The 141,706-nt window shown below is 44.0% G+C and overlaps 2 protein-coding genes across 6 annotated transcripts; both read left to right on the plus strand.

Annotated features, from left to right (window-relative positions):
- The first annotated feature begins 33,342 nt into the window (after nucleotides 1-33,342).
- KTI12 (KTI12 chromatin associated homolog) lies at nucleotides 33,343-66,477 on the plus strand. 4 transcript variants are annotated; one of them, XM_083183145.1, is made up of 11 exons: nucleotides 33,346-33,649; nucleotides 33,978-34,044; nucleotides 34,125-34,288; nucleotides 46,077-46,128; nucleotides 47,375-47,427; nucleotides 54,529-54,584; nucleotides 55,810-55,889; nucleotides 59,656-59,815; nucleotides 60,957-61,019; nucleotides 62,796-62,864; nucleotides 66,151-66,477. In XM_083183145.1, the coding sequence occupies exons 3-11, from the start codon at nucleotides 34,141-34,143 to the stop codon at nucleotides 66,292-66,294; spliced, it is 825 nt and encodes a 274-aa protein (XP_083039271.1). In that variant the 5' UTR covers nucleotides 33,346-33,649; nucleotides 33,978-34,044; nucleotides 34,125-34,140; the 3' UTR covers nucleotides 66,295-66,477. The 4 variants fall into 4 exon arrangements, with proteins under 4 accessions (XP_083039273.1, XP_083039272.1, XP_083039271.1 ...); XM_083183144.1 differs by having other exon boundaries at nucleotides 33,346-33,535; XM_083183147.1 differs by lacking the exon at nucleotides 33,978-34,044 and having other exon boundaries at nucleotides 33,343-33,649.
- A 9,433-nt stretch (nucleotides 66,478-75,910) lies between these two features.
- Nucleotides 75,911-100,897, plus strand: LOC146074721 (uncharacterized). Of its 2 annotated transcripts, none has more exons than XM_083183148.1 (13): nucleotides 75,911-76,060; nucleotides 78,589-79,251; nucleotides 84,482-84,541; nucleotides 87,529-87,581; nucleotides 89,140-89,284; nucleotides 89,402-89,766; nucleotides 89,930-90,158; nucleotides 90,388-90,505; nucleotides 90,689-90,806; nucleotides 95,135-95,246; nucleotides 95,709-95,821; nucleotides 96,736-96,818; nucleotides 98,776-100,897. In XM_083183148.1, the coding sequence occupies exons 1-12, from the start codon at nucleotides 75,965-75,967 to the stop codon at nucleotides 96,800-96,802; spliced, it is 2,139 nt and encodes a 712-aa protein (XP_083039274.1). In that variant the 5' UTR covers nucleotides 75,911-75,964; the 3' UTR covers nucleotides 96,803-96,818; nucleotides 98,776-100,897. The 2 variants fall into 2 exon arrangements, with proteins under 2 accessions (XP_083039274.1, XP_083039275.1); XM_083183149.1 differs by lacking the exon at nucleotides 75,911-76,060 and adding an exon at nucleotides 76,090-76,244.
- Nucleotides 100,898-141,706: the final 40,809 nt, after the last annotated feature.

The following is a 141,706-nucleotide window of genomic DNA, read 5'->3' on the forward strand; positions in this document are numbered from 1 at the left end:
AAGCAGGCTGTAGGCGACGAGAGATTTCTTGTGGAGGACCCCCCCACTTCAGGATTGTAGGATACGGTTCTGTCTTTTTTTCCTTTTATTTTATTTCTGAAATTTGCATTTAAAACTTGTGTGTACTTTTAAAATCATTGTAAAATCTTGTAACTATTTTCTAAAGCTCTGTAGTATTTCTAGGAATAAATAATACATATTCCCAGTTCTGGTTCTGTGTTCCTAAGACTCATTAGCCTCGGAAGAGAACGGCTGAAAAACGTTACCATTGTTATCTTGTATTGTACGGTCAGGGGCGAGCCAAGCCGCCCCTTGCGCAGTGGCAGGCGCTAAAATCAGGTTTTGGCTGGTGGCAGTGTACCTCAAGGAAAGGACCCGAGTGTCCTGAGTGAACCCCAGTCACGGCCGGCGCTGCTCAGATTGACGTATCGGAGCAGGCGACCGGTGGGTCCGTGACATTTGGTGGCAAGCGGTGGGGTGGAGAATTCATTTTTCTCTTTAAGAACTTAAGTGAGTGTGGGTAGAATTTTGTGAGAAATACCCACATCACCAGAATCAGAACTCAGAGCTTTACTATAGTTTTAAAAGTCACACAGTGGATGCAATTTCTGTTCCCTCCCTTCTCTTGTTTTTCTTTCCTATCATTTTATTTGACAAGTGTGAGACTCCGGATGGCTGATTACCAGCAGATGAGGAGAGATGACCTGGCGGTCGTGTGTGTGCGGAGGAATATCCCTTGGTCTGGCCAGAGTAGAAAACGTATGATTCAGGCACTAGTGGATGCCGATCGGACTCTAGCTGCTGGAGGAAACCAGTCCATGGACAATCCTACCCCAGGGGCTCAGTCAGCACTGGACAGTACAAACGATGCCGCGCCAGGGTTAAACCCTTCTGCTGGACCCAGCAAGTCTACACTGCCGAGCGACCTTCTAGCTGTTATCGGGCAAATTAAGAATGTGAACCCCGTATTCGCTTTGCAGCTGGTGCAGCACTGCCAAGCCATTGTCGACAGAGAGGCTGCGGAGCGCAAAGCCACTGTGGACAGAGAGGCTGCGGAGCGTCAGGCCGAGCGTGAGTACCAGTTGGAACTGGTGAGGCTCAGGGGGCTGATCGCTGTTGGTGAACCAGTGGAGGATGATACAGGGCATCATGATGGCGAACCTTTACGTGAGACTTTATCTGCCGTGGCTACTGAGTTAGCAGGAGATGGGCTTCGTACTGAACTTTTACTGTCTGCGGAAGTAAATAATGTGTTGGATCATGGTGTGGACTCTGTTATCAATCATGGGGAGCCTAACAAGGGACAGAGGTCCCAAATGACCGCTGACGCGAATTTCACCGGACCGCGTCAGGCACAGTTCCCTGTCTTGAAAGCAGACAGAGGAAGCCAAGTGAGTGTCAGCTTGGTTGTGAGTAATGAGCTGGCCCTGGACACTACAGCCGATGCTCAGAGAGGTGACATCTCTGCTAGCACCAGGGAGACTGTAGGATGTGTGGCAGTCAGGGAGACTGCAGAGTACCAATCCCCTACAGCACCAGAAGAGCCCAGTGAGTATTCTGACCCATATGGTGATGATTATCCGTTTAGGCTTATGAGCCCAGAAGAACTCACTACAGAATGTCAGCTGCAAGGTATCTCCTGCCCCAACAAGTCCCGCTGGGAGATGATCAAGCGGCTCACCCGTGCACGAAATGATGAGCGCAATGTTTTTGGCATGTATCGCGGTGAGTTCCTAACCTGGGGTCCCGATGCGACTCCTTGGTTACTGCTGAGAGACCTGACGGACTGTTTTGAAATAGCGCAGCAATATGCTTATGATTGTAAAAAGCTCGATACTCCATGGTGGAAAGAGCAGTGCCGCTGGGCAGAGGCTGAAAGGAATCGCCTGGAACAGCTTCTATCACCAGCTATGGAACCAACGACACAGCCTACCGGGGTTTCCCTCATGGACATGGTACCCGGGCCTGCTACAATCGGTGTGGAACCTGTTCCAGAGACCTCACATCACAAGGTCCAGTTTAAACTGCTGGAAGATGTGAGCAGCATGTTCCCTCCCGTTGCTCCAGATTTGTTGCCGGAAGCGGCTGGCTGCATAGTGAAAGTATGCAGGGGAGAGACTATGTCGGGAATAGGGATGGGACTTTCTGACTGTATGCACACCAGTATGTGTGGGACTACTGATGTGGGACTTTTATTAACTCCACACATATCTGTCGCTAACCCTTCTGAACCATATGATGCATCTCAGGTAGTATGTAACCATGCTGAACATTGCAATGTTGTTATTTTGTGTGAAGCCCCTGGGATGATCTGTTATAGTGCCGTACCTTCGGTACAGGTGAAGGGTGAGTTAGAGACAGGTATAGTGGGTAATCCTTGCCAGTTTGTGGGGTTAAATGAATGCCCTAATCTAGTTGGGAATGAGACACCCTCACTCATCAGTGGTAGGAGTGCTGATGGTGATGTCATTAAGGTTGCTGTGCTAGACGTTAACCCTGTTCCTCCAGTGATGTCTGGTTGTGACATGGTGCCCGGGGACGCTAACTGCAGAAATGGGACAGATCTGAGTTGGTTGCAGGCAGAGCATGTACCTGCCAATAAGTTACTGGTGACAACATGCTCAGATAACCCCATTCCTGCTCAGAGACAATGGGATCCAGATATAGTGGTTTTGCCATGGTTCAATTGTAAGCCAGCAGGATGGGCCCCATGTGTTGTGGAAGATGCACAGGCTAATTTGCAGGTATTGCAGGATGTCTCCCCAGGTTATGATAGTGATGTTGCTGTTGATAATGTGATGTCTTGCGCTACTGTGGGAACTGTGGTACCAGGTATAATAAGTGACCTGGTGGGCCCTGTGTGCACTGTAGACCTGTCAGATAGGGAGAGAGTGTCCCTTACTGCAGCTTTCCCCCCAAACCCCCCTCCTTACTGTAGCCACACAAGAACAGATACAGGAACACAGCAGGGGTTACCTCCAGACACTGAGAACTCTCCAGAGAGTGCATTTTTCCAGCATCACTGGATAACGGATGCCTCTCCTGAGAACCTCAGTGGCACCACCCCAGCCACAGAACCTGCGGGTCTGGGAGGGAAGGTCAGGCTCAGGAAGGTGTCCTGGACTGACATGGAAAGCTTGGCTTTCCACGCAGAACTGAGAATCAACCCTGCACAGGCTGCCCCATACCTGGGAAGTGGGAAAGATACACCTGGGTGCAGTGAGAGGGTTGTTTCAGGAATAGAGCCAGTGGCTAGTAGGGAAGCTGCTGTGTGTAACCAGAAGGGTGGGAGGGCCCGTGAAGAACAGGTAAACTCAGCTCCATTAACCTCAGAAAAGCTGAGCTGGGATGTTCCCAAGACAGGGGACAATGACCTGCTGGTATTCCCCCTTGCAGAAACGTGCCCCCCTTCGCAATTCACACACACAGACAAAGAGGGAGAATCTCCTCACAAAAGGATGAGGTGTGAGGTGTTGAGTGAGTGGACCTTCCCCCCAGTGAAGGGGAGGGGGGGTCAGTCAGCTCAGGAGAGGTGCTGGGAAGACATTTTTCAGTCTGTATATAGTGCTGGGAGAATGCCCCACACCTGTGGTATAGTTAAATGTGCCGAGTTACGAGTCCCAGGGGGATGGCCATTTGGGGTGTGGCGGAATGGTCTGGTACTGATCTCAGTGAGTAAGGCCAAACTGCCAGCTGCAGGGGAGAATCCATGCCCAGGAGTTCGACGCACAGCTGTGGTGGGCTGTGTCAATGCCAGCCAGGATGGAAAAGGGGGACACAGCTTCCACTATATCAGTGTGCTCACAGACTATGGGTCAGGTGGTTTCAAGTATAGGGAAATGTTAGTACAGATCCCGCAGAATCAGTGGCAGTCTGTCTCAGCACAGAGACCACTGCTACCTGTCCAGGTGATGTAGTTAATAGCGCACCGATGAGACGGTGACGTGGGTCACCGCCTCTGTGCGCCATTTTAAAAGGGGGAGGTGTAACGATCAGATCAGGTGATCGATCAAATTAACGTATGCCTCCTGTTATGATTATCTGTGCAATCAATGTATGTCTGGTATGTTTGGTAAAATCATGCCGCCTGTGATTATTGTGTGGGAGATCAGAACATGTCATGTATTATGTGTGTGGACTATTGGTGACCCAGGGAGTGTAGCCATCTGTGGACTCCTCCGGAGTTAGGATGTAAGATAAGATCTGAGACCCCTCATAAACCAGATTGGGGGGGAGAGCAATAGTGTCCAGCCAACCGGCCAAAGTGGCTCTGGCCCTGCACTAAATGACCTCTTATCACTTGAGGAATGTATAAGATCTACTTCAAAGCAGGGACAAATTCTTTATGGGAAAGATCTAGGGACCTTCACTAGGCTCAGCAAGGGAATGGTTAAAAATCCCAAGGGTGGGAGGGATGAGGGAGGCTGCAGATAAAACCTCTGTACCTTGGGATAGTCAGAGTCACTACCTGGGGGTCGAGCAAGCAGGCTGTAGGCGACGAGAGATTTCTTGTGGAGGACCCCCCCACTTCAGGATTGTAGGATACGGTTCTGTCTTTTTTTCCTTTTATTTTATTTCTGAAATTTGCATTTAAAACTTGTGTGTACTTTTAAAATCATTGTAAAATCTTGTAACTATTTTCTAAAGCTCTGTAGTATTTCTAGGAATAAATAATACATATTCCCAGTTCTGGTTCTGTGTTCCTAAGACTCATTAGCCTCGGAAGAGAACGGCTGAAAAACGTTACCATTGTTATCTTGTATTGTATGGTCAGGGGCGAGCCAAGCCGCCCCTTGCGCAGTGGCAGGCGCTAAAATCAGGTTTTGGCTGGTGGCAGTGTACCTCAAGGAAAGGACCCGAGTGTCCTGAGTGAACCCCAGTCACGGCCGGCGCTGCTCAGATTGACGTATCGGAGCAGGCGACCGGTGGGTCCGTGACACCTTAAATTAAACAAACGTTTAAATGTGGAGAAGTATAGAAAGAGAAGCTTCCAATGTGTTTGCGTGCTGTGTGTGTGGCTTGCAGGTAGTGAAATCATGCTTTGGACTTAATAGACTGCAGCATTGCTTATTACATTCAGGTGTATGTGTTTGAGTAGTAATCAGCGTTAATTAGCAATCCCAGGCGCACGCTGGCATGCGGTATCTGTAGGGGTGGTCTGAGCTGGCGGTTGCCGGGCGCCTGTCTGGTGTCCGAAATGAACGGTGCTTTAGGCGATCGTGCGGTAGTAGCACCGCTCATTTTTGGTGCACACCCCCGTGTACGCCCATATTTACGCCCATTTTCCCTCATTATTTCGGCCGCTCCCATCAACACGCCCCTATGCCGCCCCCATTACCCGTACACTCGCGTACAGGTTTTTTCGCACGTTGAGACCCGGCCGTAAGCGTTGTGGAGTGTTCGCGCCGGCGCATTAGCGTATCTGCACATGCGCAGATCATGAAAAACACTGGGACGTACGCGTACGGCCCGGCCGCTCCAACCAGAATAAGGCCCTATGTGTGCAGCATCATGTGTAATGGGTACTATGGTACACGGCATCATGTGTAATGGGTACTATGGTGTGCGGCATCATGTGTAATGGGTACTATGGTGTGCAGCATCATGTGTAATGGGTACTATGGTGTGCGGCATCATGTGTAATGGGTACTATGGTGCCATCAAGCAAGAACCCCCTAGCAATGAGCACGTAGGTAAGCAGCACTTATGTGACAAATATGTAATGGGCATTACGGTTTGTTATATAGTATGTAATGGGCAACATGATATGTGGCACAATGTGTAATGGGCATTATGGTGTGTGGCCTTATGTGTAATTGGCATTACGGCGTGTGGCTTTATGTTTAATGGGTATTACGGAGTTTGCTAAAATGTGTAATAGGCATTACTGTGTATGGTCTAAAGTGTAATACCACACCCCTTTTTGTGATGCCACGCCCCCTTCCCATGAGACCACGCCCCCTTTTTGACGCGCGGCTACGCCGCGCAAAGGTCCCCCTACTATTATGTCTGGATCTGGGACCACCCATTACCATAATTCTAGATTCGCCTATGTCCCCGGATAAGTAACTTCCGGCTTCCTCAGGAGTGAGGAAGCCGGAAGTTACTTATCCGGGGAAACGCGTTGAGTCAATTAAATTGAGACCCCCATACCGACTGATGGTCCGCCTCCATTTCTGAGAAATATAGAGCACCACCTGAACCTGGATCAAGTTTCTAAACATCATGTGGGATACTACGCCAGTTCCCCAAAGAGACACACCAGAGAAGCCAGTGGTTGCCACCAGGATCAAATTTGCTCCCAACACATTGAGCATAAAATCTTCAGCTCCACATCTCTTCCAACTTTGGAAAGGACACAATATTGATTCATACAGCGGACATCAGTGGAAGGATTTCCCAATTGGTAATATACAATACCTATATATCTGGGCTACTCTGTGACAACCGACTTTTAATCAACCCATAAAAATACCACTCAAAGTCACTTTGTGACCCATTCCCCCATCCTTTATTTTCATTTTTATTTTTAATTTATTCATTACTTCAGTTGTTCTATTGATTTTCACATTTTGTATGATTAGAGTTAATAAATGTTTATAATTTTATACCGTCTGGGATAATTATTCAGCCGGTGCTGGCTTACCATATTTATTTCTCTTTTTGACAATCAGGGGATTGACAACCCCCCCAAGCCAGCTGCTGATAATAGCGCACTCCACATTGGTTTTTTTTCTTCCTATTACATCTCGTGTCTGTGTCTCTTGGCCACACCATCATCTCCAACCTGTGTCTCTCGGCCCCACCCTCTCCCACCTGCATCTCTGTCACATCATCATTTCTTCCCTTTGTCATTTTTCAGCTACACCATAATCTCCTGTCTGCATCTATCAGCCTGACCATTTTCCTCCTGCATTTCTCAGGCATACCATAATCTTTTCCCTGTGTCATCTCTCGCCCACAGCACAATCTCCCAACTGCATCTCCCAGCCACAGCATCATATCCTCCCTGTGTCATCTCTCACCCACCACATAATATCCCCCTGCGTCTCTCAGTGACACCATTTTCCTCCTGCATCTCCGAGTCACACCATCTTCTGCCTCTGCGTCTCCCAGCCACACCATCATATCATTACTGTGTCATCTCTCGTCCACACCATAATCTTCCCCCTGCATCTGTTCAGCAGCAGACCATAAAAACCAGGTTCCGTGCATGCACAGTACAAGGACGAGACTGCACATGCGCCGAACCGGGACCCTGGATATGCCTTTGGGGGCTGCTACAAAAGCAGCCCATAGAGGCTGGGGACCAGCGCATGTACAGTACCGAAGAAGCTACTGTGCATGCGTCAGCCCCACGGTGAGGACTGGGATCGATGGCTGGGATTGGCGGCACCAGTGGTGGGGACCATGAGCACAGCAGCAGCAGTGGAGGGGGGGGGCCTGCATCGCGGCAGCCCCCCCTCCTCCGCATAGATAAAAGCCGCTGCTGTCCCTGTGTCATCTTTCACCACACTGTCATCTCCCTGTATTATTTCTTACCCACACTTTAATCTCCCCCCTGGGTCTTAAGGCCCATACACACTGGGCGACTTTGAGCTGAAAGTCGCTCAAAACTGCAGGTTTGAGCGGCTTTCAGCTTAAAGCTGCCCAGTGTGTATGCCCCAGCGATGAGCGCTGCTGCGCGCTCCCGCAACATCGTCGGGAAAGCCGTTCATCTGCTGGTTATACCAGCAGATGAGCGGCTTTCAGGACGGCTTTGCATAGCGCTCCGCTATGAAATGTCGTCCTCCTCCCTCCGTCAGCGCCGGGCAGGGGGAAAGCCGCTCAGTGTGTATGAACTGAGTGGCTTTCCCCACAGCGATGATGTCATCATCGCTGTCCATACACGCTGGGCATAGTTGCCCAGTGTGTAGGGCCCTTAAGACATATCATTTTTCTTGTGTGTCTCAGTCACACCATCATCTCCTGCCTTTGTCTTTCAGCCACACCATCTCTTCCCTGCATCCCCCAGTCACATCATCATCTCCTTCCTGTGTTATCTCTCACCCACACCATAGTCTCTCTGCTACATCACTCAGCCAAAACATTTTCCTCCTGCATCTCTCAGTCACACCACCTTCTCCTCCTTGTGTCTTCACTCAGCCACACCATCATCTCTCTGCGTCTCTCAGCCACACCTTTATCTTCCCTCTGCATCTCTCAGCCACACTGTCATCTTACCCCTGCGTTTCTTACCATCCCCCTCACTTTGTGGGGTAAATTTACTAAGATGGGATGTTGCCCATAGCAAAAAAATCAGATTCTATTGAATATATTCTAAAAGGTGCTAAATAAAGAAGAAGAATCTGGTTTGTCATCTTAAATAGAACTCCCATCATGTAATTTAATGTGTCTCTTAGCCCTCCCCCTTCATTCTGTGGGTGAGATATACTAATCTTAAAAAGTCATAAAGTGAAAAGTGATAAACCACCAACCAATGAGCTCCTGTCATTTGGCAAGCCCATCCTATAACATGACAGCTAAGGGCTGGTTGGCTTGTGCTTTATCACTTTCCTCTTTATTCTGTACCTTTTAGTAAATGGCACCGAGGACAGGGAGTGCGATGTTGGGATTGCATTCCTGGAAGCCCTGAACAAATGACAGGAGCTGTGACCAGTGCCAGATTAGGGGGGGAAGGGGGCTCATACCCCTGCGCCCCCTCTATCTAGTGGACCTTGTGGTTGGCATGTATTTAAAAATATATATATACTTTTTTTTTTTTTTTAGCTAAAGGATTTGTGCATGGGAGTGGGTTAGTGCTGCAGCTTCACCTATCTGACAATGTGACAATGATTAATGGTGCTGAGCATCAGGAGTCAAGGCACACTGACTGCACAAGTGTGCAATGCATTACTGGGAGTTGACTAAGTCCCATGACACTTTGCACCAGAGGCTGAGAGGCTTGTGCTGAGCTCTACTTGGTGGAGCTCATCACATACTTCTCAGGCTCATGGACAGCAGCAGCAGCAGCGGCCTCGTCAGAGGCAGGGATGAGCCTGTGAGGTCTCCTGCAGAGTAAGGCACAGACGAACAAGCACATGCTTTTCATGTGGTATTTTATATATATTTTATATGTTTATATTAATCCTGCCCCACTGCAGTTACCCATTGACCAAGTTTTTACTGCATTTACTCTGTGTTTTGAGAGTGTATTATTATCCTGTGCAGTTTGCAGCCAGTGATGACAAGTGTGAGGGGGCCAAAGTGACCCGAGCCCCCGAAGGTTTAATCTGGCCCTGTTTGTGACTGTCATCGCCAAGCAGGGGATTTGCACTGGCCAATCAGTATAAACTACCTTATTAGTGTCTGCAGGGTAGTCGGGTGGGTGGTACAGCATACTCTGACTGACAGTTTCTTAACGATATGCCATACCACCTCATAATACCAAATTTGCATCATTGTCCCCAATACACATTATACACCCAGTACAGACTCTTCCACTTTTATTGGCCTACTAGCCACAAAATGCAGCGGACTCGCTGCATTTGCAGCAAACTTCGCAGTTTAGGAGGATCCTCGCCATCCTCTAACGGCGAGGATTCCGGCAAAACATTCAATACGGCGAGGGGGGTTGGATGGTGAGGATAGCTTTTCTTTGCCGAAAATAAGCCATCCTCGCCGTACAAACCCCCTTCGCCACCGCTTTCTGCCATATTGAATGCACCCCTATGAATACACCCCTCTCTTCCCTCCTGTTGTCAAAACCCTCTTCTCTTCACATTTCATTCACAGCTCTCCCATACTCAGTGACCATCTTTGTCCACATATACTCATCTCCATCATTGGCCACAAGCCTCTAGTAGTACGTTGATCGAGTCCTCACTAGTTATATTTAAGCTGTAATGTGTATTGAACTGTGGCGCTCTTTACCTGTTATTTATTCAATGTAATACTATGGGCCTTATTCTGATCTGAGCTCAGCACAATTTTGTTCGGAAAATGGGCAAAACCATGTGCACTGCAGGTGGAGCAGATGTAACCTGTGCAAAGAGAATTAAATTTGGGTGGGGTGTGCTGAAACTGTAATCTAAATTGCAGTGTAAAAATAATGCAGCGAGTATATACCCTGCACAGAAACAAAATAACTCACACAAACCTAACTCTCTCTATAATTGTTACATCTGCCCCACCTGTAGTGCACATGGTTTTGCCCATTTTAAGAACAAATTTGTACTGAGCTCAGATCAGAATAAGGCCCTATATTTTGTCTCCTTGTACTGTTCTTTTGTACAGCGCTGCAAAACACTTGTGGCGCCTTATAAATAAAATTATAATAATAATTCACATATAAAATAGGATTCTGCTTCACATGATATTGGCCCTTATTCTGATCTGTGCGGCCGGAGCCGCATACGTTGCTCCGGCCGCACAAACCAATCCCCGCCTACAAGACGGATCGCCACGGCCGTCCGTACGCGGACGGCTGGCGATCCGCATGAAAATGGTGGGGCGTACGCCTCCACCATGGTGGGAGCTGCCCCCTGCATTCGATGGTCGACGACCATCGAAGGCAGGGCCGCACGCTCCACCAGCTCACGCAAGCTTAGACCACACGGACAATCGTCCGTGTGAAAGCTTGTATGGGGGCGGAGAGCTGACATCCGGCGATGTCAGCTTTCCGCCCCCATCACTGGCGTCATACCCTCATTACCATGCATACGCCCCGCGTTTGCATGGGAACGCCCATGAAACGCGGGGCGTATGCATAGGGAAATGAGGGTATTAAGCCCCTCACGCCCCTATACGCCCCCTTTGCGGCGTATAAAATTTTTGTGCGGCGATTTCGCCTGCACATGCGCAGAGTGACCTCTGCGCATGTGCAGAGTGAAAACATCGGCGGTACGGCCGCACGCGGGCCGTACCGCCGAGATCAGAATAAGGGCCATTGTCTTAAACTTTCAATTTTATTAAGATTGCGTTAATATTGTACAAATTTGTATTCATTAGGACACATAAATATTAAAGGAATCTTAATAAAAGTTTCATTTTAAGACAATAACTTATAACACTCTGCAAAGCCAGGCAGAACAATAGGTTCCAGAGTGCAACTATAGATTTCATCTTTTTCCCTACCACTCCTTTTTTCTCTATACAATTTAGAGACATAACTTTCATGTATTATCTTTAAACAATATTTTAATTATTTAGGATAATGATTAACATCCCCACAGCATTCAATAAATATTAATAAAAGCATTGATATATATATATATATAGTATAGTTACACATTGTGTTTTTGTAATACTAAGACAGAGTAGACAATATAATTATATCAGTATTCTTAAGCTGTACATCATGAGGAACATAGAACAGAACAAAGAATACTTCACATATACATACATAATGTCCTAACATTAAGATGAATTTGCTGCAAGCTGCATATTAAGACGCTTTATTATATTACGGTGTCCTGTGGCTTGAAATGAATGATTTTAGGAAGCAGAATAATTTAAAGAGCGTTATAAATGTTAGTAAGAACATCTCAAACTTGTAGTGTTTAAAGATATTTTGCTGTGGAGTAGACGTAATTGTGACACATTACAATAATCGAGATGAAGTGTCCATTACGATCAAAAGGTGACATGAAGTTCACATTAGAAATGATTATATACAGTATCTTAGAAAAACAACCTTATTTTAGTTCATATTTGATTCTTACTCATATTTGGCTATATATTCATCAATGATTAAATATTCATTTAGTCAATCATTGTTTTATCTTGAAAAAATGTTTGCAATAATAAAAGTATTCCACATTTTTGCCCATTTGTACACATACAGTAGTAACAGAAGCAAGAAAATTGCAAAGACATAGTGGGTTATTCTCGGATGCAAATTCGCCCCCTTGCGAGTCAAAAGAAGAAGAGTGGTGGAGCGCTTAAATCTGGATTGTAACACACATAGATCAACTGGGTATCACATAAATTTAAAAAGGTATTTAATATACAAAATATACTCACAATAAAAAAGCACTTAAATAAAACAATGAATGTAAAACTGCTGGCACTGGAATAGATAGCTTCCACTCATTCCCAGTTGTGCTCCCTTTAAGCGATTAAGGACATATTACCCCTTTGATTTGTAATCCATTTGACTGGTGTCAGGGTGTCCAATTTACTGCTGAAGTCCCAAGATGTTTTGCCTGGAAGATGGTAACAGGTAGTCCTGAAAGTAACCAGGTGGGTCTCCAATAATAAGCAGGTGATGGTATCCCTTGTAGTATTGTTCAGTGGATTGGTAAGGGGGGAGTCCAATTCGGTTGTGAGAATGTATACAAACAACTTTTTCAAAGGTCAAAGAACCGTGTATCCCCATGTCCGAGTCCTTCAACCCTCCCCAGGGTACATATCTGTATATGTATATCTGTACAGCCACTGTTTAATTGTTACCTACCTGACTGTTGCACAGAAATCTAATTCTAATTCCTAGCATACGCAAGTATACCTGGCCAAATATAGCTGATTCTGATTCTATTGTCCCCATTACAATGTACCTTTCAAAGTGACTGTTGCTAAGCAACAGCTTCAGAGGTCAGATTAGACACTGACAATTGATGCAACAGTCTGATGCGGGGAGCTGCTGGAATCGCCGGCATTTGGCAGAAGACCTGGTCTACTTCAGAATGAAGAGGACAGATCTTCGCAGGAGGAGCTTGGTGAGTTGGATTTCGTTCCACAGGTCCCCCGTAGATCCAGGACCCCGGACTCTTCAGCCCTGGAGCCCCGGACTCTGCAGCCCCGGACCCAGGAACCAGACCCTGGACCATGAAGCCCCAGACCCTGGAGCACCGGACCCCGGACCTGAACCCTGGAGGCCCGGACCTAGGTGCACCGGACCCCGGGACCTACCGACGGGCTCAAGATAGGTAAGTATCACTATGTGTGTGCTTTGGATGTATTAAAGTTTTATTTTTATTGTGTCTGTGTGTGTTTATTTGACTATTTTTATTACTGTGGAACTACAAGTGCCAGCGGGCCCTTTAATGCCCCGCATGCTGGAACTTGTGGTTCTCCAAGTCCCAGCAAGCGGGGGGAGGCTTGCTGGGACTCATAGTTCCACAGTATTAAACAATAGTTTATTCTATTTTTTACACTTCAATCAGCCTGGTGACAACCACTCCAGGGCCTTTAAGAAATTTAAGCAGACGCAGAAGAATGAGGACAAAGAGGTGTATCTTGTTAGACAGAAGGAGGCTAAGAAGGGAATCAGATGTGCAAAAGCACAGGCTGAAGAGAAAATGGCCCAGTCAGTGGGTAAAGGGGGGGGGGGGGGGGTTTAGGTATATAAGTGAAAGGAGAAAAACAAAAAGTGGAATAATTAGACTGAAGACAGAGAGTGGAAGTTTTCTTGAGGGGGACAATGTAATAGCAGATAATATTAATAATTATTTCTGCTCAGTATTCACTGCTGAAAGAGAGGGGAAAGGGCCACAGTTAAGTTGCAAATATAGTCAGAAAACTGAGGGAGAGACAAGTACATTTACAGAGGAGAAAGTCCTCACAGAACTCTCAAAACTGAAAGTGGATAAATCAATGGGGCCAGATGGGATACATCCAAGGATACTAAAAGAGCTTAAAGGAGAGCTGGTAAAACCAATAACAGAATTATTCAACCAGTCACTAGCTACTGGAGTAATCCCAGAGGACTAAAAAACAGCGAATGTAGTCCCACTGCACAAAAGTGAAGGCAAGGAAGAGGTAAGCAACTATCGACCAGTGAGCCTTACATCAGTAGTAGGGAAATTGATGGAAACACTCTTAAAACAAAGAGTTGTAGAATATCTCAAAACCAGCAATTTACAGGATCCAAAACAGCATGGGTTTACTGGGGGAAGATCATGTCAAACAAATCTTATTGACTTTTTTGACTGGGTGACTAAAGTAATAGATCAAGGTGGGGCTGTAGATGTAGCTTATCTAGACTTTAGTAAAGCTTTTGACACTGTCCCACATCGCAGACTGTTAAATAAACTTGAAAGCTTGGGATTGGATTCTAAGATAGTTGAATGGATAAGAGCGTGGTTGCAGGACAGAAAACAGAGAGTTGTAGTAAACAGAGTACAGTCAAAGGAGGGAAAGGTTACAAGTGGAGTACCCCAGAGATCTGTACTTGGACCGGTGCTTTTTAATATCTTTATTGGTGATATTGCAAATGGAATTGAGGGTAAAATGTGCCTTTTTGCAGATGACACAAAGGTATGCAACAGGGTAGACACACCAAAAGGGGTAAAACAAATGATTGAGGATCTAGGTAGATTAGAGAAATGGTCAAGAGAATGGCAACTACAGTTTAATGCCAAAAAATGCAAAATCATGCACTTGGGTCTCAGAAATCCAAAGACTCAATATAGTATAAATGGCACTATAATGGAAACTACTGAGGAAGAGAGGGATCTAGGTGTCACTATTTCAGGGAACTTAAAAGCAGGTAGGCAATGTAACAAAGCAATGAAGAAGGCAAGTCAGATGCTTGGTTGCATAGGGAGAGGTATTAGCAGTAGAAAGAAATAAGTAATAATGCATATATAGGTCATTGGTACGACCTCACCTAGAGTATTGTGTTCAGTTCTGGAGGCCATATCTCCAGAAGGATATAAATACATTAGAGACTGTACAAAGAAGAGCAACTAAAATGGTGCATGGCCTACATCACAAAACGTACCAGGAAAGACTAAAAGATCTTAATATGTATACTTTAGAGCAGAGAAGGGAAAGGGGGGACATGATAGAAACTTTCAAATATATCAAGGGTTTTAACAAGGTACAGGTGGGAGACATTCTTCACAGGAAGAGGAGCAACAGAACACGAGGACATGCACTGAAACTAGAGGGAGGAAGATTCAGGGGAAATGTGAGGAAGATTTTTTTCACAGAAAGAGTAGTAGATAAGTGGAATAGCCTACCATCAGAGGTGGTAGACGCAAATACAGTAGAACTATTTAAACATGCTTGGGATAAGCATATTGATATCCTTACAAAAAAATAAGGATCAAATATGGTTTGAGGTAACATGTTAAAAAAAAAGGGGCAGACTAGATGGGCCAAGTGGTTCTTATCTGCCGTCAAATTCTATGTTTCTAGGGTCACCGGGGACAGCACCAGACTTCAGCCTGGTCAGGTAAGTCCTGGAGGGGAGGGACCCCTTTATTGGGGGGGTCTCCACTCCCCCAGGACCTCTGGCCAGGCTGACTGGTCGGTAGGGTGAAGGCTTTGGCCGGGGGGACTTGTATAAAAAGTCTTCCCCCGGCTGTGGCATTACCCTGCTGGCTGGTTTGGCCTGGGGCTGGTTCTTAAAATACGGCGGACCCCTACTCATTTTGTCCCCCGTATTTTGGGAACCAGCCCCAGACCTGGAGCCTGTTGCTGGTTATAAAATTTGGGGAACCCTCATTTGCGGGGTTTCCTGATTTTTTATTACCAGCCCCGGCTCTTTCCGCCTGGTGCTGGTTACAGCTGTGGGGGGGACCCCACGCCGATTTATTTATTTTTCTATTTTTTGTTACACACTGCAGCCTGCACGGATCTGACTGATCCGTGCAGACTGGCTATACGAATTTGTATTAGCGGCCGTATACACCATCGGAGGGTTACAAAGCAGTCGCATTTGACTGCTTTGTAAATTCCCCTCCGGAACATGACTTTGCATACGGCTGAAACAGCCGTATGCAGTCGTAGTCATTCGTATTAAGAATACGATTTTTTGTATTCGTATTCTTAGTAAATTTCCCCAATGTGTTCTACAGATATTCAAATATTTGCTGGTAATGAAAGGATCTATAGTAGCACTGTTTTTTTTTTTTTAGAGAATTAGTTAATAATCTCCTGTAATATGTTGCTGTATGTTGTTTTATTGAAATTTAAGAATGCAACAATTGTGTACTACAATCACAAATACATATAGGAGATTAATTTGTTCATAATTAAAATGCAAGTTTGAACACTGCCTCTCCAATCACCCAATGTATTTAGTTGATTGCAGTATTTTTCACCTCTGATTCTCATCTTACATAACAGAACAGGTGGTAAGGAGAAATGGAAAGTGTTAATAGATTTACTGAGCAAATGCAGTCATTCAGTATCAATAATACAGACAGATTTAGTTTAAGGAGCCCATACACGGTCCGTTGTGTAGGGCTCCGTTCTGTACTATGCGATGCGCACTCCCGCGTATCATGCGCACTCCCGCGTATCATATGTGCTGCACATACTTTTTGTACTAGGTACACATCGGAACGGATCGCAGTGCATGCATGCTGCATGCACTAGGGATGCGATCCGATCCGATGTGTACTTTAAAAGTACAGAATGGACCGAAAAACCGGACCGTGTATGGGGGGGGGGGGGGCATTAGAGTGATAGAGTTGTCTTCATCACTTCATTTAGCATCAAGTGAATTAAGGCATTTTAAAAGTATGGTTTATCTGAGTTGATTCGACAGGGTTTTTTTTTTACAATTTATGCCAACAATTCTGTGTAGAAGAGATCTAAGTACTGCAGATGGATGCATTTGTGTAGTATAGTGGAGTGACTTCACTTTGATGTGCCTGCATTTTTTTAGTAAGAACCTTTTCTAAAATACACATCAATGTTCTGGACCACATAACAAAGCTCTGATTAGTAGGTCGACAATGTCTAGGTCAACAATCAATAGGTTGACATGCATACAGACATGTCCTCTCACATCCATCGTCCATATGTCACAGAACACACATTGCAGCTTGGACTCTACCTTGTCACTTCTTGGTGTTGTAAGTCACGTAATGCTTTATTAAGTTCTAACATAACGTAGTACCGGTAGAGTATCCCTTATCCAAAATGCCCAGGGTCAGAAGAATTTTGGATAACAGATTATTCTGTATTTCAGAACATTTTTATAGTTCACTAATGTATCTTGAGGTATCTTATATCTATGTTGTACAAACACATCAAACACATGAAATACACACACATATATTTAATTTGTGTACAAATCAAGGTTTCAAAACATTGAAGCAAAGTTTGTGTCATATCAGGTACTGAATTTCAATACTAAGCAATCATTTTCTTACACATATTTAGTGCCAGTTACATATCATGTCCCCAGAGGTGCCAGTTACATATCATGTCCCCAAGTAGTGAGAGTTACATATCATGTCCCCAGTAGTGCCAGTTACATATCATGTCCCTAGTAGTGCCAGTTACAGATGTACCCAGTAGTGAATTACAAATCATGTCCCCAAGTAGTGAGAGTTACATATCATGTCCTCAATAGTGCCAGTTACATATCATGTCCCCAGTAGTGCCTGTTACAGATGTACCCAGTAGTGCCAGTTACATATCATGTTCCGAGTAGTGCCAGTAACATATCATGTCCCCAGTAGTGCCAGTTACAGATGTCCCCAGTAGTGCCAGTTACAGATGTCCCCAGTAGGCATTTAGCAAGATTTGTTTTTCACTTTCTGGAATGTATGGTTTTCAGAATAATTTGGATAACGGATATTTGTATAAGGGATACTCTACCTGTACAAGATGTAAAAGCCAGATAGTGTAATAAAATGTTCTGTACATCAGATGTCGCTTTTGCTAAACTGCACTGCGCATGCTGCAGTGCAAATTAAGGGCTTAACCTAATTAGACTAACAATAGGCATTGTGGATGCACAAACAAATCTTACAGGATGAAGGAGATAGAAAAATGTGCATGCATCTCAAACCCACCTTCTAAGGACAGCATTAGTTGCAGCCCCTAGAAGTCAGGTACAGCCGGCATTGTAGAAGCACAAGTAGCTTCCTCATTGGAAGTACCCTTGGCAGTCTGGGACTGAAAACCTGGCATGAGTCTAACATAGGTAGTTATGAATAACCTTGATAGTGTAAAACCATTCATATGGGAAACAATGATGGTTTCACCCACCAATAGTCACCAATACTTAAATGTTCTGTGAATTGTGGGCCAATCAGGGTTCGGGGCGGAGCTATGCTCTGTGTTCCAAAACCCAGGAGAAAAAATAAAGATTCAATAGCCCTATATCATCGATGGTGGGAAACAATCTGGTTCTCCCCCATCAATATTACAAGTAGTGGTACTTATGTATTATCTGGACTCCCATGTTAAATGCACCCCATTTTTTCATACCCCTACTATCCAACTACGCATGGAGTTGATTTTATATAGTGTGGCGAGCGCAGCGAGCCACCGTGGCCGAAGCGTGGTGAGCGCAGCGAGCCCCGTGAGGGGACGCGGTCTCATAAGAAAAACGGGAGTCCAGATATTACATAAGTACCCAAGTAGTTAACATTAGTCATAGACCATTTGTGTTTTGAGGCTACTACTGTATCTGTGCGGATTCAGTATGAAATCCTGGCGGTCGGGATCCCGGCGTTCAAAATCCCGACGCCGGAATCCCAACCGCCGAAATCCCGACAAGGGGGGACGTGGATCGCCCCCCCTTGCGGACTCGCCACGCAGCGGGCCCGGTGCCTCGCTACGCTCGGCACGCTAATTTATTCTCGCTCTAGGGGTGTCGTCGACACCCACGGAGGGAGAAAGTGTCGGCATTTCGGCGGTCGGGATTCCGGCGTCGGAATTCTGAACGCCGGGATCCCGACCGCCGGGATTTAAACTGCATCCCATCTGTGCAAGGGTTGAAGACTTACTAGGGATGGTGGTGGATTTTGCTGGGGTAGAGAGGGGCTGCAGAGCCTAGATAAAATTCCCCACTTGTTTAATGTTGTTAAGTACTACAAGCAGTGGTATTCAGTTAACACAAAGGCGTAGAACTGTATAAAATGTCTATCTGGTGAGAGGCATTTTCTGAAAATTAATATATGTAACCCTCCCTGTGTGCATGGTGACCCAGCTGCAGAATATAATCTTTAGGTCCACACAAGCTGTATATATAGGAAACAGGAAGATGACTATTGCCTATAACAGTTCTTCCCAAACTGTATGTCTAGGCACCCTGGGGTGCCTCAGGACACTTACAAATTAATTATGGCCAATGTAACAGGCAAAATCAGAGCTGGTGGCTGTCAATCATGTTGTATGTGGACCAACAGAAACAAATCCTGTCTCTCACCACATAATTGACCATAATGATGACATAAAAACAAGCTATTTTAATTACATTTTTTGTTTTCTGAATTGCTCAATAGGAAATGTTTGGCACTTGGCACATACTATGTGATTTAAGCCAATGCCATGCATGATAACGATATTTTATTGATGTTACCATGCATATAATTTAGTGTGTACACACTATATCATTAACGATGTGTGCTCCAGCAGGTCGTTTACGAGTTCCCCAGTCGTCTGAACATGCAGCCAAATCTGGCTATATTGCCAATGATTGCATGGTCGGCACTAGATCATTTGTTCGGTGGTGCCGCATATCGTACAATGTGCACCCAGTTTTAGGTGTTTTATGGTTAAGCCAGTGGTTCCCAGACTGTGTGCCGTGGCACCCTGGGGTGCCTTGGGGGACTTGCAGGGGTGCCCTGGGTTGATGGTCCAGGATCAATTCAAGTTATTTATATCCAATATAATAGTCAAATTATGGACAAACAGAAGTACATTTTGTCCATTACAACATAACTGATCCTAAGGATGAGATGCAAACATAATTTATTCAATTTAATATTTGTTTCTGACTTTCTCAATGAGAAACCTTTAGCCTAGGGGTGCCGCGAAAAAAATTCTGATGCTTCAGGGTGTCGTGAGTCAAAAAAGTTTGGGAACCCCTGGGTTAAGCAGTGAGTGACAGCAGGAGCAATTATATCTGGAGACACTGCATGAAACATTGTATCAGTGAGGAGAATTCTGCTTTGCATAGTGGCTTATATAAATCCTGCTATACAAACAGCTTTGCATTGCTTCAAGAAGACTTTCACTAATTGCCAGTGTCTGGCATCTAACAAATGGATAATTGGTTGATTGACACTACACTAACCAACTAAAAATGGATGTCTATATAAATGCTATTTATAAGGATTACGAAAAGACTAACCCACTGTCAGCTATATGATATTGTGAGTTTTCTCATTTTGTTTTAGAGATATATATTATAGGCAATTGTAAGAATTAATTAGCAATTGTAATATTGTCTGCACCAGCTGTGTATTTGTCACATCCCTGTTTGCTAGCAGCCCCCCCCCCCCCTCCCCCCACACACTTCTCTTTTCTCTCACAGCCACTGTGTCAATCTCCATCCCTGTTCTCTCTCAAACTCAATTTTTGTCCCACACTTCCGTCCCGCTCTTTTCCTATTTACAGTCAGGTGGGGGGTCACGAATTCCCTTTCTGGCACAGCGCGCCAAAATGTCTAGTTACGGAACTAAATGAGGAAAGTGACAAATGCCGGCTGAACGTCCTTAGAAGGTGGGTTTGGGATGCATGCACATGTTTCTCACCTTGTTAATCCCAAGTTTTTTTCTGTGCATGCACAATGCCAACCGTGCCCATTAGTAGTCTATACTGTATAACTACAATGACGCCACACAACAGACCAAGAGGGAATTTGCGGTAAACTCTCTTGAAAAAATCCCTACTTTCCTGAGCACTGACAGTCTTGTTGTGTTGTTTATACATTTATGATGGTTATTGGCGGTTCCGTATCGAAAGCCACCACCCAGAAAGAAAGAGAAAACCCTCCTTGCTGAATTGCAAGAGAATTGTGAATGGATTGCAAATCGGTATTGTCTCGCAAATCCATACGTAATGCCTGAAACATCAAAGTTTTTGCCATCTGTGCAAATGTAAGTAATTCTGGCCTTCCACTAATCCGAGAAAATGGGTGTTATTCTGGTTGATCTGCAAGGCTGCAAATTCGCAAGCCTTGCAAATCCACCAAACCCCACCCGGCGAATGAATGTTTAGCATAAACATGGGGATGCCCAGCGGTTTTCTGGGCACACCCACCGTTTTTTTCCATGGGCACGCCCAGGAAACTCTGGGCATCCCCATGCACCAGCCCCCTGTCCTCCCCCCTCTATGCTGCACCATCGGTTACCGGAGCAAATTTGACGGTTACCGATCACTAGTGAATCAGGCCCTATATGTCTATATCAAGCATGTTTAAATTGCTCTACCATCTTAACCTCTACCACATCTGACGAGAGGTTATTCCACTTATCCACTACCCTTTCTGTGAAGTAATTAACTAAATAAAAATACACATCACCTGAACGCCCTCCCAGTTTCAGTTCTAATATTTATTTTCCTTTGAAGAATGTTTCCTTCCTGTACCTTGGATATAGTTGAAAGTTTTTTTCATGCCCCCTTCCCCTGCTCCACTCTAAACTACATTTTAAAATATTTTCGTCTTTGAGGGTAAATTGATGTAGACCAGTGGTAGCCAACCATAGCCCTCGAGAGCTACCAACAGTGCACATTTTCCAGACAACCTGGCTGCTGCACAGCTGCAATCATTAATCACTGACACATTTTAAAAGATCCACAGATGGAGCTAATTAGCTCACTTGTGATTCTGGGCCTTATTCTGGTTGATGCGTACTTTCCCGAATACTTTCGGATAGCGTTTTTACGGCGTCTGCGCATGCGTGGGGAACGCAAGGCGCATGTGCCAAGCATGGACTCCGTACCTGTTCGTGCTAATCCCGTACAAAACTGTGCACCGCAATCCCTCGGGAAATATGGGCGTATTATGGGCGTCATGCGGAATGACACAGGGGCGTAGTTTCAAAGTGGGCTAAACTGGGTGGAAACATGGGCGGACACGGGGGAGTACACTTATGTTGGGGGGCGTGCATTCGGATAGCACTCCGAATGCACGCGAACAAAACCGATAGAAATGTGCGGTGTCCATAAGCAAGTATTGCTTTGCGGAAACCACTCGGTCCTGCGGTAGGCGAACGGAACGCCTAATGACTACAAGCAGTAACAGCTGAACACAATACAATCGACTCCTTTACTCATTACTCACTAATGACACGCTTGTCAGTGCTTTAATTGAAACCATTGCTGCTTCAAGGAACCTTTACTAAACACACACATATATATATGCTGTACTTGTCACACACTTTGAAACTGCTAAGAATGGACATCACTGAATATTAATACTATCAATACACATGTGTATTCTACATGTACTAATTAAACCACACAATTTTGGAGAAATAAATACATTTATTTAAATAAATGTCACAGAAACTGACACTGTGAATAAATCAAAAAGCATGGCAGGAATGTACATAAATAAATTATAACATAAAATAAATATAATTTTACACATTCATAACCACAGCAGAATCATTTGGAACACAAAGGGACTTAGCAACATCACTTCAAGTACAGCAGACAGTAATGGCAGGCAAAAGAGGGCAACAGGGGAACCAAAAATGACATTTGAACCAAGGGCTAATCTGGTTACCTTCAGCACGTGATTGGACACAAGAAGCTGACACACACAGCACAATGAAAGATTTGGGACCACATAACGGTGGAGATTAATGCACCCACAAGTTCATTTGCGGGCACGTTTGCCCTTGGTAGGCTCCTTGGCATGTGCAGCAGCTCTTCTGCCACGGCCACGGCCACGGACAGATGCTGGCCCAGGTGGAGCAGATGCTGGTGAGGGGGTGGATGGTCTTCCCCCTCTGCCAGCAGGGAGTGTTGCTGGTGGTAATGCACCAGAAACGGATGACATTAGGACCCTATTGCTGCCAACTAGCTCCACCATAAGCTCATTATGGTGGAGGAGGAGATCATTTTGACGCGTGGCTTGCTCGGCCAGCACCTGAACACTTGCAGCCATGGCCTGATGCGCCTCAGCCATGGCCTGCATGCTCACAGCGATGGACTGCTGGGTGCTGGCCAAGCTCGCCATGATCTCCTCTGTCCTACGCATCCGTTCTGATGCCAACTCTCCCTGCTGGTTAATGTCTCCAAGCATCTGGGCCAAGCTGGCATAATCGGCTTGGACCGATGGCTGCTGCTGCACAGGCCTACCACTGGGGCCAGGTGGCACGGACTCCTCCACCTCCTGAGAAGAGTCATCACCAAACAGTGGGGTTTCTGTTGAAAATTATAAACACAATTAGGACACATTCTAAGATAATTACTTCCACAATCTTATGGCATGACAAATATTTACCTTCCACAAAAGCCGCAAACACTTCAGCTGGGGCCTCGCTGTCCATGGTGCTCACCCCCCTGACCTCCTCAACTGCAACACAGCACTCGGCCATCAACTCCAGGGGGGTGAACTGTAGGCGTGCTGGCATGGGCCCGGCCCCAGATCTGTGGCTGTGTTCCCACCGGTTGGTCATCTTCTTCTTCAGGTTGGTTTTGAAGTCGTGCCACCTGCAATGTAAGTTGACATATTAATACATGTCACTCCAGATGTTTGCTGTTGCAGCCATTGCTCTGTGCTACATATTACGATATGTGCTTAATGTCAAAAACATAACATTAGATTCAACTATGAAATCAACCCTTACAATACACATTCACACTCACCCTACTATAACTATCAACTAAATGACATGTCAATCATGTCTGTGTATCGTACCAACCTCACCGACCATTTGGCAAATCCATCTAAGCATGAATTCAAACATTACTGGTCTATTACTGGTCACATTTAACACAAATGAACTTGCCTCTTCTTGACGTGCTCCGCCTCACGAACTTGTGGCGCCACTGCATTAATCTCCGCTGTTATGTCTTCCCAAATCTTCCATCTGCGTGTGTGTGTCAGCCTCTCCTGTGGACACTCGATCCAATCACGTGCTCGCGGAACCAGGATGGCAAGCTCCTGTGCTTCAAATGCCATATTTCTGGAACTTGGTTCCTCTGTTGCCCTCGTTCGCCCACGGCCACGCCCACGGCCACGCCCACGGCCACGTGTCGCTGTACTTGAAGTGCTGCCCATGCTACTATCTTGGGAAGTCACCGGTTGTGTTCCAAATGATTCTGCTGAGGCTGCATATGAGCCAGCTGCAGATTGCCCTGATGTTGATGGGCCAGCTGCAGGTTGGCCTGATGTTGATGGGCCAGCTGCAGGTTGGCCTGATGTTGATGGGCCAGCTGCAGGTTGGCCTGATGTTGATGGGCCAGCTGCAGGTTGGCCTGATGTTGATGGGCCAGCTGCCTCATTATTTCCCACTGCCTGCCTGTTCAGTGGCACATAGGAGGTGCTGGAGTCCATGCGGGCAAAGAGTTGCTGCAACTCCTGGTCTCCCTCAGATTGAGATCCAGCCATGTTTGCAGCAACTTTGTCACATTCTAATACACCTTTATATACTGTTTGCGTCATTGGCGTACATCAGCGACACCTGCGTTCCGTGCGCGAGCGTAACGGCCGCCAGCGTACGGCGTGCTGTTTTCGCGCCGCATACGCCACGCCCATAGTTGCGGAAATTCCATTGTGCAAAACCTGGCGTAACTTCTACATTAAATATCGGTCACCTATTCTAAGATTGCATATAATGTACACCTGTGAGTATCGCACAATATACATGCTATTTGGGAATGTTTATGACTACTGTGGTATTGTTGAGATTGATTGAAATATAAAAGTAACCCAATCCCTTAGAAAATCTAGGCCACAAGTCATGCAATACTCATCACTAATGTTATACACAACACATGTGATAGGCCTATAAATAGTGGTTTGATGCTAGAATCATTTGTCTCCAGATCTGTAGTTGGCCAGGGTCTAAGGTAAGCTCTTCCATGGTCCTTGTAGATATGATATACATTAACAATGTAAGTGTATTAATGTATGCACCATTGGCTCACTGAGTACAGATTGTTGGCCCAGCAAAGGCTTTGTAGCATTATTGAAACATGTCACATGTTCACTATTTCACTCACAGGTGTTAAACCTGTGTGTGTCCATCTATTGCAGGACAACATGTCCCAGCAATAGTTGAAATGTGTCATAGTACATGATGTCGGCATCAAATGCAGACACCTATAATACTCAAGTAGTGTTTAGTAGTTACATGTTGTAAGCATCTGTGTGTTTCGGACGGTGTGTATTGAGTTCATATTATTGTAACATCATTATAGATTAATATGGATCTTCGGGACTTCACTGGGCGGCCGTCTATTGTACGTATTGAAGCATATAAATATATTCTTTGTCGGATATGGCCATTATGTGCATAGGTGCATCATTATTTATGTGCATTTATTTATAGGTTGCTGAAGCAATGATGGGTTTCATGGCTAGGAGGCTAAGGGCACTTGCGGCTCTCCCCACTCGTCGGGCAAGGAGGCCAGGACGTGCTAGAATCTATCGCACACGGGTGACACTCTTTGGGATGCCCGATGATGAGGTACTTACTAAGTACCGGTTACCGCCACATGTCATTCTTGATCTTCTCTCGCTAATTGAGAGTGATCTGGAACCTCTTCATGGGATCACAACAGCAATTCCGCCTCACACTCAGCTGCTGGCGGTCTTGCATTTCTGCGCCTCAGGATCATTCCAACAAGTAGTGGCAGTACTTGCTGGAATATCTCAGCCGGCCTTCTGCCGAATCCTGAGGCGTGTGACGTCAGCCATGTTTAGGCGCAAGGGGCACTTCATGGCCATGTCTTTTGCCCAAGAGACCCTTCGCAGAAGCCAGCAGGCCTTCCATCAAATTGCTGGCTTCCCTAATGTGATAGGGGCTGTGGATGGCACCCATGTACCATTTGTGCCTCCATCACGAAGTGAGAAGATATATAGGAACCGGAAATTGTTCCACTCACTCAACGTGATGGTGGTATGTGGCCCATCCATGGAAATTCTCGCCTTCAACTCGAAGTTTCCCGGAAGTGCCCATGACTCTCATGTTATCCGACAAACCGGGATTTGGCAGAGACTCCAAGAGCTAGAAGGCCGTGATGCGTGGGTTCTGGGTGACTCCGGTTACCCATGTACGCCCTGGCTACTTACGCCGTACAGCTCCCCAGCACCTGGCCCACAGGAGGCATTCAATCGGGCGCATGTTGCCACCAGGCAAGTGGTGGAGCGCTCAATTGGCCTTTTAAAGGGACGATTTAGAGTGCTCCACCGCACTGGTGGTGACTTACAGTATGCGCCTGAAATGGTGTCGAGGATCGTGGGCCTGTGTGTATGTTTTCATAACATTGCTGTGCGGCGTGAGATACCCTTTGATGAGTGGGAGGTTCCATCTGAGCCGCAAGATCCGCCCCTGCGCCCATCCCGCTCCCCAGAATGCCGTAGGGGATACCAGCTGCGGGACTCTGTGGTCCAAAGATTCTTCAGGTACATTTTATATAGTTGGACACAACACACCAATTATTATAAAAATCACCCCTTCAAATATGTACAGTGTGTTATTTGTCAGTCTTACAAAACAACAATTCGGCAGCCTGCCCTCTTAATGGCAAAGAAATAGGAGATATTTATCATATGTGCTTAGTTTTGTTGGAAGTACAATATAGCTGCTCATAATTATACCTTGTGCAAGGGATCTTATGTGTTTGTTATATCTTCATTATTGTAGTTGATACTATCACTTATGTCTGGTGAGTACATTGATTTATTCTCTTTTTAACACATGTATGTTTGTTATGTGTTGGTGAATTTTTTATGTGTAGATGTATGATTTTTTCGCAGAGATATATATTATATATATATATATATATATGATATTTGAATTTATTAACATGTTTAGACATTTCAAGTAGGAGCCAGGCAGGCAGGCAGGCAGGCAGGCAGCCAGGCAGGCAGGCAGGCAGCGCTGGTGTATAATGGTGGACTCAGGATACCTGCACGTATGTGTATGTGTCTTTTAAACATAAATGTACGCATACACATAGATGGATACAGTAAGTAATGCGAAGTACAGCTATGCGTTGCAAAGCTATAGCACGCGTTGCTTGGCGGTGCGATGCGTTATTCGATTTGCAAAGTGCATACACACTGTGTTTTAAATCTAGCCATCTGATATATATATCAGATTTGTTCATTGGCGTACATCAGCACTACCGTTGTTAAGGCATGCGAAGTTTTCGCCATTTGTGTTGGCGCAGAGACGCTGTTAATGTAAAAATGAACAATAAAGTTATTAACACAAATAACTGTGATAAACCAATTACAGCACATGATTGGTTGATTTATGCCAGTGCTAACATGGCGGAGTCACGCAGAGCAGACCCTTTTTCGCCTGCGGAGCTTCGGGCACTGGTCTCCGTCATGGAGACAAGGCTGGGCCGTGCGGGACCCTTTATAACTAATGGGCAGAAACGGCGAGCATATGCTGCGGCAGGGCGCCGTATTTACGCCCGCACCCAGGTGCGGAGGACCATCGCCCAACTGGAGAGGCGGTGGTCAGACCTCCGCAGGCGACAGCCAGATTTACTCCAGCAGATAAGGAGGGAAATTGCTGATTGTGAGTATTTACACAAGGAAAATTCGCACTTACATTATAGCATATATAAACTTCAAAAATTTTAGAATGTTAAGTGGGTGTCCATGGGTTTAAAAGGCCATAGACTGTTATGTGTGCTTCTTCCTCGTTAACATGCAGTCATGTGGCTTTTATATGTAATTACATAGGATTATTGATTCTGATGCATACAATGTGCCTGATGTATTATGTGTTAACCATTGATAAATGCAAGGGTTGTAATGATTTAACAAATTACTAACAATCACATATTAACTTAAATTTCAGATTTTTAAGTCCATTAACAGTAAGGAGCAACTTTCAAGCATATTTTCGATCATTATCACCCTTCCATGTATCTCTTGTTATGGCTTAATACATGTGCCTCAATGACCCTACATTGACATTGATGTTTGTTTTCTCCCACACAGCACGAGCCCAAGAACGACAGGCACGGGAAGAGGCAGAGGCAGGCCAGGGCGAGGAGGAGGTGCCTGAGGAGATGGAAGAGGATGATGTGGAGGAGGAGGTGCCGGAGGTGGTGGAGGAGGAGGATGTTGTGGAGGAGGAGGAGGATGTGGAGGAGGAGGTGCAGGAGGTGGTGGAGGAGGAGGATGTTGTGGAGGAGGAGGAGGATGTGGAGGAGGAGGTGCCGGAGGTGGTGGAGGAGGAGGATGATGTGGAGGAGGAGGAGGTGCCTGAGGAGGTGGTGGTGGAGGATGTGGAGGAGGTGTTGGTGGCGGAGGAGGATGTGGAGGAGGTGGCTGAGGAGGTGTTGGTGGCGGAGGAGGATGTGGAGGAGGTGGCTGAGGCGGTCGTGCCTATTGAGGAGGCCAGGAATGTAGAGGAGGCGGCCGAGGCAGAGGAGGAGGAGGCGTGTGAGGTGGTGGAGGGTGAAGAGATCGGTATGTATACATAATGCATCATTCATCAATTATTTGTACTCGTATTTGTTATGTAGCACTGGTGAGGATAATTTTTGTTACAATACTATTAATACATAACACAAAGTGGGTAGCTACAGACACAGTTACGGGTTAGATGGGGTGACCAAGGCATCCCTTTCATCCAGGACACATCTTAATTACACAGGTTTGTGGGATGGCTTGGAGCTCCATTTTTACTGCCACATAACCGGTGTAGTTAAACAGGATCCTGGAGTAAAGGGATGAGTTTATCATTTTTGGATTAAATTCACCTGCTGCAAGCGTAGATTCTGTCCCATCATATAGCTGAATATATGTTTTAGGTGAATGATATTTATAAACTATATGATGTATGCTATAAATGGAGTATGGCCAGGCCTGCCTTAGAATGGAGTCACAAGTTGTCAGTGTCCCTGGAGCCTCCTCTACCTAAACACCCCCTGTGGTTCAGATTGTTTTTTTCCCTCACAGAATTGTAGGTTGGTTTAGACTTAATAATAATTTTGAGGATGTGTACTGTGCATTCCTGACATTTGCATAACTCCCATGCCACGAACCATCACTGAACTTAGACTGAGGAGATTGTGACAAGTTGTTATTGACGGAGGACATTACATGCTTGTCATTGCTTAGTCATGGGTGGGTTGTGAATCAGAAGAAACACTATGACTGTTAGGTCTTCTGCAGAGTAAAGGGTAGAGGGTCAAAAACACAGTATTAATTAAATATGTATGCATGTATGTATATATGTATGTGTCATATATATTTATCTATGTGTGTCTCTCTCTGTGTCTCTCTCTCTCTATCTCTCTACATATATATATATATATATATACATACATACATGTCACCTTGCATTTCTTCGATTTATGTAGGAGTATGTGAAATGTATGCATGAATATCATGACTAATTTTTGCCCCTTTTACATGCCCACAGATTCCCCACCACAAGCAGATGAGGGTGTCCGTGGTGCCCTCATGCGGCTTCGCCACCACCTACAGCTGGTCATTGAAGACCTGCAGGACCTTACAGACCTGCTTTTGTAATTTTTTTTTTTTTTTTTTTTATTTTACGGTTGAAAAGTTTTAGTTATTGTTGTAAATAAATTTTTTATGCAAGTTAGAAGTTGTTGGTTTTCTTTTCACATGAAACAGTATATGTGTAGATTGTTTATAATATTTTACTGAGGCTAAATGTACATACTGTATATAGATGTATGTTTTTGGTGTGTGCACATCCTGGCAATACAGAAATGTCATGTAATTTTAGCTAATTATACATAATTAAACCTACAAAATACACACACACACTGTGTTTATACATGTAGTAAGGTTTCCTTTAGTATGTGTTAGTCCTAATTAGTACATTGTGCAAGATAGATTTTCACCAGCAAGTATAATATAATATCATACGTAAAACACAGGGAAAAATACAAACCATTGCACTTCAATTGATGTAAGGGTTAATGTGTGCAATGGATGTGTTAGGCATGGGTTTAAGTATATATTGGCATTTAATTGATTCCAATTACAAATAAACATTTTTTAATGAGGATAGGTAATTGAATAAGTGGGTCATGTGATGTATTGCAGAGTTGACATAATAGTGGCTAGTTTTGCGTAAATACACCGCATCGGTGCGTACGGCCAGCTTCCCATCCGTTCTGATGCGGTATCACCGTGCATACTCTGTAATACCGTGCAGAATCTGAGTGTGTCCACCGCACACGCATGGTTTGTATGTCGTCTGTAAACACGCCCTGTTCTGAAAGTGCGAGTCCGTCCGAATGCGGAGGCTCGGTGGGCGTTTTAACGGCCGACGTCCGCACAGCGTGGCGTGCGGACCGCACCGTAGGAATTCGGGAAAGTACGCACCGATCAGAATAAGGGCCTCTGTGAGGAGACATGCAAAACATGCACTGTTGGTAGCTCTCGAGGACTAGGGTTGGCTACCCCAGATGTAGACCATGCACCATTTTAGTTGAACTTCCTTGTAAACTATTTATATCCTGGCTATATGGGGCCAGATGTAATAGCCTCCAAGTTCAGTGGCCGTGCGGAAAGCTGTCGGAACACTTTTTTAAAAGGTGACGTCATTTACAAAGCAAAACAATGCCTTGTAAATGACTGCCCCTTTTAAAAAAGTCAGAGTTCAGCCGACTTTCCGCATGACCGCTGAACACAGAGGCTATTTCATCTGGCACATGGTCTTTGAACTAGACACATTATTCTAGATGAGGCCAGTGGCGGATTCAGGGGGGGGGCACCCGGGCACGTGCCCCCCCTGTCATTAATTTTGTAGCTGAGGACCAGGGCTTTCCAACGAGCCCAGCCCCGTGTCTCTAGCCTCCCGGGAACCGGAGATATCGCCTGGCAAAGCTGTAAAGTTTTTTCCCCCATAGGATAATATGGGACCCGTCAATTCCGACCCCCCCACCCGGTTCCGGCGGCTGCCAGTTCCCCCCCTGGCATCGCAGAAGCTTGTGGTTGATCTCATTCCATTCCAAATCGCTGGGCCTTCAATATGATACCAGGCTGGTCTATATCGGCCAATCGGTTTCAGAGATATTGCATGTAAACCAATTTTTTTATTTTTGAAATGTAATTTCATCGCTGTTCATGTTCTTTGAGGGCAGATTACTCTGGAACCAAACGTTCCAGTTTCACTGGACCAAAATCATTCAAAGTCCACTTAAAAGTTCTTCAATATGATATTTGTCTCATGTAAATGGGTCAGTTGGTTCCGAAGATATAGCCGGTTAAATTAGATAACTGGTTAAAGGGGGGAAGGGGTGGTTTTCTCTCCCCCTCACACCAGAAAATGCAGGGACTAGGCTGGTGTAAAAGGGGCCAACCTCGGAATGCATTTTCTGGTGTGAAAGGGGTATTTTTTCAAATAGCCGGGACCTGCAGTGCTCTGAATACAGCCAGGCTCTGCCACTGTCAGTGGCTATCACTTCTGCCTGGCGGCAGCTGTCCCCGTTTACCACGAGCATGTATTCCCCCTTGGCAATGAGCATGTAATCCCACATGGCAACAAGCATGGAACCTCTGGCAATGAGCATGGAACCCTTGGCAATGAGCATGTAGATAAGCAGCACTTATGTAGCATAATTTTTAATAGGCATTATGGTGTTTGGCATAATACATAATGGACATAATAGCGTGTAACTTAACGTGTAATGGACATTATGGTGTAAATGTTTAATGCGCGCCTTTGGCGCACAATGTCCCTGTCTATGAAGTGTATTGTGAATTTTGGCTTAATCTGTGTGGCATTATGTGAATTCTGGCTCAATCCATGTGGCATTATGTGAATTCTGGCTCAATCCATGTGGCATTATGTGAATTTTGTCTCAATCCATTTGACATTATGTGAATTTTGTCTCAATCCGTGTGGCATTATGTAAATTCTGGCTCAATCCGTGTGGCATTATGTGAGTTTTTGCTCATTCCATTTGGCATCATGTGTAAGGGGCAAGTATAATGGGGTGTAGTATTTTGTTGCATAATGTGTAGAAGTTGTATATGGTGTTGTACACTACACTCAAGGACACGCCCCCTGTTGAGTGGCCACACCCCCTTTTCTGGAGCGCGCCTTCGGCGCGCGCACAATTACATCCTTCACGTTTGTCGCCATGGTGGGCCTGCGTACTTTAACTGCCAGGGCCTCTTTCTTCCGCCCTCTTTCTGCCGCTCTCTTAGCATGTATACTGGCACCACTAACACTGCCCCTCCCCCACCTAAACCCTCTTTTATCATGGTGCCCCCCCTGTCATTTAATCCTGGATCCGCCCCTGGATGAGGCCATATCAATGACATATAAAGTGACATTATTGCATATTTTTTCGTACTCCGGATTTCTCTCTCTATGTATACCTCCCAAGTTCAGGAGCATGGAAGAGCTCACCGGCGCACACCCAACACTTGTAGCTGTGGCCTCATGCCTGGGGGGTGTGGTCACAATACTAGCACATGCACACAGCATCTAGTGAGTGAGAGGACCCCTAATTGTGTCCCCCCCACCGCGGGACACTGTTGCCCATAGGATGGACAGCGGAAGTCCCCCCAAAAAACTGAACTGTCCCACCAAAATCAGGACAGTTGGGAGGTATGCCTATGCGATTATGGGATCAGGCCCCACTCTGGCACCCTCTCAGTTCCCAGTGGTGCTTTGCGGCGGGTCCCGGCAGGATGTGTTGGCGTCATGGCGTACATTTCTCGTAAATAGATAAGTTCAAGTTAGGGTTTGGGGCATTCAAAATTGTTTAGTTGTTGGACAGCTATTGGGAAGAAGTTTTTCCTGGTTCTTGTCGTCCTTGCTGGGATGGACCTATAGCGCCTTCCTGACAGAAGGGGTTCAAACAGGCTGTGGCCTACCTGACCCTCTCCATGCGGGAGAAAATGTTCTGTTCCTGGACTTCCCTGGTAATGTATGATTGCCAGCACCTGCGGGGAGCTAGGTAAAGGTGTTTCACCACAGGTGCTGGCAATCATACATTACCAGGGAAGTCCAGGAACAGAGCATTTTCTCCAGCATGGAGAGGGTCAGGTAGGCAAGTATGATATATATATATATATATATATATATATATATATATATATATATATATATATATATAGAAAATGCCCAGTACGCATTCGGAAAGGGTTGTGGGCACATGCCCCCTTTATCAATGGATTGCCCCCTTTCCGAATGTGTACCTAGGGAACTATGTAAAAACCGGACCCGAACCACACTCCGGACCGCCGGACAGGACATCAAAATCTGCAGTCCGGAGCTTGTAAGGTCAGGTCCGGTGGGTGTCCTGTCCGGGGGTGTCTTGTCCGGGGGGGTGTCTTGTCCGGGGGGGGGGGGGTCCCTGTGATTGGAGAGTATGCATAAATACACGCATCACTCACCTATTCCTTCAACCCAACAAACAGAAACACAGTGACAGAAAACACACACACGAAATATCAGTCAGTCACTACCGTTGTCTGATCAGAAAGAATCAGATGGGACAGACACTACTGTAGTATAGTAGTAACTAGTAAGGGAGGCAGAACGGGGAGCCGCCTGTCCTGTTCCCACGTGACCGGAAGCACATCAGGGCAGGTTGGTGCCTGCCGGGAATATGGCGCCGTCCATCCCGCTGTCGATGGGATGTTGCCGGGTGGTGTGACGCGCTGGTGGTTCAGCCTCTAGCCTTGGTGTTCGGATTCTTACTAAGGCTCCCAGAGGTGAGACCGCTCGGGGTCGTAATTCTGATTACATTGCATGGACTCTCCTGTGAGATGAGTAGGAAGGGGATCGTGTTATGTCCGTGTGAGGAACAGTCACCAGGTGCTGCGGAGGTACACATGTCAGCGGCGTATGCCAGGATGCAGGGATGTAGAGCATAGCAGCAGGAACGCATTCCATAGAGCATCAGTGCGTCATGCTGCTGCTATAGTTTTGTATGTGTCACTGTGGGATCATGGGCTGTGTGAGGCAAATGCCTCAAAGGTTTCTGGTTTAATAGTCCCTTTATAAAGTATGAGAGTTGTTACATTACTATTGCTACTACTGCACTGGGGTTGTGTGGCCACATAAGCTGCAGTCCAGGTGACTGGGAGTAAGAAGCCATAGGTGTACAATCCTTTTTGTCTTAATTGCCTACAATGTATTTGTGTTGACTTGCAGAGAGAAACCTATTCAAAGCTGTTCAGTGTGCCAAAAAGCTGTAGAAGTCAACATATGTCTTGACCATGTAAGTAATGTTCATTTGTAGGATACAGTATAGCTATAAGGTATACTTTATGCTAATGTTACTTGATCATTTTATTACAGCAGACTGATTCCAACAATGCCTCTAGTATTGATGTGCGGGTTCCCTTGTAGCGGAAAGAGCCAAAGAGCGTTGGAGCTACAGCAACATTTAACGCAGAGTGGACGTAAAGTATATATTATCGGAGACCATGTCCTTGGAGTAGACCGTAATTCTGTTTATGCAGGTAGGGAAGGATCATTCACATTATAATTAACACTTGAAATGTTATTGGGCTTATTGCATTGTCCCTGCAGCACAGCGGGTGCTGATATATTTGGTAGATCTATCGGCATGTCTGGGGATTGACCTTCCCCCTGTGTGTGAGCAGCTGGCCCAACACCCCACCCCATTAGAGCCTATATCTTCATCTCTGTGAATATTTTTCTCCATATCGGCATGTCTGTCTGTGTTTATGGGCAGCCTGTCTGCCACCGCACAATGGCCGCAGGGACGGTGTCACAAGTGGTTTTAAATTCCCACCCAGCTTTGACATCTGGCCCAACATAATTTGCAGCCGATTGGTAAGTGTGTATGCCTACCGTCGCTATGTCAGAGTATCCAACGGTGTAGTGTGTACCCCATTCTATAGTGTCAGAACCTGTAGTTGTTTTGCCATATTAGCAGAAGAATTACTTTCCTTGCTGATTCCTTATAGGGGTTTCCCCTAGAACTAGTACGTATTGTTTGATTGGACATTAACCTTGGCTATAAACTGCATCATTTATTGTAAAAGTTCCATGAACAAGATGTAGGCCTATTCACAAATGATGGATATATTCAGATCTACTTAAAGCAATATAAAAGCACACCAGTGATACTGCAATGTACCTTATTTATTTCTCGCTCATTACAACTACAAACTTCTTGCTGCCTATATATTTAAAAAAAAAAAAAAAACAAAGCAAAGTATATAAAAAAAGTTAGAGACAAATTATGTAACATGGTTCATTAGTCTAGTACATAAACTATTGTACAAAATATGCGTTAAATCCTATTGGTTTGTGCTGCACACATAAACTAAGCAATGTTGCCATTTAAGAATATAAATAATGTGGGGAGAAGATCAATATACTTCTATTCCTCATAGTGAAACCTTGTGAACTATTCATGCTTTTCCAATTGTGCTACACAACAAATACCTTTTGATAAGGACTTAAATGTGGCTTCAGTGGGTAGAGTAAGTTGGGGGACCAATAGTAAAGTTTCACAAGCTTGTAGAAGTGACAGCCCCAAGTAAACCATCTGCAGTGAGCAGCTCCAATTGAGGGTGTGTGTTGGGTAGCATGATTTTGTTTATTTATTTTTTTTATTTCTACAGTTACCCAGTAGTCTTGCATTTTGTTTTTTTTAATCGTGTCCTTTACCGCACTAATGAGATCAACTGCGTATGTAATTGATGTTCTAATTAAGTGTTCTCAGATTTAAATTGGACATGCTCTAATGTGGGCTTCTTGCACAGCGTGGTCTGTATTTCAGTACTGATATGCAGACTAGACCCACAGCAGATATATATTCTTGTATAACATTCGTTTTGAGCAGTTACATGCATAAATAGATATGCAATAGACTGGGAACACATAAAAGTCCCAAATCAAAAATTATTTATATGGTGCTGAATGAAAGTATTCAAACAAATTGGAATGTCCCATGTACAAAGATGTGTATTGGGTTTGAGATGTCCAAACTATTCCAATTTACTGAGAAAAGTGGTTGTCTTTTAATACATTTATAAATACCTCTTTACAATGTATTGCAAAAAAGCATTAGCATAGGGCCTGAATCAGTATCTGCTTCACTTTGTGGGAGGGCTGTCTGGCCACGCAGATTTTACTGACCTCAGCTGTGGACAGGCGATGGAAATCTCTGTATCCTGATGGTTACTCAGATGACCGATTGTCACACATCTTGAGCCATAAGAGTGGGTCACACCACTTCAGACACATCCTGCTCCATTAACATATAGCAGCACAGTGTTGCACCGCTGCTTCCCTGCAGTTGTGCAATATCTTACTACTCTGAAGCAAGCCTATATTGTGCTACAGGCTGTAAAAATCATAACTGTTTTGGTGCTGAGGTTTTTCCTACTGTAGCTTTATGCCTATTTTGGATCTCTTTCAGCTGGTCACATTCCAACATTAATATCTACATCAAAATGTACTCACACAACTTGTACCTGGAGTTTTTCTCCTTCATCCACTAGGTGTCACTGGAGTAACAGTGGGGAATAGAAGGGCAACCAAAGGGAGCATGGGCACTTTAAATTTAAATGAGTGTGGCCAACTCTTCTCCCTCTTCCTCTCAGGCAAAGGCCTCACCTGCTTGGGCTTTACAGCTCAATGATGGGACGTTACACCTGTCCTCTGAGCTTACAGCTTCACAGAGGGACAGAGAAACCCCCAGAACACAGCAGCGTGATTTAGATTTAGCTGTGGAGGGTATAACAAAAGCCTTGGCAGCAGAAACAGTTCAGCCCACTCTTAGGCCCAGTGCACATGGCTCACAGCCCCCAGTGCTAAAGACTGCTTACGCAGGTCTTAAGGTGGCCATACACGTCCCGATGCGGGCTGTGTGATGCGGGCTGTGCGATGTGTGCTTTGAGGTGCGTGCTCCCGTGGCACCTCTTCGCAGGAGTACAAAAAGTATGTGCTGCACATACTTTTTGTACTTAGTTTTCATCGCATGCACAAGGCATGCAATGCGATGCGTGCTACTTAAGCACAGAACGCATGCCCGCATCGGGACGTGTATGGGCGGCATTAGACACTGACGTGGATGATGACATGCCAGACTTAGAGGAGGGTGAGTTTGTTGCTCCAGATGTGGCAGAGCAACAGGCTTTGCCACCACAGAAGCCTGAACAGGCTGCTCAGGGGTTAGATGAACTTATTGATATGGTCAAACTGGCTCTGGATATTGATCACAGGGCTTATGCGCCCAGTTGCTCCTCCCTTTTTGGTAAAAAACAAAACAGACGGCCTCTTTTCCTCCTGCAGAGGAACTATATGAGCACGTTTTGTTTGCATGGAAAAACCCTGATAACAAATTTCAGATTTCTCGCAAATTGTTGGCATCATACCCCTTGTCTGCTGATGGCAGAAAATTGGTAGAGACACGCCCGGTGGTTGACCCTTCGGTCACACGCCTTTCAAAGAAGACTGTTCTCCCGGTACCGGGGGCCACCACTCTTAGAGATGCCTTGGACCATAAGCTTGAGCTTACCCTTAAAGCCATTTATACCGCGACTGGTGTAGTACAGCGTCCGGCTCAGGTTGGATGCTGGGTCAACAGGGCTATCGGGGTTTGTGCCTCTCAGATGGTTACGTATCTGAATCAAGGAGCTGATGTTGACTTCCTGCTGTAGTTAGCAGAACATATACGTGAGGCCTCAGCATATATGGTGGAGGCCTCTAATGATGTCTGTATCATAGGTGCCCGCATCTCTGCACTCTCTATTTCAACACGCCGATCACTCTGGATTTGCCAGTGGAAAGATGATGCAGACTCCAAGCGGGCGGTGGAGGCTCTTCCTTTTGCAGGAGATGTTTTGTTCAGACCCGAACTGGACAAGTGGATATCTCTGGATACTGGAGGTAAATACACGTACCTTCCTTCCACTGCTCCCCCTCCTCCTGCCTGCAGGACTTTTCAAGGTACGTCGTTTCGGTCCTTTCGCCCACAGGCAAAGTTCAGAGGACATTCCAGAGGGGGTGCTGCTTCTCACAGAGGCTCCAGAGGTCAAGGCAGAGGTGCTTCCTTCTCCACCCAAGAGGCTAAAGGCTCCACAAAGCCCTCAGCATGATGGGCTTCAGGCCCACCTGGGGGACCCCAAGGTGGAAGCTTGTCTTCAAGATTACAGGCACGTGTGGCTTCAATCTTGTCAAGACGCATGGGTTCGAGATCTGATAGCCTTTGGCTACAAGATCCATTTTCAAAAACCACCTCACCACCGGTTTTTCAAGACCGGTTTGCCAGTTTCAGAACAAAAGGGCCTGCGCTTATCTGCGGCCATTTCGAAACTGGTAAATGCCGGGGGTGGTGGTCCTGGAAGAACAAAAGACCTTGGGATTTTACTCCAGCCTTTTTCTGGTTCCAAAGCCAGACAGCTCAGCTCGCCCTATCCTCAACTTGAAGGATCTGAATCCGTACCTGCAACCGGTCAAGTTCAGGATGGAGTCCCTGCAATCGCCGGATTGGAGGAGAGCGAGTTCTAGGTATCACTTGATATCAAAGATGCCTACCTCCATATACCCATTTGGCCACCCCATCAGGCGTTCCTACGGTTCACGTTTCGCAACCAACATTGGCAGTTTTGCGGACAATAATACCATATCTCGACGACCTTCTGTTGAAGGCTCCGTCCAGAGAGGCTTTGTTGGCGAAAATCACTCTGACACAGTACTCTCATCCATCACGGATGGATCCTGAATTTTCAGAAATCCCGGCTACAGTTTCTGGGAATGATCTTGGATACGGCCCTGCTGCGAGTCTTTTTGCCGGAAGACCAGATACAATCTCTCCAGGCCTTAATCCGCCTAGTGCTTCTGACCCGGCAGTTGTCGGTCCTCACGTGCACCAGGTTACTGGGGAAGATGGTTGCCTCTTTCGAGGCGATTCAATATGGTTGGTTCCGGTCGAGACCGTTCCAACGTTGCCTACTGAGTCAGTGGTCAGGCTCTCACGTGCACCTACATCACAGGGTGAGGTTGTTGGTGCGGGCACCAGGGCCGGCGCCACCACTGGGCAGCTCTAGGCATTTGCCTAGGGCGCCGGCACCTGGAGGGCGGCAGTTCACCCCCTCACCCCCAGCATGGAGGGTTAGCGAACTGTGTAATAAACTTGCGGCGCCTGCGTCCCTGCAGTGCTGGAGCGGGCAGGGGTGTCCGTGCCGTGGGGGAACCTGCGGCGCTGTCATTGTGTATAAAGCTGGCGGCGGTCGGCGGGGTCCCTGCAGTGAATAGAAAATAACTAGCACTATGCACGCGGTGGCGTGGGAAGCGCTAGTTATTTTCTATTCACTGCAGGCCGCCGCCAGCTTTATACACAATGACAGCGCTGCAGGTTCCCCCGCGGCACGGACACCCCTGCCCGCTCCAGCACTGCAGGGATGCCGGCGCCGCAAGTTTTTTACACAGGTACCGCCCCCCCGGCACCGGGGCGCCCCCACCCCGACTCGCCTGGGGCGCTCCGGTGCCTTGCACCGGCCCTGGCGGGCACGACACACTCCTGTGGTGGCTGAATTCCAGCAACCTCAGGGAGGGAAAGAAATTCGGCATTTGGAATTGGATACTGCTCACCACAGATGCCAGCCTTCGCAGTTCATCCTGGATCCTGGGGAGCAGTCATCCTGGATTACCAGTTCCAGGGATGTTGGACTCCGCAGGAGGCTCTCCTTTCAATCAATGTATTGGAGCTCAGAGCACTATACAATGCTCTCCTGCAGGCTCGTCATCTCCTTGAGGGTCAACCCATAAGGGTGCAGTGCCGCAATTACATGGCCTTCGCCTACATCAACAAGGAGGGCGGCATGCGCAGTCGCACAGCCATGAAGAAAGTGAGTTGAATCCTCCTCTGGGCCCAGGATCACGCGTTGACCATCCCGGCCATCTTCATACCTGGTGTGGAAAATTGGGAGGCCGACTTAAGTCGGCAAGACGTACACCAAGGAGAGTGGTGTCTCCACCACTAGGTGTTTCAACCCCTGATTCACAGGTGGAGGTGTCTTCATGGCGTCTCGACACAATTATCAGCTGCCCCAGTACTTCGCTCGGATGAAGGATCCACAGGCAGTGGGAGTAGATGCTCTAGTGGCACCTTGGTCGTTCCACTTTGTGAACATCACGGTCCTCCTGATAGCTCCGGATTGGCCTCGCAGGTCGTGGTACACCAGCCTCACGACTCTGCTAATCGACGAACCATGGCCCCTTCCTCTTCAAAAAGATCTACTCCATCAGGGGCCTTTTGTCTTTCTAGACTGGTCTGCTTCATTTGACGGCGTGGCTGCTGAAAGGTCCATCCAAAGGCAGGCAGGAATTCCACGGGCTGTTATACCTACCATGATGAAGGCCAGGAAAGACGTGATCTCCAAGCATTGCCACTGCCTCTGACGAGCTTACGTGTCTTGGTGTGAGGGACGTGGAGTTTCCACTACCCTTTTCAAGAAGGTTAGACGTCTTCTTTTTCTGCAGGCTGGCTTAGCTGCAGGGTTACGTCTGGGTACCCTGAAGGTGCAAGTGTCGGCCTTATCCATCTTTTTTCAGAAAAAGTTGTCTCTTTTGCCTGAGGTACATAAAAAAATTTTTTTCCCAAGGAGTATTGTGACTACAACCTCCTTTTCGTCCTCCTACGGCTCCATGGGACTTGGACCTAGTCCTAGGTTTCTTGCAGTCTGCGGTTTTTGAGCTAGAAGCGTACCTTATCTTAAGTACCTTAAATGGAAAACTGTTGTCCTCCTGGCATTGGCATCGGCCAGAAGGGTCTTGGATCTGGTGGCTCTTTCATGCCCGCCTCAATTTTTGGTGTTCCATGCAGACAGGGCAGAACTTCGTACTAGCCGCTCCTTTTTGCCTAAGGTGGTATCGGCTTTCCACATCAATCAGCCAATTGTGGTGCCGGCCTTTCAGGAGGCTTCTTCTGAGGACAGTTCTCTGGACGTGGTCAGAGCTCTGAGGATTTATGTGTCTAGAACGTCATCTCTAAGGAAGTCTGTTGCCTTATTACTCACATATGATCTGGTCAGGTCGGCCTCAAAACAGACGTTATATCGGTGGATTCGTCTTACCATCCATCATGCCTATGTTGCCAATGCTCAACGTCCGCCTGCTACCATTACGGCGCATTCTATGCGCTCGGTGGGACCCTCTTGTGCGGCTGTTTGCGGGGTCTCTATTCAGCAGCTCTGTAGAGCTGCCACTTGGTCTGGTCATCAGACTTTTGTCCGGTTCTACCTGTTTGACACCTTTGCTGTTCCAGCTTTGTAGTTTGGACTCTTGGTGTTATGGGGGTCTCCGCGCCATCCCACCCGTGTTGGGAGCTCTGGGACGTCCCCACTGTTGCTCCAGTGACACCTAGTGGATGAAGGAGAAAACAGGGATTTTGTACTTACCGTAAATCCTTTTCTCCGAGTCCACAGGTGTCACTGGACAACCTCCTCGGCGCTGTTCCTTACTGTAGGGAATACCCGACCTGAAACTTTTGCAGTTTCTTCCTGCCAGGTTAGGTTCCGGTCATGTTTGTTGGAACTGCCTGGTCTGTATTGTGTTATTCTCACTGTTATTTTTCATTTTCAATCTATACTGGTTGATTGATACTGTGTGTTATACTAACCACCTCCTGGGAAGAGTGTTCTTTCTTCAAGCTCCCTTCGGGCACATCCAGTGACTGCCTAGGAGGGGAAGTAGAAGGGGAGCAGTTGGCCACACTCATTTAAATTTAAAGTGCTTATGCTCCCTGTGGTCGCCCTTTTATTCCCCACTGTTACTCCAGTGACACCTGTGGACTTAGAAAAGGGTTTATGGTAAGTACAAAATCCCTGTTTTTACAGAAAATTTCGAATTTTTAAGGAAAGAATCATTACTTCCAGTACTCAATAAATCCTACACAGAAGGGACACCATTGTATGTGTTTATTTTAAAATTAAATTGAAGGGAAATTATTTTGAAATATTCAAAACTTATCATCACAAAGTAGTTCTTGATTTGTCTTTTTAATCACTTTTTTTCAGTAAAGGGATTTATTGGTTGTTTTTATTCCATTTTTTTCCCCCCCTTTCCACTAGGTGATTAGTACAATAATACTAACTGGTATTACTTGTCTTTCTAGACTAAATTTTTTATTTAAAATTTTATCAAAACACCATTCAATATATAATCTTGTATATTTTGCAATTGAAATCAAGTATATTGTACAATATTCATATCATAAACAAGCCATTTTAAACATCAAACATTCAATTGATACAGAAGAAAATGAGAAATAAGGAACACATTAATTTTGTGATACTTTACAACCAATAAAGAACTCAAGCATGCATGAGGATCGCCTGAAATTTTATGAAGTGCATACTGTTTCATAGAATTTTTGGATATTTTGTCTTAATGATAAGAGCAATGTACAAATATAGCTTCCCAAACATTGAAAGATTTTGCTGAGCGTCTCTCCCTCTCCAGCAGACACCCATTCCATGATAAAGACATGGAGCGTTTTGTCCTGGAAAAGTTGTAAAGTTGGGGGTGCTGCATTATTAAAAGCAATCTTTTACAGCCTCTTTCCACTCGTTGCCCCTCTGGAAGCATGCCAAATATTGCCCAAGAATCATTAAATGGATTATAATTTACCAGATGCTCTAATGCATACTTCCTGACTTTAAGCCAGAAGGTTCTTATCGAAGGACCGCCCCAAAAGTAATGGTATAGGTCAGCTACCTCTGACTTGCAAAGGGGGTGAGATGACTCTCTTGTCATTCCCGCTAGAAATTGCTGTGTATATTTATTGGTCTGCACTCACCCCTTTGTACCTTTTTTGGTTTTATTGGGGTTTAGGACACAAGCTTTGAGTGAGCAGCATCTGGATTGTATTTCTGAAAAGGTCTTGAGGCTCCTAGGTTGCGTCTTTTTTTTTTCTGTAGTGATGGTGCCTTGATTGTGTCAGCATGGGAGAGATGCCATCTTTTAAAGTGCTTAAAGAATTTTGTATGAGTCTTAAAACTTCTCTAAGTGGCAGAATCATCTTTGTCATTTTGGAGTGGAAGGAAAACAGCCCCAATTCTCACAAGACACAAACACATATGTATTTTTAGAAGTGGAGCTGTCAAGTTAATTCAGGTTCACTGCCCTGTGAATAGGTTTACAGTATTCTTTGATATCCGTCATATTTACACCCCAATGGAGAAGTTACATCTGTTTCAATTGGGAAGGTCTGCGAACAATATCTGAACCTGAGGGACGGATCACAAATATCTTGTAGTGTGGAGTCTTCAATTGACCCAACATTCTCTCGAACTTGACTGAAAAGTATTATGTTGTAAATTGTTTATCCAATACTAGACCTAGAAAGAAGTTTATCTTTTAAAGCGTCAATGTCTAGAAATTGGCCGCATACCCCTCATTAGTAATTTGTATCCAATACTCGTCACAATTGCGAAAAAGATTATTAAGATTATTTTGAAGCATTGGGTGTCCTGTAAAGCCCCCTTCTGGAGTTGGTTAAATCTATGTTGCTGAAGACTTTATACTTTGACCGTCAAATTACATTGTTAGACTCCGATAAATTGGTGGTTACTTTCTTTAGAATCTCTTGACCCTGAACAATGAGACCGTATTTTACATATAATCGGATATCCCTTCATATTATTATTGTATCCTCCCTTGTTTGCCCTTGTATCGCTGTGTCTTGTCTAGTCTGTATTCCCCCTTTTAAGCTGTGTTTCTGCCTGTTATGTTGTTGTATTTACTTGCTCACTTTTATTGTGTATTGTCGAAGATTCAAGTAATGAGACGACATGTGTTAGTTTACTTTATTTTTATGTATGCTTATCCAATCTTCGCTGTACATGTTCTTCTTACTTTTTTAAAAATGTAATCAATTTTCTCTTGTAAAAATGGTATTAACAATAAAGCCTCAAAGACTGAAGTTAGCTCTGTACTACTGTATCTGGCCTCCTGTTAAGGTCCAATTGGGTAAATACTAGCAGGCCCATTTTATCTATTTGCCAATGAATGGACAAAATTGTGGGTTTAACCCCTTCAGTGGCAATCCCGAGAATTTTCCGGGCTGTGCCTCAGTGCCCAGTCTGGCAAGCCCGGAAAATTCTCGGGATTGCCACTGTTTACAGCCGGGCAGCGCTGCTGAGTTCAATCACTGAACTCAGGCAGCTTCAGCGCGGCCCGGCTCCCTTCCCTCTGTGGAGCCGCCTCCTCCCTCCCCTCCAGGTTTTGTATTGAAGTCCCCGGCACCGGCTTATGACAAGCCGGCTGCCGGGGACAGGTACGCAGTGCGGGGGCGCAGGTCCGGGCAGCTGCTGATTGACAGTGCAGCAGCGCTGCCTGGACCAAGGAAGGTTGTGGTGTTTTGTTTTTAAGGGAGCGCTCTCAATAAAAAACTCGCCCAGTGGGGAGCGCTCCCCCCCCCCCCCCCCCCCCCCCCAAAAAAAAAAAAACACCACTGAAGGGGTTAAGCCATTGCAAAAGGGATTTTCTGTCCTAACCAACCCTTTCTATTTTAACTTTCAGGTCAACCTTGGACATATAATTAGCTTGACATCAGGCATTTCTCTTAAGCTGGGTACACACTATTAAATTAGGCTTGGTCTTTTTGTAATGGGCTATCCAGTTGCCCCTGAAATATGGGCACCAGCTGCTGGTATTGGGCATTTATTTTTAAGAAACTCAGCATGCTCAGAAAAGAGCCCCATATTTGAGCTTTTTATTGCAAAAAAACAAAAACTCTTAGGTCCGTGAGATTATTACGGGATTATTATTACAATTTATTTATAAAGTGGTAATCCAGTGCCATGCACAGAGAACACATTAGAACAATACAGGGTACACCTAACAGTAACTGAAGAACTAAAGTCAAGCACGAGCAACGATTAGCAGTACAACTCTTAGTACACAACACAGCTAACATGTAGGGGTTTTCCGCATGCTATCAGGTGCAGGTTGTCATTGGTAGAGATTAATGTACACAGGTGAGAAGAGATGTGGGTATAGATAATATAATTCCAAGAAGAGGGCTGTGAGAACAGGAGGGAAGAAGGGTCCTTCTCCAAGGAGCTTACAGTCTTGAGCATGGGTCTTCAAACTGTGGCCCTCCCAGATGTTGTGAAACTACATGTCCCAGCATGAATTGCCACATTTTTTCCTATAAGAGCATGCTAAAACTGTCAGGGCATGCTGGGACATGTAGTTCCACAACATCTGGAAGGCCACAGTTTGAATACCCATGGTCTTGAAGAATTATGTTTCTCTCCCAAAAATAGACGATGCTTCTGCCGCATAAAGGGCACTTCTAGAATTGGCCGGGGAAAAAATTGTTACAAAAATTTTTTTTTTTTTTTTTTTTTTTTAAATATCCATATTGTCACGGCCTAAAGATTATTGTTCCTAATTGAATTCTCAACTGCCCTCCCTGGTCATATGAGATATATTGAACCAACATGGTTCACAACAATATATAGTACGCGTCATATATTGTGTACACCCTAAACCCGATTGCAAGTTCACGGCAGTCATTCATTGCATCTTCCCATTTGATATGCTGAATGGGAGGATCAATGAATGACTACATGTGTGCTGCATTGACACTGGAGGGTATGGTGTGTGTACAGCCCTTGCGATATATTATGGTATCGCGCCATCAGATGGATCACACATCATGCAGTGTTTATCCAGCTTCTTCTGGTGCATAAAGCAGATGGAAAAATACCAAAAGCAGCAATAAAAATATATTAATTGGATAATCAATGTTTCCGAGTTGCACTGTACCACTGCACCCTATCTAGCTTTTGTGTATAGGTGTAAGAGTGAACACTGAGCTGCTGTGGTTGCTAGGAGATCATGTTGGTGTGAAATGTTATTAACGCGTATGAAAAGCTGAGCATGAAAACCTGTGTCCTCTACTTCTAGAAATGGTAATTAGAGTTCCCGGAACATATTCTAGTGTATGTGTTCTATATAAAAATAGATACCAAATTTGTTCTTATTTTTATGAAGGCTGAGTTAAAGCTATTAAATATATTACGACCTCTGTCAGACAAGACCGTTAATAGACCATGAGATAATTGTAACATGTTTTTGTAAATTAAGTGGAAGCCTTTATATGTTAAATGGGTCATATAGGCTGGTATACACTTTTGAGACATAATGGTACATATTGAGAAGCACACTGCCTTCACAACAAGATTTGGTTGTAATATAAGTTGCCCAAATACTTGTGTAAAAGATAGTATTGTGAGAAATATCTCTTATTTATTGCAGATTCCAGGAAGGAGAAAGATCTACGTGGTGCTTTAAGGGCAGAAGTTGAAAGGTTACCAATACATTTAACTGTTTCACACTGTACTGAGCAAAGCAATTTGTGCGTTTCATATTTGTTAGGCTATTGTAATCCTATTTTATTAAGGAATTGTTTTCCCCAGAAATTAACCTTGGCATTGTTTGACCTTCTGGTTCTTCATAGTCAATAGGTAGACATCTTATGACTGACCAAATATAAAAAGTCAACATGACACCTTTTTTGGGATAGGGGTTCACATGTTTTCTCAACAGTTGCTTGATTTACAATCCACATGACAAGCGAAGTGAGCCTGCGAGGGTACATGTTTGGTAACAATTTTTTTGTGTTGACCATTGTCATGTCAACTGATTTTTGTACCTTTTCAACCATATTTTGGGCCTGATTAAGAGTACATTGTAGTTTAGAGAGGATTCAATAGACTGCAGAGTGAGGGCTTTGCTGCACAGCGAAGCGCTTGAGTATTTCTGGCTGCGAAGCCAGGCACGTTCTGACCATGTTTAAAGTTGCAGCGGCTGCTTGTGATATCGTGAAGCCGCCGCGGCCCTCCCCATGAGCTGTCCTGACATGCTTGCATGGTCCCAATCACTCAACAAAACAGTTAGCCATTTCCGCCCCTGGCCAGCACTGAAACTGTGATCTGTGTCGTGCGCATGGGTATAAGTGTTGAAATAAGCGATTTCCGCACTTCTGCTGATCGGTCTGAATCGGGTTCGTTTCACATCTACTATAGCATTTTAGATCTGTTCTACCACATCTGTGTTACTAGAGTTACCCAGATGCCGAAGATCATAACTAAAAGAACTCTGATACTGTGGCCTGGAATGCAATGATTTCTTGACTATATAAATGGAAACCTGTGCTTTGATTAGTAACATAAGCTGCATATGAAGTACATGCAGACATATATATGTGGGAGGTTAGAATGGTCATACGGTTCATTTTTTACTGTTACATTCACAGAAAATAAAACTACAATTTTTTCCTTTTTTTTTTTTTGTGGCCAGTTTTATTCTGTTAAGAGTGAATGAATTTACCTGGTAGGACATGTTCTTAGTTCTTGAAAACGCTATAATCTTGTAAATTAACTAATTGTTATAAATTTAGTAAAAGCGTCCATATTTCCTTTTTAAGACGTCGCAAACAACAGAAGAAATCTAATTTGTTGGAGATATTGTGTCTTGGGATGTCGGTGGATTAGATTTTTTTTTTTTAAATGTGAAAGTCTCTTGTACTGAAATATTGTTTTCTGTGATTTTAGGAAATTAAATAAAGAAGATGTTGTGATTCTGGATTCCCTCAACTATATTAAAGGTGACTGCTATTTTTCCCTTTAGTGGTTTCTGGTTAAGACCTCATAACAATGGAATTACATTAACCATGTTTGTGATATCACTGTCCCTTTAACCTATTGACCCTGTCATGGAAGTCTTTATTTTCAAGTAAGAGTAACATTTTGTTTCAAAAGAAATGATTACCAAGAAAAATCTGGTCTGTATAAGTGTTCACTAAACGGCAAGTTCTGAAACATAAAGTAAATTCTGCTTCTCTACAATCACATCATATGTATTTGCATACAAATCCCAGCTAATGAGTGCTCATTGTTTCCTTCTATAGTTACTGAGGGACACTACTAAATATTGTTACAAGAAGAGAAAAAACGGTACTCTTTACCTAGAACGGCGCCCGCGATTGGCATCGCGGGCGTCGGGGGTAAAAAATCGCTGGTATCGCGGCCATCGCATGCACATAAAAACCGGGTGCGACGCGATGCCCGCGATTTTCCCATAGGGATCAATGTTAAAAGTCAGATTGGACGCGATTTTAGGGTTAAATGCCTCAATGCCCGCGATTTATACATAGGAAACAATGTTAAATGGGCCACAGAGCCCTAATCGTCCCCCTGAAGTCTTAAATGGCCCCCACAATTTTTAACGCCACCCCACGATCAACGTGAACCCGAAGCGTGGCGAGCGGCGGCGGTACGCGTCCTCCGACCTTTTCATACCCCCACTATCCACGTCGGCGTGGAGTTGAGAATAGAATAGTGTGGCGAGCGCACGCGGATACCTGGGACGCGTTTACCTGTGACGGTATCCGCGTCCCCTCGCGGGGCTCGCTGCGCTCGCCACGCTTCAGGCTCGGTAGCTCGCTGCGCTCGCCACACTATTCTATTCTCAACTCCATGCCGACGTGGATAGTGGGGGTATGAAAAGGTCGGAGGACGTGTACCGCCGCCCCTCGCGGGCTCGCTGCGCTCGCCACGCTTCGGGTTCACGTTGATCGTTGGGTGGCGTTAAAAATTGTGGGGGCCATTTAAGACTACAGGGGGACTATTAGGGCTCTGTGGCCCATTTAACATTGTTTCCTATGTATAAATCGCGGGCATTGAGGCATTTAGCACTAAAATCGCGTCCAATCTGACTTTTAACATTGATCCCTATGGGAAATCGCGGGCATCGCATCGTACCCGTTTTTTAGTGCATACGATGGGCGCCGTTCTAGGTAAAGAGTACCAAAAAAACATGAATATAATGTCGTAGGTGAATATAATTTATAAAATGTTAGTTATTTTTCACCAAAAATAGAGGGATAGGTGTACAATGTAATAATATCTTTTTATCTGATATGGTCACAGAATAGTTATCCGCGAGGCTTTAGACACAATAAAACTGCAACACAAAGCAAATATTGGTATATTTGCTGGAGAACCATATTTGTTGCCCATTGGATTACATCAAGTCTCAGTGGTTATTTACAACAGTCCAGTGATGGTTGTGCATTGGATATTGGAAGACTAGAAATAATTAAAATAGTACTTGGTCATCCACGGCCATCCTCAAAAACTGTGGGACCATATCCCAGTGAGATCTTCATGTCACAGATTTCATTCATGGTGTGTTTTGAAATACACACACATCGGGCAGATTCTTAAGATTCCTGCAAGTGGTTGTAGATACAGTATGTGCCTTGTCGATTTTTTTATTTTTATTTTTCCCAACATTTATCAGCGATTCCTGAGGTGCAAACCTTTCTTAAGTGTGTGCTCCATGTACAGCCACCTTTTTATTCTCCCTGTTGCACCTTGGGACCTTAATCTTGTGCTGGACTTTCTACAGTCTTCCTTGTTTGAACCATTAAGTTTCTCACATGGAAGACTGTTCTGTTTCTGGTACTAGCCTCGGCCAGGCGGGTATACGAATTGGGGGCTCTTTCATGTAAGAGTCTTTATCTTGTTTTTCGCCCTGACAGGGTGGAACTTGGAATGCGTCAACAGTTCTTACTGAAAGTGGTTTCTACCTTTCATTTTAACCATCTGAGGAAACAGTCAGGATTGTATTGGACGAAGAAACGCGTCAAGATTTTATCTTCATCGGACATCCACTGTGGCCAAATTACCCAGATGTTGCTACCAACCACTGCAACTATTCAAAACCAATTGCTGGACTGACCCAATCTATTCAAGTATGCGACGACTGTGTTAGCAGCTCAGTGAGGTGCGGTAAGAGACGTCCCTCCATCTGGATGCCCGGACTTGTGAAACAACTTGCGGCTGCGTCAGCTCCCAGCGACAGCTCTCACCATCGGAGCTACGCTGGTCGCTAACAGACCAGCCGCCACCCGGACTTCACTGGTTCTGCTCCCGGTACCGGCTACCCCTCCACCGGAGCAACACTGGTGGTAGTGGTCACTTGAAAAGGAGCATCACCGCATCTATCTACCTGCACCAGCCAGTAATATACTTACTTATTCCACCTGGAGCAGTGTTGGAACATTTAAGTCCTTTGGGAACTCCCTATATCAATTGAAAATTTGAGGTTATTCCGAAGGCTTAATGTTATAACATCAGGCTCTAAGTGGTTATAGTTGGATGCCAAATATTGATTATTTTTATTACTGTCTAAATGTATGTATTTTTATATTGATAAGTTTTTATTGTGTATTTCTTGAATCTAACATTTACTGGGTAAATTAATAATAAATTAAAGATCAACACAGCGCCCTTTTTTTTTTTTTTTCATATTAACCAGCCAATTGTGGTTCTGGTGGTCATCAGAGTCCTCTTCTACTCCACGCTCTCTGGATGTGGTCCGGGTGCTGCTACGCGGTCTGGGACCAACACTTTTGTGAAGTTCTACAAGTTCGATACCTTGGCATCTGAGGATCTTCAGTTTGGAAGTTCTGTGTTTACAAGGGTCTCTGCACACTCCCGCCCGTTCTGGGAGCTTTGGGACATAACCATTGTACTAACTGATTCCCAGTGTACCCTATGGATGTTCGAGAAAAGAGGATTTTAGATGACCTACCTTTTCTCGTAGTGCATAGTGTATACTGGGTGCCCACCCTTGTGCTTCAACATTGTTTCCTGTGTGGTTTTCACTTAAGTTTTACTGTTTGGGTCACTGCTCGTATTGACTTGCAGGTACTCCAGTTACGCTGTTTTTGTGTTTTCACTGTTCTTCTTTATCATAACTAGGTTCCTCTTCTCTGATTTGACAGTCTCCTTCAGGCACAGTTTTCCTAGTCTGGGCTGTGGGAGGGTGCATAGAGGGGAGACGCTACCACGCAGGGAACAAAAGCTTATGTGCACGGGCTCCTGTGGACTCCAGCTATACCCCATTGTTCTAATTGATTCTAATTGAGAAAAGGATTTAGATTTACCGGCAGGTAATATAAAATACTCTTATTGATACATGAAAAGTCGACATGTTCTAGGGAAAAACAGGAATACATCAACATGTGGTTTTCACTGTTTTTGGATATCTGTCTACATGGCCCCCCCCCCATATTTAGTGTAGTGCGTACCCTCACATGGCTCGCTTTGCTTGCCATGCATTTTACCAAGCCCAATTGTACTCAACGTGGAGGGAAAAGTATGAACAAGTCATTTGGATGAAAACTATTATTTATTTATTTTTTAAACTCATGTTGACCTATTGTTTGTTGACCTTTTATAATTGTTGACCAAGTGCATGTCGAAACATTTTTCATTTATTGACGGTCGGAACCAACTGGCCCCCATACACAATGTGATTTTTGGTCCATTTTTCACCCGATTCGGATGGTTGGGGCCGTGAAATCGGCCCAAATCGCATATGCAGACATCCTAATTTGGTAAATCTTATGTGCGGCCTAGAGGCAGGCAGGGGGCACAGAGGCAGTGGGCAGTGAACACGGCTAACTGGACCAGAGAGTCTGGTATGGGAAGCCAGGTGGTGGGCTCACATAAAAAATAAAAATAAACCATACAAATGAATGGGCAGCCAGTGATTGGCTGAGAGCTCTCTCCAACAAACACTGGCTGCCCATTCATTTTTATGGTGTTTTTTTTTTTTTTTTTATATGTGCGTCTGCCACTCACCCTATACCCTGCTCTCTGGTCCCCTTGCCGTGTTCACCGCCCACTGCCTCTCTGCGTCCCCTTCCCAGCTCTCTGCTCCCTCCGTCTGCAGCTCCCCAGGAACTGCATGTGATACATTGCATGCAAAACTTGGTACATCAAGTGCCAAATCGTGTGTGACCAACCCGGGGAGCTGTCAGAATAAGTAGTTCCTTTTAGAGGGGAGCTACATTAGCAATTGTCACATTTAATCACTGTAGAGTTTTCTCATGACCATTACCTACAGCCAGCCAGTCATGGCATTGGCTATTTGGCTACTTCAAATCAAATCTGTCCCCTCCCTATATGACCACAATAAGTTTTCTTTAGAATCACTACCTATATGAGCATTTTCAAACCTAAATGGAAATCCTCTTCAATTTATCATCATATATTTAAATTGGTTTGGGAAGTGCATTACAAAATGTTTACCAAAAAAGGGGGTGCTACTTATACCCCTCTTCTAACAAATTCCCCTGGTTTTTGAAAATTGTTCCAACCCAAGTCCGACCCCATTCACCCCTTATCTTCAAAGTGGATTATACCCGGGTGCAGACTTTCTTCTGCCGGGCATGGAGAGGAACTAATTTCCAAGTGCTGGTGATCTGACTCGCCATTGGCTTGTAACTCCTTTACACTGTGCCACTATCTGGGTCAGGTTCCCGAGTTATTTTCTAGGACCCTTTTCCACCTAACTGCAACTTTGCTAGACCCAGCCAAAAGCTAGTGCCTCCTGTAGCTAAGCAGTTGGCCTGACATGAACGACATTGTGTCTTTTCTTACATATATTGCTATTCGATTAGTAAACTGGCTAGTGTGTCCCATCAGTAAATTGAGCCAAACAAAAGAGAACGTCACAGACAGCAGATGGTAGCTGAATATTCACATTTGGTGACTGTAGATAAGAAGACCAGATTGTTACATAACAAATTACAATAAACATTTTGGTCTGAAATATGTACTAATGACCTCTGTTGGAGGAACGCAAGCTTTTGATCTCTTTCCAGTTCATAGGCGCTCTATGTGATATTTAGGTGAAACATCTGCCATTTATAGTAATGACCAGTGTGGGTCACACGACGGAGGTCTCTTGTGCTGCATTTTATGAGCACACTAAGCAAAGGCACATTTGAGAGCAACTTCAATATCTCCACAAAATGACCTAAATATAACAGTTTAAGACTTACACGCAAATGATTTGTCTACCATAGTTGTGAATTAATTCTGAAAATGTTTTGCAGAGAGTTTTTATTAAAACCATTCGTTTCAAGTACGTTTCTGTTCTTGTTATTACATAGTCCTGTTTTGAAACATTGGCCCTTATTCAGATCTAATCACAGTACAAATTTGTTCTCAAAATGGGCAAAACCATGTGCACTGCAGGTGGGGCAGATGTAATATGTATAGAGAGTTAGAGTTGTGTGCATTATTTTGTTTCTGTGCGGGGTAAATACTGACTGCATTATTTTTACACTGCAATTTAGATTTCAGTTTCAACACAACCCATCCAAATTTAACTCTCTTTGCACATGTTACATCTGCCCCACCTGCAGTGCACATGGTTTTGCCCATTTTGAGAACAAATTTGTACTGCGATCAGATCTGAATAAGGGCCATTAATTCAAAATAAGGAGCATTAGTAGAAGGGTGCAAGCTTTATGGACAAAAACGGTAACAAGCCTCCTATACAAACAAGTGTTTTGCTTTTATTCCATCAAAGGAATAAAAGCAGTGTCAGCAATGACATTACTAAAGTCAGTGAGCAAATAGCGTGGACTTATGTGTTTGATTGATTATGTTTGAGACTGTTGCTTCATGAACAGGAATGGATGTCCAACCTGATAATACTGCACTTAATATCTATTAGTAACCAACTGTAATTACACTGGGGAACAGTCAATCTGTTTGCCAGGAATTGATGTTGATAGTTTATGGTTTATTGGGTCGACTTTGAAAAGTTCGACCACTATTGGTAATCAGGCAAAAGGGCGACCTGAGTTTTTCACTTTTTTTGGGTGTCTGTTGACATAGGTCGTCATGGATAACCTATTGGTGTAACGCATCACCTCGCATTGGGGCACGGTGCCCTGCTACCCTCGGCACACTATTCTGTTCCCCGTTATGCCCACTGGGTTGGTAAAGTATGAGCAAGTCGGTAAAAAAAAAAAAAAGAAAACTTTTTGCCCTTTTGCTACGCGTCAACCGTTTGACTGTCAACCTAGACATTGCTGACTTGGAGTCAATTTAGTATAACTGTGTGCTCCCATTTATGTATAAGTTATGTTTTCCAATTGGCTAGTTTTATGCTGTGTACACACGGGGGCGATTTTGTCTTCTATCGCGGGAAATATGGTCACTAAGCGACCATATTGCCCGCGATGGGAGTGTGCACTGGTGATATATCGCCGGGTGCGCGCTCCCGGTTTCTCCCCCATAGTGATCGCTGTTTACAAGAACATGCTCCTGAGACCAGCTGATTTCCACTGCCGGGCTCCCCCTGCAGTTTCTTTTTTATCAGCGACCATCACTGGTCACTGATGCAAACGGGACACTGAGCGATTATATTGCTCAGCGATTTATCTACCCGTGTGTACAGGGCTTTAGAGATATGCATAGGTCTCTTCCCAGTGTTAGTGAGGCGATGTGAATGTGTAATGCTTCTCAAACGTGATTACCAGCTATGTTATGACAAATATAACTAATTTATTATTGTTGAAAGAAGGTAGTTGTTAATAGAATCAACTTAGTTTTGCTTTTTTAAGTATAACTGCCTAGATTAGTAAGGTGCTTCAAATGGAGAAAATAATACAATTGTAAAACTTTTCATGCTGGGAGGATATCTCAAAAACTTGAGCCAGTTGAAAAACAAGCAAGGTATATTCATGATTGTAGCAAGGTACAGATCAGTGCTGTTACAATACCAACAGGAAGCTATATGACAAATAATATTTTAAAGTAGGATAACATAAATTGTTTCCTTGAGTTTGATTCATGCAAGACAGAAAAGTAAATTAAACCACTATTTTGTTTTACAGGTTATAGGTATGAGCTGTTTTGTCTTATTAAACACGCACAGACTCCGCACTGCCTGGTATGTCATCACTACTGTTGTTCTTACTATTATGCTTTATATTAATGTTAACTTATTTTATTGTTTATTTTATCCTATATATTAAAAGCTTAGCTGTGGTCCCCTTCCTCTATAGTGCATATGTGGCACCCTTCAGACTTCTGTTTCACACACCAGCATGACCAAGCCCCAGGTCCCAGCAGCTCCATTTTGACAAGCTGGCAACTAGATTATACACTCCTCACAGCAGGATATGCCTGGTGTGAATGAGCTGACAGGTTCTGTTTTACTGGAAATGTATCCGATTTGCTTCACTATGCAAATAAGAAGGCTGATAGTCAAGGCTGTGTGGCTTGGTACAGTGATCTCTCAACCCCACCCCTCTTGAGCAGCGGATTTTTATTACAATGGATATTGAATGTGTTTTTTTTTTATTACAAAAAATTGAATCACTATGCAATGTAATAAATATCGGAAGTGGGTTCCCTTCCAGGTATCCAGTGGGGGAGGTGGACGGCACCTTTTATAAACCATTAAGAGGTGCTGCACCACCACAGCCAGGTTAGTTTGCCCATTTTTTGAGTGTTTTCATCCGCGTCGTTTCACTTTTTTTGTATGGGGTTGGGGGGCGGAATGGAAACAGCTGCGCATTCGCCAAAACGGGTGGATTCGCTGATCCCCGCGTTTTTCGCCAGTGCTGGATTTCTTTACACAGGTAAAAAAAGAATCAGTACAGTCATGGAATAGAACATATCAAATTTGCCTTTAAAAATGGCTGAGATTTGCAGCACAGATTAAATACTCCCCTTAGACTGTAAATTTCAAAGGGTAGACATGGATTTGTATGTTCTCTGTACAGCACTGCCTAATATGATTGGGGCTATATAAATAAATTATGATAAATCAGTGCTTTATGAACATTAAGAGGCCTACACACAGGTAGATGAGGGATGCTCATATCGCTCTGCACAGCGATGTGCCACTGAGTGATCTGTCAGGGCCAGTGTTCTCCGTGAGAACACTGGCCCTGACACTGGCAATTATAGATTTAACCAGCCTGTTAGATATTAATCGCCGGAGCGATAGCAATGGGCGGGGCCATGCATCGCCATGCCCCTACACAATCTAGTGAGATCGCTTAGACTTAGAGAATGCCCCGGTACACACACAGCGTGTGTAGGCTGCATAAGGTACTAGCTTACATGGCCCCTTCAAGAGCTATTTGCACCTAATACTATTCTTGTAGATTCATTGTCTGACAGCCCCAGATATCAGCTCCGGCTGGAACCAGGGGAGGCAACATGGCGACCAGTACACTCAAGAAATGTAAGTTCTTTCTCTCTTCTTTTTTTTTTTTTTAATGCATTTTAATGTTTGATAGCACCACAAATAATAACGATATAATTTCAATGTACAATCAAATATTAAGATAAATTAAATATATATGTTTGACAAAAGGATGATGTTCCAGTCCAACAACTTCATTTGGCCAGGGATAGAATGCAATAGTAATAGAGGATAATGATCAGATCAATTCTCTTGTATTCAGGATAAATTATATGCAATCACAAATAGAATTTATATTACAAATCATTAGATTATGCAATCCAGTTATCTACACATATCATATTATCAAAGTATATTAACAAAAGAGGGTGGGGAGTTATTTAACTTTTAAAATCAGTCCGTTCAGCTATTGTAGTAATTTGTATAAAAACTAAAATCAAACTTCTATTTTTCCAAAAGTAGCATGTTAATTGTATTTAGTACTTTTTCCAGTTATCATCCAGTGAGTGTTTATTGCTTTAAACTGGTGATATTTGCTTAAACTTGGTTCCTGGCATCAACCAGATACCATGCCACTGCCTGGTTTTGACAATTTGTTACCGCTGGAACCATAAGACGTACAATGGATATAGGGGCAGATTTATTAAGCTTGGTGAAGTGATAAACTGTCTGTTTTTTTATCACAGGCCAATCAGCTCCTAACTGAAGTTACAGGCATGATTTAAAAAAAATGACAGGTAAGAGCTGATTGGCTGGTGATAAAAACAAGACACTTTATCACCAAGCTTAATCACTCTACCCATCTTACTCTCTGTTAACGGATTAGTACATTACTACCTTCTTATAAAAGGAACATTCAGCAGGGCTGTACTTGAAACTATATATTTTATATACAAGTATGTATAATCCATCTTTAGTTTATCTGTCCATCTCAAATTATTTTTGCAGACTTTATGGAGAGACATTGGCCCTTATTCTGGTTGGTGCGGTCAGAGCCGCACACGGGGCTCCGACCGCACAAACCAAGGGCCGCCCACCAGACGGATCGCCACGGCCGTCCGTACACGGACGGCTGGCGATCCGCACAAAAATGGTGGAGGCTACGCCTCCACCATGGTGGGAGCTGCCCCCTGCCTTCGATGGTCGACGACCATCGAAGGCAGGCCCGCACGCCGCGGCAGCTCCCGCAAGCTAAGACCACACGGACAATCGTCCGTGTGTTAGCTTGTATGGGGGCTGAAAGCTGACATCCGGCGACGTCAGCTTTCCGCCCCCATGTCATGGTAATGAGGGCGTCATGCCCTCATTACCATGCATACGCCCCGCGTTTGCATGGGAACGCCCATGAAACGCGGGGCGTACACATAGGGAAATGAGGGGCTGAAGCCCCTCACGCCCCTATCCGCCCCCTTTGCGGCGGACGAAATCCGTCTGCGGCGAAGGGGGCTGCACATGCGCAGAATGACCTCTGCGCATGTGCAGACAAAAAACATCGGCGGTACGGCCGCACGCGGGCCGTACCGTGCCGATCAGAATAAGGGCCATTGTTTGGAATTGCCTCTTTTAAATGTGATAATCGCTAGAGCCCATAGCTTCCTCCAATCCTCTGTCTGTGTTGGACCACATTTGTTTTTCAAAGCTAATAGGAAAAAAAAAAATCATAATTTTGCCTTGGAAGCAAACGGAGAATAATTCATTAGAAGACGATTCACATGCAGAGCACCATAAGCTTGTCTCTGGGGGGCTCTACAGATTTCTGAATTGGTTAGTTCAAAGCCGCCATCAACAGCAGCTGGAATTCTTGTACGTCTTTTATTTCAACAAGATACTCTTTTGAATTGCAGATGAGGCAGAAAGATTTTTCAGATGTTTAGGGATTAGTTTGAGGCAACCAGAGAATACCAAGTCATTTTTAGTTTAAAGCAACGGTTTTGAAAACCATTATATACTTTATTTTATTCTACTTAATATTTAATAGACCAATGTTTAGTGATTTATTGGAGGGGGATTAGCAGTCCTTATCTTCTACACAAGTTTTTAAAGTTTAAAAAAAAATTATTTTAGAATAAACCCGCACCTATGTCAACTCCTTAGATCCTTTACTAGATCCCGAAGCAAACTCTGCAGTCACATTTATAATGCAGCCAAGCTTTTGTTTGCCTCAAATTGGAAGTAGGCCAATGCTTTCCATACTGCAGGCTTTAATCCATAAGATATGGTTTATTGCTTCAATGGATTATATTACTGCTTTACTTCACAACTCTGTACTTACGTTCCATGTGCTCTGGGACCCTTGACATTCCTCTTTCCGTAGACATCTCCCTGGTGTTTCATGATGCAGCCCTTTTCTAGGGTCGGACTTGATAAGGTCTAGCCATTCCTCTGCCCCTTAACTTGTGTTTCCTCTCCTTCCCTGGTTGTATTTTTACGTTTTTTTTTATCATTTTTCAAAAAAAATTACAATTTAATTTGTGCATTTACTATCTTAAGATACTTGTTGATCACTTTGGACTTTTTGGTATACTTTTTTTGTCACTTGTTTGTCAACTAAAAAAAGTATAACTGTTATATTTTAGAAGTTATCTATTAAAACAAAGAAACCATCACACCTGGTTTTTGTTTTACTGTATTTCTGGTCATGAAATTAATGTAGAAGATATTCGGTAATTGTGTAGTTTCATGGCGGAAGGCTACGCTGTCAGCGTAACCCAATGGCAGCCTAGCGAAGTTAGCGTAGTGCCCAGCGGCAGCCCTGCGTAGTCAGCGTAGTGTCCCCGTCAGACAACGTAGTCACCGTACTGTCTCCACGAGCTGCAGCTCTGTCCCTGGCAAGCCTATTGAGTGCCTCTCACACAGTGCCAGTAACCGCCAGATCCCCTGCCCTGGCGGACGTCGGTGGAGAGGCACTCCATCTGCCTGAGAAGCATGAGCGCCTCATACGCTTGTGCATCTCAGTAATTTGTGCGACAGGGTATGGCAACCCTGCCCGTGTCTGCTTCAGGGAGACGGCAAGTGCGTCTCATGCACAGTAAAGGATGCATTTGCCAGTGCTCCATATTACATACTGGCAAATGCCTTAATTTCAAACCCCCACGTCGGCCCGAAGCGTGGCAAGCGGACTCTGTAAGCGTCCTCCCGACCTTTTTATACCCCCCCAATACCCTCATCGGCGTGGAGTTGATTTTATGAAGTGTGGCGAGCACAGTGAGGGAACGCGTAAAACAAGCCTGAAGCGTGGCAAGCTCATGCGGAATACACGTCAAGTAATCCTTGTCCCCTCGCAGGGCTCTCTGCGCTCGCCAAGCTTCTGGGTCGATACGCTCGCCACACTTTATAAAGACTACTCCACGCCGACGTGGATAGTGGGGGTATGAACAGGTCGGTAGGACACGGGGCTTGCCACGCTTCAGGCTGACGTGGATAGTGGGGGTGTTTCAGGAAAACATTCACGCCTGTCATGTGAGGCAGGTGAAAAATTGTCAATGGTTTCCGCACAATGTAATAAGCGGTGACGCTGACTGACTATGCTAACTACGTAATGCTGACTGACTACGCTAACTGCATAAGCTCTGGTTAGGCGCACGTACACACAACGTTTACATGCCGTTACAATGGCAACTTGCCACCATCATTGTTAATTGGTTTGACCCCACTGTGTCTTTCAGTAGTTGAAACAAATACATTAGTGGGGTTTTTAAGTTTTGTGGTTTCTATTGGGCCATTTCATTCAATATACTTGTACTTCTTGATCCTGTGAGGTATTCCACTCTTGTGGGTTTTCAACATCTATTCTTTGACCTGACAGATTTGATGCTTTGGTACTAAGATTTGAAGCTCCTGACTCACGCAATCGCTGGGATAGCCCCCTCTTTACCGTGCACAAGGATGATGTACTGCCGCTGGAACAGATCTGCAATGCAATATTCCACCGGAAAGCACCTCCACCCAACCAGTCTACACAAACCGTATGCATGGCGAGGCTGCTTGTTTTATTTCAATCACTTTGCATGAGGCTTTTTTTTAAGAAGTCTGAGTATTAACCCATTGAGTGCCAAGTGAATTTGTCAAAATAGGTGTAAAAAATTGGCAAGCAAACATTTTTATTTATAATGACCTGTAATGTTCCCCTTATATAAGAAATATAATCTTATATTACACAACCTTTTTTTAATTTGAATTTATAGAACAAATCTGAGCAACGCTGGCATTTTTAGAAGATATTTTGAACATCTCACACAGATGTTGGCACTCAAAGGGTTAACACATACCAACATCATTTATTAAGGTGAAATCTGGTGGCACAAAGTAGACATAGAGCAGGCTAAGACATCTCTTAGGCACATCTCTAGCAGATCTAAGTGCGCATGCGGAAGTGGGCAACTGTGTTTTTCGGCCCTCTGAACACCCTGACACTGGGAGGTGTATAGCCTAAATGGCAATTTGTATGGGTATATAAACCCGGGATAGGGCGGCTGCTCATTAGTCCTCTAGCTGCTGTCACAGATGGACCTCAGGACTGCTGGCTCCATTAACCCCTTGTGGATTTGAACCCCATATCCTTCTCCTTGAGAGAGATCTTTGCTGGATCGAAACATCTGAGTGTTTTTCTGACAGCTTCACTTGGTATGCCTTTTTGTTATTTCAAAATAAACAACATTTTTTTTTTTTCATAAACTTTTATTTGGTGATTGCTCCTTTTCCCTATTTGGGAATACTGGACTATATTTGGCACACCACAGTGTGACCTTTGGGCACCCCACGTTGTCTTTTGGTGATTGAGCGCAGGTAAATTCTGTTTTATTTTTATTTTATTTTTTTAGGGTGCCTTGATTCAAAAGATTGGAAACCACTGGGATACCCCGATAATATTATTGGCCAATTTTCCATATATATTCGCAAAAGGTTTTATCCACTACGTTCTAAGTCCATTACTGAATTTAAAAATGCAAGGATGTAATGCTTAGCATATTTTAATAGTACATGTCTAACCGTAGCAATATGCAATTTCATGAAACTTTTACACTCCTGTGTTTTTACTGCCAAACTCTACATGGTTGCTGTATATGTGACCCTTTTTTTATTTTATTTGTTTCTTCAATCAAATAGCAACCTTTGTCCTCCACAAACTTCCTGCACGAGCTAGACAAGGTGACACAAGATGTTGTGACTGTGAGTATCAAGTGCCTGCATGTTTGTGCACACACCTGCTGAATGTGACTGTACTTGTTAGATGGAACATGCCCAACTCTATATAATTTCTTATGATTTTAATAAATCAACAATTATTCCATTTTTAGGACTATTAAATATATATTAAACTGCATGCTTGTGTTCTGTAAAAGCCTATGCTTGTATAAAATGGGATCTGTTTAATTGAGGCGGGTTAGTGTTACACAAGCTCCATCCATGTCTTTAAACAAAACAAGTATAAATAAAGAAGATTTTGTTTCCTTCATCAGAAGTAGTGCATTTTCAGGTGAAATGTTAATAAAAAAAATGTGTATGTATGTATTTTGTGTATATAAAAAAAATCCCCAAAACTTGAGTAAAAGCATATAATCTATCGAAGGGGATTTTTGTTTGTTTAACAAAATGTATACCCCGCGAAATTGGCCGCAAATCGCATGCAAAAATCGGATGCGATTTAGTGGCCAATTTGCTGCGATTTCCTGCCGATTTGCATGCTATACCATCCTTGCACGCACTCACTCTCCAAGTCAGCCCGAAGCGTGGCGAGCGGACGCAGTACTCGTCCTCCCGACCTGTTCATACCCCCACTATCCACGTCGGCGTTGAGTTGTATTTATAAACTGCAGCGAGCCACCGAGCCTGAAGCGTGGCGAGCGGATGCGGAAAACGATCCCGAAGCGTGGCGAGCGCAGCGAATCCCGCGAGGGGACACTGATTACTTGACGTGTATTTTGCTGCGCTCGCCACGCTTCGGGATCGTTTTCCGCGGGGCTCGCTGCGCTCGCCATGCTTTATAAAATCAACTCCACACCGACGTGGATAGTGGGTGTATGAACAGGTCGTGAGGACCTTTTTTGGAAGAACTGGCCAATACATTTTATTGAGGCAAATTGATTCATGCAGACAGTTTCAATTTGTGGTGATTGGCTAAATCGGTTACTAGCACAGACTGTAAAGTAATGGAGCAAAATTTCTTAAGGTAACAGATCTTGTAATAACATGTACAATTACATAGTTTGCATAGAACAAAGGCATTATAAAAGCTCAATTCAGTTGGCTGCTGTAATAAATGTCAAGCCTCGGGTGTAAGCTGTTTAATTCCAGCTAATTTTTTTTGTTCCCGTGTGGTAAATTTGCTGTTAACATATAGGTTTGCGGGAAAAGTACCTGGTGCTATGTTCTAAAACATCAGCGGGAACCCACAGTAGTCATTTACCACAAATCTCTCAGGCTTGGCAATATCCCCATTAAGTGCAGACTGTAAGCTACAGTAATATGGCTATAATTGACTAGCCCAAGCAGACCAATTAGCCTTTGGTTAACTCTGGCCCTAAGTTTTCTATGGTTTGGCCATCATGCTTTTTTTCAGGAAAATAATTGAAAAAAAAAAAAAGCTGAAATATAATGGTCTTTACATAGCAACAATTTTTATTTTCTAGTTATTGATTTTGTTCGATAGTTTAATAACATTAAACTGTGCCTTAATATGGTGTACTGTCTATGTTTAATGCAAGGTAAAATGCACTGAAGAGTGCTGAAGTGAGCTGTCCACCTGAATTATGCTGATTATACACAGACCTGAGTTACTATTATACAGAAATTAGCAAATGTTAAAACATTTATTGTTTTGGGTTTAATTGGTTAAAAGTAACCATATGAAACCTTTCAACCTGCATAAGCTTCAATATTACTTTTTACAGTGTATAACAGAATTATTTCTCTAGATGTAAACATGTTTAATATGTGTATTACTAGGCCGTGCTAAATGCCCAGAAGACCAGTGTTCCAGGAGACCTCATTATGGTGCCAGGAGCCAGTGAGAAAATATCCTTTATTACAAAATAAAATATCTATCCTAATGAAAATTGATTAGGCTGTATATTATTATTATTATTATTATTATTATTATTATTATTATTATTATTCAACATTTCCATGTATTATTGCCTTTTTAGTTTTTTTTTGTTTTGATCTTTTTCTATTTGTGTGCGTGTTTCTGATGACCCTTTTATTCCCTGGTAACTTTTTTTTTTTTTTTTTTTTAGACCTGTCTCTTCATGCTAAATGTGTGTATTCGCAAAAACAACATAAGCATATCTGTCCTGTCACTTTACATATGTAATCATTTATCTTTTCATCACATAAACAGTAACATCATGTAAACAGAGCATACTGTGTTTATGCAAATTGTGTAATGCATATTAGGGGGATTAGAGCTATGATCAAATAAACTCCTTGCTCTAACCAGGAGTATACTGTGGTGTATAACTGTTCTCCCCTGTGCTGTTAATACACACACACACACACACACACACCTTATTTGCTTGAATGGGAAGTCCGTCTTGGCGCAAGCGATCAATTATAAAAGAGGTAGTAGCAGATAGCAATGATTTTACCATTAAGGGGAGTATTCAATGCAATGGCGAGCGCATGGCAGCGAATCCTGTTTTTGATTCGCAGTGCGCTCGCCATGATTTTTCTCTCCCCTTCAATTCGCCGCCAGCCCTGACTATTCAATGCGTCAGGGGCTCGCTGCCCCTGACGGCGAATAGTGGCAAGAGTGACGAATCCCCCTGTGCAGATGCTCCATGCCTGTCTGGAGTCTGCAGGGGAATGGGAGGGACTGGTGTTGCGGCGGGGGAGCACGCTGATGCAGGCGGGAGCCTCCGCACAGCCTGGGGACAGGTCCAGCAGCAGCAGAGCCTCCGGCTCAAGCAGTCCCAGCGCTGACATCACCGTGCTGTGGCTGCCTGAGTCAGAGGTCTGCTACTGCTGGAGCCGTCCCTGTCAGCTTGTCCCCCGCATATCTCTCCCCCCTCCCTCCCCTCACCTCACCCCCAGCAGAAGGGCTTGCAGGGTGCTGCTGGGGTTGGAGCCGCTGCACTCACTGGTCCCGATCATCGGGATCAGTGTGCAGTGAATATATGAATATTAATGAGCGGCTCCGGCTCCCGGCCCCCTGCTGGCGAATGTGTAAAAAAAAAAAAATATTGTTTAAAAAAATATATATATATATTAAAAATATATTCATGTGCTGCAAGTATATGAATAAAAATAGCATGCCCCTTCATAGGAAAAATATTCTGATTTTTTAACACCAAAAAAAAAATTAAACACGCTTTAATTTAAAAGATCACATTACAGTTCACCTAAAAAAGATGACGAATGCTAAACGGAGAATCATGGCGAAAATCAATGGAGAAAGCAGTTCTCCATTTGAGCATTGAATACACTGTCGGCGAATTCCACTAAAAACCCCATTGAAAATCACAGGCGAATTGTGGAGAATAATTTACGGCGAATCGGCAGACATTCGCTGTTCATTTGTGGCGAATTGCCTCCATTGAATAGGGAGAATTGTTTTTTCTAACAGAAAATTCGCCGTAAACCCAGCGAATTGCCAGATTCACTGAAAAAAAACGGCGAATCTGAGGCATTGAATACTGGCCTAAGGGCGGTATTCAATGAGCCTGATTCGCCATGTTTTTATGGCGAATTTGTGCTGTTTGGCGAATTTCTGACTAAAACGGTGAATCACCCTATTCAATGACCACATGGCGAATACATTTGAAGGTTTTTTTCGCCATGATTCACCGAGTAGGAATCGCTATCTTTTTATAAAGAAGTGGAATGTGAACTTTTAAAATAAAGTGTTTTGTTTTTTACATTTGGTGTCAAAAAATCAGGAATTTTATTCTGAGGAGGGGCATGCTATTTTTATTCATGTGCTGTAAGCACATGAATATATATTTAATTAAAAAAAAAATATATATATTTTTTTTTTTTACACAGCAGCCAGCAGGGGGCGCCGGAGCCGAGACGCTCATTACATATTCATATATTCACTGCACCCGATGTTACGATCGGGTATAGTGAATATACACTCCCCTGCTGGCACCCCCGGGGGGCAGCCTGTGCTGCCTGGCACCGTCCTCAGGCTCCCTGCGGCATTCGCCGCAGGACCTCATATTCGCCAGTCAGGGGCAGCGAGCCCCTGACACGTTGAATACCGGAGCCCGCTGGCTCCGGAACGTGGCGAATGTGCAGCGAATCCTAAAAAGGATTCGCTGCACCTCGCAGGTATTCACATTGAATACCGCCCTAAATCTGTCAAGGAAAATCACAGGTTATGGAAATGTTTTTTCCAGTCACATTCTATTTAATGTTGATTGTGTGTGGTCTCCCAGTATCGAAAAGGCACTAGTAAAGTACAGTAAGCATTTAGCGACTATTTTGTTTATAGGGCTAGAATGTTCAGTAATCCCCAAAATGCTTTGTTTCACTTGCGTTTCGAAATGTCACGCTCCACACGGGAAGCGGTCATCTATAAGAATGAACTTAGGTCTACAGTCATTAGGTCGACCCCACTAGGTCGACTGGCAGGAAGGTCGACATGGGCCAAGGTCGACATGACTTAAGGTCGAATTTGCATAAAGGTCGACATGAGGAAGGTCGACTGGTCATAAGGTCGACATGGGTTTTTCACTGTTTTTTGAGCCAACATGTGCCGACAGGCGGTATTTCATGCCCTACCATCCACTAGGGCGTGGTGGGAGAATAAAATAGTGTGCCGAGCGCAGCGAGGCACCGTGCCCGAAGCATTGCGAGCGTCTGATTCTCATTACCAACTGTGTCCATGTCGACTGTGTCGACATTCGGATCAAAAAACAGTGTAAAACCCATGTCGACCTTATGACCAGTCGACCTTCCTCATGTCGACCTTTATACAAATTCGACCTTAAGTCATGTCGACCTTGGCCCATGTCGACCTTAAGTCAGGTCGACCTTCCTGCCAGTCGACCTAGTGGGGTCGACCTAATGACTGTAGACCTAAGTTCATTCTGACAGATGTACCGATTCCCTCCACACCCCTACATAATATGAACTGAGTGGCATCTATTGCTGTGCTTAGCTTTAAAGGGGCTGTTGATGTTTGTGGACAATTTTAACAAAGTAATCCAGATATGAAACTATCCAGTGATGTTCTATCAGGCTTAGCCTGGATTATTGTTTCCGGCATTATTTCTGCATTGTGGGCCTAATTTCATATTTTTTTTTCTGTGGTCATACTCTTACATTATATTTGCATTATCATCCTTAATTCTCCTACATGGAATTGCCCCGGATCCTGAACATGTCAGAGCTACGCAGGCTTCGACAACAATTTATCAGCTACACCAAATTACATCCCAATGAGAACATTTCCCAGCTTGCAAACATGTTTGTACAATACCTGAACCAGAGTATACGCTGAGGCAGCTGCCTGGAGCAACTTGTACTGCCGGAACATGGGCTGCTAGTGTTGGGTGTAAAGTCCTCCTTGCAGAGGTCACATTCACACAATAAAGAAAAGATGCATTTTTTATGCTTTTAAATATGAGTGTACTGTTTACAAAGTTCAACATTTGGAAATAAATGGTTTGTCTTTATGAGGCAATGCTGTATCTGAATATCTGATTACATGACTTTATCTGGCAGATGCTTTTAAAGTGAGTGTTTAGTGAGGCAATATCTCATTGGTTTTGCCTTCTTAAACATTGCCACTTTAAATTTATCACCAAATTCACAAAAATGTACAGACTTCCAGGATCCTGTACCATAATACAGTCTCATGGATGTTATAAACTCCTACCATTGCACTACCTGTAATCACATAATGGGCAGGATGTACGAACGCAAATATGTAAAGGTACTTGTTTCCTAGAAGGGCGCCCACGATTTTGATCTTGGGCATCGCAAGGAAAAAAAATTGCGTCGATCGCATGCGATGCGACCGACGCGATTACTGCGATTTTACATAGGGAACAATGTTAAATGGCCCACAGACCCCAAATACCCACCCTGAAGTGTGAAATGGCCCCCCAATTGTTAACGCCACCCCACGATCAACGTCAACCTGAAGCGTGGCGAGCGACAGCGGTACGTGTCCTCCGACCTTTTCATTCCCCCACTATCCACGTTGGCGTGGAGTTGAGAATAGAAAGTGTGGCGAGCCCCGCGAGGGGACGCGGAACACGCTCCCGAAGCGTGGCGAGCGCACACGGATTACTTAACATGTATTCCGCGTCCCCTTGCGGCGCTCGCCACGCTTCGGGCTCGTATTCCGCGTCCCCTCGCGGGGCTCGCCACGCTTTGGGCTCGGTGGCTCGCTGCGCTCGCCACACTTTCTATTCTCAACTCCACGCCGACGTGGATAGTGGGGGTATGAAAAGGTCGGAGGACACGTACCGCTGCGATCGCCACGCTTCAGGTTGACGTTGATCGTGGGGTGGCATTAACAATTGGGGGGGCCATTTCACACTTCAGGGTGGCTATTTGGGGTCTGTAGGCCATTTAACATTGTTCCCTATGTAAAATCGGTAATCGCGTCGGTCGCATCGCATGCGATTTTTTTTGGCCGCATGCGATGCGACCGACGCGATTTACATTTTACCATGCATTTCTATGTAAAATCGCGGCCATCGGTCGGTAAATACCCTGTTATCGTGTTTCTACAGCATTTTCATATGCACTAAAACCCACACTATGGGGTACCACTGTGCAGGGGGGGGGTACCCTATAGAAGCCTATGGTCTTCTCTCTGCACCGCTGTCCACTGTGTGAGAGATTAGTCCTGGATCCTGTTGTCTCTTTCAATCCCTCTCAGCATGCCCCACGGCTGGCACCATCACTGCATGCCCAGAGGGAATCCTGGATCGCAACGCAAGGGACAGCTCTTATTGCAATAGCTGTCTTTTTGTGTTTAATAATTGCAGTGCATATGTGATTTATTATGGATGCGGTAGCCGGTGAAGTGGGGCTGAAAATGCTAGAGCATCCCACCAAAATACTTTTATTAACATTTCCTTTACATCCCATAGTAGGGGGGTATTTTTGATCACTCTGTATTAAATTGCCAACATTTTTGCCAGTTTGCAGCTACACCTTTTTTTTTTTATTCGGTTGAAACTGCATCCGCGAAAAGTGGATGCAAACTCCTGCAATTTCTCCAAAAACATGGATCGCAAGTAATTTGCTTTATTTTTTTTATTTTTTTTTTATCCCCACCCATTATTATTTCACCCTCTGCCCATGCAAGTAGTTTAGTGTACATAGTTGTATAAAATACTTTGATGGGTTACAGGTGCATAGATAGCAGCTAGTGTGTAAACTGTGCCAAACAGTAAAGGTGCCCTCAAACTAGAACGATTTTTGGGCTGATTGGCCGATTTCCGATAAATCGGCTGATATATTGTACGATGTTTACCGATAAACTGTTGAAAATCGGCTGATATCGGTCCGATGCGCGCTCCCGTGGATCTTTAGTTGAATCTTCTGATCTTACGTGCTGCACGAAAGATCAGAAGATTTAACAAAAGATCCATAGGAACGCACATGGGATCTTAAGAAAAATCTTTGGTAAAGATGTGCGCTTGCCTGAAATCTTTTGTCCAGGACGGACAAAAGATTTCACGGCTAATTTATGCGCACATCTTACGATCGCAGATCTTTCTAGTGTGTGGGCACCTTAAGAGTTTTATAAATATATAATGGTATAGGGAAGTTGTTTGTGAAAGAGTATCAGTACACCCCTACGTTTTGAGGTAAAGGAGGCAGCTTTAAATTTCCCCCACCCAGGAATTTCTCAGAACATTAGTATCGCCTATGTCCCAGTAAGTCTCCTGAAGAAATGATATGTCTGGTTTTAGCCTTTTCAAATGGGTCAGTATCTTACGTCGTTTGATGGGGGAGTTCAGCCCCTCCACATTCCACGAAACAAATTTCAGAGATGACTGCACTCTGGTGGTACTAACAGATGTAGCGGTCATATCTACCCAACACCCATCCTAGGCCATTTAATCATTAGATAACACATTTCTAGAGTTCTCCACCCCATCTCAGCGAGCGGGTCATGGAACATAAGATATGATCTATAATATCATGGTGTACCTGTAAGAAAATAACATTTCGCAGATGTATTAAACGCAAATGCATACCAAACATTTTTAAATAATTTCATGAACCAATAATGCAGCAAGCAGTGCTGCAATATGACATGGTGTAATACTGAACATCGTGGGTGGACACCCGGGGGGAAAAAAACATCAAAACAGCATGTTTGTATAAATCGACATTGGGATTTGTTTTTAAGTCATGGCTTGCCACAGCGCTCTCAAGAATCATCTGTGGTGCAAGAGGCACGACGGTGAAAAAAGCAACAAATGACATTAACTTAAAAGATAATTGAAATATCAGAGTATTACAGAAACTGGTGAGAAACATATACAGAACTACACCTGAAGGGAACCAGAATGAAAATACCGTAAAAGGATATGGTAGCAGAAGTAATAAATATCAAGGAAAGTCTATCCGCATCGGGCATGTGTGTGGTCGAGTCATCTTTGAGGGATTGAATGAAATTTCTTGCAGCTTGTGGAGTGTCCAGGAAGTACGGCCGCCCCTCATGGACTACCCGAAGTTTAGCCAGGTATAGTAAGGTGAATTTACGGGCCATTTCAAATAATTTCTTACATGCCGGTGCAAACTCTCTTGATTGTGCAGCCACCAGAAAAGAAAAGTCTTGAAGTAACAGTTTGTTTCCTTGATACTGTAAGTCTTTATGTTTTCTGTAAGCATCCAGAATGCGGACCTTGTCCGCGTAGTTAAGAATTCTCAGGATAACCGGTCTGGGTCGATCACGTGGTCTGTCTAACCAGTCCCACGCGATGTACTCTCTCCACCACCAGAGAGCCCACCGGTGGCACACAGCCCAGCTCTCGAGGCAGCCAGTCTGTGACTAGGGGCATAATCTCTCTGTTAACGGATTCTGGAAGGCCTATAATGCGTTTATTGTTCCGTTGGTTCCGATTTTTCAGATCATCGAACTTGTCGTGAATGGTGGCCACCATTGTTTCCTGTGCCGTAATTGTCGCTTTAGACATCGCTATTTTATCCTCCAAATCTGAGATTCTCTGCTCCGTCTCCGACAACCTTGTGTATGTTGCGCCAGCTGTGTGAGAGACGATTAAATTGAGTCCTTTTATAGGTGCCAATTTTTGATCCAATAATCTCGTCAATATGGTTGTGATCTCCTGTTTCGACATAGAGTGGGCAGGAGGAGGGGGGGTGCATCAAAGTCTCCCTTTTGTCCCGACACTGGGGAGCTGGGCGGGGATTGAGATGTGGCAGCCTTCCCCCGGCCATTGCCTTGTCAACTACTCTACTGAGTCCTCTGTGGGCGAGCCATAAATTTATCCATGCTGACAGGGAGCGACAAGCCAAAGAGAAGAGTCCCAAACTTAATCTACCCAGGGCAGTGTAGGGGTCAATCCCAAATTTTATGGAGGTACACTTTTTCTAGGTGGAATAGATAGCGCCTCTGGCCAGCAGCAGTGAGCCGTGAAAATAATCAGTGCTGTGTATAGAGAGTGTCCATGCAGTGTTTATGAGCAATGTCCAGTATACTGAGGCTATGCCTTGAATTAAATTGAATTGAGTTGTGGGGGTGCAGCTAGCAAGGTGACTAATGTGGTGTTTACAGGACTCCAATGCTAACAGCACATCAGGGGGTCTGACCACCAGTAATCTAGGTCTGTGGGGATGTGAGCTGCTGGTATAGGGTGTAATGGTGCCTGTCCCTCTAGCCCCCGCTGCCGCCGACTTGGAGCCCACTCTGGCCTGCACTTGCCTTTAAAGTCCTGCTCCAGATGTCCCCGGCGGTCTCCGTACGCCTCAGGTTGTGGGGAATGAGTGCAGGCTCTCCTCCTTGAATGATCGCGGTGCAGCGATCCGATGCGGCTCCCGGTGCTACAAACTTGAGGCCGGTCACCAGGTAGGCCCTGGCACAAGCCTCCAGCAGCTTCCTCTGTGGTCACTCCTGTTGAACTGGGTGCCTCTGCTCCGGTGAGTGTGCCCTCCCCAGAGTTGCAGGGGTTTAGCTAGGTGAAGCTGAGTCTCTGCAGTCCGGCAGTTAAGCCACGCCCCCCCTGCTGATCAATTTTTTACTTTTACTTAAATGCATTGAACAAATCAGTTATAGCATTTTCACATCGCAAAATGCAGGGTCGAACCAGGACTTTGAAATGGTTCAGTCCCGAAGCGACCCTGTATTTCAGGCCCCTTCCGCAACTCAGCAATATTGCTGGTTCGCTGATGTCATGCGGGGAGGTGGAGCATCATTGGGGGTGGGGGAGTAGGCAGCGATTGGAGTTGATGCTGCTACAAGCACTGCCTCCTTCATCAGTGTGAACTGTAACTGGGTTCGACCCCGGTTAACCCATTCACACTGCACAGCAACCTGGCAACAAACCAGTAAGAACCCTGCTTTTTTACCGGTTGGTAATGCCAGGTTACTGGACCCAGTAAGGCCCTTCAAATCACACCTATTACCGGTTCAAACCGGCATTAAACTGGTAATTAGGTGCGATCTGAAAGGGGTATTAGGATCATTTCATAATTGGCGGTGCTTTTGGTGCTGTATTGGGTCACACCCTTGATAAAAGCTCTCCGGTACACACACATTTTTTTTTTTTTTTAATACCCATCATAGATCTGGGACTTGGTTGCTTGAGGATACCTCCTACTTGACACTTCCACTTTGAAGACCCTTTACCATTTATACCCCTTCGAGACATACTACTCGGGATGTCCCGGGATTTTCAACCCAGCACTATCCTGGGATTCTAGTAACAGACCCCCTTTCACACTACACCTCAGACCTGGAAAAATCCTGGGTAGACCTCTTTCACACATAAGCCAGGTTTTCAAGCATTTCACGGGTTTCATCATTAAATGGGACACTTTGCTGGCTCACAAGAATGATGTCATACAAAGGTGCAAGCTGACTACAAAAGGGCTTGTGTGGAGTTCCCACAATGCATTGCTGTTATGGCTACTGAGGACATGTGGAGGCTGGAAAGTTTGTATGCTCTTGTGGATTTGCTGTGTTATGCCAATCATTGTCTTGAATTCTCTCAGCCAATCAACATCCGGCCAGTCAATTCAAAATATTCAGCAGCCACATCCCGCCCTGAAGCCTAGCAAAATGCAGCTACAAGGCAGCTTCCAGCCACTGCTTGGATAGTCACAGACCCTGCTGCCTGCCACTACCAACTGGTCGGACCACGCCGACCGCCACTAGGAGCTGCTTGCCCCCGCTGCTGTGCTTCACCGCTGACACACACCTACGGTCTGACCCAACACATAGCGGGTGGTAAAAAGCTCCCGCAATGTGCCACTGATGGGTCAGATTGCAAGACATTTCATGTCTCTCCGGTGCGACCACAGGGTCCGGATCCGATGTACACGGGACCGCGCATCGGACTCTATGGCATGTCATGCACAGCCAATTTGGTCCGAATTTACGGCCAGATTCGTTGGAATCGGACTAAATTGACTCGGTGTTGGTCACCTTGTTTTCCAAAATTTTGGGAATTGGGGCCTCCCACTTTCAGCTCTCCTACATTTAATTAGCCCACTTATTAGCTACTGTGTCTGGGTTTATCTGGATGAGTCTCTCCTCTCTCTTGGGTTGAGTATACTTAGCCAAAGCTTAAGGGGTGCTGTAACCTGATTGACCCTGACACTACAGTGGAAAGCATGAGGCTGGAAGAGACACGAGATAAAAAGCTGGATGCAACAAGACACAATGCTGGACGTGACATAGGGGACTTGAGGCTAGAAGGGACGCACAGGGAATGAGGATGAAAGTTACATTGGTGGAAATGTTTGATGCAATGTTATGGGGGAGAAGAGGTATTGATGCACATTATGGACCTTATTCTGGTTAGTTCACTCCCCTGCGTTTTCGCGCAGGGGAGCAATTTTTTCAGGACTGCGCATGTGTAAACACTGTGGCTTGGTGCAAGCGCACATGACAAACTGCTTGTTCAATGTCTCGTTCGTAGGGCGGTGGCGAAGGGCTGCCAGCATTTCATGGGCATTTCCATTGTAATTGCCCCATGACGCAGGGGGGGCGGGCATGTCCGCTGCCCGCCTGCTTCCCACATAGGGCGCTTATAGATATGTCTTACATCTGCGAGCGCTGTACAAATCATTTGATGCGAGTCAACCAGGATAAGGGCCAATGGGCGGGTAGGATACTGCGACGGGAGGCATCACCGGCCTATGGGCTTCCACGGGACCCACCGCCGCCCAAAACAGACCCCCGCGCCAGTGCCAGATTAAGCCTTCGGGGGGCCCGGGGCACTTTAGACAGGGGGGCCCCCTTGCACTTGTCATTACTGGCCGCAAACTGCATGGGGGAATATTAATAGGCAGTATAATGGGTAACTTCAGGGGATATATATATATATATATATATACATACATACATACATACATACATACATACCACATGAAAAGCCTGTGTTTGTCCCTCTGCACCTTACTCTGTAGGAGACCTCACAGTCCCAGTGCTGCCTCTGATTAAAAACCCTCCCATGACTAGGCTGCTGCTGCTGCTGCTGCTGTTATCCATGGGCCTGAGAAGCATGTAATGAGCTCCACCAATCAGAGCTCAGCACAAACGTCTCAGCCTCTGCCCTCTGGTGCAAAGTGTCATGGGACTTAGTCAACTCCCAGTAATGCACTGCACACTTGGCTCCCAATGCTCAGCACTATTAATCATTGTCATATTGGCAGATAGGTGAAGCTGCAGCACTACCCCACTCCCATGCACAAAACCTTTAGCTAAAATTTTTTTTTAAATACATGCCAACCACAGGGGGCCCCTAGCTAGAGGGGGGCCCAGGGGCACTGACCCCTTGTGCCCCCATTATAATCCGGCCCTGCCGCTGCCAACCCCTCTCACCTGTGTCTGGGCAGCACAGCGCTGCCCGGACCAGTGACCTACTCCTCTCTGCACTGTAAATCCTCTTCCAGGGTCAGGGAGGAGGAGGAGAGCCCGCCCGCAGCAGCAGCTGGGTAAGGGAGGGATGGGGAGCCACCGGAATCTGCTGCACATCGCTGACCAGATCGCAAAGCACATAAGAGCTGTCCTCTGCCATAATTATCGCATATGTTAGTGCATATGTGGTAATTCTGTCTGCGGTAACCGGTGATGCGCAGCTGCGGATTTGAGAGAATCCCGCCCATAGTGTGTTGATACCGCTTCACCCCATGTGTGGAGGGGCTGGTATTAGGTAAATGACAGGGGTGTCCCTGACATCGGAGCTGCAATCTGGAAGATAGCATGCCTATAAAGCAGGGCAATGTATGAACGGTTAGCATCGCAAAATCTTTTGCATGCTAAGAAGAGTTAAGGTCCATACACACTGGGCGACTATGTATGGTATGGTGAGTGACTATGTATGGTCAGTGATGATCACGTTCATTGCTGGGGGAAAGCCGCTCAATGCATACACACTGAGCGGCTTTCCCCCTGCCCAGCGCCATCAGCGGGGAGAGAACGGCTTTGCATAGCACAGCGCTATGCAAAGCCGTCCTCAAAGCCACTCATCTGCTGGTATTACCAGCAGATGAACAGCTTTCCTGGCGATTATGTGGGAGCAGGCAGCAGCGCTCACCGCTCATTGAAGTGGCATACACACTGGGCGGCTTTGAGCTGAAAGCCGCTCAAACATGCTGTTTTGAGTGACTTTCAGCTCAAAGTCGCCCAGTGTATATGGGCCTTTAGCCGGAAAGGGTGGACACGGTGCAGCAATGTGCGCTTTGTGCTCGAGGGAAGATCACCGGAAGGGAGACTTCTCGCTCCACTGCTTTCGGGCAGACAAGATATTCATATATTTTATAGGTGTTTCTTCCAGCTTCCCCTCAGTAATGAGGCGAAGCAGGAGGTGCTATAATGGCATGATAAGTGTTGCTATAAAACATCTGCCCCAGTATGCTGGATTAGATATGAGGCTGGAACTGGCACAGGGCATGATGTTGTCTGCAACATAGTGGACATTCGGCAAGAAGTGACACGGACGACATGCTGGACATGATATAAGGGTGCGAGTTAGGAGCTGGGAGTGAAACACAATACTGGATGTGACATAGGGTATATAAGGCTGGAAGTAACGAGGACATCAGACTTGAAGTGACATTGGGGGGTGGGGTATGTGGCTGGAAGTGACATAGGGGACAAGATGCTGAATGAGACATGAGAGGCTGGAAGGGATGCAGGAGGAAAGTGGCTAGAGTGAAACAGGGCATGAGAGTGAAAGTAACATAAGAGGTTGTATGTGACATAGGGTATGTAAGGCTGGAAGTGACATAGGGGAGATAGGCTGCAAGTGACACAGATGACATGATGCTGGAAGTGACAATTGGGGCAATAAAATAAATCCAAACTTGCACTAGTTTGGTGAAAAGAACAAGTAAATCTGAGCCCCTCTCATCTCTAATCTAAAGATGCACAAAGTCCAAAAGATTATCAAAATCGTGAAAAACTTATGTTGACTTTATCATGTGTCGACCATTACCACTTCAGCCTTGTGTCAATGTTGACCATTATGCAAGTCATCCTTTGTGTGGCAACTTATCATCTGGATCCCATGTTATGGTCAGTGATACCGCAGCAAGTGCTGCTGGAACCGACATAAGTTTATCAGGTGACTGTTGGACCCAACACTAGGGGTATTTGTCATCATAGGTGTGGATAAAAAGTCAGAAGCCATGTAAAGTGTACACCTATTGTAAATACATTGAAAAATCCAGAAACTATGTAAAATATGTTGTAAAAGTAGGAAGACAGAGTGGACAAGGGTAACCTCACCATATTGGCATATGTGGCGACAAAACATCACAATGAGGTGTGGAAACATACAATATTATAAAACAGTGAAATGCTGCATCTCTTAAATGATTAAGAACATTCATCCTGTGCAGATCATGCCCATGTGTGTTCAGCTTCTTCTTGATGATGAATGTGGCCAGGGCAGGGCAGGGCATGGCATGGCACACAGTGGGTACGTGACGTACACGGAACTAACGATCACCGGATGCGGTGTGCGAAGGGGAAGCTTATTGAAAGGGACAAAGTCCACCAGCAGGGGGTCGGTGTTTTAGTAGCACCGGAATTAAAGGTTGCAACCCAGGTGGGTGTACAGAGCTGCTGCTGCTGTCAGTCAGTGGTTTCCCAGTGTGATTGTTGTATACGGAGAGCAGAGCAGTGCGTACACGTATTGTGCTGCTTATGTGCTGTTTCCCCGGGTGCCAGACGCTGCCAGATGATCGCCCCTGTGACTGAGCAATCCGCACTGGCCTTGTTTACAAGATATGGTGATAGAAATCCGACTTAACTGAATTTGGGGAGAGAATGCAGATCATAATCTGTTATATGTTAAAATAAAAAAGGAACCAAGTCTGTATTAGTTATTGTGGCCGACTTCATGTATATTATTGGGATTGAACTTCGATGTATAGGCGATCGTGTATTATTTTATTCCTGGCTCAGTCTTTGCTTTATAGTGGGATGTACTTTATAGTGCTGTATGTATAAGACCTTTAAAAAAAAAAAAAAGAACAATGTAGTATTTGTAGAAAACGTGTTTAATTGATGTAGGAAGTATAAAAGTGTAAGTACATCTGGGTAATTAAGCGCTTTTAAAATCCCCAAATACCTGACGGAGCAAAAGCTGAGTCGGCTTATATCAGTCATACTGGAGGGGCCATAAACTGAACATAATCTGACAACTGTCCAAGCAGTGAGTTGCCTGAAAGTGCATCATGCATGGCGGAGGCACGCATGGGGAAAAAAGTCGTATATTATGGTGCAGAATGCTTTTAAAGTGTTTAATCCATTCTGAATAGATATCAATGCTATATCCGCTTTTTATGCGATTTAGGCCCCTTTCACACAAGTCTGATGGATCGGGTGAAAAGTGGGCAAATCGTAAGTCCCTATCCTCAGTTTAAATGTGTGGTCCTGTGCACATCGGGTCCGGAAATCGCATGTGTTGCGCATAACATTTATAGGATCCAGCAGCACTTTCTGGTTGTCGCATACGATACATCATATGCTAAAGGACCGCATACTATGTATAAATCATATACGATAGAACCTTGGCGGGCAGTTGCCGTGGTATCGCAATGGATAAGTGTATAGGGGCCTCAACTATCATCCGTTATCAGTCCGCTTACACATCAACATTTATTTCAATAGACAATCTTTTTAATGATTTGGCCGGTTTCTGATGGGTCGGAATGACAAATCGTTCAAATCATCCAGTGTGTGCGCACTATGGGGGTCATTCAGGTGCAGACACAAAGTGGGTGTTGTATGCATATAATGATTGCTTTTTGCACTGCACTTGTGTGTGAGCTGCAGGGAGTGATTCGAGAGTGCAGTTGCAGAAAGATTGTAGTCGCAAAATGAGTGTCCGAGTCAGCATTTGGTGGTGGTCAGGTGAATACAGGTGTGTTGTGACCATTCAGGGGATACGGTCGCTAGGTTGACATACTTTAGGTCGCCCACTAAAGGTCCACACATGAAATAGGTGGACATGGCTAATGTAGACAGGGTTGGAATATCGACAAGCATAAGGTCGACAATGAGAAGGTCAACAGAAGGTCAAAATGTCAACATGAGTTTTTCACATTTTTTTTTTTTAAAACCGGTATTTCTAACCCTACCATCCACTAGGGTGTGAAAGGAGAATATAATATCGTGCTGAGCAAGGGGATACGGTACACTGATATGGCATCCATTTCGACTTACCTTAACATTTGGGACAAAAAATTGTGAAAAACTCATGTTGACCTTTTGACCTTCCCATTGTCGACCTAATGCATGTCGACCTTAGCCATATTTACATATTTCCTGTGTTGACCTAAGCTCTGTCAACTTAATGTATGTCGACCTTCATAGTGTGGAACCTATGACCCATACCCACCGCTTGGGAACCGGTTTTCTGGGTGTGCATATACATTGCCTTCTGCAACCACACTTGCTACAGGAGAGGCCTGTGCATCCCAGGACATCAGTTAGTGCATCTATAAATGGCAGTCAAGGCTCTGTGTGAAAACCCAATGCGCGATGATGTTAGCAATGTTTATGCAGTCATATGGCGCCATTTAAAAATTATGCAATTGCACTAGTTGTTCTTTTGCAAGGCTTAGAGTCTGCCCTGAACAACTGCATCTGAATGACCCCCTATGCACACTCAGACGAGTTGTCCATCTCATCTTCAGGTCCACCATACATGCTGTTCAATATGAGGATGTGGCTGATGACTACATGCTTCCAAATTTGGCATGATATGATTGGTTACAATATATCGTGCTGCCGTCACCAGAACGTGCAGTGTGTACGGATTGCGCAATATATTACTCTGACACATCTGTCCTTGGCTGTGGTACACGGGTCATCTAGTGTGTGCCCCAGCTTAAGCTTAGCTGTGAGCAGTGGGATGTTCCATTATTGTATTAGGCGAAGGGAAGGGGGGGGGTGGTGGCATGTCTTTTGTATAGGTAACTTAAGCACGCCTAATCGTTTAAAAAATGTGGTTCTTATGTGATATAAGTTTAACATGGAATTGTATGCAAGCAAACCAGTGTTGATATCAGTCCTGTATGCTTCACACTAGTAGTTGAGTCTTCTGTTTGTTTGTTTGTTTGTTTGTAGGTAACAATGGCGGAATGTGACGTACAAACTGCAGAAGTCCCTTCCCTTATAAAAGAGGATGCTGCTCAGAGGCCAGATATAGCCCAGCAGAAACAATTGCCACCCTTGTGCAGATTTTTCTCCCAGGGCCGCTATTGCCAGTTTGGACGAAGATGTCGATTTCTACACCAACGCTTAGATGACAGTGCTCGTGAGAAAAATAATAAGCCAAAATTACTATGTGCAACAGCTGAGGAAAGTGGTGCTGCCGAAACGCCTGTGGCTCAGAGCAAATCTGGGTTAGGTCCAGTGCAATACAAAAATCGCCATGAAACATCAAACAGGCAGTATAGAAGCAGAAGGCCGTGTCGTTACTTTGTGTCTGGATACTGTTCCATGGAGGGAAATTGCAGGTTTTGGCACCCAGAGAAGCTCCCGCCAGTACGTGATGATCACTCTGGAAACAAGAACCCATCAGTAAGAAGTAAGGTGGTGCCGCAGGTTGTAGTTCCAGAAGAGATCAAAGCTGCAAATCTGACTCCAGAAGTTGTGGCACAGCTTCGAGCCACAGAAATATCCCAGCTACTGAAGAGGTTTCCCAAGGATAAAGTGATCATTCAGGAGAGAGAGGATGGGAAGGTTACCTATTACAGGATAACTGTGGAGCCTACAGATCCAGACTGGGTTAGTTATGGGTCCAATTTCAAAGAAGTAGGGGCACTGGGGCATTGTTTGTAACCAATTGAATTCCATCCTTTACAGTACACATTAGAGCCAACTGTGTAGTTTGCACCATTAAAATATACACATGAAAGCATAACATCTGAAAAGGGCATTCATATATTTATGTGTGAACAAACCATTGAGTAAAGCTTTTTGCCAAATAATGTTATTTATCACAAATGTCAATTGAAATAGCGGTAAATGGAAAGGATTTCATTATAATGTAAAACAAAATCTGGCTCTTTAACATAGTATTATTATTATTACATTTTATTTATGAGGCACCACAAGTGGTTTGCAGCACATAACATATGTCACACATGTCACAATAAAGGGTACTCAGAACTCATAAGGGGCAGATTAGATGGGCCAAGTGTCAAATTCTATGTTTCTAACTTAACATTACAGTAACTATAAAAGTAAAACAGAGCACAGGTAATATTTAGCAGGGTACTTGTGGAGTATCACGGCTCCCATCGTATGGCATCGTATGGCATCGTATGCCATATGTAGTGGCATACGATGGCATACGATGCGATACGATGTTTTACCGATTTTTGAGCATTTTTGCTCAAAAATCGTATGCCATCGCATGGCATCATATGCCATATGTAGTGGCATACGATGCGATACGATGTTTTACCGATTTTTGAGCATTTTTGCTCAAAAATCGTATGCCATCGCATGGCATCATATGCCATATGTAGTGGCATACGATGCGATACGATGTTTTACCGATTTTTGAGCATTTTTGCTCAAAAATCGTATGCCATCGCATGGCATCGTATGCCATATGTAGTGGCATACGATGTCATACGATGCGATACGATGTTTTACCGATTTTTGAGCATTTTAGCTCAAAAATCGTATGCGATCGCATCGGATGCCATACGATGGCATCCGATGCGATGCGATACGAAATGCATCAGAATGCATTGAAATGTGTATTAAAGTAGTGAAATGCCCCCAAATGCCATTTTTCATAGTGCACCACCCCCACTATCAACGTCAACCCGAAGCGTGGCGAGCGCAGCGAGCCCGCGAGGGGCGGCGGTACGCGTCCTACGACCTTTTCATACCCCCACTATCCACGTCGGCGTGGAGTTGAGAATAGAATAGTGTGGCGAGCGTAGCGAGGCGAGCGCACGCGGATACCTGTGAAGCCCGCGAGGGGACGCGTATAGCTGTGAAGGTATCCGCGTCCCCTCACGGGGCTCGCCACGCTTCGGGCTCGGTGGCTCGCTGCGCTCGCCACACTATTCTATTCTCAACTCCACGCCGACGTGGATAGTGGGGGTATGAAAAGGTCGTAGGACGCGTACCGCCGCCCCTCGCTGGCTCGCTGCGTTCGCCACGCTTCGGGTTGACGTTGATAGTGGGGGTGGTGCACTATGAAAAATGGCATTTGGGGGCATTTCACAAGTTTAATACAGATTTCAATGCATTCTGATGCATTTCAATGCAAAATCGGGTGCGATCGCATCGCATGCCATACGATGGCATCCGATGCGATGCGATACGAAATGCATCAGAATGCATTGAAATGTGTATTAAAGTAGTGAAATGCCCCCAAATGCCATTTTTCATAGTGCACCACCCCCACTATCAACGTCAACCCGAAGCGTGGCGAGCGCAGCGAGCCCGCGAGGGGCGGCGGTACGCGTCCTACGACCTTTTCATACCCCCACTATCCACGTCGGCGTGGAGTTGAGAATAGAATAGTGTGGCGAGCGTAGCGAGGCGAGCGCACGCGGATACCTGTGAAGCCCGCGAGGGGACGCGTATAGCTGTGAAGGTATCCGCGTCCCCTCACGGGGCTCGCCACGCTTCGGGCTCGGTGGCTCGCTGCGCTCGCCACACTATTCTATTCTCAACTCCACGCCGACGTGGATAGTGGGGGTATGAAAAGGTCGTAGGACGCGTACCGCCGCCCCTCGCTGGCTCGCTGCGTTCGCCACGCTTCGGGTTGACGTTGATAGTGGGGGTGGTGCACTATGAAAAATGGCATTTGGGGGCATTTCACAAGTTTAATACAGATTTCAATGCATTCTGATGCATTTCAATGCAAAATCGGGTGCGATCGCATCGCATGCCATTGTATGGCATGCGATGCGATCGCATACGATTTTTGAGCTAAAATGGCCAAAAAATCGGTAAAACATCGTATCGTATGCCACTACATATGGCATATGATGCCATGCGATGGCATACGATTTTTGAGCAAAAATGGTCAAAAATCGGTAAAACATCGTATCGCATCGTATGCCACATGCGATGCGATGCGATTTTTAGCATACGATCTGCATACGATACAGGTCGTGGGAGCCGTGATACTCCACAAGTACCGTTAGCAGCACAATTCTCAATACACAATACAGCTAAGAGTGTTCTAAGGAAGCAGAGGAGATGCCTCCATACTACTAGGGGCAGGATGCTTTTAAAAGGCCTGAACAATTACGAATTAGAAGAGATGCGGTTATAGACAGTCCCTGAGTAGGAGGGAGCTGTAATTGAAGTGCGAGACAACGGGAGGGAAAAGGGCCTCTACACCATGGAGCTTACAATCGTTAAACAGCCCTTCTAGTCGCGTCAGGCTTTTTTTCCATTAATTAGTGAGTAAATAGGACGCACAAGTTAAAAATAAAGTGCGATCTGTCTATATTCAGTGTGTGACAGCTGTTGCATCTGCATACTAAGGGCAGTTGCATCTGCATACAATGCTGCCGGCGAGGAGGTTTCTGCGGCCAGGTTGGCTTGTTTTCAGCCATGATCACCAAAAACAAGCCATCCTCGCCATCTAACCCCCTCACCGGCCACTCACCTTATTCTATGTTCCGGTGGAATCCTCGCGGTCAGAGGACAGCGAGGATGCACACGAACGCCGAGGTTCACCACTAATGCAGCCCGCTGCATATAGTGACGGCCCTCGCAATTTTGACAGCCGCCCTCGCTGTTTCCACCTCGCTGAAAAAACCCAGGGAGGTGGAAACAGCTGGTGCAGGGGGGTCAGTTGAACACTGACCCATGAGCTATCAGCACTGCTCGCCGTTACAGCTCGCCAAAAGGGGATTGAATATACCCCTTTATGGTACTTTTCACAGTTTTCCAGGAAAACTCAGTCATGTTCCATTTCTTATGCAGATACAGTGGCAGTCACACCCTAAATATAGATGTACCACATCTTTTAATTAGCAGAAGCTGCTTGTGCATCCTATTCGCTCCGTTTTGCAAATAATGTAATTAATGGAAAAAGTAGGTAAAAAGTGTCCCGGTCCTACCGAGTCATAGTGCAACTAGCTCCACTATTTAATGCAAAAGGAGGCATTGTATTTGGACACATCTGTAATTATTATCTAGATCATGGGTCTTCAACCTGTGGCCCTCCAGATGTTGTGAAACTACATGTTCCAACATGCATTGCCACATTTTCCTATAAAAGCATGCCAAAACGGTCAGGGCATGCTGGGATGTGTAGTTCCACAACATCTGGATGGTCACAGGTTGAAGACTTGTGATCTAGATTGTAATCTCCATAAAGTAGGGGCCTCTTCCCTCCTGTTCTCGATAGCTTCTTCTCTTACACTTCAATTACAGGTCTCTCAAACTCAGCCAAACTGTAAGTTTTATCCATAACTCCACTTAGCATCTCCATTATAGAGTCAGTTACTAGGTCACGTATTGGGATACTTTGGTCGTGATCCCCTTTTGTTGTATTATTAATTCATTTTAATAGTCAGGCAGCAAGAAATAAAGGAAATATTGTTTATTGTTCTAGTCTTTACTTAACAAATGGTATGAAAGCAATTGAGAGTCTAGTTTAATATATAATAGAACAAAATATAAAGGTATGTACCTTCATGTGTATAATTTGTATTTCTATGCTCCCTCATAAACCCATCCCCGTGTCACTACAGAAACCGGGAAGCGCTCATGTGGTCTACAGCAGGCATTCCCAACCACGGTCCTCAAGGCACACCAACAGTGCAGGTTTTAGTGATGTCCAGGCTTCAGCACAGATGGTTTAATCAGAATCACTCAGATACTAATTAAGTCACCTGTGCTCAAGCCTGGATATCTACAAAACCTGCACTGTTGGTGTGCCTTGAGGACCGTGATTGGGAATGCCTGGTCTACAGCATGATGGTCGACAGTCATTAGGTCGACATGGGTCTAGGTTGACATAGGAAAAGGTCGACATGGTTCAAGGTCAAAAGGTCGTTAGTTCGACAGGTCATTAGTTCGACATTGTCTAGGTCATGGGTCTTCAAACTATTTCCCCCCAGATGTGCTGGAACTACATGTCCCAGCATGCCCTGACAGTTTTGGCATGCTCTTATAGGAAAAAATGTAGCAATGCATGTTGGAACATGTAGTTTCACAACATCTGGAGGGCCACAGTTTGAAGACCCATGGTCTAGGTCGACATTCAAAAGGGCTAGGGCAGTGGTCAGGGAACTTGATCCTCATTACCCCACACAGTGCATGTTTTGCTGGTAACCCAGCAGGTGCACAGGTGTACTAATTACTCACAGACACATATTATAAGGTCCGCAGGTGGAGTTAATTATTTCACTTGTGATTCTGTGAGGAGAACTGCAAAACATGCACTGCATGGGGTAATGAGGACCGAGTTCCCTGACCACTGGGCTAGGGCGTGGTGGGAGAATAAAATAGTCTGCCGAGTGCAGCAATGCACCGCGCCCGACGCATCGCGAACGGTTGCGGTGCACTTTAAATTGTGTCCATGTCGACTGTGTTGACATTCAGGTAAAAAACCAGTGAAAAACACCATGTCGACTTTTTGACTGTCGACCTAAACATTGTCGAACTAATGACCTTTCGACCTAGACCCATGTCGACCTAGACCCATGTCGACCTAATGGTGTCGACATAATGACTGTCGACCATCATGCTGTAGACCAGGCCTGGCCAACCTGTGGCTCTCCAGATGTTCTGAAACTACAAATCCCAGCATGCCTTGCCACCGTTTTAACACTCCCTTATAGCAAAACTGTGGCAAGGCATGATGGGATTTGTAGTTTGACAACATCTGGAGAGCCACAGGTTGGCCAGGCCTGCTGTAGACTAAATGATCCCAACCCACAGAAACCATATATATCACCTGTAGTCTTCATCCCAGCCACTAATCACCAGGATCATAAACTCATCTATTTATTTATCTCTCTCTCAGCCTTTTGACCTAAAAGAGATGGAGATTTTGCTGGAGTTCCCAGAGGATTATCCCTTGCAGGTATTTATTTTGTAAAACTCATTTTTTGTAGCTCTAATTGCATTCAATTGAACCTTTAACCTGTTCAGCATTTTCATAAAGACAACATGTTCCCGACTTGTCACTTATGACTTCATTCCCCAGTGGAACAGGCTCCTTTAGTCCTTTAATTCTCGTATAGCTTGCAGACTGTTATGTCCCTATGGGGTGGGAGATCTGAACATATTGCAGATTTAACTTATTATGCATTGTGAAGGGTTTAAAGGTTTACAAGTTGTTAATGTTGGTTTTCTTTTTTGTTCCCCAAGCATGATGAATTCTCTTATCTTAGAAAGCAGTCATTCTCTTCTATCTCCCTCTTTCATCTTCCACGTTCAGAGAACTGGGATCATTCGAACAACTTTGTTCAGTGGAATTAATTCCACCGCCCTTTCCTCCCTGCTTTTTTACAAGAATACGTTCAGGAGATTAAAGCTGTCCCCACACTGTCTCCCAAAGAGGATTTAATAAGATTTTTCTTGGCTTTGAGATGACGTTCAATGTATTTTCATCATTTCATGCGTCTGTGCTGCTCTTTGTTTTGAATTATAAAAAAATTCGGTGATTGACATTGGTTTTGGTAACACCATTGCTTTGCCATTTTTTGGAGACCAACTAATTAAGGTCTATTTACGTCCTACTTTGGCATTAAGAAATTAAATATGTGACACCTATGAGATAATGCTGGCATTGTAGATCCACATACTGTGTTGGAAGACGCAGCATGGGATCACCATCAGTGGTAGTATATGCCATTTAAGTAACCCTCAAAGTATTCAGAATGTCCCCTCTCTTTTAATGCCCATGGAAGCATTGGTTTCTGAGGCAACAGGTAAAGCAATTGAACATTTTAAAGAATCAATATAAAGGCAGGTATTCAATGCTCTGGGCGAGTGGTGACAGCGAGCAGGGCTTCCTGCTCGCTGTCACCACTCACCCTGACAGCATTCAACGCAGCCCCCTCATCCGCCAATTTCCCCTCGCTCCGTTTTTTGAGCGAGGGGGAATTGGCGGATGCGGCTCCAGAAGCAGCGAGACCCGCGGCTAAAAACTGCAAGTTTTCTGCAGTAGCCGCGGGTCTCGCTGTTTTGGGGAATTCTCGCTGTCCTGTGACGGCGAGGATTTCCCCAGAGCGTTGCATAGTGCGAGCGGCCGGCGCGGGGGTTAAACAGCGAGGATCGCTGGTTTTCAGCAATCCTCGCTGTTTAACCCCCTCGCCGGCCGCTCGCACCAGCATTGAATACCTGCCACAGTCTAACAGCACCTCTGGATCCTTTGTTATGGCGCAGAGATATTATGATGTTGACATTTGGTTGATTTAAAATCTCTGGGTAAAGAAAATATCCCCCACAGCAAAGGGCATTTCTAATTCTATAATCTGCTACCTAGATTTCAACCCCCCAGTTGAAAAAAATGCTGTTATACTGTAGCGCTATCTTTTCATGACACACCTTTCTTATGGCAAATGAGCTCTTGGTGCAACTTTGATTTCTGTTTGTTACTACAAGAGATGGTGCCCTCTGACTAGAACTTTTATGTTGAGTTTTGGCTCCTGAGAATGAAGTGTGACAGACAGCAAGCCACAAATCCTGGCTTCTGTTGTCATCAGTGGTGAAAAAGTGAGCACTGAGGTTCTATTTTTGAGAAACGTTTTTGATTTGTTTACATTTTTATATAAATTCAAGGCAGAACTCACAATAGTGGAACCAAGCAAACTGCACCAATTCATAGATTAAGGCCATCTTCCCTAAACAAATGATTTCATATTCCAGTAACAAGAAGACCAGATAAACCTTCCTTTTGCTATACAGGACAGTGTCATTTTGTTTTTTGATTGTGGTGGTTCTCTTAAAGAAGACAATTTCTATCTTTGGGGCAGATGTATTAAGCCCAGAGAAGAACTGGAGATAAAGTGAAAGGAGATAAAGCACCAGCCAATGAACTGTGTTTGAAAATGACATTTGGGAGTTGATTGGCTGGTGCTTTATCTCCTTTTACATTATCTCAGTTTATCTCTTCTCCAGGCTTATTACATCTGCCCCTTTGGATGTTGTCTGGGCTGATGTTCTACATTCATAGATCTCACAAGTTGTTCAAGGTCAGAGGATCTTGTGTTCAATCCAATGCCTGCCAAAGAGTTTGGCTGTTATCAAAGCAGACCTTTCATCTGTGGATTACTTTATCAATTCTCCAGGCTTATATTAGTGCAGTGCAGTCTGTCCCAGTAAATATGAGAAAAACTTTACAATAAAATCAGGTGCAATTTAACAATTAATACTCTCTGCAGCTACTAGTGATTTTAGCCCCTCCTATAGTGAATACTGGAATATACAACAGAGTGCTAAGAATAATATGCAAGTCCGATTCAATTTAGTGCTGAGTGCACCGTCTAATTATATTATACATAAAAAAATTTTTTTATTGTAAAGGTTTTATGCTAACACTGGCCAGTGATTGATATTTAAATAAATTAACATAATCAATGTGTAATTTGTCTAGCGCAGTTTTTTCCTTTTTTTTTTCTATGTAACTTAAAGGGTTAAGCAGCCCTTTGTAAGCTTCAGCTGGAAGTATATTTTATTTCTTGTGGCGTTGGAACCTAGGTTGATCATTTCTGATGTCTGTCTACCTGATCTTCGGTCCCCATGTTTTCTAAGGTGGTAGGTTTGGGATGGCCTCAAGAACTCCAGTGTCCCTATATTGCATGAAAGAGAAAATAAGAGATTTAAACTTAAGTTGTCTACATTGTCTTTTGGGGTTTGATTAAGAAAATAACTGGTTCACTTGAGGCAGTGGGCTCTAAAGGGAACAGGGAGGAAAGGTTAGAGTAAACATTTAAAGTGTCCATACTCCTGTACCTCTATACCCCCAAAGCCTCCAGTGTCCCCCAATGGACACTAGAGCCTTTCTCAACTTTCATGCACAAAATAAAGTATTTCTAATGATTTAGTACATTATTTGTATTTCAGGTTTTCACAATACAGATTCCAGAGGATCAAGTTTTACCCTCTATTATGGGCAGGTAAGGTGACAAATACACAGTAAAATCATATACTAAACCATTGCCGCTAGTCTTAGTTGTGACTGTTTTTGCATAGTAAATTAATCAAGACGCATACTAAGTAGCTTATGTAAACTTGGATGCATTTTACATGAAAATCACAGGTGCAAAGAGCAGCTAGTTTACGCCTGTGAAAACCGTGTGCAGATGATGTTGTTTTCTCCTTGCTGACACCCAGGTGCACATCCTCCATTTGCGGAGCTTCATAGATCCAGCATCTCCCACAATGGCATATGTGCCAGGTTTACATTAGGAGCAAACAGTGCCATATATGCCAAGTTTGCACCAGAGAAGCCAGTATTATATCTACAAGGTTTGCACCAGGAGAAAACCGTATCATATCTGCTATGTTTGCACCAGGAGAAAACGGTAGAATATAATTCAGGTGTACACAGGGAGAAAACAGCAGCATAGCTGCTATGTTTGCACGAGAAAATCGCAACATATCTGCAACTGCTTCACCGGGAGAAAACAGCAGCATATCTGCCAGGTGTGCACCAGGAGTAAACAGCAGTATACTGTATCCGCCATGTGCACCAGGAGATAAATAATGGTTTGATAAATAAATGCTAAATTCATGTTATCAACTGTGAACATAGTATATAACTGTAATGAAGTGTCATTCGCATTTCAAAAGAATAGTGCAATGGTTCCCAAACTTTGTCCCTCTGGGGTATATACTTTCAGTTGGAGAAATTTAGATGCAGTCAGCCAATCATAAGAGGTGCTACACCTCTTGATAGACATATACCGTATTTTCTGCACTATAAGGCGCACCGGACTATAAGGCGCAGTCTCAGTTATGGGGTCTATTTCTGTACTTGACCCATACATAAGGCGCACCGTATTATAAGGTGCATGCTAAAACAGCATGTCTGTTCATTGGTGCCATTTTCTGGGGTCGTCGTAGTGTACGTATTACGTCCCGATGTCAGCAGGAAATGGTCCGACAGTCAAACTCAGTGCACACATAAGGCGCACCTGATTATAAGGCGCACGGCTTATTTTGGCAAAAATTTAAGGCTTTTAGGTGCGCCTTATAGTCCGAAAAATACGGTATGTGTCCAGGTCATACAGTTGCATTGTAATGAAAGTGCACTTGCTGTATTTGATCTGTGCGTGCCTATCCTTGAAACCCCTTTTCATCCTCTGTAAACATAGGGAATTTTAGGTAATATGCTTGCATCCACATACAGATTTGGTTGCAAAAATCTTTTTGGTTGAACTACACATTCGCTTGCAAATGACTCGTACCCCTTTCACATAGCACCTCAGACCCCTGTTATTGCCTGGTTGGTAAAATGGGCGACCCAGGTTTATTGTGAAAGCATTGGAGCCGGGTTTGACCCAGCTTAGCGATGTAAAGGGGGTATCAATAAACAATTCTAGCATATTTTCAGTCCTTCTACCTACTGTGCGCATTGGTTTTCCTGTCAGGCCTTTAAACCCCACAATGTATTTTGTTATACATATCTAAGCGTCTATGTTTTTTTGGTTTATTATTCTTAAATTGTTACAGACATGTTTGTGAATCTTCTAAGGAGTGGGTAGAAGCAAAGCATGCAACCAATCAGCTCATTGGCAAGGTGGAGCTTTTATTCCGTCCTTTTCTACACTGGCTAGATCGTAACATGGAGCGTCTTTTTACTGAAGGAGCGCGTCTGGTAATGCAGTCCTTAAGATTTCTACAATTGAGAAAAAATTAAAATAATTGGCTTATTTTTATGCATGTTATCCATTTCTGAAATGTTTTTAATTTGTTTTCTTTTTCACTGATCCAGTTAAAGAGAGATATTGATGTTGAGAAGGCTGGGCTAGAGTTTGTACCATACCAACAGCTGCAAGCAACTGTCGCTGTTAGATCAAGTGAGGATGAAAATGTTGCAAGCGACACATTACAGGAGGCCGAGGAAAACCCAGCTGAAGATGTGGAAGATGATGACTCCGAGAGCTGGGTCAGCTGTGATGATGACGATCTGGAATCTGACAGAGCAACTGGAGTCACTGATGGGATGAAAACTGTAGAGGGAGGGGCAGGCGCAGGCCCAAGAAAGGGAACCGAAATCCGGTTCATAGGCTTAAAACTGGGAGAAGGAGTAGGGACATTAATGGCACATCGCATAGTAGTGTCGCTGCAGTGCATCAGGTGAGGAGGAACCACCACGAAGGGGAATGTCATATAATCTTCGCTCTAAACTGATGTATAAGCACTATAGAAATGTTCATAAATATAATATCCTATTAAAACTTAATGTTTTAATTTTGGTGTATTTTATTTCTTGATATATTCATTTACTATATCTTGTTAGGTGTAAAGTTACAGCAGACCTTTCCCTGATTGAAAAGCAGCCATGCACAGCACAATGTGAGAAATGTAACAGTCGTATTTCGGGGACCTTCCACCCTACAATCCTGCACCAGTACTCTACTGTGATGGGGTATGTGGACATACAGGGTGCCATGGCCAAGGACCTCGTTTTACTGGAGTGTACGTTCATGATTGGCTGCTTAACTTGTTCTCGTGAAGAGCCAGTGCAGGTACCAGTAACTATTGGGGTCTGACTCTCATCGGGTCCTTTTCCTCTTCTCTCTAGAGATTTAATGGGCTTGTCTTTTCTTATAGGTTCGAGTGCAAGAATGGCACCCTTACTTCTCTATAGATTAGTGCCCAATCTGTATTATTCTTTGTTCGTAATTATAAAGCACTGCAGAGTGTGCTGGAGCATACTCCAGTAATAATGATTTTATCTGTTTTATTGGTCTGTAGAATATCACATTTGGCATCATTAAAGACTTGAATTGTCTGCACTGCCACAGCAAGCTCAACATATGTATAGAAGCTGCCATATTTCAGAAGCTGGAAAGATATTCAAAGAAAGCCAGCGGTATGATACATTCTTTTAAGCAAGTTGTTTGGCAAGCGGAGGTCATTAACTTGATACTATTCATATACTTATTGAAATATCACCATGTGTGAAATGCCATAAGTGTGGTAAGCAATATATGTCATTTTACAGACATGCAAAGGACTGTGCAGGGAGTTTAGAATAACCAGAATATCGTTATAGGTGTCAAAGATGGCATTGGCAGGAGGAAGACTATGAGAGATCCATCCATCCAACCTGGGAAACCTCTTATAGACAACGGCACTTGTACACATTTCAGAAAGAGCTGTCGGTGGCTGAGGTGAGTTTGTACAGAATTCATTTTTTATTTAATTTCATTTTTTTTATTATTGAAGCACAAGAGAATATACGATAGAAAAATGAAAATTGTACATTGGATATGCGGTAGTATTACAAAGGGAATCGGTACATCTGTCAGAATGAACTTAGGTCTACAGTCATTAGGTCGACCCCACTAGGTCGACTGGCAGGAAGGTCGACCTGATTTAAGGTCGACATGGGCCAAGGTCGACATGACTTAAGGTCGAATTTGCATCAAGGTTGACATGAGGAAGGTCGACTGGTCGTAAGGTCGACATGGGTTTTTCACTGTTTTTTATCCGAATGTCGACACCGTCGACATGGACACAGTTGGCAATGAGAATCGGACCCTCGCATCGCTCGCTTTGCTCGCAATGCTTCGGGCACGGTGGCTCGCTTCGCTCGCCACAGCTTTAATAACCTCCTCCACACCCTAGTGGATGGTAGGGCATGAAATACCGCCTGTCGGCACATGTCGGCTCAAAAAAACCGAAAAACCCCATGTCGACCTTATGACCAGTCGACCTTCCTCATGTCGACCTTTATGCAAATTCGACCTTAAGTCATGTCGACCTTGGTCCATGTCGACCTTAAGTCAGGTCGACCTTCCTGCCAGTCAACCTAGTGGGGTCGACCTAATGACTGTAGACCTAAGTTCATTCTAATAGATGACCGCTTCCCTTACAAAAATACAGCAATGCTCTTCTTAACGGACACATATTACATAAGGAATAACCTCCAATAATAACATTATGGCAATTATATTTAAAACAATATGTCAGTCTACCACTCCAAAGGCCCACATTCACTACTGCAATGTGGACAATTTCACCCATTCCCTACGGATCGGACCGTGAAGTAGGCCCAAATCGGATGTCTTTGATGTCTGCTCAGGTCCGATGCACGATCCCATGCGCATCAGACCTGCATGCAGGTCTGAACCCCCAGCGGGGGGGGGACAGAGGTCACATGTGATCCATCACATGTGAAAGGACTGCATGTGATGTATGGCTCGCAGTGGATCGGCTAGCCATCCACTGCTGTGGTATATTGCAGTAGTGTATGGCCAGCTTAAGAGAGAGAGGCCCATACCAAGTCTACACACAGGCCCCCTACTCTGTTTATCTGCACTTGTGTACAATATGGTTAAAATAGAGTGCATGCAGATTTATTTTCTGGAAGATTATCTATTTCATCTTGCCTAATAAAAGGGTACGGTGTGATATATAGTTTTATGTTTCTGTATCCTCCAGTATAGACACTCCATCCCTTTTGAACCTATAAATACAGACTTCCACCTATATAGACTGATGGTACACACACACACTATTTGCCTACCTTGAGAGTCTCCTTTCCGGGAGAAAAATGGAAAGGAGACTCTCTGCAGCTTTTCTAGGGGGTGGGGCTTGCCATCATCAAGCCCTGCCCCATCCCAGTAAATGCTGTTATTTACGGCTCTTCAGGGAGTGGGTGGTACTAATGACGCAATTTGCGTCATTTTAGACTTGCCCCCTCACAGTGAATTTCGGTAGTTGACTGGCAAAGGGAGAGAGTGCAGGTGGGGATTTCAATAGAAAACCAATCTTAATACATTTACTGGTTTGTCTAAACACAGTGGAGGTAACAATTTACTACCAACTGCTAAGTAGTCATTTCACTGAAATAATTGCCCAGACCTTGTCTTCATATTGATAATGGGCATATTTGTTTTGTTGTAATGAATACCTCAGTAGTAGATGGCATACTGAGTACTGTGTTGTTACAATATCCTAGGGACAGACTGCGACTGTGTAGCATGTTTTTTTCTCGGTTATGTTCCCGAACGTCACTTTTGCATAACTAACTGGTGATAGTGTGTGTGTGCAGAGTTCAATCCTTACAATAATTGGCATATACTGTAAGTGTATTTGGCATTTCACTCAGCCATCTGCTCCCTCTTAATTGCAGTGGCATTACTGATCTTGCTTTCATCGCGCTCTATATCCCCCATACCTACAAATCCCTATACTGACCCTACATCCCCCACACCTACAAATGCCTATATTGACCCTACATCCCCCACACCTACAAATCCCTATACTGACCCTACATCTCCCACACCTACAAATCCCTATACTAACTCTACATCCTCCACGCCTATAAATCCCTATACTTACCCTACATCCCCCACACCTACAAATCCCTATACTGACTCTACATCTCCCACACCTACAAATCCCTATACTGACTCTACATCTCCCACACCTACAAATCCCTATACTGACCCTACATCTCCCACACCTACAAATCCCTATACTGACCCTACATCCCCCACACCTACAAATCCCTATACTGACCCTACACCTCCCACAACTGCAAATCCCTATACTGACCCTACATCCCCCACAACTGCAAATCCCTATACTGACCCTACAAATCCCTATACTGACCTTACATCCTGTCACCTGCAAATCCCTATACTGACCCTACATCTCCCACAACTGCAAATCCCTATACTGACCCTACATCTCCCACGCCTACAAATCCCTAAACTGACCCTAAAATCCCCCACACCTACAAATCCCCCATATTCAAACCAGCACCGGGCTCTTGGACCGGTCCTGGTTACAAAAATATGGGGCACAAACAAATTAGGTGTCTCCCGTATATTTATAACCAGCATTGGGCTCCAACAGCCAGAGTTGTCATGCCACAGCTGGGGAAACTATTTATATAAGTTCCCACTGCCAAAACATGCCTGGTCAGCTCTGGTCGGATCTCTGGGGGATTGGGGACCCCCCAATAGCACCCCCCTGGGCTGTCCCAGGCACCCCAGGGCAGTGAATGCCAGGCTGATGGTAATTAAATAGAAAAAAAAATAGTGTAAAAATAGATATTAAGTTTTGTAGTAGAGCCTGATTGGCTGAAAGAAACCTCATTGACTGACATCAATGGGGATTCTCTCATTCTTGGGGAGGAGGCGCAAGTGGACCTACAGAGGAGGGATGGTAAGTATAATTTGTTTTTCAAAGGTACCAATTTGGATTTTCTACTGGAGAAGAGGTCCAAAGCTATGGGATCAAGACCGGTATGGATGGAGTGTGTAATAATTTTTACTTTATTACGTGTGTGTGTGTGTGTGTGTGTGTGTCAGTTCATTGGGTATTGGTTCTGTAGTGAGACTACAAGTCTCAGTGGGGCCATTAATACCCCGAATGCTGGCACTTGTGGTTCTCCAAGTCCTAACATGTGGGTGAAACTTGCTGGCCTTGTAGTTCTACTACAGAACCCAATAAATTTACACTTTTTTTCAACTATTTAATTACCATCAGTCCAGCGTTCACCGACAAGGGGCACCGGGGACAGCCCCGTGCTTCTGCATGGGCCCAGGGTGCCCTGGAGGAGGGACCCAGCCAGGGCTAACCAGCCAGGGTGTCATGTTTTGGCCAGGGAAACATAATTACCAGTTCATGAAAAGGCTATGGCTCTTTAAGACAAAAGGGTATTCATTGGTATTATATTGGTAATATATATGAGGGAAATGAGACTAGCCAAACTTCTGCCTCTATACTTTTACACGGGCACCATTAATCAGACGATTAGCACCTTTATGGGCTTTCTGTCTATATGACTGAGAGGCTGTGGGTGGGTGACTACTAATGCTGGCACTGGGGGATTGCTTTTCATATTTCCACTACTGCATGCTCTCCATTTGCTAACCATCCTCACCTGTGTCTCTGTTAAAAAGGATCTTGTTTCCATTCATATTCACCCATAACACAATTAACTCAGAGGTTTACCCAAATTACACTATAACAAAAACTCTTTTAACCCCTTCACTGGTACTCCTGAGAATTTTCCTGGCTGTGCTCCAGTGCCCAGACTGGCAAACCCCGAAAATTCTCGGGTGTACCAGGGTCTACGCTGCTTAGTGCCAGGCAGCACCGCTGAGCTCAGCTTCAGCCACTGCCCGGCCCGCCACCTTCTCCCCAGCTGTGTGCGACGTGACCATGTAACGTCACACCACACACAGCCAGGTTGCCAGGGACAAGGATGGCCAGCGGCTGATCTAGTGCTCAGCGGTGCTGCCCCGACCTGGGAGTCACAGTGGTGAGGTTTTTTGTAGGATGTGCTCCCCCCAAAAAACTCGCCCATTGGGGAGCGCTCCCTAAAAAAACACCACTGAAGGGGTTAAAAAGAAAAGCATTTCAAGGTTACATAACTTATGGTTCACAATTGTGTAACATGTGTCTGGTTGTGCTTATTTCCATGTAGTGTAGTTTGGCTATTCTCACATCCCCCATCCCTCTCTAACATCTTATATGGCAGATTTCCATGCTGTGGGAAAACCTACCCATGTGATGTTTGCCACATTGAAGCTGAAGACCATGAGATGGAGTTGGCTACACGCATGTTATGTGGTTTTTGTGCTAAAGAGCAGGTGAACATTTACATTTTACTTCTATCGTCAATATATTGGCATTGTGCATGGGCAGACATCCTCCGATATCCCATATACCGTATGTATGATATAGTATACTAAAATATACTGACTTATTTGTGCAGTAAGCCAGGTGCTTTGTGTGCTAACCTCAGGATGTTTTTGTTTTTATAATGTAGATCATTTATTGCATTGTAAACTCTGGTTTCTTGTCCACAGACATGTATCTGTTACATGTAGAGCTTGTGCAGCTTATTGGTGCATCAGGAAGTCACTGCACACTGCCTACTCTGCACTGGCAAATAAAGTATCCGCACCAAATTGCTCAGTAGGAAGAGATGCCAGTGTGTGGTGCAAGCCTTCGCTTTACTATTCTCATTCATTTCATTGTTGCCGCTGACAGTATCCTCTTTTGTGTATCCCAGTGTCTTTAAGCATTTTCTGCTTATTCATTCCTTGCAGATATACAGTAATGGGAAACCTTGTATTTCATGTGGAAACATGATGAATAAGAACATCCACTCCATACACTGGGAGGGAGGCAAAGGCTGCAGAAGCAAGGTGAAGATGTCCAGGTAATGTACTTCTCCATAGTGAGGACTAGACTGCGCCAGCCACTGCACATCAGACACATGTAACCCATTCTGTTCTTTACCACAGAATTTATTCAACTTAAGTGGTAAATGAAAAAAAAATGACCGTGATAACCAGATATCATGGGATGTACTAATTAATATCGGGACTTGGCTGGTCATGCAATATCTGGTTATCACTGTCAGTATTTTTATTATTTTACCAACATCAAAATTGGTTTACATCTTACTTTGGACACTGCGCCTGTATGTGTATATCCATATCCTTTGCTTGTATTTTCCGGAGAGTAGGTATATCTCCTTTATATACTAAAGGCAGGATGTACAAAAGTTCAACTGCACAGTACACTCATTAATCACCCTGTAATTTGCCGTTAGTTATCGGGCACTAGTAGGCCAGTCGCGCATCCAGGGTTAACAGCACTTAGTAAATCTTCACCTCAACCCTAAATAAAATCTAAATCCCTCTTCCTGGCAATGCAAACTCACTGTTCTTTATGAGAATTAGGGCCAAGCACAGCTACTTGCATAATTGCATAACTTGAATGCCAGCTAATGGGGAAAGTGAAGGCCAGGCTTGTATTCACTGTACTATGGCTTAAGGTGCCCATACACGGTACAATTATTGTATACAATATCGCATCTCATCTCATTGCATCGCACAGGTTTTGCAATGCAAACAGATGAGATCTAGTACAAAAAGTATGCACAGCACATACTTGTACTAGATCTCATCTCATTGCATTTCAAAACCTGAGCGATGCAATGAGATGAGATGCGATATTGTATACAATATTTGTACCGTGTATGGGCACCTTTAGGTGCTATCTCTCTACTTCATTTGCAACTTCTCAGGTGGTTTCCTTATAGACTCTTTATGTTTACTTCACTTGTAGGAAGGATAGACAGAAATACACAAACAGTTCAAAGACTGTGTCACGGAAGACTGTAAGCAAGAAGTAACTTCCACAACAATCTGGTGAGAAAATGACCGAATTCTGACAGAAAATGTTGTCGTTTATTTCTGTGTTAACACTGTCACTCAGAGAAAGTTGTATTAGGATTTGATTGAGAGGGTAGTGAGTGGTATGATACCTGGAATTGTGTTTATTAGCCACCTCAGCTAAGTTTATTTTCACAGTTACATAGTCTGTATAAATCTCTATACTGTACACAACAGCATGTTGCCATAAAATCTTTATTGTACACCTTAACACATTGGAGGGCATTCTGAGTAGCATGCTGCTGTGGTTGCATCTCACGTCATGTTAATGCTCGTATCAACACTTACTCTGGTGTACAGCCATGGGTCTAACTGCAGAAGGACTTGAATGCCTACTTTGTTACAAACATTGGAAGCACCACCAGGATTCGCACCAGCCCCATACTAATATAATATATGTCATTTGCAGCTGCTGATGCAATGGGAGTGGGTTCAGTTAAAATGGAAGTTTATTTAAGCTTGCACCAGATAACCTGTTGGAAGGGTGATAGTTTGAGCCCACTCCCTTCTCTACACAGTGGTTATACTATGCGCATCTGGGCCAACACACTGAGTCAGTGCTGTGTCTAAAGTGAGGGGTGAGCTATGTGCCATGGTGGCAAGCTGCGAGTGACTGATGTATGAAGTGTTATGGGGGAGAAGGGGTATCAGCATACGTTATGTTGATAACTGATTCCACTTCTCCCCATGTAAGAAGGAGCCCCTGTCCTTATCGGTGCTACTATCTAAAAGGTAGCAGGCTGATATGCAGAGCAAATGTATGAACGGTCAGCAGCACTGACCGTTCTGTCCCCTGCGGCTATTGACATTGACAGCGCTGTCCCTGCTGCTCGCTTCAGGCTGTGCAGGAGATCTCACATGAGTAGCAAGATCTTGCGCATGCCCCTTGAGACAGCCGGGCAGGCAGAGATATTGCGTTACTCTGAACTGATGAGCTGTCTCCAGGAGGGGACATCGCAAGAGGGTGGCATTTGCACTCCCCCTCTTCAGCAGACAAAATGTTAATACATCTTGGTGTCCCTTCCTGTATCGCCTCGTTAATAAGGCGAAGCAGGAAATGTTATAGCGACGGGTTAAGCGCCGCTATAATACATCTACCATGATGTAACGATGATGCTCATTCACGTGCGGTCTCAAAATGGCTATTCTGTGCACCAAGGAAATAATTGCAAAGTGTGTGACCGGAAGACAGCGTTTGGTTGTGAGAATGGGGAATGGTCGGAGAAATGCAGTTGTGTCATGGCTGTTAAGATGCCATTTTGTTGAAGTGTATAAGTAAGCAATTTCAAACTTACTTTCTACTGGAGAGCTTTGCATCCCTGGAGAGCAGCTAGGCCTGCACATCTACAGAGGCACTCGGACTCTGTGACATGATATGGATGGAAATGATGCAGCAGCAGTGGGCGTCGCTCTGTTGGTGTTAGCTTCTGCCCATGTCAATGGACCTGTGTAGCATATAATCACAATTGCATATGTCAAAAGATAGCAGCAGTAAGCACACCTGCACCTGAATTAGGCCTGTTGTGCTACAAACAGAACAAGGGATTGACAGAGACGCAAAGCACTAGTAGGTACTGGCCAATTCAGCAAGTTGCCAATTGTTACAGGCAAAATAAAATAAAAAAATCACAGCTTAATAATGGTTCCTAAGATACCTGCAATAAAATAAAGCAATATCTCCTCATTATGGTCTTTTGAGTAACCCCTTCAATCACACTCCATTAACTTTGGGCCTCACAAAATGGCTTTTTAATTTTCCAAAAATAGATTTGCTCTATTAAACTGTATCTGCCTCTGCAGCCTCCATCTACCCATAACAACAGACCCCAAGCATTAATAAAAGCTGTGTGCTTTTCACAGTGGAACATTGGTTGTCTTTTTCTAAGGTCCTATCTGGTCTGTTTACTCTATCTCATTTTGTTTTTGTCCTCAGTGTCTTGTGATGTATTTGTTTTGGATGAAAGGTGTGATCAGAGTACGGGAATCGATGGTCCAAGTACATACCAAAGAACCCAGAGCACTTTAGTAGTGACATGAACTCATCTCATTCTGGCAGTACATCACCTGTCCAACACTAAGCCTGCATCACTGCGTTTGATAAATAACATTGTACGTCATTAAAATCTAAACTGCGCATCCTGGCTATAGGTTTCCAGTAATAATAATGATGCATGCTTATTGCCCAGCTGAAGTCCACCATGTTATCTATTGAGGTGTGACAGTTCTGCATTAATTATAATCCTGTCCATTGCTATAGTGTGATTTATTTTCTTCTATGCTATCCTCCCCTTTTTCTGTAAAAATCTAAACTTAATTTACTATTTACTGCGTTAATTTAATCTTAATTTAGTTAAGATAAATGGTCTGCATTAGTAGCCAGTAACGGTATCCCTTCAAGACCTCTAAACCGATATACGGGTCAATACAATTGCACGTGAAAGGTGCAATGTGCCATTGGCATGGAATTTCAACACCGGCAACAGCACCTGATCTCACACCCTTTGTGGGCTGAAATCGGCCTGAATTTGCACAAAACTGCTCAGACCTGTATAGGATCGCTAACACTTTTGTTCGTGACTCTCACCCATGAGATCATCATGGACAATTTGGTGACCGCATAGATTTTTAAACATGTCTGTCTTATTGAGTGGTCAGAAAGATGTGTATATAATAAACGACATAAAGTACAAGTCCTGATATATTTCTACACCGTAAAGGATAAACTGTCATTGGTGAAGTTGATTTATACAATATAATATACAGTAGATGAGATTTAGGAGAATGACTTGTCACAGTTGTACTGCCAACTTCACTTCTGACATAAATCATAAAGTAGATCTAGAACCCATACTATCGTCCTGCCCTCGCCTAACAGCCCTTGTTCACAAAAGTCTCATCAATGGAATTCATTGAACCTAACTTTTTGGGCATTGACCGCTCATTGGTAAACCACTCTGTACCCTTCTAGGAGAATGCTTTCAAAATGACTGCATGTACATGGTATTAATGTATAAGTTGCCAGGATAGATTTTAAGTTAGTACTTTATAGCAAGTACTGTAAGTAATTATACACTGTAATGCTGTTAAAGAAATTTCTGATAAGTATTATACCCCTTTCACACAGAAATTGAAATTCTTGAGTGAAGCAGTTTCACCCTGGAAATTCTTGAAATACATGGGTCCTTTTTCTGTGTGAAAGGGTCAATCCAGATCTTAAACTTCGGGTCTCCGACCCTGAGTTTAGGATCCAAGTTGACCCTTTCACACAGGTGAAAACCAAATGTAATAGAGCAAATTACTGGGTCTAAATTTTAGACCCGGAGATTTGCTGTTCTGTGTGAAGGGGGCACTTCAAATGCCGGGTAATTGCTGGGTTATTCAGCTGCAGTTGTGTAAAAGAGGTATTAATGTGAGGAAAATATTCATAATTTTTTTTAATAATAATACATGCTGTGGACACAAGGTGTCACTGTTGCTGTGCAGTAGAAGACTTTTTGTTCAGCTTAACAAATATGTTATGTTTTGTTAAATTTAAAGTAGTTTCAAATTCCACAAAACCTAGGTCACTTGGATTACTTGTTGCCATGTGACCCAGCTATTTTCGTAAACATAATGCTTAATTGTACCAGCCTGCACAAGATTTTTGAGAGAACCTTAATTAATACTAACAAATTAGTCAATGGAACTGTGTCACTCATGTCCCTAAGATCCCACAACATACAACCCTTTCTCACATACCCCCATACCATCACCTTCTAGGCATCATACATTTTTTTTAAATCTTCATAGAAATAAGATTCCTCAATCAATCATTTCATATACAAGCAGACATTTGTATAAGGTCATAAACCATTTTAAATGATGCAGCATAACAGCCATTTACCCTATCTATGTTGTAAGAAATACAATCTACTGATCACAGACAATCAAAAACATTTGTTACTATGTTCAATTTAGAAAAGTCTTTGCATACCGTATTAAGTTGACAATGGAGCAAAATGAATATGAATGTTAAATACTGTTCGGTGCATAATAAACTTTAAATGTCACCTTTATTTGTGTATTTGTTTTTTCTTAACTACTTTTATTGTAATGTTTTATAACTTGCATTCATTTCAGCACAGATTCAACATTAAGCAATATTTTACCCAAAGAAGAGTAATAATATCGTTTATATATAACCGCATGATTAAGATAAACATTTCATAGGTACAAGGAATGGATATAAATATAAAAACATAAATCTCTTCATTTTAATGTATAAAAAGTAGGCTAAACGTTCCTGCCATACCATAGTGGGGTCCTCACATTTACAAAAACATTTCTTTCTGTAATTATCCATGGTGCCCAGACTAAAGTGTAGGATTTCGTGGCAGGATTTCCTAAAACAATGAGTATCGTTAAAAAAAAAAAAAAAAAATAACGATATAAAACTACAACAAACAAACTGGTCTATCATCCTACAGTCTACCTTTTGGAAAGAATATCTCACCAAACATATAAACCAAAACTGTTACCACAAAATACCAAGGCAGTCACTAGGTGCTTCTCATGTAGGTGATCAGATTTGTATGATCACAATCTCTTAGTAGATGATAAGTACCCAAAAGAAAGCAGATAATACCTCAATAGTATATTATTGTAACAACTAAATGTCAATACAACTTTATGCTATGGGTATGAATGTATGGCTCCATACCATAGAATATAGTCTACTCAAACAGGTAGACAAATGCGCAATATCATCTGAGTGGTCTCCTAGGATAAGTTGTCCTTCACCCTCTAGCGATGTCATTGATGAAAAGAAACAGCAAGAACTATTCTAATTGGTTTTAAAGTTAGCCATACTTAAGCACTGGTGACTTATTTAGCACCTCAGTTATTTGATGATGCCGCCTGTGATCAAGCGTGGCTATCACTAAAACCCAGACTGTTCATTTTGTGATTGTCATCTTAATGTAATAATGCCTTCAGGCTTATTTATTTTATTTATTAACTTTCTTATATAGCGCACGCATATTCCGCAGCGCTTTACAGAGAATATTTGAACATTTACATCAGTCCCTGCCCCAGTGAAGCTTACAATCTATATTCCCTATCAAGCAAGTATGGGGAGAATATACAAACTCCGCACAGTTAGAACCATGTGGGGGAAGGAAACCCATGACCTCAGTGCTGTGAGGCAGTAATGCTAACCATTACACCATCCGTACTTCCCTAAAATAAAATATTACTATTTATTCTGTGAATAGCCATAAAGACCCTTATAATTACCAGAAGTGGCTCTATTATCAGGAAAAATTTATGAGATGACAAGGTACAGGTTGAGTATCCCTTATCCAAAATGCTCAGGACCAGGAGAATTTTGGATAATGGATTATTCCGTATTTCAGAGTATTTTAATATTTCATTGATGTATTTTGAAGTATCTTGCATTTATGCTGTATAAACACATCGACCACATGAAATACACACAAATATATTTTATTTATTCAAAAAACAAGGTTTCAAAACATGAAGCAAAATTTGTGTCATATCTCAGGCACTGAATTTGAATGCCAAGCAATCATTTTCTTGCACATATATAGTGCAGGGTTGCCGACTTTAAGATTCTCCTCTCCGGGAGAAGCCCGGAGAGGAGAGTTTCAGCAGCCGCTCAGGGGGCGGGGCTTACGAGTGACATCACTAAGCCCCGCCCCCATGTTGTTAAAGCAACGAATTCAGTGATCTCCGTGGAGGGGCTAAAATGACGCGATTGTGCCGTTTTAGCTCCGCCCCCTCCTCTGAGACCCGAGGATTGCGGCATTTTAATGCCGCAATCCGGGGGTCAGCGGGGGTCCCCCCTAAATCCGGGAGGGTCGGCAACCCTGATATAGTGCCAGTTACATATCATGTCCTCAGTAGTGCTGTCACAGATGTCCTCAGTAGTGCCAGTTACATATCATGTCCCCAGTAACTTTTTAGCAAAAAAAAAAAAAAAAAACATTTTATTTCCACTTTCTGGAATGTATGGTTTTCGGAATAATTCTGATACAGGATACTCAACCTGCACATATATGACTAAATTTATTTTTCATAGTGATAGAATACAATGGCATTGCAATATCTGTGGCCCTTGATGTGTTTCCAAACATACCAGATATTTATAGTTCGAAGCATAAAATTCCATGAGATACTAAAGCTTTTGGATACAAAAAAAGGACAACTGAAAGGATTGTTGAGAAACAAGAGTGCGCTGGAGAGAATGAAAGTGCAGAGTAAGAACAAGAGGGTGGTGGATCTGAGAGCTTACATTCTTGGGGAATGGAGATAAAACTCTAGGTGTGGAGGGAGAATAGATGTCTTGTGTAAGTAATGTAATGTGAGCTGGCAGACTTTAATGAATAGGTGAGTTTTCACGGCATGTTTGATGAATGCAGAGTAAAATTAATCTTAGCCAGTGTCCGTGTGTTCCAGAGCAGGGGAGTAGCAGTGGAGAAGTCTTGAATGCAGGAGTGAGAGGATATCAAAATAAGAGATATGTGTCTGTGGTACTTATGTAATATCTGGGCTCCTGTTTTTCTTATGAGACCGCGTCCCCTTGTGGGGCACGCTGCGCTCGCCATGCTTCGGGCACGGTGGCTCGCTGCGCTCGCCACACTATATAAAATCAACTCCATGCGTAGTTGGGTATTAGGGGTATGAAAAAATGGTGTGCATTTAACATGGGAGCCCAGATAATACATAAGTACCGTGTCTGTCCTTTCTCTCCCACTCTGTCGATCTTTAACTATCTTATTATAGCTACCTTTTTCTACAATTCACTTTACCACACAATTTTCCTCTTACCCTGCACCTCCCGCTAACCCACTGTGTATCTTCACCCCTTACCTTTCTCCTGTACTTCTGCTGAAATCACTAGCGTCCCCTAAATGCCAATAAGAAGCCTTGAGGGTGATCTTGAGGATGTCCAGCACAATCTTCTGGTTTTATTTTGCATTGTATCCCTGCTACTGCAGACAATAACTGTAAGATATGCTGAGTATCAACAGAAAATGCCTCCTCAAATTGAATTGCCCATTAAGGTAGTACCACTGCAGTTCATATTATGTAACCAGATTCAAATCAATTGAAACATTACTTATTCCTTGTCTTGGCATGTACAAACTCATTTTACGCAAGATACACTAAGCACACTGGTAAAGTACTCCGTATTTCTCCTTCATCCACTAGGTGTCACTGGAGTTACACTGAGGAATAGAAGGCGACCACAGGCAGTTTAAATATAAAATTAGTGTGGCCAACTCCTCCCCTTCTACTTCCCCTCTCAGGCAGCCTTAGATTGTGCCCGCAAGGGAGCATGTCACCCTTGTGCTCACTCCTGGGCATTTTTTTATATTTTAATGAAAACAGCAATTTTTTTTTTGTTTTACTTTTGAGGACAGGGAGATAGTAGCAGCAACTATCTGCCTGCGACGTGGGAAGCCAGCCGGAGGGAGCCGGCTGCTGCTACGGTTTGCGCCTGTCTGCATCTCTGGAGATGAAACATGCGCAGCTCACCGAGGCACGTGCCGCGATCCTCCCCCAGCCACACCGCCGACAGTAGCGCTGCAGCTCTGTGCGTATACCCTGCCTCGCTTTTAGCAGCTGAGGTCAGGGCGCAAAATGGTGGTTATGCAGAGGATTTATATTTAAATCTGGCGCCATGGAGCAGGAGCTGGCGGGCGGGGGGTGGAGTTACCACGCGGTGCTCCCAGCAGCTACGGCTATCCTCAGCATTGAAGGGTGCAGGCGGCGGCCATTTTATTTGTACTTGGCGCCACTGGACACGATGCTGGAGGCTCTATGTTACATTGCACGCTCTCCCAAGGCTGCATGTTACAACATCTCTACTCTCCTGGTGACCGTCCTGCTACAGCTCTACCCGGTCTGTGAGTTACAGTGGGGGGTTTAGAGCTAGGTGAAGACCGTTTGGGCTGTGTTAAATTCTAGGGCTATAGCGCTTCCTGTGTATGTGTGTATATATATATATATATATATATATATATATATATATATATGTATATGTGTGTGTATGTGTGTATATATATATATATATATATATATATATATATATATATATATATATATATATATATATATATATATACCATAGCGCTGTTTAGACCCTGTGGCAGCTTCTCTCTTTCACTGTCTCTCCCATCCAGTGTTTCTATCTGGATCTTCGATACCTACTCTCCCTTGGGTGTGTGGTAGTGTGTAGACTTGTCTGTGTGCATTATCATTGTTATAATGGCAGGGGGAAGCTCCAAGAGGACTGCATGTAAAAAGTGTAATTCTAAATTTACACCCCCAGTGGAGCCCCCCTTCTGGGCTACACAGTTTACAGATGTCACTTTTATCTTTTGAGCTCTCTGAGTCTCAGAAAGATAGGGAGACCTCTAAAAGCCAGCAGAGTTATTTAGCCTCTGTGGTACAAAGCCTCACTAGAGCCTTGGCTCCAGGGCAATCTGAATCTCGGCCTTCCTCCTCTAAATACCCCCCCCTTTTGCAAAGGAAGATAGCCCCTCCACAAAATGTGGATTCCCCTGATTCTGATGATATGCCAGAATTAGAAGAGGGTGAATTTGCACCTCCTGAGGAGGAGGTACTGGCTTTTGTCACACAGGAGCCTGCACAAACCTCTCAAGGGATAGAGGATTTAATTGACATGGTCAAAGTTGCTTGCAATGTGACGGACGGAGTGGATACTCCTGCCTGACCCTCCCTTTTTGGAAAAAAGCTAAAACAGTCATCCAACTTCCCCCCTGCGGAGGAATTGGATGACCATGTAAAGGAAGCCTGGAGTCCTCCAGACAAATGTTTTCAAACCCCTTGCAGGTTTTTATTAAATTACCCCTTACTACCAGAAGGCAGAAAGAGGGTAGAGATACCCCCTTCGGTGGACTCATCCTTGTCATGGCTGTCTAAAAAGACGGTCCTTCCGGTTCCTGGGGCCACTACCCTTAAGGACATCTCTGACTGCAAGTTAGAGTTAACCCGGAAAAAAATCTTTTCAGCCTCTGGGGTGTTACAGTGTCCGGCACAGGTCGGTTGCTGGGTAAATAAGGCCATAGTTGTGTGGGCCTCCCAAATCTCAACTGACATACGTGAGGGTTCGGACCCTGCTACTGTCATTCAGCTGTCAGAGCAGATTCACTTATTTAATGGAGGCATCCTTAGATATTTGTATAGTTGCATCTAGAATTTCTATTTCTGCTCATAGAGCCCTCTGGCTGCGCCAGTGACAGGCAGACACAGAGTCTAAACGAGCAGTGGAGGCCTCGGCCTTCAATGGGCAGGTCCTGTTCAGCTCTGAGCTGGATAAATGGATATCCCAGGCAATAGGGGGTAAGTCTCACTTCCTCCCTTCAGCAGAACTGCCTCCTTCTCACAGGACCACCAAGGTTCCTTCCTTTTGGTCCTTTCGCCCTTCAAACAGACTTTGGGGTCGATCCAGAGGTGGTGATCCATCACACCGAGGTTCCAGAGGTCGTGGCAGAGGCGCCTCTACAACCACGCTGGACCCCAAGACCACCACGCCTGCAGCTTGATGGTCTTCCGTCCCATCTGGGGGACCCCAGGGTGGGAGCTTGACTAAGGAACTTCAGTCACGTCTGGCTCCAGTTCTGTCAGGACTCATGGGTAAGGGATCTTGTGGCCCTAGGCTACAAGATTAATTTCCATCTATCTCCCCCAAACAGGTTTTTCAAGATGGCTGCCGGTTCCTCCAGACAACTGTTATTGGCAGCCATTGCCAAATTGAGAAACACAGGAGTGGTGGTTCCGGACCCTACGGAACAGCATTCCCAGGGTGCCAAAGCCGGACGGCTCAGTATGCCCCATTCTAAATCTAAAGAATTTGAACCCATACTTGAAGGTGGTCAAATTCAAAATAGAGTCCCTGCAGTCGTTGATACAGGAATTGGAACAGGGAGAGTTCCTGGTATCTATCAATATCAAGGATGGATACCTACACATCCCTATCTGGTCCCCTCACCAAGCATTACTTCAGTTCGCGGTGAAGGATCATCACTGGCAGTTCCAGGCACTGCCATTTAGCCTCTCTTCAGCAACTCAGATTTTCGCCAAGGTTATGGCAGTGATGATAGAGGTTCTCCGCACTCAAGGTGTGACAACCATGCCTTATCTGGACTACCTTCTGCTGAAGAGTCTTTCTCGGGAGACCCTGCTGGAGAACATTCTTCTCACTCAGCGAACCCTCATATCCCACGGATGGATCCTCAACTTTGAGAATTCGCAGCTTCAACCAGCTCAGCGTCTTTTGTTTCTAGGGATGATCCTGGACACCGTCCAGATGAAGGTCTTTTTACCGTCCGACAAGATCCAATACTTACATGCCTTGGTCAGGCTTGTTCTTCATCGTAGACAGGTGTCCGTTCACCTTTGCACCAGGCTCCTGGGGAAGATGGTATCCACTTTCGAGGCAATACAGTATGGGCGGTTCCACTCTTGCCCTTTACAGCTGTCGCTTTTTCATCAATGGTTGGGATCTCACCTTCACCTACAGCAGATGGTGACCCTATCCCCTCGAGCTTGTCTGTCCTTACTGTGGTGGCTCAACACCACCAACCTCCAGCAAGGAAAAATGTTTGCGGTTTGAGATTGGACCCTCCTCACCACAGACGCCAGCCTCCCGAGTTGAGGAGCGGTCACCGTGGAACACCAGTTCCAGGGGTTATGGACAAGACAGGAGAGTCTCCTCTCTATCAACGTTCTGGAACTAAGAGCTGTCTATTACGCCCTTCTCCAGGCGAAACGTCTCCTTCAGGGCAAGGCCATCCGCGTCCAGTCCGACAACTCCACGGCCGTGGTGTATATCAACAAACAGGGAGGCACCCACAGTTGCGCGGCCATGAAGGAGGTAGGCAGAATCCTACTTTGGGCGCAGACTCATACTCTAGCCCTGTTGGCCATTTTTATACCCGGAGTAGAAAACTGGGAGGCCGATTTTCTCAGTTGGCAGGATGTACATCAGGGAGAATGGTGTTTACACCCTCAGATTTTTCAGAGGTTGATCCATCGGTGGGGCCGTCCTCAGGTGGACCTGATGGCGTCCCGACACAACTTTCTACTCCCCAGGTACTTCGCTCGACGCGAGACCCACAAGCAGAAGGGGTGGACGTGCTGGTCGCTCCATGGCCCTTCCAGTTTGTGTACCTCTTTCCGCCGTTCCCGTTGATACCTTGAGTTTTTCCACGCATCCGGGGAGAAGGAGTCATGGCTCTGTTGATATCACCAGACTGGCCACGTCGGTCTTGGTACACCAATCTGACAGCACTGCTGACGAGCCGTGGCCCCTGCCTCTTCAGGACAACCTTCTCAGCCAAGGACCCTTCATCTTCCCATTTGACGGTGTGGCTGCTGAAAGGTCCATCCTGAGGCATGCTGGTATTCCTAGAGCGGTGATACCTACCATGCTACGTGCAAGGAAAGAGGTCACCTCAGCACACACTCACCGCATATGGCGTTCCTATGTGTTTTGGTGTGAGCTGCGTGGCGTTTCCACGACCCTGTTTAAAAAGGCGAGACTCCTCCTTTTTCTGCAAGAAGGGTTGAGTTTGCGTCTAAAGCTGAATACCCTGAAGGTGCAGGTCTCAGCTCTTTCCAAAAGAAACTGGCTTTCCTTCCTGAAGTGCAGACTTTTTTCAGAGAGTGGTACGCTTGCAACCACCCATTCGACCCCCAATGGCTCCCTGGGACCTTGACTTGGTTCTCCAGTTCTTACAAACTTCAGTGTTTGATCCTTTGGAGGAGGTGGTCCTTCACTATCTGACATGGAAGGTGATCTTTTACTGAAACTGGCCTCTGCCAGGCGCGTACCTGAAGAGGGGGCTCTCTTGTCGTTCCCCCTTCCTTCAGTTCCAAAAAGCATGGATGAAGCTGAAACCACTGTACCTTCCACATACCCTGCCAAGTTACGGAAATAATCAAAATTTGAGCCGATCTCGCTCAATGCATCAATAAAAACATACAGTCGATTGAACGAGATATTGCAGGGTTAAAACCAACCACATAATCTGGAGGGGCCAATTTCAGTAAAGCAGAACAGCAGGCACTTAAATCTCTTAGCAGTGATGAATCCATCTCTATTAGACCTGCGGACAGAGGCGGTGGGACAATGATCCTCAACACTGCAGATTATGTTTGTGAGACTGAGAGACAACTTCAAGATACGGACACATATATAAATCTTTGGACACTGACCCTACCTCGAAGTTCAAAGTAGAAATTGATACTATTTTGGACAATGCAGCTAAAAACAACATTATTACTACAGCTACAAATTGTACCTGTGCTTTACCTGCTGCCTAAGATACACAAGATGCTGGTACAGCCCCCGGGTAGACTGATCATCTCGGCCCGGGGATCACTGTACCAAGCGATCTCAGTGTATCTAGACTATTTCTTGCAGGGAGAGAGCACATACTTAAAAGACACAAATGCATTGTTATCTAAACTAAATCAGTTAGGTAACCTAACTGAAGATTGTGTGTTAAACACAATCAATGTTTCAAGCCTGTACAGGCAGGCTTGGATGCGGTACGTGCACTCATAACAGATAACCCACTGTACACAGGTCCACCAATAACATTTTTCTTACAGCTGTTGGAGATTATGCTGAAGCGGAACTATTTTACCTTTAATGGCAAGTACTACTTGCAGTGTAAAGGGTGTGCGATGGGGTCCTCAGTGGCCCCATCGTTTGCCAATTCTTATATGTTTATCATAGAGAAATCATTATTCACAGAAAACCCTACAGTGACCCATCATTTAAAATTGTATACGTGATATATAGAGGACCTCCTGGTCTGTTGGGCAGGAGATGCAAGTATATTGCGTGACTTAATTGAAACACACAACAACATGTTGTCACCAGTTAAATTCACTTTTGTCATCGATCCCTTGGAAGTACAGTACTTGGATGTCCAAATCGAATTAATTAATCAAGAGATAGTGACATCGCTATATACGAAGGCCACGGACAGGAATAATATTTTGCTAGCCACAAGCCATCATCCCATAGCCCATAGCCCTTAAAAAAGGGACTCCCCTTTTCACAAATGTTAAGGGTTCGCCGGATAACCAGCGACCCTGACAAACTGGAAACAAGCCTAGATGAGATTTCAGAAAATTTCTAGCCCGGGGATATAACCTAAAAGACCTGACACAGGCTAAATTAAAGGTAATGGCATTATCTAGAGAACAGGCACTGACCCCTAATAATATCAACAAAGCGGAAAACAAAATTATCTGGGTTAATTATTTTCATACCAGAAGCACAGAGGTCAACACCATATGCAAAAAACGATGGACAATATTAACTTCAGATCCCACTCTGCCTGCGCTACATGGGAAATCTCTCCTAAAGGAAAGAATCTAAAAGATGATTTGACGAAAAATTACATCCGATTCCCACCTCCAAAAAGTGGGAAATTTTTAGGTTCTCCCAAGGTAGGTTGCTACCGCTGTTGTGGATGTGTAACATGCAGCTATTTGGCACAAGGGGACACTTTCTTTCATCTCTTTTCAGGGAAAAATTACAAAATTAAACACAGTAACTTGTACTACCAAGTATGTAATATACCTGCTGAGTTGTCCGTGTGGCCGACATTATGTCGGCAAAACGGATAGAAGTTTTAAAGAAAGAGCCGCGGCACACTGCCCTAATATCAAAAAAGCCATTTTAGCGGGTCACAGTGAGTTCCCAGTGGCCCGTCATTTCGTTGAAGCAAGACACTCACGTCTTTGTGGTATAAAATTATCGACCACATCCCTCCAATGAAGAGAGGGGGGGACAGGTCATTAAAACTTTTACAAACTGAGAGCTGCTGGATCTTTACTTTAGAAACTTTGATGCCCAAAGGGCTTAACGATAATTTAGGTCTGTCTTGTTTTCTGTGATTCAAGTCTGCTGTTACTGGACGTATTCCACTGGTTTTTATACAAAGTTTATAAAAATATTGAATAGAGAACCATTCATAGTTATATTAACTTACCTTACTAAGCATATTTCAAGGTTAATTCAAGGTGAATTGCCATGCAAAGCACTAGCTAGATGTTTTGTCCATTTTTTATTTTTATTTATTTTTCACAAAAAAATAGTTTTTGCATGTTTTTCACATTTATTTAATTTTTTTTGTTGTTTTTTTTCAGTTACCTTTGTTGTTTTGCATATTATATATTTCTGCCTTACATTGGCTAACATTCAGGGATGATGTTGAAAGTCATTTCTATGTATAAGAAAAATCGCTAGGGTACAGCATTATTAAATGTGTTTAAGTGCCATTGTTTTAATAATATGCCGGCTTGCTGTGAGCAATCCAGCAGCAGGCATGCTCTCTGTTACTAGGTAGAGATGGGTATCAACTGCGCTGAGTTTGCAGTATCGATGGTTGCTGCAGAACTTACCCTGGGTATACTACAGGATACCCTATACAGAAGTTGCCTAGGTAACATGTACACTTTTGTCATCTGCACACAGGTGATATGGTTCATAGTTACATAGTTACATAGTAGGTAAGGCTGAAAAAAGACTTGCGTCCATCTAGTTCAACCTGGTATAGATATCCATTGCTGATTTGGTAGGTTCTGGTATTTTACAGACAAATTATATTTCTTATTTGTACCCATGGATGTTTTTCTCCAGTAAATGTTTGTCCAACTTTGCCTTGAACGCATTTAATGAGCCAGCCGTTACCACCTCTCTGGGAAGAGAGTTCCAGAGTTTGACTGTTCTGACCGTAAAGAAATTTTTTCTACTAGCTGAATGAAAATTTTTTTCTTCTAATCTATACTCATGCCCTCGTGTCCTAGATTCCTTTCTAGTAGAAAAGAGGGTGTGTGACAGTTCCTTATGTTGGCCCTTGATATACTTGTACATGTTGAGCATGTCCCCCCTTAAACGTCTCTTTTCTAATGTAAATAGTCCCAAATTGCTTAATCTCTCCCCGTAGCTTAAATTCTCCATTCCCCTAATAAGCTTTGTTGCTCGCCTTTGGACTTTTTCTAATTCTATGATGTCCTTTTTATAGTGTGGGTCCCAGAACTGCACTCCGTACTCGAGGTGAGGTCTCACCAATGCTTTATACAGTGGCATAATTACCCTTGAGTCCCTAGTTTCCATTCCCCTCTTATATTAAAGCTGATATTTATATAGCCAAAGAACAATAAGTGAAATGTGCAGTTTACGTACTTATTCCGTAACTTGCGTACCCTTTATTCCTAGCTACGTGCGAACAAAACGTAGCGCAGCGTAGCGTACCTTTTCCGTGTATTGTACACGCTGAATCAATAACAGTAATTGGAAATCCCTTCGCAGTACTTAGTCTCTAATCTGCCTAAATACCTTTGTAGGACAATGTCCGTAATATACTTTGTTGCCAGATGCGAATAATAGACGAGACCACGATATAACAAGTGAGGAGATAGATTCTCCAAAATAGTGTATTTAGTCTCTATCGGACAAAAGGGGATTACAGAAAGAAGAAAATACAGGATAACATGTGATACAATTATCTAACAATAATAAGTATACTTTAAAACACTAACAGAGGAACAGAAACAGATACAACTATAACCAGCCACATTACACAGAACAGGAATACAAATGTTACCCGTCATGGAATAGCGCAGCGCAGTCCGGTCGGAGGTCGCTATATTCAAATAGAACTATAGCCCGGGTCAATGGTGAGGGGATAACAGCAGTGCCAAAGTGACCGAGGCAGCCCAGGGTTAGCTCTCTTATAGGGTCAGAAGGGGGAGGTCAAAGGCCATTCCTATTGGTCAGGGTTCGAATGTCCAGTCCTCAGTGATTGGGGCAAAGTATTACACCTGGTTTGGATTGGTGCAGGGGGAGTGAACTTTGGTGTCCTTTGTGTGTTGGCATCGTCGTCGGGGGTTGTAAACAGCAACAAGAACCGGTTATAACTGTATTCCTTTGTCTCACACAGTTTAGCAGAAATAGTCCTTGAAATATGGATTTTGTCCGTAATTATCGGACCATATGAGTTGCGAAGTTTTCGCAACGACCTGAGCGCTGCACATAAGAAACGGAACATAACGATACTAAACATTATACAGACATAGTGTGTATTGCTGATTAAACTATGTGTAGTGCTCTAAACCTTTAATTAACTATATTTTATTTGGTGTAAGTATGGTATTATGAATTTATGTGTATTAGTGTGGCTGCGCTTATGATCCACTTTGTTACACAGACTCGGGTAGTTATACTTTATTTGCGCAACTCTGCGAACCAAAATGGCAGCCATACTATCCTAAAATGGCGTGTGTGCAACTCGACTTTAACACTTAATACATGCCAGAATTTTGTTGGCCTTTTTTGTAGCTACATTACAATGGGCACTACATCCCAGTTTGCTGTCTATTTGGACTCCTAGATCCTTTTCAAGTATGGAATTACCCAGTTCCTCTCCGCTAAGGTTGTAACTTGCACACTGGTTGTGTCTCCCAAGGTGCATAACCTTACATTTATCTACATTGAACCTCATCTTCCATTTTTTTGCCCACTCATCTAGAATTGCAAGATCATTTTGAAGCATGGTGACATCTTCTGATGATTTGATGACTTTGCTAAGTTTTGTATCGTCCGCAAAGATGGATACATTGCTGAGTAACCCTATCCCAATATCGTTAATAAAAATGTTAAACAAAATGGGCCCCAAAACCGAACCCTGGGGCACTCCACTTAGTACCGGTATCATATCTGATACGGCACCATTCACAACCACTCTTTGTTCTCTATTACATAGCCAATTCCCTACCCATCTGCAGATATTTTCACCCAATCCTAGGTTCTCCATTTTATTAATCAATCTCTTGTGTGGGACAGTATCAAATGCTTTAGCGAAATCTAGGAAAATCACATCTACAGCATTTCCATTATCGAGGTTTTTGCTAACCTCTTCATAGAACCCTAGTAGATTAGTTTGACATGAACGATTTTTCACGAACCCATGTTGGTTAGTACTGAGTAGATGGTGATCATCTAAATATTCCTGGATACCGTCCCTTAAAAATCCTTCAAATAGTTTACCCACAATTGATGTTAAACTAACGGGTCTGTAATTAGCGGGATCTTCCTTTTTTCCTTTTTTGAATATTGGCACTACCTCTGCTATTCTCCACTCTTTTGGTACTATACCTGACGATAGCGACTTGCTAAAGATATAATGTAGGGGGGTAGCTAGTTCATCCCTTAATTCCATTAATACCCTCGGATGAATCCCATCTGGCCCTGGTGATTTATTTGTTTTGAGTTTGCTTAGCCTCAGTATTATTTCCTTTGGCGTGAAATGAGATCTGGCTTATTTGTCCCGTTTGTGGTAAATGTTCGTTCCACAGTCTGCTCTCCCTTAGTAAATACTGATGAGAAGAACTCATTTAACAGTTTTGCTTTTCCCTTGTCCTCAGTAACACTTTTTCCACTAGTATCAGTTAGTATGTTTTCCTTAATTAAACGTTTACTATTTATGTATTTAAAAAACTTCTTTGGGTTGGTTTTGCTTTCAGTGGCTATGCACTCTTCATATAATATTTTAGCTGCTTTGATTACCCCTTTACAAGTTTTGTTTGATTCTTTGTATTTTGCGAACGCTTCCTCATTCAAGTTATTTTTATAGAATTTAAAGGCTCTGGTTTTATTGTTGATAGCTGACCTTACTTCTTTGTCCAACCATGGTGGCTTTTTTTTTTGTTGAATTTACCTTTAGTTACTTTAGGAATGTATTCAATAGTTAGTGAATCAAGCACCTTTTTTAGAGTATCCCACATTTCCTCTGCATTTTTTCCCTCCATAACCGTTTCCCACCCAATTCCTGTTAGGGCTTCCCTGAATAATTCAAAGATCGCTTTTATGAAGTTTAGTATTTTTGCAGATCCTTTTTGATGTAATTTACTGAAGTTGATTTCCAGTGAAACCATATTGTGATCACTGTTCCCTAATTGTTCAATTACTTTTGTGTTTGAAACTAAGTCTGTGTTATTTGTTAATACTAAGTCCAAGAGTGCCTCATCACGAGTTGGAGTTTCTACCATTTGTGTAATAAACTGGTCTTTAAGTAAGCTTAAGAACCCATTGCTTCTTGCTGATTTACCTGTTTAGTTTTCCCAATCAATGTCGGGTAAATTAAAATCCCCCATAATTAATACCTGACCCTGATTTGATGCTTGTTTGATTTGGTTTAAAAGAAGAGACTCTTCCCTTTCGTTTATATTTGGTGGTCTATAGCATACCCCTATTATAAATTTATTTTTTGTTTTTTTATTATTGTCGGTTATCTCTGCCCACACTGTCTCCGAGTTGTCTTCTTCCAGGTCTGTGCTCATATTTTTCTCACATGATGTTAAGTTATTATTTACATATAGGCACACACCCCCGCCCCTTCTATTTTCCCTGTCTTTCCTGTAGAGTGTATATGCCTCCATGTTTAATGCCCAGTCATGCGACTCATTACACCATGTTTCTGTAATACCAATGATGTCGTAGTCGTCCCTACTGATCACTGTTTCTAGCTCCCCGATTTTACTCACTAAGCTTCTTGCATTAGCCAGTAAGCATTTTAATTTATGTTTATTTTTAGATATGGCTCTAATATTGTGATTAGTTTCACCCCAGGACCCATTTGAATTCTTTACTATCTTCCTCTTTCCCCTCTCCCCTTCAATAGACTCTCTACAGGCCTCCCCACCATGCACACTGCCTGCCCTCTTTATAGTTCTGGGAATTCTTCCTCTGTCCTTCCCTCCTTCCCGTATACTAAGATCATCTGTACCTAAGAACGGTAATGGGGTAACGTGACTGTTACAACATAACATTTTATTACATGACATTCCAGATGCACCCTGAGAGTTACCCCCGATTATACCCTTGTTATGTCCCAGGACTTTGTCTATGTCTCCGTCCCGTCCCCCCCCCCCCATCTCCTTCCCCCATATGATTCCTGATCCCAGTCCGGCTTCTCTCCCTGATGGTCCCATAATGTCTTCGATCTGTGAATCCCCCGGCGTCGGGGCGGGGATGACTTCATTGGTGGGCGACTCCAGTGCACGGCGCTGGCGGGAAACACGGTGGGGAATCCTGAGGTATATAGGTAAGCATGTTTGTATATGACATTTGTTCTCTAACACCTTGATAAAGGAGCCTAGCGGCTTTGAAACTGTTGGTGGTAATCCTGCCTATGTGTCTCTTTATTTCTGAGTGCCGCCGCACCCCCAGGACTATCTCTCTCTCTCTCTCTCTCTCTCTATATATATATATATATATATATATATATATATATATATATATATATATATATATATATATATATATATATATATATATATATACATACTGTATACACAGCTGGGGGGGATGTGGCACTCTCACAGACTTGGTTCAATAACGTTCACACAGGCAAACAGGTGGCCGATGTTTCAGATTTAATTCCGTTTTCAAAGCAAGAACATGTACACACGCAAAAGAACATACCTTTATGTCTTCATACTGGACCTCCTCCATATCACTCCTCCTGCCGGCTGCCATTGCTCCCGCCCGACTTCCTGAGCGGTCAATCACGTGACCGGACTCCTAGACATCGCACATCCGGATTACCTGCCCAGAGCTGGTGGTTGCCTGGCAACGCCGACGCCGAGGGGAACTAGAAGATACCAAAAGACACAATGACACAAATTAATAGCAATCAAGTGAAAGTAACAATCAGTGAAAAAGCGACAACATCTGTGAAGGCAAAATGGCATAGGTTATAGAGAGAAGATGTTGTCTCTATAACCTATGACATTTTGCCTCCACAGATGTCGCTTTTTCACGGAATTAAATCCAAAACGTCGGACACTTGTTTGCCTGTGTGAACGTTATTGAACCAAGTCTATTAGAGTGCCCCCCCTGCTGTCTGCATATCTTCTTGTGCTCTGCTCCCCGGCAAGCTCCTTTATCGGAAGCAAGGATTGCCCGCTCCCGTGTTCTTTCTCTCTCATATATATATATATATATATATATATATATATATATATATATATATATATAGTTACCAGTAGATCCGGCACTCCCAAGTGGATGAGTGTATACTGACCAGGTGCCCTCCTTGCTGGACCGTGTAGTTCTTCTGTAGTATATGCAATGATGCACTCACAGCTTTTCAGTGCAGCACCCCACTGACGAAGTCTCTGACGAAACGCGTATTGGCGTGGCCTAACTGAAAGCAGGTGACACGAGACCACAAGCCGCTGTGCTGACCGCCGGATTCCTCTGGAAGTGCCGCTAGCGGGGGAGACCTTGCTGTGGTATCTGTGAGTGTTCCGCTAAAAAGCACAAATTGTTCCTGCATTATTGCCAGTGTGGATTGTTTTACACCATGTGGTTTTAAGTCCACCACTGAGGACTTTTATGGTACGCTGAATGTACTAGTGATATATCTCATTTTTAATCAATATATATGTTGTTGATTTGACGATACTACACTATTGGGCGCCCCTTTTTCATCTGGTTTGTTGTAGATTGCAGTGGCGTTGTCTCACGGGGACTGAGACTGAAAAAGGGACTCAAATCCCCAGTATTTGTGGTATTCTAATTATGCAAAGAAAAACATGTGGTGCAGATGCACACTCCATATTATTAATCAAAATCAATCAATAATAGAGGTTCTTGGTATATTCATTGGCCAATAAATATTTGCCCACCAACCAGCTTCACAGTGACCTCATTTCTGGTGGGTCCCTAATACCAAGTTTGAGTCTGGGGCGCGGAACCCCAAAAAAGGCCAGCATAAGCAAGTCACCCCAGGGCAGCACACAAGTGAAAAACTAAGCTATAAAAGTTTGTTAATAAGAAAGAAGAAGGAACTAGAGGTTATAAAGTGTAGTGCCAGGAAGTATTATATTAGTGAAAATAAATAGTGCCAAATAAATGTTAGGGTGTGCCACCCCGAAAGCAACTCGGTTACACCAACTCAAGGGGAGCCGCGCCCCAAATCCATCTTCAAGACTAGCAATTACCGGTAGTGTAAATTTGTAGGTCTTACCTTCATTGTGCCCTCAGTTTGCAGTCTGTGGCTACCAGGGACCAAACTGATACACCTGCATTTTTTTATAAATGGTTTAACCTTTGAACAGTTACAAGTCCTCTGAGTGCCGCAGTTTGTTTAAGCCTTTATACAGATTTACATCTTCCGGAGGTCACCGGGGCAGGTGCAATATTGGGAGAGTGCCAGGCCGTCACCCAGAGGATATATATATATATATATATATGCACCTCACCAGGGACTATTTCTGAAGCAAGTTATTACTCACACATCTTGATGTTAAAGTACCAGTGAGTCAGCATTTCAGCTGCTAAATGCCAGCTGTTCACTTTAAAAACCTTTATTTTGATTTTGTTACACAGCCATCATTGCATTTCTCTGTGTTTTCAGGGTAATCTTGGTGTTAAGGATTCCACATACCTCCTATTAAGATTTAGTTCTTTATTTCTGCTCTAATGATTTATACACAAGGCTGCCATTCTATGTATCCTTGTTTTACCTTTTGATCTGGGAAAGCCAATTAAACAAATGCAACTGACAGAAATCTGTTTCCAACAACTTCCACACAAAATAAGATAAGAACCATCTGTGCTGAAAATGTCTAGTTTTTACAGCACCAATATATTTTTATTTGAAGGGTAAATTAGCAATTAGTACAACAAAAACAATAATACAAATATATGATACAAAAATATGAACATAAAACAAAAAGGAAAAGTTAGAAACGATTGCAGTCTATCAGTAGGTTTTATTTTTCAGGGTTTATAGTCATTAGGTCATCAGTGACTAAGTTGACACAAGAACGCCGGTGTCAGTAAAGCTGGGTAAACATATATACAATCGTCGGGCCGTTCTTCCGTTCTGGGATAGACGGACGTCCAGATTGTATAGGTGTGTACGCTGTCCCGACTCCCTCTGTACGAGCAATAAACATCCAAAAACAGTCTTGTCGGTCCATACTCGGTCGGTCGAAGGTTCTTTGCTGTTTAATATTCATCCGACAGGACGGGCCCATATCGGAACAAAAGTGCAGTGTGTACGCACATTCTATCAATATGCTGCCGGTTCTTGCGATTATACTGCCAAAGCTGGAACGCCCATGTGGGCGTTTCGTAGCTGCATGATGTTTCCTACAGCATAAGAAGCGTTCACCTCTCCCCATGTATAATTAAATAAATAATCATAATATACATGCACCCCATCTTTATAGCAGATTGCCGTATCTGTCCATAGTCACCCTGCCAGCGTCTATAAAGACGGAGGAAAGCGTCTACACAGTCAGTGGACAGATACGGCAAACTGCTATAAAGATGGGGTATGCGACTACAGTCAGTTTGCCGTCCCCGTCCATAGTCACCCTGCCGGCTGACACGTTCCCCGTCTTTATAGTGGTTTTAAAATACAGGGTCAAAAGCCAGTTTTGTGATGTGAGAGCAGTACATGGCTCCTTGTAGGCACGTTGTTTGTGGCACTAACCACGTGCATGGGTAGGACATTCGAGCGCTATTAACCAATCACACAGTTTTCTCTGCACGTGTACGACAGGTTTTCTATGCTTGTGACACAAAGTAATCTTCATTCTGGAGAAATACGTGGACGTAAACAATAGAATACACACTCTTGCTTTCACGCTTTCCTTTGGTGAGTACTCAACCACAGTTTATTGTTGTTATGACAAATGCTTTATTGATGTATGTTGTGTGTATCATGAAAGTAATGTCCATTATGTTTTATTTTTGAACAGACATTTTGAGAATGGCAGATAAGAACGTGGAGTTTATGAAGGAATTCATTGAGGCCAACAGAGACCAGAGTTGTCTCTGGAATAGTAAATCCAGAGATTACTTGAATAAGCAGAAGAGAGCTGTCGCGCTGGAGGAGTTGGTGAAGGTCTGCCACCCTTACTACCCCACTGCTAACATTGAGTGGGCGCTTGGAAGGATTGCCAACATGAGGACAGTTTTCAAAAAGGAGCTTAACAAGGTAGAGGGATCCAAGAAATCAGGGGCTGGTACAGACCAAGTTTATGTGCCCAAGCTCTGGTATTATGATCTGCTGGCATTCACAGTGGACCAAGAGCTGCCGATGGACTCCATCGGCAATATGGCTGCGGCCCAGGCTACTGTGCCCTCTCTGGCACAGTAAGACACAGATTACACACATTTGAATTATTTATCGAAAATTAAGATGAAAAGTACAAATAAAGTACAGTACAAGGGTAGCATGTCATAGCAATTTAGCAGATCATGTCATCCTGCCAATCCACTGCGCCTACACCATTAAAGTACTGAAAGTACTCCTCTCTGGTCAATTTTGCACGCATAGTAGCATTTCTTGTATTTAGATTGGTCTCCAAGCATGTTAATCCTACTGCCTCCTCCACTGTTTCACTGTCATCCATGCTGGAAACACTGGGATGTGCAGACTGTGTTTTTCTGCGTAGATAGTTGTGCAGCACCCAACAGGCCATAACTACCTTGTCTATTTTATCTAGCCGCAGATTAATGGCACTATGAAAAATCCTAAACTTATTGCTTAGTATGCCAAATGTATTTTCAACCACTCGCCTAGCTCGTGACAGGCGGTAATTGAAAATTCTGCGTTCTCTATTAAGCGACCTTTGTGGGTAGGGTTTTACAACATTGGTGTGCAAGGCAAAGGGCTCGTCAGCCACAAAAACAAAATTTAAACCATGCACATTCTGTGTCCGCTCTGGTAAATGAAGTCCATTGCTTTTAAGTTTGTCATGGAACATGGTCTTTTCCAAAGCCCCACCATCAGACACCCTGCCATTTTTGCCAATGTCCACAAAGCTTAATTCATATTTGGCATCGGCAATAGCCCTTAAAACAATACTAAAGAAGCCCTTATAATTGTAGAAAAAGAGCCACGATTAGCTGGGGGCATGATGCGGATATGCTTTCCATCGATGGCGCCACCACAATTGGGGAAATTCCAAAGATTCTTGAAATCTTGGGCAATAGCTTAGTAGTGGTAGGGAACTGAAATATAGAAGTAAAGAGGTTTAAAAAAAACAAATCAGTGATGATGTTGTTACAGTATGTTTTACAGCCTTCTCTATTTGTGGAAGAGGAGTGTTGCACAGACACTAGATGTGGCGTCACAGCTGCCTTCACCCCTCCTCTGCTCTACGCCTACACCCACAACCAGCACTCAGCAAGCCACGCAGCAGCCTGAAGGTCCATCAAGGAGAGGCCATAAAAAGGCCAAGGCAGACTGCGGATACGTCTGAGGTCATGACTCGGCAGATTCTGGAGTCTGCCAATCGTCTCATGGCATTGGATGAAGATGAGCAGGACCACGTGGGGAGCGCAGTTGCAAAAAAACTGAGAGATCCTGCAACAAGGGCAGAGGCTGAGTGGATCATCAGCGACACCCTGTACCGGGCCAGTGTCGGGACCCTTACCCGAAAAACTTGCCTAACTGATGACCCCCCTATGTCATTCCAACCCATTAACCCTGCCCCAGTACCACACCACCAAAAGTACCAGCCAGGTCATTATCCCCACTATCCCCAGTATCACACTTCTGGCCAACCATGGCAGCAACAAACTGGAGTACCACCCGTTTCATCCTGTGGTCCCTTCCACGGTTTGGGGGAAACACCATCTCCCTCCCAAACAGTGATGGATACAGATACTTATCATCCTGAATCCCCTCCATTACCAGCCATTTAAAAAAATTGACAGTTTATAGTTGTTTTTCTATATATTTTTTTTTTTTCAGAATAGTTTTATTAAATCAGTACAAATGTAAACAGGTGGTACCTTACATGAGGTCTCAACAGGTAATGACACAGTCAAACAGGCAATGTTAGGTACAAGTAAGTCAAAGTAACACGAGCAAATAAAGTACTGATGTATTTACTAAGTTAAAGAGTAAGGGATCTATACAGACATAGAGGGGAAAAAAAAGAAAAACACAGAAAACACATAAGACAGACACACAGGAAAACAGGCAGGAGGGAGGAGGGGGGAAACCAGGGCAGTATGTCATATCGTATCTTAATTAGTGGATAAAATCTGAGCAAGATCTACTTGGAATGAGATTCCTAGCGGAAGATTTTTTCTCTCTCTATAAGTGCACCACTTAAGCCATTTAAAATGTATAGAGTTGGCGGATGAGGAATATTTGCAATCAATTGTTTCAAATAGATAGTGCTTATGTATTTTGCCTAAGATAAGATGTATATCGGGAGTCTCCGGGGACTTCCAGTACTGGCCAATCGCTGCTTTAGTGGCTATTAAAATCTGACCTATCAAATAGCTATCGTGTTCTGGGATGGAAGGAGAGAAATGGAACAAGGCCAGTACAGGATCCATGGGTAAATGGGTACCTAGAATTTCTTTGAGAAGGGCAAACACCTCCTCCCATAGTGGCTGTAATCTTGGACATTCCCAGAAGATATGCAGGAGAGATCCAACGTATCCACACCCCCTCCAGCAAAGGTTGGAGACTGACGGCCAGATTGTATGTAGCCGACGGGGGGTGAGATAGGCTCTGTGGTACAGCTTATAAAACATTTCCGAATGGCTTAAACACTTAGAAATCTTAAAGCAGGAGAGGGTGATGCAATCCCAGTCCTCCCTGGTGAGAGATCTACCCAAATCTGTCTCCCATCTGGTCTGTGCTGTTAATTTATCTGGCTGTAGTCTATTACCCAGTTCAGTGTACCATCTCGAGATACTCCCTTTATTGTTCTGCGAAGTCAAAACCACAACCAATCTTTTAGGAAAGGAAAGTGACACTACCGATTTACCTACACATGAGGTCAACCAGTGCCTAAGCTGCAGGTACTTATAGAAATCCTGTCTTGGAATGTTAAATTTCTCTGAAATTTCTGTAAAGGACATGAGATTCCCAGCCGGACAGATGTCCCTGAGTGTGGATATACCGTTTGTTGCCCAGTTATCTAGTTTCAGGTTTGGAATGAGAGCTGCTATCGTTAGGACGATCAGGTCCGGACTGGGCAGGGAAGCCCCGGAATCTCCGGCCAATAAGTCATGCCAAAGCTTCAGGGTATCCCTGATTGCTACACCCGGTCCCACCCACGAGGGAATCTTCCTCCTAGGTAACCAAAATAGCTCTGACAGGCGAACATTAGGCAGGAAGGACTGTTCTATAGTCACCCAGGGCTTCACCCGTCCAGCCGCAAACCAGTCCCGTGCTTGATTCAACAGACAGGCTGAGAAATACCCCCACAGGTCCGGGTAGGCCACTCCACCCAGTCGTTTGGAAAGAATAAGTACCCGCTTAGCTATGCGAGGCCTAGATCCTTTCCAAATGTACTTTGCAAATAGTTTATTGAATTCTGAAAAAAACGATTTAGGGGGGATTCTAGGTATAGCCCTAAACAAATACAATATCTTCGGGAGCAGCACCATCTTTGCTGCAGCGATACGGCCCAGCCATGAAATTTCATGGAGACCCCACTCCCCTATCAGTTTTTCCATTGCTCCCAACAGAGGCTTGTAGTTGCACTTAAAGATATCGGGGGTTCTAGCGATATGAATACCTAAATATTTAATTGAGGACAATTGCCAAGCATAACGGTATTGATCTTTCAGCCGCTTAACTAGCTCTGGAGGGATGTTAATGGGGAGAGCTTCCGTCTTGGTGGTGTTTAATTTGTAATAAGATACCTTGGAATACGAGGTCAGAACTTTATGAAGCTCGCGTAGAGAGGCCTCTGGATTAAGTAAGCACAACAGAACATCGTCCGCGAATAAACTAATTTTATGGTTCATCCATCCCAATTTAGGGCCCTCTATGTGGGCAGCGCTTCTGATTTTCTCCGCTAAAGGTTCCATTGCTAAGGCGAATATGAGTGGAGAGAGAGGACATCCCTGTCTGGTGCCATTTGTTATGCTAAATGGGTTGGATAAACAGCCATTATTGAACACCCTCGCAGATGGAAAAGAGTAAAGTGCAAAAATGGAGTCCATAATTCTACCGGAGAACCCAAATTTGAGCAGTACAGAGGAAAAAATTGGTTTGTAGAAGAGTCTTAGGGCGCTACCTATGGGAATCTGCCTGTCGGTTCCCAAAAAGGTGTATCCCAAAATTCACCTTTAACTGATAATTAGTACAAAAATGGGTGAAGGGTACCAACTGGGCGCTTCCCTTTGTTAGAACACCGAGATGATAGGAAGGGAGAGTAGAAGGATAAAGAACAAAAATACTTTCCCTGATTGTTAAGGTTAGTATCTCTGATCCGCCTTCATTCTGGCTGTGCCGTTCCTCGTATCGATGGTATGGTATTCCGATTAGATTATGTGGAGAAATGGGAGAACAGATAGCAATGTGAAGTACTTCAAATATATGTTTCTTAGGTTTTCTTTCGGGATGAGTGATAGGTTGGCGTACCGAACTCACTTATGACTAAAGCAATAAACTCGCATCTGGGTATCTTTAAATCAATCAATAGGGTGGCGTACCCGTACTCACGTGACGTAAGGATGACTTAAGCTCATCAAGGTTTCTTTTGTTCTTTTTAATTGATAGGTAATAAAAACATCAAGCAATAAAATATAAAAGACAACAAGGAGTGGAGGATGGAATGCCTTTCCACGTGATGAATGGTGGGGTCAAACCGGATAACACTCACCAGTATACACAGGATGGTCTATTCCACCTTACACACTGCTATGTCGTCAGGATGATACACTAAGTCTGGGCCAACATGTTTCGAGAGTCCTGCTCTCTTCTTCAGGATCCAGACTAGTGTGTTTCACAATCACGTATTTATGCTGTATTCTATTTCCGGTTCCGACTTGCGTGACCCGGAAGTAGAATGGACGGAAAATTATAGGTATTAAAAAACACTTGTAAAAGGTTTCTTAGGTTCCCCAAATGTTATGCCACCTCCCTGGATGTAACCATAAATCAAATAGGTTTCCCCAGCAGTCAGACGGTGGTTTCGTAATTTGCGGCGCTGTCAGAAGTTTATTAGCCGCTGCCGGAAGTTTGCTGTAGCGGCACTGACGATACGTCACATCCGGTTGTCCGTGCCGGCTTCATCTATGGGCGGAAGGGAATTCACCGCTGTGGATGATGTCTTTAGCATCGGAGTCGACACGTCACATCCGTTCTCTTTGGAGAGAGAATTTTGTTGTCTTTAATCCTGACTGTTTTATATGGACGGGGATTTGAATAGATGATCAACATAGGATTGAGTCCTTTTATTGTCTAAAAATGGGAAAAAAATGGATAAGACTTGCTTGGCAATTATGAATGGAAAAAATTATTAATAAATTATGTGAAATGGAAAATAAATCATAGAAAAGGGGAAAAATATGGGGAGAATATATGGAACAAATAGAAAAATTAAATAGAAAATATGGAGTGGAAAAAATGATAAAAATAAAATAAAATAAAAATAAAATAAAAAATAAAATAAAAATAAAAAAATATAAATAAAAAATAAAATATAATAAAAAATGATGATGTTTAAAGCAATAAAAATCTAAATAAGTGTAACTGATTATATAAGACAAGACTGAGGACTAAACTTGGAATGTAGTCAAGACAATGTTAGGAATGGCAGAATAAAAAGAAATGGTGAAGAACAGATGCTAATGGTAGAAAAATGGAGGATGACTATGGAGAATTTGAAGGAAGTGATGTATCAGATATGAACTGATGGAAACTGAATAAAATAAGGCTGTCACTAAAGGAACCACTTCAATTCAAAGTCTTGATTTAGGCCAAGTGGTGACAAGGTCCTTGTCACCACTTGGCCTAAATCAAGACTTTGAATTGAAGTGGTTCCTTTAGTGACAGCCTTATTTTATTCAGTTTCCATCAGTTCATATCTGATACATCACTTCCTTCAAATTCTCCATAGTCATCCTCCATTATTTCTACCATTAGCATCTGTTCTTCACCATTTCTTTTTATTCTGCCATTCCTAACATTGTCTTGACTACATTCTAAGTTTAGTCCTCAGTCTTGTCTTATATAATCAGTTACACTTATTTAGATTTTTATTGCTTTAAACATCATCATTTTTTATTATTTTCTATTTTTTATTATATTTTATTTTTTATTTATATTTTTTTATTTTTATTTTTATTTTATTTTTATTTTTATTTTTTATCATTTTTTCCACTCCATATTTTCTATTTAATTTTTCTATTTGTTCCATATATTCTCCCCATATTTTTCCCCTTTTCTATGATTTATTTTCCATTTCACATAATTTATTAATAATTTTTTCCATTCATAATTGCCAAGCAAGTCTTATCCATTTTTTTCCCATTTTTAGACAATAAAAGGACTCAATCCTATGTTGATCATCTATTCAAATCCCCGTCCATATAAAACAGTCAGGATTAAAGACAACAAAATTCTCTCTCCAAAGAGAACGGATGTGACGTGTCGACTCCGATGCTAAAGACATCATCCACAGCGGTGAATTCCCTTCCGCCCATAGATGAAGCCGGCACGGACAACCGGATGTGACGTATCGTCAGTGCCGCTACAGCAAACTTCCGGCAGCGGCTAATAAACTTCTGACAGCGCCGCAAATTACGAAACCACCGTCTGACTGCTGGGGAAACCTATTTGATTTATAGTTACATCCAGGGAGGTGGCATAACATTTGGGAAACCTAAGAAACCTTTTACAAGTGTTTTTTAATACCTATAATTTTCCGTCCATTCTACTTCCGGGTCACGCAAGTCGGAACCGGAAATAGAATACAGCATAAATACGTGATTGTGAAACACACTAGTCTGGATCCTGAAGAAGAGAGCAGGACTCTCGAAACATGTTGGCCCAGACTTAGTGTATCATCCTGACGACATAGCAGTGTGTAAGGTGGAATAGACCATCCTGTGTATACTGGTGAGTGTTATACGGTTTGACCCCACCATTCATCACGTGGAAAGGCATTCCATCCTCCACTCCTTGTTGTCTTTTATATTTTATTGCTTGATGTTTTTATTACCTATCAATTAAAAAGAACAAAAGAAACCTTGATGAGCTTAAGTCATCCTTACGTCACGTGAGTCCGGGTACGCCACCCTATTGATTGATTTAAAGATACCCAGATGCGAGTTTATTGCTTTAGTCATAAGTGAGTTCGGTACGCCAACCTATCACTCATCCCGAAAGAAAACCTAAGAAACATATATTTGAAGTACTTCACATTGCTATCTGTTCTCCCATTTCTCCACATAATCTAATCGGAATACCATACCATCGATACGAGGAACGGCACAGCCAGAATGAAGGCAGATCAGAGATACTAACCTTAACAATCAGGGAAAGTATTTTTGTTCTTTATCCTTCTACTCTCCCTTCCTATCATCTCGGTGTTCTAACAAAGGGAAGCGCCCAGTTGGTACCCTTCACCCATTTTTGTACTAATTGAGCAGTACAGAATTAAGGTAGCCCCAGTGTAGTCTGTCGAACGCTTTTTCAGCATCCAGGGACAGAATTAACAAGGGGGTCTTTTCAAATGTGCAGCTCTCTACTATATTAAATACTCTCCGAGTACTGTCCGGGGCCTGCCTGCCCGGGACAAAGCCAACCTGATCAGCTGCTATAAGTGAAGGTAAAAGGGGGCCTAATCTATTAGCTATGAGCTTGGCGTATAATTTGAGGTCGGTGTTCAATAAGGCTATTGGTCTAAAATTTTGAACTGTTGTAGAGGGCTTGCCTGGTTTGGGGATAGTGACAATCCGAGCCTCTAACATCTCTTTAGGAAAATTTCCCGTCTCGGCGGCCTTATTAAATACGTTAAGGAGAATGGGCGCTATAATAGATTTAAAATGTTTATAAAAATTTGAGGGGTACCCGTCCGGGCCCGGAGCCTTATCTCTAGGCAGAGAGTCAATGGCTGCCTCTACCTCCGCTAAATTCCACGGGGAGCATAAAGCATCAACTATACCGGGCTCCAAGCTCGGAAGGGAGACATCTGCCAAAAAGTTTTCAATCTCAGATACCGTGGGCTGGGGGGTCTCATCGTCGAGCTTCAGGTTATAGAGCCCAGAGTAATACTCAGCAAAGGTATTGGCTATTTCGAATGGGTCAGATATTTTTAACCCCGCCGCGTTGTAAACAGCATGAATTCTCGCTTTGGCTTGACGACCCCTACGTTTTCTAGCCAAGAGGCGTCCTGCTTTGTTTCACAACAAAACACATAAAATCTCTGGTTTAATTTAAAAAGATTCTTCGAGACTGTTCTAAGAGCTAAAACATTCAGTTTTTCTCTGGCACTAAGGAGGGAATTGAGGGTCTGCTTATTTCCCGGATTGGATTTGTGTTCTGTCTCTAACTTTATCACGTCTGACTCGCACTGCTTAGCTTCTGCCATTTGTGTTCTCTTGATTCTAGAAGCAACTTGGATGGCTGAGCCTCTAATTACTGCTTTTAATGTGCATCAATGGTTAAAGATACTAGTATCCCTTGGTTCATTGGTGGCCAGAAAATTCAGCAAAGAGGTCTTGATAACCTCACAGGCTCCTGGATTTGACAAGGTGTGGGCACCCAGCCTCCAAGAGCCTGGGGGTACTCTGCGGGAGTTCGCCTCATATTTAACCAGTAGGGGGGAGTGATCGGACCACGTCATTGGCAAGATATGGGCCTTACTAATAGACTGTAAAGTCCATTTGTCAGTTAGGACTAAGACTAAATCTATCCTAGAGTATGTACGATGGGGGTTAGAGTAAAAGGTATAGTCTCGCACCGATGGGTTTTTGGCTCTCCAAGCGTCAAATAGACCGTATTCACCTAATAGATTACGAAACCCTAATGGTTGGGAGGGAGGGGGTGAGGTCTGGGGGCGACCACTAATAGGTTTAGATTTATCCATCGTAGCATCCAGCACCATATTAAAATCACCCATTATGATGACCGCTCCTCTAGAGTGTTTCTTAACTAGAGCACACAATTTCCTGCAGAATTTAAGTTGTCCTGAGTTAGGGGCATAGCATGACACCAACGTTACTTCGGAATCTTCTATCTTGCCAATCAACACTAGGTATCTGCCTTCCGGATCTGCAACCTGGGATTCAACATTGAAGGTGATTTTGGAGGATATCAATATAGCCACCCCCGCTTTTTTAAGAGGTCCATTCGCCATTTAGCACTGGGGGAGCCTATTATCAAGGAATTTGGGCGGAGCCGCTTTAGTAAAGTGCGCCTCTTGTAAAGCTACAATATCGGCTTTCATTTTAAAGAAGGAAGTTAAGGCTAACCTCCGTTTTTGGGGGGCTGTTCAGCCCCTTAGCATTTAGGGAGACAAGATTTACCATGGGGCAGTCCGGAAGGCGGTTAGAGACCCAGCGTGTGCAGATTGACCTGGAAGAGAGGGGAGGGGGGAGAAACAAGAGGGAAGACACCAAACACAAGGGTAGGGGACACAAAGACACACAAGAACGGCTCTAGACAGAGTCGAAGTGAGGCGCCGAAAATAAGGCGCCACACCAGGCATTCTAAAGGGGGGTAGTGGCAGCCTACCCCACAGTGTCAATATAACAGCGTAACAAAGGGCATATATTTCTATCGGTAACAACATAAAGAAAAGAGACAATCAAGAGAATTATTCAGGCAAGCATAAAATGGCCTAACTGTCATAGTTAAGGGGTTCAATAAAGGCACTGCAGACAGTATAACACTTATCGAAAGCTGTACTTAAAAAGTTCTACAGAAATGTCACATATTGTCTGTGCTAGGGAAGATCCCCCAATCCAAACCCAAACTGGTTCCATAGTTCAGAACTATCACCCTTCCCCATTGGAAAAACCAACAAAGGCAGGCAAAAAGAGGTGAGTAAAGGGCAACATAGTTAACGCCTAAACATCATGTTAGAACTTGAATAGTAGGCCAGATCCGCTAAAGGGAAGCTGGTAATACGTAAAGCGCAACAAACTATAAAGCGCAATAAACTATAAACTCCTCACTTCTCCACCACCGACCAATCCTGCTGAAGACGGTGTTCAGGAGAGGAGGAAGACGAAGGCTCCAACAGTTTCCACTTCTGAAGTAGACTCATCCCTTCTTCAACCTCAGATATAGCAATAGTGGAACTGTCTCTTGAGATGAGCAGCTTTGTGGGGAATCCCCATCTGTACAAAATATTAGCTTTACGGAGCACGCTGGTTATTGGGTGAAAAGACCGTCTCTTATTCAACGTGTCTCTAGATAGGTCCCCAAAGAGTTGTAAGGATCCCAGGGCTTCAGCAGTGTCCGAAGAAGGTCTAGCTGCTTTTAACAAGGCTTCTTTAATATGGAAGAAGTGTACTCGCATCAAAACGTCTCTAGGGGCACCCTCAGGAGCACTTCTGGGTTTGGGTATCCTGTGGATCCGGTCAAGAAGGAGGTCAGAGCTAGCCGCCGAAGGAAGGAGTTTCCTGAAAATGTCCATGGTGAAGTCATGAAGGCTGCTGTTGGACACGTTCTCAGGGACCCCTCTTAGCTTCAGGTTGTTCCTGCGGGATCTGTCCTCCAGGTCGCTGATTTTATCGCGAAGGGCCGCTACTTCGTCCTCCAGGGCCGCATGAGCATCTATAAGCGTGTTGTGAGAACCAACCACTTCCCCCATTTTGGTCTCTAGGTTGTTTGTGCGGTCTCCCAGATCATCGATTGATCTTTGGCATGCTTGAAATGAAGTACGGAATTCCGCCGTCATGTCTTCCTTAAACTGGTAGAGTAGCTGTTTTAGGGTACCAACGGTCAGGGCAGCTGTGTCTTCAATTCCCAGAGTTGTCAGGGGTCTGCATGGGAGGGGCGGGAGGATTCACCGGTGCTCAGAGACTGAGGGCTGGGTGTAGACACTTCGGTGGGTGAGGGCCCCTGGCCCCCCATTCGATGCGGTGAAGGTTTAAAAAAAGGCACCTGAGAGACCGCCTTTGACACTTTACTCCTCTTTGACGGCATAGCTGGATACCAGTGGGGCTCAGAGATACTACGTATTGAACAACCCAGGAGGGCTCGCTGCAAAAGTAGAGGATGGAACTTTAATATCCAAGTAAGTCCTTTGATGAGGGCGAGTATATATCTGAAGATCTCGCCTTATTTAAGTGGAAACTGTGGGGAGGAGCAGATTAGGGGACTAGCATGGTGGGACTTTCCCCAAAGCCATGTTCACAAATTTTGGTGCCTGCAGCAGTAGATCGGGCAGGGGCCAGTGGTGTACGCAAGCAGACTGTAGCCAGGCCGGGTAGCAGTAATTCAGGGCAAACACTGGGCTCAGAGAGGGTAAAGGTGGTCACCTCTCCCAGAGCACCCACATGTATATATAAGGAGCTGATGCCCCAACCAATATGGCCGCCGCACTTTGTTTCTTATTATTTATATACTTTTTTTTTTTTTTAGGGGCCAATACACAAAATATAGGGCCTTATATGGGGCCAGGTGTGGGACAGAGGGGGAGCGACCACCCCGCTGATGTTGCAGGGGAGCACCCGGCAGAGCTCAGCTCCGGCGCCTCCGGAATCCAATATGGCCGCCGCCGGAGGTGAAGGAGGCTCAGGCAGCTCCTACCTTAATCCCCGGGCAGGCACAGGCTTCAGAGGGGGTTCGGTTGTATCGGGGGGCTCTCCGGAGGGTCCCAGTGATCGCGGCGCCGCCGCAGGCACCGCTCAGCTGCGGGTTTCTGTGCGGGGACTCTGCGTTTTTCTATATTTATTATAAAGTTTTTATATTTATATTCTAAATGTTTCAAAGTTTGTTAAGATTATAATAAAAGATAATACTTTAAAAATATTATTTGGTGTTCGCGTCTAAAATCCAGCCGGCAGGGTGACTATGGTCAGATACAGGTGGTAAGCGTCTACATTTTAGTCAGCCGGCAGGGTGACTATGGTCAGATACGTGTGGTAAGCGTCTAAATATTAGTCAGCCGGCAGGGTGACTATTGTCAGATACGGTTGGTAAGCGTCTAAATTTTAGTCAGCCGGCAGGGTGACTAGGGACAGACATATGGTGAACTGCTATAAAGATGGGGTTCATGCATACTATTTGGCATAAATTTACCTTCATGTATTGCTTCTGTAGAACTTGGATGATGGCATCACAGGTCTCAGGTATTATTAGTCCCAGAGCTTGAGAGGATATAGCGGTGATGTAGCTCAGATCCGCAAGGGTCCTCCCAGTAGCCAGGAAAAGTAGAGTTGCCACCAGTCTCTGCTCAGCTGAAATAGGCCTCCTGAAATAGGTGTCCTCTTTTTGGATTAAAGGGGTGACTAGTGCCAGCAGCTCCATGAAGGTAAGGTCATCCATACGAAGATAATTCCTAATTAGTCAACTGGGTTTTTCTCCCGTATCTCCTGTATCAATGGCACATGGGAGAAGGTGTGGGAGAAGGTGTGGGAGAAGGTGTCTCGCCTCATAAGCCAGTATCTGGCCAAGCAGCTGCGATTGTTGCTCCACTTTTTTTTTTTCTTATAGACTGTAATGTTGTGGCCATAGCAGCAAGAATGCAAGCACGAACCTTTCTTTTCCTCAAGCTCATGAAGAAAGTGGTAGAAAACAAACGGAACGAATGAACATGTTCTCTGCACAGCCAGCACTGATGTAAAAGGAAATCACTTTTGTTTAGTTTCTGTGCTCACGCCTCTTTGTTTTGGTATGCCCATAACCCAGCCCATTATGATCATTTTTGTTTATATTTATCGTGTCAAAAGCCCAAATCGAGAGAGTGTGTACGGTGGTACAATCTTTTTCTTGCGACTGTTTGGGCGGGAGTACATCGGTAGTCGCAAGTAAAATTGTACAGCTGTTGTTTGTGGATGGTCCGACGTGTCTACGGCCGGTCGAATGGTCGCAAGAAAACAGGGATTGTATAGATGGGTACCCAGCTTAACTCAACACAGTTGTAATGATACTTAAAGCTTTTCTTTCAAAATTACAATTTTATTTTGTCAAGCACCACAAGTGTTAACAATACATGTTTCAATGTTCTTCTTAAAGCATTTTAACCATGCGGATAATATAATTTTTAACTTGCTGATTTATGAGCCTGGTTCAAGTTATACCGGCCACACCATTTAAATGTTTTAAATATCATTTAAACCATGTGAAAATACTGGTGTTGGCATTCTCATTTCGAAATCTACACTAGTAGCATCAAGAGAACACTTAGCTGCATTCAGTTAATAGGAACCTTATTCCAACAAACATTCAGTGCATACTGAGACATGGATGAATAGCTCTATATACTCTAAATGAACAGTTGTTTACCACCATCTGGAATCCAGTGGCGTAACTATGGAGGGTGCAGGGGATGCAACTGCTATGGGGCCTGGGCACTTGGGGGACCCATTTAAAAAAAAAAAAGAACTGCGTGAGCAGATATGACAGTGGTGTTATCCCATTGACCCCTGCATCAGAGTCGGCAGTGGTTATGTAATGAAGTAGGAGGACCATCTGATTCAGCTTCTCCTACCCCTTTTTGGGGCCGCCGGCAAAAACCCAGGGCCGAACCTTGTGAAAGACCTGGTGTCCATCCAAGGTAGAGACGCTGACCTGTGGGATTGCCCCGGCACCCCCTCGCAGGACCCATGCCACCTCTGCAGGTACAAAGCGTTGCCTACACTGAAGGTTGGGGAGGGAGACAGAGCAAGGTACAGGAGGGTTGGGATTAGGGAGTTATTCTGGTTGATTTGCTTGGATGCGAATTTGCATCATTGTGGATCAAGCAGATCCTGCCCAGCGTATCACCATTCGCACGGTGCGTACGTTCGCATGGCATGATCGAATGATGTGGAAGGCACACGCACATCTAAGGTGGCTCAGAGCCACCTTAGAAGTGCATGTGCACTCTGAGGGAAGTGGACGGGTCCATCATCTGGTGATGTCAGCTGCCCACCCCCCGCACCCGTGTCATCGGCCCATTAGCATGAGAACACCCAACATTCTCATGGGAACACACATGATATGCTGGAAATTCCCATATCCTAATGGGCCGGCCCCCATGTACAAGGAGGGGGTGGCGTGGGTTTGTTTGCCATGGCCGCATGCACCCAGCGTATGCACATACGCAAACAACAAACATCAGCCCCATGTGAACGAATACTGCCCTGCGAATGGAACTAAATAAAGTCCTAATAGTTAAAGTGATGCCTGCCTGTCTCATACATTTTCAAATTCTGTTTCCCCTCTTTCTGTGGCCAGTATTTTGCTATGCTCTCGTTTTTACTCTATTGGCTCCACCTGTCTCTCTCCTCTTTTTTACTCTCTCCCATACTTTCCCTCACCATGCCTCTACCATCCTCCTTTCACCTCTGCCTCCTCTCTTTATCTCTCCCACCCCCACCCCCTTTCTCTCTCCTCTTATTTTTTTACTGTTTCTCGCTCTCCCTGATACACACTCACTTTTTCTCTCTCACTCTCTCTTCCCCTTCTCCCAACATCTCTTCTCACCCCCTGCCCCCTCTCTCTCACTTATTTATCTCCTATTTTCCTATCCCCCTACCCCCTTCTCTTTCTTTCCCTTTTGGAGCCCTATCCCTTTGTGTCAGGGATGATACATCCCTGTGATAGGATCGCATTTTACAATGTCATCCTGAGCAGTAACAATCTGCCCAGATCGCATTGTAAATGCGATGTGTGATAAATGGGCCCCTTGATCTCTCTCTTGAAAGGGGTGGCCTTTAGGATTTTCTATGGGGCCCTAAAAGTTCCTGCTACACCCATGCTGTGGCCCTCTACTACATGTTCTAGCTACACCCTTGCTGTGGCCCTTTTGCGAGAGGTCGGTAGTTCTTGCGTAATTCCTCTTAATTAACAGCAACCAGAGACTGTCAGTCCTATTCAGCGGCAGCCGCCGGAACGTAGGACGGCTGCAGCAGGACAATTTGTAAGAGAAATTTTTACATATGGCCCCCAAAGGATTTTTCCACCATACAATTGGCCCTTGGCACAAAAAAGGTTCCCCACCCCTGCTGTATGGAGTACAGTATTGATATTTAACAGCACAGATGGTCTGTAGTATAGGCTGTTTCAAACATGTCAATAAGATACAAAACATACAACAACACAAATCAAAACTGCGCAGAGGTCAAGGTAATATTTAGGCAATACAATTTAATTATTAAGGATAAAAATACAAATAAATCATAATGTCATAGTTGGCCTTAGTAATTAGCTTTAAAATGCCGATAGACCCCCTAATGGACAAAGTTAGTAATGCACTCATGCAGTGTTAATCAAGCAGTGTTAATTCTGTGTTATGATAAGCAAGCACATTATTGATAAGTATAGTGCACTGCAAGTTTCTGTTAATTCAGGAATTAGTGGAGTTGTTAATTCCAACAGAGGAATATTTGTGCAATGTAGTCCTTTCAATGTCTGGCCAGACATTAAATGAACTATACCTTTAGTGTTGACACATAGTGTAGGATACTCATCTGCCAGCTGCTGGTGCTGAATCACCCAGATCATGCAGCTTTATCCGGAGCTTTGAGGATTTAACAGGAAAAATGTGCCATGTCCACTTCAGGTTCTGCTAGCAATTGTAGTGATATCAGAAAGGTATGGGGTTTCTGATGTTCCTGACGCGTTTCCCCGCCTGCTCTGTGCTTCCAGCGGCTTTCTCAAATAAATCAGATAAGAGTGCTAACTGAAAATTGGTCTTTTTATACACTGGATACTGTATGGAATACAGTATTAATATTTAACAGCACAGATGGTCTGTAGTGTCGGCTGTTTCAAACATTTAAATAAGATAAGTGGTCAGGAAAAGGTTAAACATATAACAAATAAATACCCAAACATAATAAACCAGTACTGCACTAATCTCCCAATCTCCTAATCTCCCATTTCATGGTAAGGCTCCTGCCTCTTCCTCCTGGCAGCTGCTCCATTGCGATTTTTGAGGGCTCAGATCCACACATACAGTAATGTAGTGGAGGAAGCTGGCACACTGGGCATGTGCAGCAGCTCTGCTCTGTCCCTTACACTGCATGATGTGGTGGCAGCTCTACTGATCATATTATATACCAGTACTATTGTCATAATTTAAGGCACTTGCCAAGAGGACTTGCCCCCCCCCCCCCCCGCGTTTGCCTATGCCGCCCTCCCCCTCCCCAGCCTAATGCTGACCTGCCCCGCATACTTATGATTGGGATGTCTGCATCTATATTCAACTTGCGGCATCCCATTATATCCCTCTTCTGAGGGTCAAGAATGCATCCAGTTCATGCATGGCACTGCAATATTAAATGATTATATTACATTTAATTGATCAAACTGGAAATTAGCAACATTTCTGGGTCAAGCAGGCTCTAAAATATGGCAATAAAATGTGTATACACACACACACATAAATTTGTATTATGATTTTAATTTTAGACCCCCCTTGTCAATATTATCAGAGCCTTAATCCAACTCTGCCCACCCCTACTTAAAGGCCACTAGGTAACCTGGCCCTGCGCTATCAAATGGACTAAAAATACAAAGAAAGCAGGGTCTCTCCTCCACATTGCCAGAACTAATAAGTTATCCAGATACCTAAACAGCTTGTGAGTGGATGTATGTCTGCCTACTGCCAAATTGTGATTCAGATGGCTGGCTGTGTTGCTACATGAGTCAGTATACAGCTTTTCTACTCTAATTTGATAGAATTTTTTTTTTTTTTTTTTTTTTTATAATTTTTTTATTGAAGAACTGTGCATTACAAAACAAAGCATTTCATGTCTGTAATATGGATTTGTGCATGAAACATTGTTACAATCCTTATACGAGATACAGGATCAATGAATAAATGGAAATTCAATAAAACAATAACTTGTCAATTGGTTCATATTACAATACAAACAGTTCCTGTTACAGTGGGTCATTTCATACAAGCTTCAACAAGATACAGCATAGGCACACCAGAGTACATTTCGATAGGCAATTGAGGGTTCTGTTAAAAGGGAGGTGTATTGTACTGTAGTAGCATTAGGTTATACCAGGACGTTAATTGGACAGCCTTTCTAAGATTGGCTTTTGTGGATTCTGGCAGGGATTTCACATGTGGTAGCCAAATTGCAAAAAAACTTTTAGCCTTAGCATCTTTATTGAGTGACATCTCGAGCCAGTCCATCTGGAATAGGTGTGAAACCCGGGGTATCAGTAAGGATATAGATAATGTATTGGAGTTTTTCCATTGGGATAAAATAGTTTTTCGTGTTGCAGCAGCTATTTTTGATAAAAATATTCTTTGCCCTGCTGATTGGCGGATCGTGTTAGGCATTGGATATATATCCCACAGTGCCCACTCCGGAGTGGCTGTGAATGTGATGTTATATTGTGAGTTAACATGATTGCATACTGTATCCCAAAAGGCCTTCACTTCTGGGCAACTCCACATGCAGTGCAGTATATCTGCATTAGGTGCCTTACACTTGAAACAACATGAATTGTCTGCAGTCCCCATTAGTAACATTCGTTTCGGAGTATAGTATGCTCTATGTAGCAGTTTGTACTGCATTTCCATGTACGAGGCGGACACCATTGTTTTGTTAAGTCTTACAAATGCAGATAAAAGAGAAGACAATGATACATTGGGCAGGTCTACAGCCCACTTCGCCATTCCAGAGTCTAGAGTATCTATATCAATACATTTCTTTATATGTAGGTACAATAGGGAGGTAGTACATGGTCTGTTCTGAGCATGCTTGATCATAATATCTATGCCTGCAGACTTGTCAGTTATCGGGATCTGTTTAGCTTGGCTGGATACATAACTTTTCATTTGGTAGTACACGTATATGGGTATGGTCACATCTGGGAATTTATCACTGATTTGTTGGTAAGACAAGATTGGGTCGTCCCCATCACCCATAAAATGGTATATCAATCTAAGGCCCCCTGCCTCACAGTGCCTGATTAATCTATTATTTTGGATTATCTGTCTATTAGTGTTAGCATTGTAATAAATGTTATTAAATATCGTATTATGTGTAGATAGTTTAAGTCTAGAGCGTGTCATTCGCCATGCCTTACATGTGGTAGTTAGCAATAAATTCCCTGCGACTTCAGAAGGAAAGTCCGTTGGTCTCATGTGAAGAAGACTCGGCAATGGCACATTCGGGCTCATGGTTTGCTCAAGCACCGTGTTTGCATAATAGGTGGTGGAGTGTATCCAGTCAATTGCATACCTGAAATTAGCCGCTAACATGTAGCTCTTAACGCATGGTAGATTAATGCCTCCCAATGTCGTGTGTTGTGACAATTTAAACATGGAAATCCTGGGTTTTTTCCCATCCCAAATAAATTTACTGAGTGCTGTATTTATTATACGTAGATCAGGTTCAGATATTAAAAGAGGGAGCATCTGAATGGCGTACAGCAATCGTGGGAAGGAAATCATTTTAATCATGTGGCATCTCCCCAAATAGGACAAAGGTAAAGACCGCCAAGATTGGAGATCTGCCAGCAGTTTTGCTATCAGCGGTGGGTAGTTCACTGCATACAACTGAGTCGGGTTCACCGGTATCTCTAGACCTAAATATGTTAGGGAGCCGTCGGCCCATAGGAATGGGAACCCATCGTGCCAGCCAGTCGTAGCCCCCCTGTGTAGTGCCAGAGCCTTAGTTTTTGTTTTGTTTATCAAAAAACCAGAGATATCCTCAAATTCTTTTAACGTTTTTAAGAAACCAGGAAACGCTTCCTGTGGATTGGTAAAATAGAGTAACAGGTCATCTGCATATGCCGAGACCTTCAGCTCTGTCCCCCCATGCTGTATTCCATGCCAGTCTTCCTGTAGATGAAACAATCTAATTAGTGGATCAATGGCAAGATCAAATAGTAACGGGGAAAGTGGGCACCCCTGTCTGGTGCCACGAGCTAGCGTGAAGCTGGCAGTGTTTAGACCATTTATAGTGAGGACTGCTTTAGGGCTATCATAAAGTCTGCGAAAAAAGGAAATGAAGCCTACCCCAAATTGTTGAGTGTGTAACACCCGTAGGAGATGAGACCAGGACACCCTATCAAAAGCTTTATCAGCGTCACAACTCACTAACAATGAACTTCCATGTTTCATCATCTGGGCTTTAGTTATGGCTGCCACCACTTGTCTAATGTTGTGCACTGACGACCTACCTTTCACAAAGCCGGTCTGGTATGTATGGAGCAGCTTTGGCAATATCACCTGTAGCCTATGGGCTACTATGGTGGTCAGTATTTTTAGGTCCTGGTTCAACAAGGAGATTGGACGGTAGGAGCTAACCAGATTTAGGTCTTTGCCTGGTTTTGGCAATATTATGATCGAGCCTGGTTAAAATCAGGAGGTGAAGCATTACCGGCTAATATAGAGTTATATAGGGACAATAAGTGTGATTTAAGGTGTGGTAATACTATTTTGTAGTAGTCTGCCCCTAGTCCGTCTGGTCCCGGTGATTTCCCTTTTGGGAGGCCTTTTATGACCTGTTCTAGTTCTTGTTCCGTTATGGGCGTTGTTAAAGCATCTCTTTCTAGTTGGGTCAAGGTTGGGAGTGCTGCTCTCCTCAGAAACTCCATCCCTAATGCTGGGTGATCAGCAGGGGGGGAATAAAGATCTGTGTAATAGCTTAGGAAGGAATCAGCAATATCTGCCGTGGTGGTGTGTTGTCTCTGGTTTACAATAATCCTATTTACATGTGGTTGTGGGCGTTGTCCTCGGGCTATGGAGGCCAGTAATTTGCCTGATTTATTTCCCCACCTGAAATAACATTGTTTTTGGAAGTCTATAGAACACTGTGCTTTTTCTGTGCATAAGGTGTCATACAGTGCTTTAGCGTCTGTGTAACTTTCCCTATTGGCTGGGGTATCATTTCTCAGCATGGCTGCATAGGAGTCTGAGACAGTTGCACTTAATTCTAAGAGTCGGGAATTCAATTTTTTCTTTTTGGTTGCAGTATATGCTATGACGTGTCCACGCACCACGGGTTTGGATGCGGCCCAGAACAGGTTAATATCATCTATGTGTTGAAAGTTGTCATCAACATAATTCAAAAAGTGCTGTTTTAGCTCAAGCTGAAAATCTGGGGAGTCTGCTAGGTAAGATGGAAACCTCCAGTTGTATGAATGTTGTAAAGGAGTGGGCAATGTTAACTCGAACCATGTAGGAGCATGATCCGAGACCAGTATGGATTCAATTTTTGATCTTTTGACCCTATTGAGTAGTGTCGTGGGGAGTAGCCAGAAATCTATCCTCGAAGAGGTATGATGGGGGTGCGAATAAAAGGTGTAATCTCTCTCAACCGGGTGTAAGAAACGCCATGGGTCTGAGAGGCCTAGAGAGCGCATCAGTAGGTCTAGGGCCGGGGGTGGCGAGTCTCCATGTGCATTGTTACTTCTATCCAACGATTGTTTTTGAGTAGTATTAAAATCTCCCTCTAAGACTATGTGACCCTCCGCCCAGCTTTGTAGCTGTACAAACAGATCTGTAAAGAACTTCGCATTAGGGCCATTAGGTGCATACAGTGTTGCGAGTGTGAATAGCTCACCCTCCAGTTTGAGTTTCAAAAATAGATAACGGCCCTCAGGATCCTTTAAGGTGTCTATCACTTCATATCGTAGGGACTTATTAATAATGATAAGGACTCCCCGTTGTTTATTTGTGTAGGAGGCTGTATAAAATTCTGTGAACCAATTATCTCTCAGAGTATTGGGATCACTCTCTCTCCAATGTGTTTCCTGTAACACAGCTATATCCGTTTTTAACCGTTTCAGGTGTTGCAAGACCTTTCTCCTTTTAAGTGGAGTATTCAGACCCTCAATATTCCACGACAGAAATCTTATATGTGTGCGTGTAATAAGTGCTTCAGTATCTCTTGTGCTCATTTCAACCTATACCAGCTTGAGGAAACACTTCGAATGAAACAAGCGACTGATTTGTGGGGGCCCCAGTCCCAGCAAGCCGGGGCCTGACCACTCTATGTGTGGCATATCTAATTCCTGTATGTGACCCACTAAATACCTTCATAAAGATCTTAACAGTTCTATCATTTTTTATATATTTTAGAACCCAAATCTCAGGCCAACTGGGCCTGTTGTAACTAGTGTTATAATAAGTGGCTAGAAAAAAGTTTAGGAGGGGGGAAACTTTGTGCCTTTTTGGCACCAACTGGACAATGCCCCTTAGGAGGGCAGCATTATTAAACAGAATATACTGGATCATACAGTAAACCAACCATGTCAACATTATAACATCGCTATTATGGCTAAATACTTGCAAATTTCTGGTAGAGGCAGTCAGTCCGCGTCTGACATAGGTGAAGGATCATTCGTAACAGAGTCCAGAAAGTTCTGTGCTGAATTGACCGTGTCAAAAAAATGTTGTCTTCCATCCCGTTGGATGCGCAATTTTGCAGGATAAAGTAGGGCAAACCGGATTCCTGCCTCAAATAATGACTTGCAGATGGGGGCAAATTCTCTTCTCTTCATCGCTACTTGGTATGAAAAGTCTTGAAACAGTAACAAATGTTCACCTTGATATTGTAGATCTCCCATTTTGCGATAAGCCTCCAGCACTGCTGTCTTATCCAGATAGTTAAGAAATCTAAAGATAACCGGTCTTGGCCGACGCCGCTTGTCTTGGTTATCTGGGCCTATTCGGTGTGCCCTTTCAATTTGCATTATGCCGGTAGGTGGTAAACACTTAAGTTCTTCCGGTAGCCATTTAGAGACCAGCTGCATCAGTTCCCGATGTTTTACCGATTCCGGCAGGCCAATGAGTCGTAGATTATTCCTACGATTCCTGTTTTCCATGTCTTCTAATTTGTCATGGATGGCTAGAATGGTGGCTTCTTGTGATGCTATTGTGTTTTTGGCAGCGATGAGGTC

The sequence above is a fragment of the Crinia signifera genome, chromosome 4 (genome assembly GCF_055691185.1).
Source record: "Crinia signifera chromosome 4, ASM5569118v1, whole genome shotgun sequence".
NCBI classification, from domain to species: Eukaryota; Metazoa; Chordata; class Amphibia; order Anura; family Myobatrachidae; genus Crinia; species Crinia signifera.

Bases quoted from the DNA above. Each gene is read 5' to 3' on its own strand.
- LOC146074721 (XM_083183148.1), top strand. From the start codon at position 75,965: ATGCGGTGTGCGAAGGGGAAGCTTATTGAAAGGGACAAAGTCCACCAG. The intron at 76,061-78,588 runs GTGGGTGTACAG...GTTTGTTTGTAG, and splicing joins AATTAAAGGTTGCAACCCAG to GTAACAATGGCGGAATGTGA. The intron at 90,807-95,134 runs GTGAGTTTGTAC...CTTATATGGCAG, and splicing joins AAGAGCTGTCGGTGGCTGAG to ATTTCCATGCTGTGGGAAAA.
- KTI12 (XM_083183147.1), top strand. From the start codon at position 34,141: ATGCCTCTAGTATTGATGTGCGGGTTCCCTTGTAGCGGAAAGAGCCAA. The intron at 55,890-59,655 runs GTAAGTTCTTTC...TTGACCTGACAG, and splicing joins GACCAGTACACTCAAGAAAT to ATTTGATGCTTTGGTACTAA. The intron at 62,865-66,150 runs ATATCCTTTATT...TAATTCTCCTAC, and splicing joins TGCCAGGAGCCAGTGAGAAA to ATGGAATTGCCCCGGATCCT.